Below are 144179 nucleotides of genomic sequence, written 5' to 3' on the forward strand. Positions count from 1 at the left end.
TTCAATTTTTCTTGCAAGAACATATGTACGGTTTTGGGTAACAAATGAAAAGTGTCATGTTTCTAGAAGCAACCAGGAACCGTTACATGAGTTTCTGCTAACATTCTTTAGAGATTGAAACCATGAGGGATCGGAGCCCTGGCAGTCCAGCTAATGAACAATGTACAGTCTGCCAGAATTCTTGGTTTAGGCTTGCAGGGAAGTCATAATGTAGATGTGTCTCTTCTAGCAAATATTCTGACACATGAAATATTTTTTTGCACTGGGATAAATTGTACTTGTTTCCAAAATATAATTGAAAGCATGAGGCAAGCATATTTACATAACTTAGTATATGGTGTATCATGAACATCCAGGGCATTTGAGGTTTCAGATTTTCTTAATGGCCATATGATAGACATGAGTCATGTTTGCAGCTATATGACTCTTTGCCATAATGAAAACCCCAAAACAGTTATAGTCACATACGTATGAATTCAATATGTTGGTCAGTTGCTAGCAAACTATTTGATCATTTACAGTATAATAACACATTTGAAGTTTATAAGGCTCCTCCTCTCACAGTTTTAGGATAACTAATTAAACCCTAGTTTATGAGCTAAAGTTCATTCCAGTGATGATGATAAAATTAAGACTTGACACGACATACTTTTTCAGTCATAGCTGCTGAGACCTTGTACTTCCGAGCAGGCATGACTTTATTGTAGTAAGCAGTTGGATCATTGTGGTGGGATGTAATGGCCATCAACAGAAATGTGAAAACTGTAAACTATACTACATTCACAGTTATTTGATTGTGAGGCGTGAAGGCGTTTGAGATTGTGTGTATATCAGGAGAGGGAGTGAAAAATCAAATGCCTGAACAGTTACCTGTTCGTTAGGAACCAAATGTCATGTATAATAAAGGTGTTACGTTCGTTATTGACATGACAGCTTTCCAAGCCCTTCAGATCTAGTATGAATTTTAAGGGGAAGCTCAAATCAAGAAAAAAAAAAAAGGGAGGGATCCCATAAAAAACCCATAACAGACCCTTATCCCTGGGGATTAGCATGTGCCTGCCCCCTCCTGAACTATACCAGGCCACATGCCCTCAATATCAAGGGGGAGTAACCTGCCAGATGGGACCCCCCCAGAAAAGCACCTTGTTCCCATGTTGATGAGGACAAAGTCCTCTTCTCCACAACACTGGCCCAGTAGTTGTGGGGGTCTATGGGTGGTGGGTTTATTAGAATCTGGAAGCCCTCTCTAAGATAAGGGGTTCCCAGATACCAGCACCCTATTAGAATGAATATGGGGTACTTAGTGCCCCTACTCATTCACAAAAAAACAGATGTAAACAGTGAAAAAAAACACACCCACACAGTTTTCGATAAATCCTTTAATGAATAAAATGTTGCAAGATGTACAGTACATCCACTGTCACGTCATCTAGTGATGTAGATCCTTCTCAATCATGATGCCCAACACCTGCCAAATCTTGACACCTGCCATCTGATTCTGTAACTTTAATTCCAATGGCTGAATGTCAGGTCCAACGGTATACAGCTATACTGTATATACAAAGGACGGTGTCTCTCAGGGTGATGTCATTGACAAAATATGGAGATCAGGTGCATCCAGTGTTACAGTTTTTCAAACATTGTGTGTGCTTTTTATTTTTTTTAATATTTATATATTTTTTACTATTTATATTTTGTTAACTTCTACCAGACTTGAAGGGCCTTTTATGAATTGGGGGGATGCTTTTTGTGTGTGTTCCCCTTTAACATCTATTCCAGGCCCTCATCTAAGATAAGGGTCTGGTATAGATAACTGGAATCCCTGCCACTTTGTCCATGGCCCAGGGGTTGGGGACCCTTGACTTAAATGATATCAAAGGTAATCAAGTTCGCAGGTCACCCCTTCAGCATCTCAGCCCCTAGATAACATTCATGCCCAAAATCACCAGTGGCCACAATCTCCTGGAGTCACATATTATCACTACACCAATGTACTGCCCCCACGGCTTCACTTTCATCCTGGCCACATTTTTGGGGAGCTCATTGGTGGCTGTCAATGGGTTCCATGGTGTTTCCAGGCTCATCTTATTCTTAGTGATGTATCGTTGGAATACTGGCAGAGCAGTGAATTGTGAGTCAGTATTAAAAAGATAGGTAATCTCTTGGCCCTCAAAGCATTCATGCTCAACAAGACAGTTGACCTCAGTTCTTATATTAAAGGCATTCCAGTTTGTTGCCCAACTGATTAACTCCTGGCAGTGGGGCATTCTAGAGCAGTGGTCCTCAACCCTGGCCTACAGGGCCCACTAACAGGCCAGATTTTCAAGATAACTGAAATACATCCCAGGTGATATAATTTGCTGCTCAGTGATTGCAGTACTCTAGTCTGCATCTCCCCAAGGTAATACCTAAAATCTGGCCTGTTAGTGGGCCCTGTAGGCCAGGGTTGAGGACCACTGTTCTAGAGCACCAGCTTATTCTGTGTATGGTTGAGGCAGTTTCTCTGGAGATGGTGCAACTTGACAGCCTTAGCTTGGAGATGGTGATCTTACCTGCCTTGGTCGGCTGAGGCAGTGTTTGCCTTCTCCACAAGGGGGTCCCTCCTTCTTGTTCCTCAAGGAAGTATTCCTGTCTATACATCAACAAGGATAAGCCTGTCTGGAGCAAAGCCACCCCCTCTGTCAATTTCCAGATGGCCACCAACCATTTATCTGTCTAGGTGCAGGTGGGTCTATTGTTTTTCTGCCTACAACAGCCTTGGGTGCATCCAGCCTATATGCTTCCACTCCTGAAATGCTATGGCTGTTCCCAGCAGTTGATATAACTTTAAATTGTAGTTGCTTCTATTATTCTCTTGCAAGGTTTTTCTGACCTTGTTGAACAGCAGTCTGTCTATAAATTTTTCCTTCAGCCACTTACCTTATGGCAAATCTTTACTGCTATGACATGTAGTTCAAGTGCTTGCTGCTCTGCAATCTCTCGGTCCAAAAATACAAGTCCTGACCTGGCCCTGTGTAACTGGGTAGTTGTTGCAGCAGTAATCCTGCCAGGAATGTGGTTCATTATTGCAGGGGCAGTAGGCAGTAGTCTTCCATCCTGAAGGTCACTATGCTCACTGCCATTGCAGCATTCCAATCACCATTGTCTAACAGGGCTGCTCCTGTCCGTAATATAACAGGTACAAGGAACCGGCCAAATGATCAGAAAGAGGATAGCTTGACTTAACAGCTGCAAAGTAGGATTACCAATGCAAAAAGGGTCACAATGCTGTGCATACAGTACAAAACAATGTTAAAGCAATTGTGTAGCTGTACATAATATAAGTGTCAGTACAGCAGAGGCTCTATGAGACTCTGTAGCCACAGATACTGGAAAAACAGCCACTAATAAATAGTACAGTACATAAACAGCTATTTGTGTATAGCCTCTGCAACAGTATCTTTTATAGTGAAGTTGCAAGCTGATCTGGAAGGAAGGATCTCATCACAGTAAAGTACTCTGGAAGATATTGGAAGTGCTCTCTGCAGTGGCTGGGTTTTCCATAGAATCTACATACTAAAGAAGCTAAAGCGTGAAGATGTGAAAAAATGTGTTACAATAAACGATGTCCTTTAGGAACATCTAAGGCCTCATGTACTTGAGACTTTTTGCTAATTTTCATAGACTCCTTTTCTCCTGGCAGCAACATTTTGACAAAAAGAACGCACATCAAGCACTTGGGTGGTAATTCCTTTCATTGACTAGAATAATAACTTATTTTAGCCATTAAAATGAATTAATGCTGAAGCGCTAAATGCACCCAGCGTTAACTTGTGTTTACACATGCCAAGTGTTTTTCTGCCAAAGCATTTCTGCTCCTGGATGCACTGGCTGTGGGGGCTTATGTTTTTGCATATTTTGTATAGATTTTACTTTTAGCTTTGTAATACACACAATTTCAATACAGGTATTGGTCTAATATATGTATGGTATTAGAAATCTATCTGTATTAGAATTGCAGTCAACTTGTGACAGCTAAGGGCTGTTCTAGTATAGACTAGTAAAAGCATGCCTATTGTTGAATACTAGAAATAAGGAGAATGTGATAAAGGGTTTGAAAAAAGAAAAACAATTCTTTACATGCTAATGAGATAAATATGTTCTTCACAAGGCCTGAAGAGCTTTGAAATTCTTTAGTAATCAAAGCAGATTAATATATTTTTTATCTGATTAACTTTTTATCAAATGTATCACAGTAGGATTGGCCCATCTGTAATCTCTAAGGCTGGGTTCACACATGCTGCCGCATTGCTCACAGTAGGGGTCCGGTGCGTCCCTGTTTTCCCGTTCAGATGCGAATCAGGCCAGAATTTTTTCCTGAATTTGCACCTGATTCCAAACCAAAGATGCATAGGACCCTTTCCTAAAGGGGAATACGGTTGCTAGGGATAGACCGATTATCAGCAAGGCCGATATATCGGTGGCCGAAATGCACTTTCTCCGATATATCGGTATCCGCCCTGGAACTTTTTGTGACATCATTCTGCCTTTTTAGGCCACCTCCCTCGCCTTGGACAGCCTCGTCTGGAGTCGGGACTAATTTCGCGGGAGTGAATCACAGCCATACACCCACCCATAGCAGCCCGGTGCCAGCCACCCACATCCACAGGCCCTGTACCAGCCAGCCACAGGACTGTACCAGCAAGCCAGCCAGCCAGCCACCCACATCCACAGGCCCTGTACCAACCAGCCAGCCACAGGCACTGTACCAGCGAGCCAGCCAGCCACCCACAGGCCCTGTAACAGCCAGCCAGCCACCACAGGCCCTGTACCAGCCAGCCACCCACAGCCACTGTGCCAGCCACCCACCCACCACAAGGTGCCAGCCAGCCACCCACCACAGGGTGCCAGACAACCAGCCACCCACCATAGGGTGCCAGCCAGCCAGCCATCCACTACAGGGTGCCAGCCAGCCAGCCATCCACCACAGGGTGCCAGCAAGCCAGCCACCCACCACAGGGTGCCAGACAGCCAGCCATCCACCACAGGGAGCCAGACAGCTAGCCACCGACCACAGGGTGCCAGACAGCCAGCCACCCACTACAGGGTGCCAGCCAGCCACCCACCACAGGGTGCCAGCAAGCCAGCCATTAAGCATTAAACAAAAATTAACATGTTCAGTACCATATTTGTGTCAAAAATTTTCTTTATTTTTCAAAACTTTAAATATCGGCCAATATCGGCCAATACCAATACGTTGTGACCAAAATATCGGTATTGGTCCTGAAAAAACCATATCGGTCTATCCTTAACGGTTGCCCCCAAGCTGGGTGAACTGGCTCAGTTAAGAGCCGGTCACAACCTCCTGTCACGTGAATTGGATGTGGGGAAACCCTCATCCAGTTCACTAATATGTGAACCAGGCCTAAAGTACACTGCCAGATGTATATAGTACCTAAGGTAAAGTAGTTGTAAACCTCTGAAATATGAAATAAACAAAGTATATCCTCATATAAAAAGTATATTTGCCTCAGTCCATAGCATCTAGTGTGAATCCTGACTGCTCTCTCCTTCCTCTGCTACCTGCATGAATCACTTCTGACAGTTTTTCCTGAAAAGACAAGGTGATGGCCCATCCCCTCCCTAGCACAGAACAGGTAGCTGACAGCCTCAGATGTTTCCCTATAAGACTGTGTAGAGGAAGGTGTGTCCATTTCCTCCACTCAGGTGCTAGATTACACTCAGCTCTCTGCTCTTTGCAGTGCATGATGTTAGATCCCTGACCCCTGCGCCTCTTGAAGTTGAGAAATACCATCTGATCAATGTACTTTGGAAGGCTGTGGAGAGGAAGGGTGCAGATAAATAGGTACAACTTATGTGGGAGGATTTTCTTCATCACTGATTACCACCTAAGGCTAGTCACTTCACTGGGTTTATTATCACTTTAAATATGGTGTATCAGACCTCCAGCTATTTATTCTTCAGAAACCATTCCACATTTTTAAAATGTTCCATAGTTTGCAAGTAATAAACTATGTAATTAATGCATCAGTCTGATTAACTTAAATACACAGAGAAAATGGTTAACGATGCACAACAAATTATTCGCCAACTCATTTTCAGAATAATTAATTTAATAACATATCCCAAAATTTTAAAAACAAATGTCATCATTCATTTTCAAAGCCAAATGACCAACATCTTGTAAAATAATGTCAACTTTTAAAAATATCAAGCTCATACACAGGATAAAGTGGCTGTCCAAGTTACAGTAATGATTGACATCTGTATACAGTAAATGTTTAAAATTACAGAGCAAGTTTTACATAATGGTCACATGTTTGTAGGAGGGAATAGGAAGTGTCACATCCATGTGAAATAAATCATACAGACAACATACTCTTAAATATATGTCCTTACAGTTATTAACTCATAAAAATTGTAAGTGAATTACTCAAAATTAGAGCAAATGACAGGCCTTAGTTGTGTGACAGATAAAATAAGTGGATTTTTTCCTACAATGATGACTAAGAATGTAAATAACTAATTTAAATAACAAGTTAACTGCTCATATTTTTACATCAAAGCTCTGAAAAAGATTTCTGTCTAACATATGTATAAAATCAGTTGAAGTCTTATTGAGTTGAAACTAAAAAGTGCAAAATACTTCTTTCTCTGTGCAGTAACCCATAGCAGCTAGTTAAAAAATAGACCTCTACAAGATCACTTCTGATTTGCTGCTGTGTGTTACTGCCCTTAAAGGAGATCTCCAAGAAATCTCTGGAAGGGACAATGAGAGGGGCATGTAATATGTTTATTACACTTATCTCCATGCTGGTAAAATACGTCTCTCTAAAAACTGTGCCAGGAGCTCAGTGGTACTATTTGCTTCCTGTCCATGCCGCTTCTCATCTCTGGATTATAAATGGAATTAGCCACTACAAATGGCATTCCAATAAACTTTTATTGCTACAACTAATTCCAATCAGAAAATTGCAGGTACAGCTAATGCTACCACTCCACTACCAGTACAGTTTTTTTGGACCCTGTATCTGGGAAAGGAAGGTACAGAGGTAAGTAGTATATTACGGAGACTGCCTGCTGTCCTTTCCATAGAAATTTTAGGAATTTTTCTTTTAGGAATAAGTACTTTGCTTCTTGCACTTCGTATTGAATAAGGCTAATGGTGACCAGAAAAATTAAGCTTTTAAGCTGGTGTCAGACTGGCTATTAAACCAGCAGGCTGATATGCTTTAGTACCCTAAGGCTCCAGTTACACGTAGGCGATCTGAATCAAGAGGCGTAATCGCCGCAATTAATTTCTTATTTTTGATGTGATTATCAAGCAACAAAATGCATATAAATCGCAACACCAAACACTTCTGGCTCTGTGCCAAGATTTGTTACATGAGCTTCCTTAGAAGGAGGAGAGGGAGGCCCATTCAAATGAATGGTTCCGCACCGTAAGCGCTCCACAAAAAAAGACAAAAAATAAATAAAATAAAAAAATTGCTGTGGTGCGCTGTGAATGGAACCTTATAGTCAGATTGTGGTGGTTCCTACATAACACAGTCTAAGTGTTGAAATCTACTTGTAATAGTTATTTGCAGTTGCTGTTATTCATTTTTCCACTTTCTTTTCTTCAGCAAAATACCTTAACATAACTAGTTTGCATAGATATTGTAAATTCAGTATTTTACTTATTAAACTGGTTGTGACATGGCACAATGCGACCGGAGGATTTTCCTGCTTTACGTCCAGGCCACTTTTTGCGATTCGGCACTGTGCGAATTTAACTGACAATTGCGCGGTCATGCAACGCCGTACCCAAACGAAATTTACGTCCTTTTTTTTCCCACAAACAGAGCTTTCTTTTGGTGGTATTTGATCCCCTCTGCGCTTTTTATTTTTTGCGATATTAATAAAAAAATGCGACAATTTTGAAACACTTACTTTGACAGTTAAAAAATATCCAATATATTAAATTTTTGTCATATATTTAGGCCACAATGTATTTAGCTACATGTCTTTGACAAAAAAATTGTCAATGAGTGTATTTTTAAACTGTACCTGTCATCCAAATACAAAGAATGCACACAGTTATCGAGGCTGCTGTTTTAAAGATTGCAGCTTAACAACTCATTGAGAACAAGTGACATTAGACTTTGTTTGCATATAGCTACTTAGGCATAGAACATCCCTGCAAAAAAGACCTGAATGTATTTCAATGATATAGTTTAAACTTAGAGAAGTTTGAGTGGCTTACTCTCAAAAATGTCCCAGCCACATTTTTAATATTCTTTTAATAGAATCTTTGAATATGGTTTGCATTCATGTACACAAAAATCGATTTTCACAGCACCTTTTTATATGTTTAACGTGTGGTCATGTGACCTCAAACGCTCTGCTTCTGTCCCTGCACAGATGACGAGTTCCTATATTGGACAGCAGAGAGACAGTGTCGTCAATTGGACACCAGCACTGACTTGCTTAATGGGGAACTGGCAGGATCAACAGGTAATTTGTCAATATTAGCAAACGACTTGTAACCTAAAGATAAAATCAATGTGTATTTATTTTTAGGGACAGCGCATGTATTGTTATTTATATTTGACTGCAGTTCCAAATTAAATTATGTGGCTCTTTGCAGATCATGCAATTTCTGAAGTGGGTCACTGAAATTATTGGCACAACATATGAGAAGCTCATAAACTAGTTTAATACAATGTTCTTTTTTTAGTTTTTTTTTTTTTTTTTTATACAAATATGTAACAGGGCAGAGATAGGAAATACATGCCATACAACTGCAATGTCAACAGTTTCTTGAGTGGTGGATAGTCCAGCCCACAAAATGGAAACCTACACTACTCTTTAGGAGTGAATCTGTTTAAAGGATTTCACTGCGCACCTCACATTGTAAATATTCTATTTATCTGCATGTCCAATGGCTTCAAATATTTAAGGCACCAATCTTGAACAGCTATGTAGATCAGGTGTTCCCATCTCATTCCCCCCCATGCTTCTTTCAGGTCAGTGATTCAAAGTCAGAGACCTCTAGGTCATGCATCACTAAATGGCGGATCGCGGTCCAGATCTGGACCAAGTGATTGTCCCACCCGGACTGCTTCAGTCACGCCACTTAGGAGCTGGTTCTTCCCCCTCAGCCATTAACACTGTTATCCTCACAGCAGAGCAGACAGCAGGAGGCAGGACAGTTCCAGAAACGAAGAACAGGAGCAGCCCAAGTTGACTTTTCAAGTTAAGAAGCAGGAGCTTAGTTGCTAGGATGCAGGGCAGTATCCAATCACCAGCTTGTTAACATGAAAAGCCTCCATCCAGATCTGCTGTGGCTCCTGCGCTCCACCCTGTGTATCTGTGTAAGGTAAGACAGTGAAGGGTCTTAGAAAATTGCTTTGAAGTGTGGGGCAAAGTCCAGGGGGGCTGAGGAGTGATGTGAAGGATGGGGGGGGGGGGATTGATGTGAAGGGGAGCTGAGAACACTACTGTAAAAGAAAGTGGTGATGTAAATGAAGTGCTAAGGAAAGTAATGTAAAGGGGGAAGAGTGAACACTACTAGGGTGGGGGGTGATGTTAAGAAGCGGCAGGGGAAACTGCAGTGATGGGGGTTTGTGAAGTGAAAAGGGGCACAGAACACTACCGTTGTGGGGGGGGGGGGGTGGTATTGATGTGAAGAGGGGTTCAAACACTGCTGTGAAGGAAATTGGTGGAGTGTGATGATGGACTATGGTGAAGGGGGTTGTGATGTGAAGGGGGTCTGATGGCACTATTGTGATAGGGGACTGTAATGTAAAGAGGGGATCTTGATGTGAAGGGGAGAGAACTGTGATGTGAAAGGGGGGCTGTGATGTAAAGGGAAGGACTGTGATGTGCAGGGGGGACTGAGGACACTGATGAAGGAATGTGACTGTAAAATAAGTGGGAAGGGGGGCTATAATATGAAGGATCTAAGTCATCGCACAAATACTAGAATCAGACCTCCACTGGATAAAATTTTCACTGACCTCTCTGAGTTTCGATTCCGTACCCATGCTCTTGGTAATTAACAATTTCAGCAACAAAAGCTTACACATTTTTCTCAGTAAAAATTTTCTTTAAAGCTGAACTCCAAGTATATTTTAAGAAACAACACTTCAACACTTTTTGCACTACACTGGATAAACCATTATATTTATTTTTGAAAGTAACTAGTGTAAGTATTTAAAGTAAACTCATGTAATCTCCTGTGCAGTAGAACTTTAACTGGGAATTGGAGAGGCAGCGCTAGCAGAAAATTAGGAGTCATGCAGTGAACATGTACTGACAGGAACACTCTGACAGGAGGAAAGCGCAGGGGGGGGGGGGGGGGTGAGCTAATCAGTTTGCTACTGCTGCTTCCATGGCCAATCACAGGCTGGGGGCAGGGAGGTGACCAAGCTGTACTGCTCTAACTTTAACAAACAAAAGTCAGGTCACCAACCTAACTGAGTTGTCTGGCACACTGTGTAAATCACAGAACTGGATAGACAAATTCTGTGGCAAATAAAACAGCAGCCATATATATTCCATCTGAGTATTTAGCCATTTGCCTGGAGTTCAGCTTTAATGTACAGATTCAACTGAACAGCACTTCAAGAGGCAATTTGTTTAAATATACTAAGCAGCTTAGCTTACTTCCACATTTAGAAAACGGAATAAAAACCTGGAAAAGTGACATGTACCTCAGAAAAAAATCCTTAATCATGGGCATTCTCTGGATTTCACCATGCATGAATTTTATAGAAGCCCCCAATTTTTTTAATAAAACATCCCTTTTGAAAGCACATGATGTTTGGTCATACCAAAATATCTGTTGCTACGATAAAAAAAACATTTCAACACTCTTTAACAAGAGCACCATTTCATGGAACTTCAGCTTCATGTGCAAACCATTATGATAAAGAAAATAAACTTGGCATTTTTTGACATACACACAGGTAATTTACCTTTTAGTACTCAGTAGGTTCTACAGCTTCTCATGACACCCTGCAGTGACATAAGGCACTTAACAGAGGTATGCATAGTTTTGTATGTAGCCTTTGTGAAGATTTATTTTTGTAAAAAATAACTCTTTTCCAGAGTAGCACATTTAAATAGACAAACTAAAACATGCAAAGCCATATTAAATATTATATTTCTGGACCCTGGCATACCAAAGTAGGACAGTAAAAAAATCTAAAACATGCAAAAGAACATTTTCAGTGGTAAAAACGAAACATGGAAAAGTTAGGAACAGTAGACAAAGCTGATTTATGAACAACCTTTTAGAAAATATTTTGCTGTATAAAAAGGCATTGAAACTTGAAAGCAATGTAAAAGCATTTTTAGAACTATGTGAATACCAGAAGGTAGAGCATATATTATACATTCACTCACAAAATAAGTACTTATTTGCAAATAATATATATTAACACTTCAAATTCATTTGCATTGAATGTCTTTTCTGAATGTCTCTTCATTGGAGAGGAGAAAGCTATCTTTGAAAGGAAAATGGGTATAAAAAGATACCACTAAATGTAGAATACATATCATCAGAGTCTGAACTGGCAAGCTTGCCTCCTGTTAAGACAATGGCGACTTCATCTCCAGCCTTCAAATGCAGAACAAGGTTAAATGTCCCTACACCACCACAAATTTGTCTTCCCGGTCTGAAGTCGCTGTATTCCAGAAGCTCTCTTCTGTATCCAGATGTATGCAACTGTGCCACGCTGACATTAGACACTGACAGCACAGCCTCTATGTAACTTTCCTGCTCTGGAGTGAGGACCGCAGTGACCAAATATCGACCTTCAATGGGAGCTGTGAAGATTCCTGCAGTAAAAACACAGCAATTAATTCCAAATTACAGTCATCTTTCCTTTACATAGCACTAGAACATTCCACTGCACTTTCCTAAAAGCATTGAACCACTGAACTCATTTTGTAACTCATACGAGAATTAAAGTCTAATCATCTTAAAGTACGGAGATTGGGGTATGTGACCTAAGGACTACAAGACAACTTAGACTTATTTTTGAATTGCCACAATAAACATAAGGAAATAGACTAAGGAAGAACATAAAAACTTCATGCAGACAGTGGTCAGAATGAAAGAAAGTCAATGAGGAAAGGAAAAAATTCCAGAGGACATCACACAAAACCCTCATGTTAGGAGTAGAGGCAGCGTTAGCCTAGACTCCGTCCAGGCCATGCCCCCAATGCGTTTCACCCCACCCACGGGGCTTAGTCATGGGGAAAATAATGAAAGTCATGAGGACTGTACACAACATTAGTAAAAGTTACCATGTTTGGATCTAAAGACAATAACATTAAGATAAAATAACCCCATAAAATTAGCTACATTGTAAACTACACTTTATGTAGCACCTGGGGCTGTAGTTTCAGTGTATATTGCCCTAGAATACACAAAGCAGGGAAAGCTTATGGTCCATGATGAAGTATAAAAAAAGAGGAATGGGCAGTTGCTCAGGGCCTCAGACTCCTACAAGGACCATTGGGATGATAATAAAAAAAAAAATTCTGCACTTCCGTAGTCTTTATAGTGAGTCCATTTGAGTTTGGCAAGCCCTTTGATTTTTTCCAGGTGTTCAGTTATGGCAGTCTTTGTATTGGTCTCAATTTAGATTTCTTTCATGACGATCAAACAGTCATACGCAATACATTTGCACACTCTATACCTGAAAAGCACTTTGTAAATACTATCTAGAAAAACATTAATAATTTGAAACGAGAATACTACATATATAAGCTAATTCAAATTTAAACACTGCCTTTGACATCCTGCAGAAATGCTTTAAAAACTCAAGGCATAAGCAAAACACAAATGTCTGGGTATACTGACCATCAGATCCAAATGAACTGGTGAGTGGGCTCATGAACTGAAAACAGTCTGGGGGCCATGGTACAATTAATCCACCACTGCTTAAAGTGGTATTAAACATAAAACTTTAATATATTGCAGCTTACCAATCAGATGTTGGGGCTGCATTTGTTTTCTTTTTTTCCCTCTGTTTTTACCTGACAATCTGGCCAGTAACACACCTCCTGTATTAGAGTGCACCCCCCCCCCCCCCAATCTAGACAAATAAACACAGGAAGTATTTAAATATTTTAAAGAATTTAATTACACTACAAAATGAAGCCAAACTTCAGCTAACACTTTATAATCAGTTAAAGCAAAGATTTTTTTCTTCTTTTGAGATGAAGGTTTTACATAAATAAATAAAAGCTCATTATTGTAAGAACCCCTGCCAGTGGTAAATGGTTTGTATCATACTGTAAACAGATACATCTGGGAGAGAGCTTGTTCTTTTGAAAGACAACATTGGCTGGATCGCCAGATGAAAATAGAAGGAAGAAAGCCTTAAAGTGATTGTGAAGTCTCGTTTTTTTTTTTTTTTCTCTAAAAATAACAAACATGTTATATTTACTTGCTCTGTTTCAGTGCATTTACACAGAGAAGCCCAGATCCTCCTCTTTTCAGGTTCCTCTTCTGCTCTCCTTACCCCTCCCTCCTGTTGAGTGCTCCCACAGCAAGCAGCGTGCTATGGGGGCACCCAAGCCGAATCACAGCTCCCTGTGTCCATTCAGACACGAGCCCCGGCCCACCCTCTCCTGATTGGCTAGCTGAGTTTGATTGACAGCAGCAACAACCAATGGCCCAACTGCTTTGCATCAGCCAATCAGGATAGAGAATCTCGGACAGCTGAGACACTCGTAGACATTGCTGGGGAGAGGGACCACAGGTAAGTATTAGAGGGGCTGGGGGGAGCTGCTGCACACAGAAGGCTTTTTATATGTTAATGCATAGAATGCATTAATATAAAAAAGCCTTCTGCCTTTACAATCCCTTTAAAAATCGAATGCAGCTATTACATCTGAGATGTGGTAAGCTGCAATAAAATAAATATTTTCTTTGGATTTAATTACGCTTTAAAGTAGTAATGGTCATATAACAGACAATACTACAAGTTCTTCAGTTGACCGAACACACACCTAACACTATAATATTTAAATAAATTGGAAAATAACTTGGTATAAATAAAAAAATAAAAAAAAAAGAAGAGCAATACTTCCATGCAGCCGGTTCTACGGGTTGCTGGGAATTTGGCAATTGAAGCTTTTTGAATAATGTTAAAAGCTTCTTCCTATTTTTAGGCTAAGTTCAACTGGGCTTTAAAAAGCTGAGGAAAGTAAAATACATAATAGCCAATTCATTAGTGAGAGAACAATATTTAACTCTTTCCTAGAGAACTGTTTGAGATCTAGATGGAAGAAAGCTGTTCCACTTTCTCTTGGTATTAATTTCATGTCTTATGGTATATACAGTATAAAAGAAGACTAAATGCCAAGAATCATTTTTCCTGAATAAAAGCCATTCCGCGGTAAAGTAATAAAACACTACATTTTACAAGGCTAAATTATAGAATTTAACTACACATAATTTTATCAGGTCATTTTAGAAGGACTGAAATTTTGGCTAGTTTTCCATGGAAAACTGAGTACTTTAACTGTACATTGTGTGCAACAGGGAAAGTCAGAATAGTAAAGTAATCTGAAAGAGAAAATGGTATGGATACCAAGAAGGCCATAGATTTTCGAACAAACTGCAACAAAAACATTTTCACAGTTGTTAGGTCAGCTATCTTGCGGTAAGAACCTGATTTAAGATATATTACCTCATACAATATATTTACCTATATATTTTCAGCACTCAAAATGATTTTAAAAAAACCTGCTAAATCAAAATACTTTAATTTTTGTACATTTACATCTTATATAAAATAAATCTGCTATAGCAGGGATGTCAAACTCAAATTCATCACGGGCCGCATCAGCATTATGGTTGCCCTCAAAGGGCCGGTTGTATCTGTAAGACTTTATAAATGTATCTACTGCAAGTCTGAAAAGGAGGGTCGCACACCGCTGGTATCAACCACAAGTAACTTTACTGGAGACTGCTCAGAGAACATGGTTCTGCCATGATGTTCTGTCTGAAGTCTCCAATAAAGTTTCTTGTGGATGATACCAGTAGTGTGCGACCCTCCTTTTCAACTGGCATAGAATCGTAGTATTCTCATAATACTTATAAGCAGATGTCTAGAGCACCCCTCCCCCCCTTACATCAAATGTCTAGAGCCCCCCCACCATCAGAAGTCAAGAGTGCTCCACCCTCCCTTACATCACAGTGCACCCCCTTACTTTGTGCTACTGTCAGGAAGAAGCTAGGGGTGAAGCCGCAGGAGAAGTGCGAGGGCCACAAGAAATGGCCTGGAGGGCCTCATTCGGCCCCCGGGCCTTGTGTTTGACACGTGTGTGCTATAGCATTCAAAAATAAATACAAATGTTTCAGAAGGATTCCCAAAAGTGGAAATATGTGAGATAAAGATGGTATTCTAGAAAGGTATGGTGCTGCATTCTGTTATATCCCATAAACTTTCTATTCACTAACTTCATAAAAGAACTACTGCCTGATATTATGATACTTATGTGAACCTAAATGGGTAATAAACACAGGACCAGCAAAAACAGCAAAGTTACAGGTTTTATAAATATACAGTATACTATTGGTACCTTTTTTTTTACATAAAGCTAGTTCAACAAAACGGTTAATAAAAATCAGGAAAGGCTTCAAAAGTGGAGCTATTCCCAAGAGCTAGAAGGGGTTACTATTTTGTAAAATCCAGGTCAGGTAAGGCCTACATATTTATATTAAATCATGGTTTTAATTGAAGTTTCCAAATACATTAAATGATGAATCATCAAATCACTGTGTTTTAGGAGGACTTCCAAATAGTTTACAGATGTTATCTTTGCCAAATCGACTTTATAAAGTCCATATGTGATCATGGAAGACAGCAGGAATGTTTCCAAACGGTATTGTGTGGGGTGCTCTTTAGGTGACCCATATAACTGATTATGGCCAACATTGTGGCATACAGTTTTTAGGTGGAGTGGTTTACAGTATTACAGTCTCAAGAATGCTGATAGAACAAAACACAAGTATGATTTAAAGTGGTTCTAAAGGCAGAAGGTTTTTTACCTTTACTGCATTATATGCATTGAGGTAAACAAAGCTTCTGGTGTAAGCCCCCCCCCCCCCCCCCAGCTACTTCTTACACTCACCTAGGCCTCCTCTTAATCCAGCAATCTGCATGAGAGCAGCAGCTATCCTATGTCTCTCTTTCCTCATTGGCTCACACAGCAGTGGGAGCCATTGGCTACTGTTGCTGTCAATCACAGGCAGTGAGATAATGAGGAGAGTGTGGGGGCGGGGCCGAGCCATGCTCTGTGTTTAAATGAACAATGTCCATTCACAGGAGTGTGGCTTGGGAGCGAGCCTGCTCGAGTGACCCCAGAGTAGGAGGCTTGCTATTGGATGCACTCAGCGGGGAAAGGGGGGGGGGCAGAGCCAGGTTTCCCCGCAGAGGATCCACAAAGAAGGGGATCAGGGCTGCTCTGTGTGCAAACCCATTGCATAGAGCAGATAAGTGTACCATTATTTATTTATTTATTTTTATTTTCAACCTTTAGAATTACTTTAAATACAGAACTTGAAACCTGTCACTTTAACAACCCAAAATAATCTGCTCACAAGTATGAAGAGCAGGCATCTACAGGTTAATACCTACAGGTGTCAAAGATATTGTCGGGATCCTTTCTCATCTTGATCAAGCTCTGCCCTGTCAGATGTCAATAGCCTGTTGTGAACTGACTCTGGGTCACAACTTTCTAAAACAAGTAGTTGTGTGGCTGCCAAGATGAGCCCCTTATGTCAAAACTTTGAATCATTGGCCAGGAGCACGGATTTGTCAATAAGGATAAGGAGTCTGACAGCAGTCGCTTTAAAGGACATCTCCACATTAGAGACACAGATGGTCATGAAAACGAGTTCTTTTCCTTGCTACCATCTGTTTTTTGCTGTCTTTTCCCCCTCTAAAATACACTTTTCCTCTCACTTCTGTCTCCATGTTCAGATTGAACGGGAAGAGGGGAAAATCTTACCAGTGGAGATACAGACAGCTTTAAAACTTGACAGAATTACTAACCCCACCCTATCCAAAGCCTAAAGAATATTTTGGTTATGCATGGGCTTTAACCACTTGCCGACCATCCCCCGCACAGTTAGAAAGCACCCCCTAGGGACATACTTAACCCTTTGATCGCCCCTGGTGTTAACCCCTTCTCTGCCAGTGTCATTAGTACAGTAACAGTGCATATTTTTAGCACTGATTACTTTAGTAATGTCACTGGTCCCCTCAAAAGTGTCAAAAGTGTCAATTAGGTGTCGCAGTCTTGATAAAAATTCGCTATTTGCCGCCATTACTGGTAAAAAATAAAATAAATAAAAATGCCATAAATCTATCCCCTAATTTGTAGACGCGATAACTTTTGCGCAAACCAATCAATATACACTTTTTGGGATTTTTTTACCAACAATATGTGGCAAAATACATATTGGCCTAAAATAAATAAATTTTATTTATTTATTTTTTTCAGAATTGTCGTTTTTTTTTTGTTTATAGCGGTGATCAAAATACCACCAAAAAAAGGACATAAATTTTTCTTGGGTACAGCGTCGCACGACCCCGCAATTGTCATTTAAAGTAATGCAGTGCCGTATAGCAAAAAATGGCTTGGTCATTGAGGGGGTAAAACCTTTTAGTCCACAAGTGATTAAATTGATCTCTTTCAAATGTATTTATAAAAAGCATTATAAAGACTATTATGCCCCTTTTAAAACAAGAGCAGGACTCTCAGGTTAAACAATCTATGAAAGAAAAATTCCAAACCAGACGCACAAAAATTCACTAAGACTTTTGTGTTCTGCATTTTCTATTGGATAATGCCAGAACCTATAATACTTTATTAACTATTTTAACTATACATTTGGAATACATTTAAGCATTGCAATATCTGTTTTCTTCATTATGGATGTTTTATTCATGTGTGGAAAATCCCTGCATAATATTTTATGGATGCAAGAGAAAATGTACTGTATATAAGATGATAGTACTAGATATTGGAATTATTTGTAAAACTTGGCTGGATAAGCCTGAAATCATAGATAAGTGTAGTGAAATACGCTAACAGGTAGATAGGTCATTGATAAAGTGTTGGGAGAAATGTTATATGCATACATTTGAATACTGTACTAGCAGCAGGTATGCAGGTCTTCTAATGCAGGCATAGATTAAAACAAAAAGCCATTGGTTTTAAAGAAGGAGATATAACTGGCCATACAACATAAGGTAGACCTAAATGGTGATCTGTAGTTTCTTTACTTATATGTGGACACCAGATATACCTGTATTTAGGCCATGGATGGTTCAAATCTCGGCTGGTTCAGCAGGGAACGCCCGAGATTCAAACCATCTATGGGCAGGCTGAATGTACCCAATTGACTTGGGTACATCCAACATGTCGGATTTTTGCAATGCGATTATTGCCAGCGGCTAGCAATAATCATGGTGTTCTCCCAGAAGGGACGGCTCCCTGTAACCCCCCGCTACCCGCCGGGAGAATACAATAGCTCTGTGGGAGGGTTTCCCCCATCAATACTGTCTGGTCGTGTTGCATGAAAGAAAATCTCACCATCCATGGCCTGCCATAGAGGCAACACCAGAGCTGCAACCGCTACGCAATCATAGCTCCCAACTGTCCCTGATTTTGAGGAACTGCCCCTGATTTGGGACAAAGTCCCCCTGTTCCCCTTGTTTGTCCCTCATTTTGGTCTGATCTATATAATTGTATATAAAATGCACTTTTATTTTTCAAAAAGTGTTTCCTGGTGCTAAACCTTTCATCCAATTTCTAAATTGCTGCATTTGTAAATTTCAAAAGCCAGTATAAAGGAATAGTAGTGGTAAAATAAAGCACTTGTGGGTTTAACTCAGGGATCCTCAAACTATGACCCTCTAGCTGTTTGCGGAACTACACATCCCATGAGGCATTGTAAAACTTTGACATTCACAGCCATGACTAGGCATGATGGGAATTGTAGTTCCTGAACAACTGGAAGGCCATAGTTTTAAGACCCTTGGCTTAACTAATCATGTTTTTGTATCATTCTCCTCAAGGGGATGTGGCAGGGGTGTGTGTCCTAGGTCTACATACTTTTGGTAATAGGTGTCCCTCATTCCCATCTCAAAACATTCGAAGCTATGCACAATGGATAAATGATAGTCTACCTAAATCCATCCTTTATAAAAGCATCCCATTTCTTTGACAGCAGAACCCACTGTTATCACTCTAAGTGGGAAAAATAAGGAATTAGTCAAAAATAGTAAAAAAATTGCCACAAGTCTTATTGTTGCAGGCCTGTGGTTACTCAAAAGCTTCCCTAGACTTGCTCATTCCCAAGCAACATTATACTTACCTTTTCTTCAAGACTGCTACATTAAGTGACAACTGACAAGAGGCAATTGAAATAGCCAGTACTTTTAGGTATGGAGGAGCATGTGACTCACTTTGTGCGCTGGGACAAACAGGGCTGTCACACAGAGTCCATAGCATTGTGTAAGCTACAACTCTGGCAACTCACACCTTACATAGTTTTTTCCTACTTCCAGCAACTGAATTGAACAACTGTATGTATCTATAAAGCAGCCTTTTTCAACCAGGGTGCCTTGAGGTTCCTTCAGGGGTGTCTTGGGAAAATGCCTAAAAATTGCCCAAAAATGTATACAAGCCAGCAGGTGGATCAAGCCTGCCTTTTAGTTACAAAAAGCCACAAGTTTTTATAGTGCACCATTTCAACCTTCCAGCCACCGGCGTCCTAACAACCAGTGACGTTGTCAGTGTTTATAAGAAGGGTGTTTATCATCTGCACAGCATCCTTGTTTGACCCTCCCCTGCCCCTCTCCTTCAACACCGGGGTCACATTAGCTGAGTGATGGAAAGAAACTGAGGGAGAGGAGAAATACTGGAATAGTAGTCAGTAGAAGTGGGCTTGGGATCCTAGTCCCAACCCACCTGCCCGATCCCGCCAGGAAGCCGACACTGCACACTGCTAATGACAGGCAGTCACACATTTCCTGGTCCGCAGCAGCACAGATTGGGAAATGTCTCACTGCCTGTTATTAGTGGTGTGCAGTGTCGGCTTCCTGGCGGGATTGGGCACGTGAGTTGGGACCAGGATCCCGAACATGCCTGAGCCCAATCTCTGCTAGTCGGTATCAGTGTGCAAAAGTGTATTTGCTTTGGAGAATAAATCACCTCTAATGTTGGGTGTCCTACTAGTGTCGATGCTGCCAGAATATGTACAACTATTAGAATCAATTTTTACATTTTAGAATGGGTTGCCTTGAGAGCTTTACATCATTTTAAAGGGTGCCTTGAGATTGTCCATAATTTTAAAGGGTACCTTGATTAAAAAAAAGTTGAGAAACACTGCTATAAAGGGCATGGAAAAGCACAGATTCACCAAAAAATGTAGACAACCAGAAATGTACTGGTTGCTGTTTTGAGAGTATCTCTCTAGATCAGTAACACACATATCTTTGCAATCCATGTAACTGTTAGAGGTTTCATCACTTCTACAATACAAAGATTTAATTCATTGAAAGTCTAGAGTCTTATCTTGTGACCGCTCTTTCAATACTGTGTTGCATATTTTAAAGATGGCAGGCTCTCACATGGTTTGCTTGCGTGTTTGAACTTATGAATAGTATATTAGTATAAATGTGTCTAGAATGTTCTCTTGACAGCTGTGACCACAGTTATACTAAAATGAACAGAGGAATGACTGAGAAAAAGACATAGCTTTTATCTCATGCTTTACTTGTTTTAGTTGGGCCTTTCTATGCAGTCTTGTTCTATATTATGCATGTTGACTCACTTTACAATCTTGGTTTGCAAAACGACAGAGAAAGATGAATCTAAAAGACATCTGCGTGCTCATATATTTAAGGTGCCCAAAGATATTATATGACAGTCTCACAATCTTGATTTGTTTGGCCAATCAGGCAATGATCCAATGTCTATGGGGTGGCACACAATAAGCATGAACAGGAATTCTTGTTAAACACAATGATCAAGCAGATTAGAAAATTATTGATTTTCCTGGCACCTGGGCTTTCTCTCACTGCTCCACCATCCTAATCAATTACCATGGTAAGACAAATTGTTCATGCATATCTGACACATTCTCTGTACTGTATATAGCCATATTCAAGGGACCCAATTCAGAAAGTATGGAGGCTGCCATCAACTGTTTTTGAAGGTGCATGTTCCAGGGTTGTCATTCTCTTTTTTTTTTTAAAACACCAAAAATACATACACAGGTCAGTTACCTGGAACAGAAGGATGAAAATGACAGCCCTCAAACAAGCAGCTTATAAACAAGCAAGCCCTAGAAGCCCTTTAGTATCTGGAAAGGCTTCTTTGAGGCTCATGCAGACAGTTCTGCATACCACTGGTATAGATACAGGGAATACCAAAGTGCCTCTGATCTTCCATCCATTGCCATTCTTTAGAAGCTGTTCCCCTTATCTCAATAAAGTTACCAATAGGGATAGGCTCAGGCGTGTTCGGATCATAGTCCCAACCCACCTGAGCAATCCCGCCAGGAAGCCCTCACTGCACATCGTCAATCATAGACAGGCATTTCCCAGCCTACAGTAACACATAGATATGCCCTGACTTGGCTGCCTATGATTGGTGGTGTGCAGTGACGGTTTCCTACCAGGATTGCTCAGGTGGGTTGGGACTAGGATCCGAACACGCCTGAACCCATCCCTAGTTTCCAATCTACAGCTACAATGCATCCGGAAAATATTCACAGCACTTCACTTTATTCCACATTTTGTTATGTTACAGCCTTATTCCAAAATGGATTAAATTCATTATTTTCCTCAAAATTCTACAAATAATACCCCATATTAACAATGTGAAAGAAGTTTATTTGAAATCTTTGCAAATTTAAAAAAAAAATAAATAAAAAAACCCCAAAAAAATCCCTTGTACATAAGTATTCACAGATGCTGCTTAATACTTTGTTGAAGCACCTTTGGCACCAATTACAGCCTCAAGTCTTTATGAGAAAGATGCTACAAGCTTGGCACACCTATTTTTAGTCAGTTTCTCCCATTCTTCTTTGCATGACTTCTCAAGCTGGGGAACGATGGTGCACAGCCATTTTCAGATGTCTCCAGAGATGTTCAATCGGGTTCAAGTCTGGGCTCTGGCTGGGCCACTCAAGGACATTCACAGAGTTGTCCCGTAGGCACTTCATTGTTATCTTGGCTGTGTGCTTAGGGTCATTGTCCTGTTGCAAGATGAACCTTTGCCCAAGTCTGAGATCCAGAGCACTCTGGAGCAGGTTTTCATCAAGGATGTCTCTGTACATTGCTGCATTCATCTTTCCCTCAATCCTGCCTAGTCTCCCAGTTCCTGCCACTGAAAAACATCCCTCACAGCATGATGCTGCCACCACCATGCTTCACTGTAGGGATGGTATTGGCCAGGTTATGAGCGTTGCCTGGTTTCCTCCAGACATGATGCTTGCCATTCAGGCCAAAGAGTTCCATTATTGTTTCATCAGACCAGAGAATTTTGTTTCTCATGGTCTGATAGTCCTTCAGGTGCCTTTTGGCAAACTTCAGGTGGCCTGTCATGTGCATTTTACTGAGGAGTGGCTTCCGTCTGGCCACTCTAACATTCAGACCTGATTGGTGGAGAGCTGCAGAGATGTTGTTCTTCTGGAAGGTTCTCCTCTCTCCATAGAGAAACGCTAAAGCTTTGTCAGATAGACGATTGGGTTCTTAATCACCTCCCTAACTAGTGCTCTTTCTCCCCCGATCACTAAGTTTGGCCGGATGGCCCGCTCTAGGAAGAGTCCTGGTGGTTCCAACCTTCTTCCATTTAGGGATGATGGAGGCCACTGTGTTCATTGGGACCTTCAATGCTGCAGACATTTTTCTGTACCCTTCCCCAGATTTGGGCCTTGATACAATCCTGTCTTGGAGGTCTACAGATGATTCCTTGGACTTCATGGCTTGGTTTGTGCTCTGACATGCACTGTTAACTGTTGGATCTTTTATAGACAGGTGTGTGCCTTTCCAATCATGTCCAATCAACTGAATTTACCACAGGTGGACTCCAATAAGTTGTAGAAACGTGTCAAGGAGGATCAGTGGAAACAGGATGCACCTGAGCTAAATTCTGAGTGTCACAGTAAAGGCTGTGAATACTATTGTACATGAGAATTTTTTTATTTATTCATTTATTTTTAAATAAATTTACAAAGATTTCAAACACACTTCTTTCGCATTGTCATTATGGGGTATTGTTTGTAGAATTATGAGGAAAATAATGAATTTAATCAATTTTGGAAAAAGGCTGTAACATAACAAAATGTGGAAAAAATGAAGCGCTGTGAATACTTTCTGGATGCACTGTATGGCTCCTTCTGGTTTTTTGAGCTGTAGCAATCTTAATTTACAGAAGTGTCCTGCCAATAGAAACTGTATGCTTAAAGTGATAGTAAACTCCACTTTGCAACTTTTACCTACAGGAACGTTTAAAATAAAGCTTACCTGTAGGTAAAATTATATCTTCTAAATTTTCAAGGTTAAGAAGATATTCACATGTTTTGCAGCCAATGCATGAGCACTGTGCTCTTAAAGTGACAGCATACCAAGTATGTTGTCCCTTCAGATCGCTGTGCAATGATTGTGGCTCCTGTGCACATGCACGGGAGTAACATCATTGCAGCTCGGTCATTTAAACAACCAAGGCCTGTGAACTTAGAAGGAAGGCTGAGTAAAGATGGAAGCCCTGTCAACAGTGACAGAGTACGGCTGGAGGGCTTCATTTTACAGGTAAGTCTTTCATAGCATGCTAGTATGCGATGCATATTAGCACATCATGCCTTTACCTTGCAGGGGCCAGATTTTAATTTTTTTTTCAGGATTTACTTCTGCTTTAAAAGAGAAGTATGGCCCAAACTTTTTTGATCATACTTCTCTTGTGGGTCACAGGAGTGCACTTACATTTGCTCTCTTGTGACCCAGAGTCAGCTAATAGTTGGCTATTTCTGCTATTAGTTGAAAGGGCAGAGCAGCTCCAGGCTCTGGAAAGATTCTGTCAATATTGTCGGGATCCACCAGGCTGCCTGATTAACAGCTGTCCCTGGCTCTCAGTGCATGGCTGAGAGCCAGAGCCAGCTGCGCCCGCCCCTCTCCTGTCCGATGTTCCCATAAATCCTGGAGTGGAAGACGGAAAGCGGAGCAATCTGCAGTTGCGTGATAGCTCGGTTCTCAGTCTCACAGCCAATGTGGGACAGCTGCAGCACCACACCAATGCTGCAGAATGGAGGGAAGTATGTGTGTTTGTTTTTTGAACTGCCATACTTCTCCTTTAAATGTCTAGTAAAGTAAGGCACTGTTATTGGCAAAAACATGTTATATCTTACTATGTGCTCCCAAAAAAATTTCCCATAGATTCTAATTGAAATACCAGAAAGATTATATATACCTTATGCCAGCATACCTATTATTATTATAATCAATGCAAAAATGTGAAATATAAAAAATTAAAAAATCATTTGTGTTAAAATTCCTTAACACAAATGATTTTAAACATTTATACATCCCATAGTCGTGACCTCAATTGTGAAATCGCTGGCATATGCCCGACCTGCAATGGTGTTACACACTTTCACAATTGAGGTCACAACTATTGGATGTATAAATATTTAAAATCATTTGTGTTAAGGAATACGTTTTTTATATTTCACATTTTTTGCATTGATTATAATAATAATAGTAATAGGTATGCTGGCATGAAGTATATATGATCTTTTTGGTATTTCAATTAGTATCTATAGGAAATTGTTTTGGGGAGCACATAGTAGGATATAACATGTGTTGCCAATAACAGCGCCTTACTTTACTAGGCATTTATTTTTTGTGTGAACTGCACTTAAAGGGGCAGCAGTGATTGATTGGTTTACAGTATTAATAGAGGTTGGCACCTTCTTGATGTATAAATATTCATACTTCTCCTTTAATAACTAGGACAGCAGCAAGGGAGAGGAGGTATCACAGTATAGGGAGTTGTCATTTTGGATGTCCCCTGTGGAAGCTTTCCCTTTTCTGTGTGACTACAAAACATCTCTCCCCATTCCGTATCTCCATAACAAAAGGGGGAGGTGTTTTGTAGAACACTAGGAGAGAACAATGCAGAGTTGATAACATTGCTTGTGATTTCCGTGTAGCAAATCCATATCACACAAGAAGTTAGGAAGAAGCCCACTGGAAGTCAATCATCTGAATATGTGTTTTTTTATTGTGCCCAGTCATACACTTTACCAGATATTTTTTAATTGGTTGCAATATGATCCAATATCTTACATGTGAAGCTTGCCATTTGTCCTGCCTAATGCTGTTAAAAAAAGCGTACAGGTTTCTGACTTCTTTTCCTAAATAAAAGACTGAGCAGTTCCTCTAACCACTTTAGTTTCCCCTAGCTTACAGTTCACATACAGCAGGAGCAGTGTCTCCTACACAAGGAATCCGGTGATATGACCCAACTCTTAACAATTCTATTTTTTTGCTGCTTTAACCTTTATCTACTAAACAAACAAAAACAATCGCATTAATAATGTGCTACTACTGCTGGGTGGCAGTGGTGGTGAAAGAGGTGCAATAGCCAGCCAACATCTCTGACCACCAAATAACAAAATTACAAGTACCTGGCTGCAAAACAAATCCAAACACATAACCAAAAACTACCAGCCAAAGGCATAATGCACATGGATCAGTGATGTGTTTTTTCACACTAATATATTTTTACAATTGTAGTGTTCCCTTCAAATGGGGAACTAATGACTATTGCTGCTCGTTCTTTCTGACCTAGCCACAGACAATTCAATCCATAATATATTTTAATGAACATAAAAAAGATCTAAATGATTCACTTAAAAGAGTATCCAGGCTGTCTGAGAATTCAATAAATGAGTTTTAGAACTTGCCTTCCCTGACCACTGTAACTGCAGATACTGTAAAAGAGTTCAAAGTTCACAGCAGCATCAATGAAAACTCTCTTTCGGCAGCTAAACTTCCCTTGACCCCCCCCCCCCTTCCCTTTAGAGCTTCTGTTGTGTGTTTACATTAGAGATGGCAGCAGTGTCACTGCTGGGAGGGGGGAACAATAGAAGCTGTCCGGTGGTGTGAGAATAACTTGAATGTTTCTGGTGAGAAATTTTGAGGATACATTTCTCCATAGAGCCTGCAGCTACATATGTCAATGAGAACATGTTTTAAAGTTGATTCCTGTTTACTGTTAAAAATACGGAAATATCTGAATGTCCATAGCCTGGCCATAGATTCAATTTAAAAGAGAGGTGTGGGATTAAAAGAATAAAAATAAACAATTATACTCACCCATGTAGATACAGCATCGAACCGATGCTGCATCTGTCCCCGCCGCCTCTACACCAAGAACTGAGTAATCAGTTAATTGCTTTGTTCCTGGGTCCACTCTGAGCACAGTTAGGGTGACTGTCAGTCACTGCTCTCTGCTCTGCCTCTCCAACACTTACTGGCACACCGGACTGTGGGGATGGCGGCTGGCATAGGCTGTTTTTATTTTTCTAATAAAATAAACATGTTATGCTTACCTACTCTGTGCAGTGGTTTTGCACAGGGCAGCCCAGATCCTCTTCTTCTCGGGTCTCTCTTTCATGCTCCTGGCCCCTTCCTCCTGTTGAGTGCCCCCACAGCAAGCAGCTTCCTTGTATCCATGAGCTAGCTGCTGGTCAGGCACCTGGGCAGATCCCAACATTATTGTCGGTATCTCGGCAGAACCTTGACCAGCTCTGTGATATCAGCCAACAGCGGGCTTCAGCCAGGAGTCAGAACTAAGTGAACTCCTTTGACCTACAGGAGAAGTATGGCTAAAAGAGCTTTGGTCATACTTCTCCTTTAAAGTAAACCTGTAGAGAGAGAAATACAAAGACTACCATTTCAGACCTCCTTCCAAGATTTCTAGTTGTTTGGCTGTCCATGACTTTTCATATACTGTCATAGTGTAAGAACATACAAGTTTAGAAATCCAAAACCGGAACTCCCAATCTGCATGCATTTTCTGGATCAGTGCCTCACAAAATGGTTTCGGAATCCTGCAATATTAGTAACTTGACCACTAATGTTAAGTTTATTAAATAAATGTAAGATTCTGGTACCTCTGGTACCCTTATTTTCCATTTTCTTTCAATATGCGTCCCACCTTTCTAATTAGGTGGTACGCATACACCTTTAAGACGGATGACGTCATCCCCGAGCGCCGCAGAGCGGCTATTTCAACCGCCGGCGTTCTCTCTCACGTTGTTCGTTCTAACCGCATGGTTAGTTCGTTCAAGCCGTCTGCAGATCAGCCATACTTGATGTCACTCGCTCCTGTATCTCGCTACCTGAACTAGTTTCATTACTGATCCCGTATCTCGCTACCGGATCACTCTTGGCTTACTGCTTTCACTCTCTATCCCTGTGCCCGTCCCTGCCTGTGTGTCCACATGCTTACAAGCTTGTCTTTCTACCGGAACCTCCAGCTATTCTCTTTTACTTGGAACAGACCGGAACCTCGCTACTGATCCCTGTATCTCGCTACTGGATCACTCCCTCACTACTGGACCCTTCTACTACTAACCTTACTAGTGATAAGTACCCCACAGGGGAATCCTCCATAACCTTACTTACACTATCTACCTCTGCACATTAAGGACTGTTACTATCTATGCATACTAATTCTATCATCTGCACTATTACATAGATTGCTAGCTCTTGAGTCTACTACCATCTATCCTTGCACTGGGTTAGTCTATCCTGTATTTGTCATCTGCTGTCCTTACCACCTGTTACCATACTCGATTACTAACCTATCTGCATTCTACCTAATACCATCTAATACTCTCCTGAACATTTCTATCAAGTGCTTACCATCTCTGTCACTGTTCACACCTGTCCCTTCAGCACATCATCTTCATACTATCATATACATCCTATCACTCCAGGAAAATCTTATTGAGTGTGTATATCTGTATGCTAAGCTGACAGGCCCACAGTGATGAGTCTGGAGAGTTGGATCTGGTTATTCAACACAACTCTACATGACTACTGAGTGGAGATTCTGCAGCTGCAAATCCAGCCTACTACAAAAACGCAGGAGCGTTACAATAAAGTGGTGCAAAAAACACTGATCAAACCGACCCAGTGCTTCAGATGTGGATATGGCTGAATATGGCCTCAGCCAGCGTTGCTCCAGCTACGTCCCTGACATTTTATCCCACGTATGCCCACACTTTTGAATCAGTGCCTTACAGCCACTTCCACTTTCTGAATATGGGTAGGGACATCCGTTATCCTCCAGCTTTGAACAGCGCTCCAAGTTTACATGTGCAATAAACACTGATGCAATGTACAGTGACCAGATTTCAGTTTACTGTAGTCTAATCAACTACAGTAAACCTGTACTCCATTTATTAACGTACAGTACCCCGAAACTTGGTAGCAAGCCCCCAAATGTGCCTACATCTACCTATACAATGCTTATCTGCTGCCCCAATCCAATACTTCTGCCTGAGAAAAAAATAAGTACTTTGGGGTATAGGGTGCAAAAGAAACCCTCACCTGTCCCCCATAGATTGGCAATATGTACATGAGTCTATTGCCAAGTCAAAGCATTATCACATGGGATTTAAGATTATGTTAATAAAGTTAAGAGAGTACAAATCTAGTTTAAGAGATAGTTTCTAATGTGTTGCTATGGAATAAAGGCCATTGTACATCATATCTGCACATTGCACTTTATTTAATAAATAAGAACATGTGTTATTTTTTAACCTCCAACTGTCAGTGCTGTTTTTTCTTCCACAGAAGAGTCATTTACATTTATTCACTAATCTAAATTAATAAAAAGGACAAGTAATACATACTGTATATCGGCAGAGTCAGATGGAATGCAGTGGTATAATCAATGACTCATGCTCAAATATCTTAAGTGTTCCAGCATGGTAAACTCCCACCATCACCAGATGAGGTAAGAATGACTTATACTTTTTTTTTTTTTTTAAACTTCTTAGTCTCTCATGGACTGCATAGGAAAATACTCCCACTGATTGGCCCCTATGGTAACACACAGGCAAGGGTTGGCTATTTGTTCTGCTAGTGAAGTTACAACTTCCATTATCCATTAGAGATTTTACATTCCCTTCACACTGCAGGATGTGCATGCAAGACTCTTCCCCGTTAAAATGCTTTTTCCATTAGATACTTATATATGTACACAGACCATATAATACATATCACCTCTAAACACACATGAATGCATGCCGACCCATGGTTAGGATTATCTGCAGCCCGTAACCACTCACATGCTGCATGTTGTTGTCATTAAAGACATGTGGCAGATACCTTAGACTTAATGTGTTCCATAAATGTGACAATAAAGGCTACATGTGTTCTCTGGCTACTAGAACTCCAAGGCTAGTTAGGATTGATGTTGAACTACACAAGGAGGGAAACTTGTAATGGATAACAAGCCTTAGAGTCAATAAAATATACCACAATAAGAAATAGCTTTACCATTTCATAGGTTTCACCTGGAAACTATATGGCTTTCTAGGAAATAAAATGCATCTAAGTAAAATAACAGCTAAACCACACTTGTACAACCTCAGATATAGCAAACAAATGTAAAAAGTAAAGGATTTTTTTTGTAATTAAATGGGAATGCTAGAAATTAGGGATGCACCGAATATTCGGCGGCCGAACATTATTCGGCCGAAAATAGAGAAAATAGCACTTTCGGTGTTCGGCCGAATAAGTCAAAAGGCTGAATAATTTTGTGCCGAACAATGTCAGCTTCTGCCCGGACCGCTCCCCTTCCTCATTGCGGCTCCCGGCTCCCTTCTCACACGCCGCCGGTGTCCTGTCCGGCCGCGAGTAGGGGGTGTGACGTCACGCGCGCGTCCCGCCCCCTGCTCCTGACTGCGGCTCCTTCACACTAGGTCCAGCGAGCGTGACACTATGTGCACGCCCCGCCCCCCTGTTCGCGGCTTTTGGCTCCGACCTGGCTGCAGTTCAGGTATGTGGAGCTGAGCACATTTGGGGGAGAATACGGTAGCTGCACAAGCATTAGTGTGCAGACTGCCATATGTTGTTGCCACTTGCCATGCTCATTACATTAGAGTGCCCTATAAAGTGCCCCTTAAAAAAAAAAAGAAAAAAAATGTGCCCAACAGAGTGCTCCCTTGACATAAAATGTGGCCATCAGCGTGCCCCTTATTTTATGCTAAGGGACATGCTGATGAGCATATTTTATGTTAAGGGGCACTCTGATGAGCATATTTTATGTTAAGGGGCACTCTGATGAGCATATTTTATGTTAAGGGGCACGCTAATGGGCATATTTTATGTTAAGAGCAACGCTGATTTAAATGTTTTGTTTTGCCCATCAGAGTGCCCCCTAACATAAAATGTGCCCATCAGCGTGCCCCCTAACCTAAAATGTGCCCATCAGAGTGCCCCCTAACATAAAATGTGCCCATCAGCGTGCCCCTTATTTTATGCTAAGGGACATGCTGATGAGCATATTTTATGTTAAGGGGCACTCTGATGAGCATATTTTATGTTAAGGGGCACTCTGATGGGCATATTTTATGTTAAGGGGCACGATAATGGGCATATTTTATGCTAAAAAATGTGAAACACCGCGTTCGGTATTCGGCCTTCGGCCAAGCATTTCATTATTATTCGGCTTAGGCCAAGAATTTCATTTCGGTGCATCCCTACTAGAAATCCTGTCAACTTTTTATTGTTGTTTATTTCCCTGTTGCAGATTTTCCCTCACTTCCTGTCTGGTAAAAGGGTGGGCCCAGAAAATAGATGAAGCCTTGGATAGCAGTCCATCTGACACACCTTCTAACCCTACCCTATTCCATCCAAACCCATAAAAACAATTATAAATGGGGCAGCACCATGGCTAAGTGATTAGCACTTCTGCAAGCAGCACTAGGGTCGTTGGTTCAAATCCCAACCATGGCACTGCCTGACTTGCATGTTCTTCCTGTGCCTGCATGGGTTTTCCAAAGACATGCTAGTAGGTTAATAGGCTTCTGTCGAAATTGGCCCTAGTATGTGTATGTATGTGAGTTAGGGACCTTAAATTGTAAGCTTCTTGAGGGCAGGGGCTGATGCGAATTTACAATATATATATAGTAAATATATATAAGTAAAGCACTGTGTATATTGACAGATAAACCAGAAAATGTCATACATGACAATAAATGACAACCTATTCATTTTTTAAACTACCAGATAATATGAATGTAATAAAGTTCACCAGCTTTTTAAATTAACATAATTTATGGCAATCTACCTATTTCGTGCCAAGGCTTCATGTTCAAGAGCCCAGATCATAAAAATGGAAGCAAATTAGTTGTATGATGACTGGGCACAAAATATGAACAGGTCATTAAAAGCACTTCCAAACTTTAACTTCCAAATGGACAGTAACTAATCATTTTACTTTAGATAATATTTAGAACAGCTCACTGCCGGCTGATGTCACTCAGCATGTCAAGGCTCTGGAGAGCTTCTGACTTTAATGTTGGGGTCCGCCCAGATTCCTGGACCAGCAGTGAGAGCCTGAGCCAGCCACTTCGGCCCCCACCACAGCCTGGTGCTCCAGTGAGCGCAGAAGACTCAGAACTGAGCGCAGAAGACTCCGTCTCACTGAAGACTAAGAACTGAGCGATCAGCTGTCTTTGATTGCTCGTTTCTCATTGTAAAGGTGGCAGGGGACCAAGGTGAGTACAAACGTTTGTTTTATTTTAATCGAAACTTCTATTTTAACATACAATAAAAATGTACTTCTTGCGGATCTCTTTCACAAGCACATCTTTTAATTGGACTATATATTCTCTTTAATTGTATATACAATATAAATGTGTTAGAAATAGGAACACAAGTTAAGGCATGTTACCTGTAGTAGGGTCATAATGCTCGACATCATTAACCAACACATGGTTAAAGGGAATGATTCCAACATCAAGAGAGTGTTTAGTTAGTCCAGCAGAAAATGATATTAGAGCTGCCATAGCAGTAACTCCTAGCAGAAAAAAAAAAACGAGTAAAATCAGAATAAAGATCGCAAACTAATCCACATTACTGTACATTTTACTTAGAAATAGATTATCTACATTATTTATTTAATGTCAAAATGTGATGCTTGAAGTTTGAATGCCATTAATTGAAATTCCATAGGTCAGTACTGTTCACGGACTAGATTACCTAACACAACTGGCTGTATAGAATAATGCTATCTTTGTGCTAAAAAAAAAATGAATATAATTTTTTCATACTGGCATCACTTTGGACACCTGAAAATCTTGCAGGGAAAGTAAAGCTAAGGGAAAACCCAGGCATGGATTTTACAGGACTTCACAGCAACCTGAAAATGGCATTATTAACATCAAGCGGAAAGGGCAAAGGTTAAAGGTTAAATTTGCAAACTTTATTGCATTGCTTCAGTATAATAAAGTAGATGTTTTATTGTTCCCCTAATATATCCAATTATGAAAAAAGGATATTTGCCAAGGTCACCAAGAGGTGAGCTTTGACTTGCATACCACCAGGTCTTCTTCACGTGCAAAAGAAGGAAGGTGTCTCTGCCAAATTCTGGCAAGAATATATGGCTAAACCTGATTTTTTAAAATATTGACAGCTCGTATGTCCTTTATTATATCTATTTACAACAGGACGGGCTTATCCATTATATCAGTGGTCCTCAACCCTGGTCCTCAGGGCCCACCAACAGGCCAGGTTTGCAAGATAACTGAAATACATCCCAGGTGATATAATTTGCTGCTCAGTGATTGCAGTACTCTAGTCTGCTTCTCCCCAAGGTAATACTTAAAATCTGGCCTGTTAGTGGGCCCTGAGGACCGGAGTTGAGGACCACTGCATTATATGATACCAAGGTTTCTAATGCCCCGTACACACGCGTCGATAGTTGGCCGTGAAGTTTCGGCCAGCGTCCGATCGGCCGATTTTCGGCTTGTTAGTATGATGCTTTCGACAACCGACTCCGACTTTTCGGCCGAATAAAATCTGGTGTGCAGGCTATAAAATTTTTGTTGGCCGTCAACACAACGGCCGATTTTCGGTCAGTCAGTACAGATTTCGGCAGACAAAAATCTGATGAGCAAGACTGGGCATGCTCAGAGAAAAAAACACACACGGAAAGTAAACCATCACATTACATCACTTCTGAAGTAGATTTTTGTTGGCCGAGAAAATTAGTGTGCAGTCTAGGCACATTCCAACCAACAAAACACAACTTGGACAAAAGACGGCCGATCGGTCGGCCGATAATCGTTGCGTGTGTACGAGGCATAAAACAATCACCATGTAGAATACTCTTGCTATCATTTTATTTTCAATTTAAAAAAAATATATAAATATTAATTACCTATAGATTCTGGAAATACTTCTACTGTTGTAGGAGCTGAAAAATAAATAGAAAAGTCATTATATTTTATTTGGTATTATGAAAAGTTACCCAATATCTGCATTAATTTTAGTAATTGACTGTTTTTAATATTTATTTTTAGTTTAATTATAATAAGATACAGCATTTTGGCCCCATTAAGTAAACTTCATGCTATAGAAGTTACTTTCCGAGTAATGGATTTCCAATTCATTAACATCTTAATAATATACAGAGCAGTAATACTTTGTTACATATTCAAAATACAATACATCATATAAGTGATATAAAGCGATATAGGCCAATAATATGAATTTCTGCTGAAATCCCAAATAAAAATGTAAGTGTAGTAAAAAAACATTTTCCCCATCCTTCCTTCCCATCCCTTTCTAACTCATCCCTTTCAGTTGTATTTTTCATTACCTGGTCATGTCAGGTAAACTAACCTAAGCCCCCTCCCCCCCCCCCTCCTTCCCCCACCTATTTCCACCCATGTGAACCGCTAGTCCAGCACCACGTTAACCCTTGCTGACTGGATTGTTTCTGGATCATTTGAGGACCCCTCTGTTTGGTCAGTCAATGAGAATTACTCATGTCATGCAGGCAGTGACATGGACACCCAGAAGAAGCACCCACCAAGGAAATAAACAGTAAGGAGGAGGACTTGGCAAAGGATGCTCACTTGACCAAGTAAAAAATAGGGATTTAGGTTTTTTTTTCTACTTTTTTTTAACCCAGCGATTTGTTAGAGGGGGTGAGGGGATTACTTTGACCGTGAAGTTGGACTTTAATTCTGATTGGTTGCTCTGGGGTACTGCACTTTTAAAAAGGACTTTAAGAATAAGAACTCTTTATTGAATAAGATTAGTCAAATTAATCTTTATCTATCTTCTAAAACTAAGAGACTTTCTTTAGAAGTTTTTAATGTTTTTTTATTGATATGCACTCAAACTAAACAAGCGCATCAAATAGATATTATATCACCTTTAAGATAAAGTATTTAGGATACCAAGGATATTTTATTATCTGTAAGAATATGGTCTCATTGCTGTAACCTAATAGTGAGTGTAGCTTACATAGACACATGAAAAAACTGGATTTTTTATCTTACTGTAAAATCCCTTTCTCTGAAGTTCATTGACAGACGCAGCTCCATAAAATTCTTGATCATTGGGTTATGCTGCCCCCTACAGGAGTAGAACACTAGGCAGGAAAAAGCTTTACCACACCTATGGGGCTGTCCCTGCAGGCATACACCCACACACTCTGCTATAGGTTTCAGTTTCGTTGAAAGCAGTGTTTAGAGGAAAAACCCCAACCCACTCAAAATAGAAGGGCGGGTGCTGCATCTTTCAATGAACTTCAAAGAAAAGGATTTTGCAGTAAGACAAAAATCCAGTTTTCTCTATTGTTCATTGACAGACACAGCTCCATATAATTCTTGACCATTGGGATGTCCCAAAGCAGTATTTGCATGAGGGATGGGAAAAAGCAGAAAAAAGAACGTAATTCCCAACAAGGCTAAAACTTTAGCCAACCAGAGAATATAGAGCTCAACCAGTAACAACTAAATGTATATGAACTGCTTACACAGACACGGAACCCAAAAACACAGTAAGTAACCAAGCGCTTAGTAAGGACACATACCTAGAACTGCATGGTATAAAATGCTGCTACTTAATGACAGTAATGTATAAAACCAGAACACATATAAATCAAAAATGATGATAAAATATTCTAGTAGTGCAAAAGGAAATGATAACCTCTCTCCACCTACCGAACAGTAAGTGTGACTATATATATATATATATATATATATATATATATATATATATATAAAAGACAGTCCCAGTGCAAGGGGTCCTGCACACATAAATCCACCAAAGCAGCACAAAAAAAAATGAATAAATAACAATAGTCCACAATGCAGTCTCTTTTGGGAAAATTGTAGGTGCAGATGTAACGGATCACCTCGACCACCACCACTGTGCTCTGAAGGGGGGAGAAGCAATGCGCACTCACCAGCTCCACTGGCCCAGTCACTCTCGTAACTGAGCAAACAAGCCAAACACCAACCACATCCACTAAGGACTCCGGGACAGGAACAGTGGCATAGGATCGGTCAGGTTCAATAACATGTAGAGGGAAAGATAGAGCTCCACTAGTGTGATACCTTTTTAAACTCACTTTATTCCAGTAAATAACAGATATTGCACTCACATGTAATCAGTTGAACATCCAAAATAAAATGGAGGTGTGCACCCTTCGGGACCCGTGTCCAGACTCCACGCCGTGGACCGCGCGCCTTCCGGGTGTTCACTGGAGCGTTGGCCTGTGGAGGGGGCGGGAGAGGCTGGCTCAGGGTCTCAGCTGCTCCCTGAGAGGCTGAGCCAGGTGCCGGTCCAGGCATCTGGATGGATCCCGACCATATGGTCGCGATCTTTCCCAAGCCTGGACCGGCTGTGTGATGTCAACCGACAGCAGGCTTCAGCCCACTGTCTGCTGAAAACGGGTCACAGGAATGCAGAATGGACTGCACTCCTGTGACACATCACACAGCCTGTCCAGGCTTGGGAAAGATCACGACCATATGGTCAGGATCCATCCAGATGCCTGAACCAGCACCTGGCCAAGCCTCTCAGGGAGCCGCTAAGACCCTGAGCCAGCCTCTCCCACCCCCTCCACAGCCCAACGCTCCAGTGGGTGCGGAGGGTCAAAGCAGAGAGCCAGTGATTGACAGTCAACAGCCCTCTGCTCACGGAGTAATGAAAACTGAGGGATCGGTCCTAGAGCCGGTGGGGAACAGATGCAGCATTGGATAGATGCTGTATCCACCTACGTAAATAGTATTTCTAAAAAACCACAAGCTTCTTTTTTAATACTGGTGACTGAAAATTTCAATATAAAACTATTGTAGTATAACCATTTCTAGCGTCTTCACCCAAAGAGTGAAATTACCTTTAGGTTCTTTGGCTGGCTTGGGGTATCCTGCAAAACAAAGACGTTTGTTAAAACTAAATGAAACTACTAGCAACTGTACCATATCATGTATTAAAAAAAAAAAAAAGGAAAATTATTATGTACCATGGACAAAAGCCTTAGTATGCAGCACGCACAGAACAGAATCTGAACTATGAATCTAAATCTGTCTCTAACAATAGGGTTATAGTATATTTTATTATAACTTTAGTTTAAGTTAAACATGCATATCATTTTCTCAAGCTCAAGTTTGTTGTGCAACTTGGATGAATACAGCCATTTATAGGCTGCTTAATAAACAATGTCAGGACTTAAAAACATGTGCCTGTCACAATGTTCTTTAACTTCATGTGTAGATAAACAGGTTCACTACACTTGGTTCTGATTACTTACACATAGCACTATTCCATGACAAGAAAGGGATTTTATGATTTGCTATGAAGCTTCTTACAGTATATTAATCAATGATAACTTTTATGTTGGGGTTGTTCTGCTTGAGAAGAACTGCTTAATGCATGACAACGCTGATGTTTTCTCTCTTTTCTTTACAGGAATAAGCAGAAGGAGAAAGTATTTTTTTTAATATATAAATGAAAACAACTAAAGTCTGGTATTGATTACGTTTGCTTTTCATTTCTTTATCTTTAAAGGGTTAGTTCAACTTTCCAAAAAGTGATAAGTGGTATCTGTAGATAAAAACAAACTGTGCCCTTGCTATAGTTATAAGCCATTGATGCACCTCCTGCAGCCTGAGTGGTATACTCCAAAGATTTTGCTAGACCTTGTCATTATTTCTCACCTACTTCATCATAGGATTGAGCTCTGAAACCCTGAGCTCATGGCTACTTTATCATGGGAGAGGGGGAGAGCAGGTAAGGGGGTTTAAATCAGAGAAAACGCTCACTCCTGTGCAGAGTTGTATAAAGTACTCAAAACCCATACTTGAGTAAAAGTACAAGTGCTCGATCAAAAAGTGACTTGAGTAGAAGTGGAAGTGCTCAATCAAAAAGTGACTTGAGTAGAAGTACTAAAGTATTCAACATTTTTTGTACTTAAGTATTGCAAGTATTTTTTTTTTTAATTTTGCTACTCAAGTACTGAAAGTAAAAGTACCAGTAGTTTTGAAAAAAAAAATTGCTACTCAAGTACTGAAAGTAAAAGTACAAGTACTGTGTTATGTAGTTATTAAAGAAAGAAGTCAAAAGTTTGAACATCATATTGTTTTTTATTATTTCAAATGCAGCTTTTATTTATACATACAGTAGCATTTATTTTCGTATGCACTGATAATACACATGTTTTGAGCTTCATGAAACCTGCCATCTACTGTTCTGGCAGTGGTAATTTTTATAATTGTAACGAGTAACTATGCAGCACAAAAAAAAACTATCGGAGTAGAAGTATTGAAATCATTGAAAAAATGTAGTGAAGTAAAAGTGGAAGTAGGAGAAAAAAATTCTACTCTAGGAAAGTACAGATACCGCCTTTCGGTACTTAAGTACAGTAGTGAAGTAGTTCTACTTAGTTACTATACATCTCTGCTCCTGTGATGGTGGAGGTGAGCAGCAACAACTAGGCCTCACTAGGCCCCAACCTCCTGAGAGTATTCTAGTCAGGCTTCGGGAGGTATGTAAATGGCCTACCCTACACCTATAGCAAGGGCATTATTCAAATTTAGACAAAGCTTTTTATTTATTAACACCCCCTTAGCTGCATAGGCGTTTTTTTTTTTTTTTTTTTTTTTGTAAAGGTGAACCAACCCTGTATAAGACTCTGTTTATTTACTTTTATCATAATACCGCTTTGAACAATGGATGAAAGATAGCTTAGATTTATATTCTGTGGCTAACACCTCTAAACTGAGACAGTAGAGCTTCATAAATACAAAAAAGAAACTCTGGGCGTATAGTCCTGACACACTCCTCATCACCCAATATTTGTAATTAGTAAAATGGCTTATTCAACTACAGTGGGGAAAATAATTATTTTATTCCCTGCATATTTTGTAAGTTTGCCCACTTACAAAGAAATGAAGGGTCTAGAATTGTTATCATAGGCATATTTTAAATGATAGAGACAGAATATCAACCATAAATCCAGAAAAAAACACATGACACAAATGTTATAAAGTGAGATGCAGTTCAGTGAGTAAAATAAGTATTTTATCCCCAAGCAAAACATGACTTAGTACTTGGTGGAGAAACCCTTGTTGGCAAGCACAGAGGTAAGACATTTCTTGAAGTGGATTACCAGATTTGTACACATCTCAGGCGGGATTTTGGTCCACTCTTCTTTACAAATCTTCTCTAAATCCTTAAGGTTTCTTGACTCCATACATTTTCTATAGGATTAGGGTCTGAACAGGCCACTCCATGACCTTAATGTGCTTCTTCCTGAGCCACTCCTTTGTTGACTTGGCGGTATGTTTTGGGTCATTGTCATGCTGGAAGACCCACCCACGACCCATCTTCAGTGTTCTGGCTAAGGGAAGGTGGTTCTCATCCAAGATTTTAGAATACATGGACCCGTTCATTGGCCCCTCAATGCGGCAAAGTCAATCTGTACCTTTAGCAGAGAAACAGCCCCTAAGCATAATGTTTCCACCTCTGTGCTTGACTGTAAGGATGGAGTTCTTTGGGTAACTGTCAGCATTTTTCTTCCTCCAAACCCAAAGAATTGAGTAAATGCCAGAGAGCTCAATTTTGGTCTCATCTGAACACAGTACTTTCTCCTAATCCTTCTTGGAAACATTTAGATGTTCATTGGCAAACTTCAGACGGGCCTGTACATGTGCCTTCTTAAAGAGGAGGACCTTGCAGGTGCTGCAGGATTTTAATCCATGGCCGCGTATTGTGTTACTAATAGTTTGTTTGGTGACTGTGAACCCAACTGCTTTGAGATCATTCACAAGCTCCTCTTGAGTAGTTCTGGGCTAATCCCTCAATTTTCTCATGATCATCCTTACTCCATGAGGTGAATTTTTGCATGGTGCTTCTGACTGAGGGCGATTGATGGTTATTTTGAATTTCTTCCATTTGCAAATAATCGCTCCAACTGTTGTCTCCTTCTCACCAAGCTTCTTGCTATTGGTCTTGTAGCCTATTCCAGGCTTGTGCAGTCATCTTCTCACTGATATCCTTTGACAGCTCTTTGGTCTTCCCAATGATGATTAAGTTTGAATGGAAGAAAGATTTTGTGCACAGGTGTCTTTTATACACATAATGAGTTGTCGTTAGGAGCACTTTCTTAAATTGACAGGACTAAACTGTGTAACACATTAGCACATACTGTAGCCAATCTGTGGGAGCCAGAATTATTGTTGGTTTGTAGCGGATCAAATACTTATTTTACTCACAGACCTGCAACTCAATTTATAACATTTGTATTATGTTTTTTTTCTGGTTGATATTCAGTTGCTATCATTTAAAATACACCTATGATAAAAAATTTTAGACCCTTTATTTCTTTTCAAGTGGGCAAACTAAAATCTGCAGGGGGTCAAATAATTATTTTCCCCACTGTAATTGTTTGATAGGCTTTGCTCTGCATCACACAGTGTAGACTTCAGCAGAGGTGGCCACTAACACTGCAATCCCCTTCGACCAGAATTTGTTACTACAGCAGGACCCTTGTTGGAAGAGGAGACTGCCAGGTAAAGCAGCTGATATAAAAACACATATGTAAGGTGGTGAGCACTTCTGTACCTTAAAACTTTTTAAAGACTGTCAAATATTTAAAAAGCTTCAAGCAGTTGCTATAAATCTCAGCTTATTTTTTCTCTAGAGAAACATTCTACAAACAGCTATCAACAACGAATATCTTTATCCCCTGTCAAAGAAGGTTTAAAAAATGTAATGAATATTAAAAACCTATCTAAACCCAAAAATTACATTTAATATATTGCAGCTTACAGTCCTTAGATGTGGTGGCTGCATTGGTTTTTTTTTGTTTTTTTTTTCAGGCTTATGTCTTTTATCTTATCTTTTCTTGTGATACTGTCAGTAAAACACTTCCTGCCCTGGGGTAGCAACACTAACTAACTACCTTTGCTATACTGAACAGAAATCTGAACAGAAATCTCAAACAATGCTATCACGATTTCCAGCTAGCCTCTGTGAACTGCAACCCCCTCCTCCTCATTACATGAAAATGTGGAGAGTTGAAGGTGTTCACCCTAGGACAGAACTAAAGAACACCTTCAACTCTCCTCATTTCCATGTAATGAGGAAGAGGGCTTGCAGTTCACAAAGGATAGCTGGAAAAGCTGATAGCATTGTTTGAGATTTCTGTTTAGTGTACAAATATTTACAAGGGCACTGGAACACTAGAAGGACCAGCAAACAGTTTTCTGTACTTGCAAGAAATATACTTAGTCATAAAAAAGACAACTATTGTAGCCACCGTATCTAAGGACTGGTAAGCTGTTATGCATTCAGTTTTTGTTCTTGGATTTTGATATCCTATCCTAATCAGCTGACACATTATCATGTGCTGGCAAAGCTAGTTTTAAAACAGCTGATGTAGTACTACCTGTATCAAGGTGGTGTACGAACTCTAAACTCTCCCCCTAATGCCCTGTTGGATTTTTTTTTTTTTTGCCCAGAACCAAGTTCCACAGGCAGGTTTTCATACTCAAAATATAAAAACTCTTTTTACCTGTATGGTCTGATAATAAAATACAGCTGTTACAATTTCATGCACTACTTAATTTGTTTACCAGTCCCAAGTGTTTTCACTAACATACTGACTGTAGTTTAAGCTGAACTTACCAGGTGCTCCAGCAAAGCCTTTAGACATCTCCATTTCTTTCTGTCCATCGGCACCTTGTGGTCTTCCAGATCCAGACTGGATGACTCTTCCTGGAGGGCCAGCTTGGCCATGTTCCATAATTATACCATTTCGTCCAGGAACCAAAGGTATCACAATAGAGCCAGTTGGGCTTGGTGGCTCTGGTTTGGATGATGGTGGCTCTGTTTTTGTGTCAGTTGGTTTTTGAGGTAGTTGTGGTTCTATAGTTTCTTTAGGTTGCTCAGGGAGCGAAGGTATGACAGGTACCTGGGGAATCACTGGACGCTGTGTAACTCTGGGTTTCTCTGTTACTCTTGGTGGGGGTGGTGTAACTTTATCTTGTGTAGTTTGTTTTGGCTCTTTACCTAAGGTGAAAGGACAGAAATATTGTTATTTTACCATACATTAAAACAGTGTTTCCCAACCAGGGGTTCCGCCACGATCTACAGTTCATCACGAGTAGGTGAACGGTAGATCACATCCCCAATGGGCTGATAGGCTGCAGAGCACAGAGGAAAACACATGACATCACTGTCCTGCGCTTATCCAAAGAGCTTGTGTGTGACATCACACAGGAGGGACAGGAGAGGAGAGCCCGCAAGATATGATCACGATCCAGCTGCTACTCTGCATGAAGTAAGCCACTACAGATCCCAATATTGTGCCCTCCAGTTTCCTCCTAGCCCCCCCTGTACTATACAGTTCCCTCTCCTGGCCCCCCTGCACTATACTGTTCCTTCATGCCCCCCCCCTGGCACTTTATTGTTCCCTCATGGGTCCCCTGCATTTTACTGTTCCCTCGTGGCCCCCCTGTTCAGTTCCCTCATGGTTCCCCTATGGTTTTCTCTCTTGGTCCCCCTATACTGTTACCCCCCAGCCCCCCTATACATTTCCCTCCCGGCTCCTATACTGTTTTCTCCTGGCCCCCTGTACTGTTCTCTCCTGGCCCCCCTGTACCGTTCCCTCCTGGCCCCACCCCCATACAGTTCCCTCCTGGCCCACTTGTACTGTGCTGTGCTCTACTGGACCCCTTGTACTGTGTTGTACTCTACTGCCCCCCTGTACTGTGCTGTGCTGTGCCCTGCTGACCCCCTGTACACCGCTTACCTCAAGTTTGACCCAGCATCTGTGCAAAAAAAGCACAAGTTTCACATTAGGGAGGTAAGTTTTAATATTTATGCTATTGTTTAATGCTATTTCTAAAACGAATTGTTGTTATACATACAGCTCACTGATCATACCAATGTTCCATGAGCTGTAGATATGAAAATTCTTTCAGGGGTTCCCCGAGATCTTAGACTTTTTGCCAGGGGTTCCTCAAAGGTATAAAGTTTGAGAAACACTTTTTTAAAGCATATCTAAATAATTTGTTTTTCCATTTTGGAAAGAGTGACCACTGTCAGTTTTTTGTTTAATACCATCTGTGTCTCATTAGGAAGATCTCCCTTCACTTACTAACCTTAAAATCAACAATGGAGAGAATATCTATCCAACATGAGGAAAATCCCCTGCTAAACAGCTGTCAGGGGAACAAAGGTCCCCATTGGGAATCTCCCTTCTATTCTTGCTTTGGTGCAAACTCAGAATGTTAGATTTAACCTTAATTTCATTCCTGGTGACATTAATGACAGGAAAGTTAGAAAGTGCAAATCTCCCTAATAGAGGCACAGACAGCAATAAAAAACAGACATTGGTTCAAACCTATCAGCCATCAAAAAAAGAAAAAAGAAAGAAAGTTATTAATAATATTAAAACACATATCCTCATCCATTTCATATATATATATATATATATATATATATATATATATATATATATATGCGCACACACACACATACATATACTGTATATCTCCCACACACGCACACATATATATATATATATATATATATATACACAGTATAATGCATGGAGATAGATTTGTACCTGTATAAAATCATTTAATTTGCACACCATCATTTTGTTTATATATGTAAACCACTTGAGAACTTTTTAAAATATATATATTTTTTACTGTATAATTCTAAGCCTGTATTAATAGGCACAAAAAATATTGGGTGGAAACGAAAAAATACTTCTATCTTCCTGCCAGCTGCTGTGTTCTGAAAAAAATTCCAGTAGAGTTGCATCATTGAAAAGATTTTGAGAAAGAGTGAACAATAAAATATTAAAGAAAAAAACTACCCATCAGTGAAATGATATTCTAAGTAAGCCTAGTTGTCTGTCCTTTTGTTTTATTGTGACTTTACCCTTCAAAATGCAGTTCATGAACTGTTAGATAATAAATGTACAGCTGTATTGCTCACCTCAGTGGGTATAATATTAAAATTTTAGTCCTATACTGCCCTCCCTGCTTTAAAAATTCTTAACATTCTATTTGAACTAAAAAATGTCAGTAGCTGAGGATGGGATTAATAATCATTCAACTTCAAAAATGGTCTGAAGGAACATCTCAATCCTTCTTTACACAGTAAATAAAAAAGGATTAGCAAGTTTAAGGTTTGTTCGTACAAACATCAGCAAATTTCAGTAGAAGACAGGTTTAACAAAACATGCAAACCTGACATTTCTTTCTGAAAGAGTATGTTTTAAACTAGACCCAATTTTGGCAAAATGATAGTTACTATAAGACAAAGCCAATATTTATAAAAGGATTGGTTCATTCATGGATTAGGGATGCTATTCATTACCTTCCCCAGGCTGATGCCTAATAAGATCTTGCAGGTCAGTAGCAATATTGGTGATCTGAGTTTGGAACACCTGGACTGAATTCTTAAGGCCATAAATGTCCTTGGAATGTGACTTTATTGTCCCATTGATGTTGTTTATACAGTTCCATAAACTGGTAACATGTTTGTTAAGCCCATCTTTAATTCGTTGCAGGCTACCAGAAATTGTATCCAGCTTTCCACACACACTTTCCAGCTTAGAAACTCTGGCATCAACATTGGCAATCTCTGTTCGGAATCCCTGAGTGTTATCTGTACATTTGCCTTTGTCAGTAGTTAGGTTATGCTTTAATACTTCAAACTTGTCTTGTAGGTCACTACAACATTTGCCATTCACAAAGGTCCCTGAAGTATTAAGAAGTTTTGTAACATTATCTACTTTTGCAGAAAGACCAAGCTGAGTGTTCTTAACAGTAGAGTCCAAATCCTTTAACTGGTCTTTCATTGAGTCAAGTCTTTCCTTTAATATATCAACAATGTCCTCAATTTTGTAAATGTCAAATTTAACCAGGCCCAGTTCACTTTGTATGACTTCCAGATCTGATGTCTTGTTCTGGAGATGTTCAAATTTTTCATTCATTGTATCAATCAGTGACTTTAAGAAAACAGAATTGCTCAACTGGGTCTGAACCAAGACTTGATAACTATCACCATCACCCTCCTTGTTATTTAGGTAACCATTCTTGCCAAATAGCGCTGTTTTGAGCTCAGTGTCGAGCCTTTTTACAGTATCTTTTAAGTCATCAATGTCTTCTAGGACAGCACCAGAAAATGAATGACTGGAATCAGAAGCATGATTATTTCCAAGTTCATCCAGCCTATTCTCTAGCAGTTGGAATTTTTGGTCAATTAGACTGTTCATATCTTCTATGCTAGTGTTGATTAAACCTCTCAGTGTGTCCTCAATGTAAAAGCAGTGTTCCTCTGCATTTTTTTCTGTGACATTTACTTTAAACTCTAAGTCATTTAATCTTTCAATCCATGACTGGTCTGGGTGTGGGACATTGAGACGTTGCACTTCATTGTCTATTCGGAAATTAAGGGTTCGATGAGCATCAGCATTTCTTTCCACTTTTTCATTCAAATCTTTAAGAGTGGCATCAAAATCAGCATTCTTACAACAACCTAAACTGCCATTTGGCGCAGTCTCCATTTGAGATTTCAACTTGTTTATTTCATTCCGCAGTTCTGTGTCTTTTTCCAAAACGAACTCTTTGACTCCTGAACAGCTATTCTCATTCTCTTCACATTGCTGTTGAATGTTAATTAGTCTATATTCACAGGAATTCTTCAGATCAGCCATTTTTCGGTCCATACCCTCCATCATCTCATTTCTCAGGGCTTCTAGTTTGTCATCCAGGTCTGCCTGATGCAAATTAACACTGGATGCTGTTCCTATTGGTCCATGGGATACTTTCTCTAGTTCAATTAATCGTTCCTCATACAAATTGATTTTTCTGGTAAGGTCTTCAATTTGCTCAGACTTTGTCTGTAATTCTTTTCGAGCAGTTGTTAGTTCAGAAACTATATCTTTTGTTCCGTCCTCTCTCTCAGCACTCCCAGAAAATCCAGGCAAAAAGTATTCTGTCTTGCCACCGGTGGCACTAGCAGTTGGTGCCAAGTTGTTTAGCCATGCATTTAAAAACTTACTGACATCTTCCTGAACAGTTATCTTTAAGTTTTCATTCACTCCTGACACAGACGTTTGTAGATCGATCATAGTCTGTGTGAGTCGAAGTACCTCTTCCTCAAGACCCTGAATTTTTTTCTCTTGTGCTTCATTCAATTCTTGAAACTCTCGCTTAGAGTCTTGAGCTTTTTGTTGTTGCCCATATGGGTCTATAAAATGAAAAAAAGAAAGCAATTAATATAAGCTTAGGTAAAACTGCAAGCAAACAAACCACACATTTGTAAATTATGTAGGAAAATCAATTCTATTGGTACTACATTTTTACCATAGTCATAATATTTTTCCACAATGAGACAAACATATCCATAATATCATAGTATATAGACCACACTCTATATTCTTGCATGGCAATGAGTCTAGTGGCACAGAAATAGCTGCACTGTATGTGACCCAAACTTTTCTATAAGATAAAATGTTTTTATGACAATTTACTGCTGATAGAAGAAGGTGAAAAAGGGGTTGTATTTGGGGGACTAGGATAGACACAATGATGAACTGAACTGTGCAATCAAGGGGAGTTCTAAAAATGTTATGTAATGTTTTTGATACACCATTTACATATATGTGACATTCTGTAGCTTCTCTGCCAGCTGTTTTCCAACACAGTTATAAAGGATGAAATGGCAAACAAAAATGCCAAATTTTCATCAAAAAGTGTCGTACAGGAAGAAACCTGCAGAATATTGATAGAGGAAAAGGGAGAAGATATACCACAAGTAACACTGTTCACCACTAGCACGGTGGTGCACATAAATTAATTTTGTTTTCAAAGTCCATGTAAGCCTTGTTCTAAATGTGTCATATTTCGATGTCACACAGTGAAAAAATAAACAGTAAAAAAACAAAAGCTAACCCAAAAATGGCATACCAGAGTTTGGGTCCTATATACTGTACATAAACACTTATACACTACCGGTCAAAAGTTTTAGTACCCCCCCCCCCATTTTTTCAGTTTATTGAAAATTAAACAGTTTAAATCCAGTAAATAACCTGAAAGCCCCAACAGATCCAGAAGACAAGTTTCCGAGAGTCAGCGGCTTGCGTGACAGGTTTACAGGATAACAGCTTCAAGCAGAGCTTAACACTGATTGAAGTAAGCAAGTCTCAGTTTCAACTGTGAAGAGAAGACTTGCAGGTTTGACAGGTCAGGTGGCTGTAAAAAAGCCATTGCTAAAATGGCAAAATAGGAAAAAAGGCTTGCCTGGGCCACAAAACACTGCCAGTGGACTACTAAAGTCTGGAAGGTCTAATGGACTGATAAATCAAAATTTGAGAACCTCAGTTCATCACACAGGAATTTTGTACGGTGCCAAGTAGGTGAATGGATGGTTCCTCGGTGTGATGACAACTGTCAAACATGGATGAGGAAGCGTGATGGTCTGGGGCTCTTTTGCTGGATCCAGGGTTGGCCACTTGCACAAAGTGAGTGGCACCTGAACCAAAACTACAACTACAGCATTTTGCAGCGCCATGCACCCTCGGCAATATGCCTGGTTGGTCAGAGGTTCATCCTTCAGCAAGATAAGGATCCAAAACATACCTTCAGGATGTGTCAGAACTACTTTAGAAAAAAACAGTAGGCTTCAAATCATGGTAGAGCCAGCACAGACTTCAACCCCATGGAGCTGATTTGGAATGATCTGGACAGAAGGGTGAAAGCAAAGCTACCTGCAAGTGCAACACATTTGTGGAAACTTCTGCAACCATGCTGGGAACAACTTTCCAAACGATATTTAATTTCTGTTTTAAAAAGATTGCCAGTGAGTTCAGCTGTTATATCTGCTAAAGGTGGCTACTCTGATTAATCAAAATGTTGGGGTATGTTTTGTTAAAGAAAATTATTCCATCATTTCTTTTTTAAGTCTAATTGTTTATTCTGTGCTTTATTTTCAGAGTACATTGAAACATTAACCTGCCTAAATTTCAATAGAAACTGAAAAAATGGGGGTGTTTTAAAGCTTTTGACCGGTAGTATATATACCCCACAAGACTTACATTTTTGTGTGTTAAAGTGTGCATGAGCAAAATCCTACAAATAATAATCAGTTCAATCCCAATACAGATTATATCTATCTGGCTGTCTAACTCCACAAAGTAAAAAAAAAAAAGTACTTCGGGCGAATTTCCTAAACATTTTAAGTAAAAAAAAGGGTTCAGGTATGCAAGTATAATTAAAGGAGTTGTAAAGTCAGAAGGTTTTTTTATCCTAATGCATTCTATGCATTAAGATAAAAAGCCTTCTCTGTGCAGCAGCCCTCCTTTGCCCCCCTAACATTTACATGAGGTCCCTCTCTGTCCAGCGATGTCCACGAGTGTCTCAGCTGGCTGAGATTCTCCCTCCTGATAGAGGGGCAGGGCTCTGTGTCTGAATAGACAAAGGGAGCTGAGATTCAGCTTGGGTGCTCCCATAGCAAGCTGCTTGCTGTGGGGGCACTCAACAGGAGGGAGGGGCCAGGATCACAGAAGAGGGACCTAAGAGGAGGATGTTGCAACTGTTCCAATGCAACAGAGCAGGTAAGTATAACATGTTTGGTATTTTCATAGAAAAAAAGGAGACTTTACAATCGCTCTAATACTAGTCTCTTCTTGCGTAGCCCCTTTAAAACGTTTGGAAGGAACTATTTCCTGAGTAAGCTCACAGTTGTAAGATAAAGAGTGCAGCAAGACAGAGCACCAGGGAAACACTAGCTATGCAATAACTAAACACAAAAGCAGTTACACAGGAAACACAACAAATGACATACATGACAACACCACATTGTTAAGTGAAATAGTTTTTGTGTTGTGCAAAAATATATGTACCCTTTTTATATTAAAAATCCTTTCTACTCATATTTTTCCACCAATAAATGGACTGTCATGATTCATTTTTTTCTGACAAAGGAAAAATCATTTGTAATGGGGATTATCTGCCCATTTATTATGATTATAGTGTGCTATCAGTAAGCTTGGCAGGTCCCTCTAACAAATCTCACAGGAATATGTGATCCATCTCATGTGCCTATTAGCTGTCGTGGAACTTTCCACAGTGAGCCAGATGTATTAAATAGGTGGGGCCCTAGAAAAGTTTTGATAAAATGCAGGGCGAGTAACTGGAGCACAATTTACCACATATTAGTTTTGCAGAATAACATTTAAGATTTTATTTGGGCTCATGTACACTGCAGCTCACAGAAGTTTAAAGAAGCTGCTCTTACAGGCTTTTGAGCTCCCTCTTTTTTTTCTGCCTGGAAACTCCCCTTCATGTTAGCCAATGTGTCCATGCACACTATGGCTTTTTCACGATTTTACAGGCATATGCTCTTACAGGCAGAAATAAACCCCCACCAAACTCATTTTTGAGAGGAACTTTAAAGTAGAAAAGATGCCTAAGTGCCTAAAATGCGTGAAAAAGCGTGAAAAAGCTCAAAGAAACTCAAAAATGCACAAAAAATATATAAAATAAGCTTAGGGGAGGGTTTATGAAAAAAACGCTTAAGCTCATAAAAGCTCTAAGAAACTCAATAAAAAAGTGCAAAAGAGCACAAAAAAACACAAGCTTATTCAAGCTTTTAGACAGAGAAATAAAAGCTCAAATACCTGTAAAAGCAGCTTTTTTGTTGAGCTGCAGTGTGCATGAGCCCTTTCACTGGTTCTCAATACATTTAAAATTTTGGGCTATTAAAAATATTTTTTATTATACAGCAACCAAGCAATGATTCTGCTTTACAAGAGATACAACAAATACAGTCAGGTCCATAAATATTGGGGCATCGACACAGTTCTAATATTTTTGGCTCTATACACCACCACAATGGATTTGAAATGAAACACACAAGATGTGCTTAAACTGCAGACTTTCAGCTTTAATTTGAGGGTATTTACATCCAAATCAGGTGAAAGGTGTAGGAATTACAACAGTTTGTATATGTGCCTCCCACTTTTTAAGGGACCAAAAGTAATGACACAATTGGCTGCTCAGCTGTTCCATGGCCAGGTGTGTGTTATTCCTTCATTATCCCATTTACAAGGAGCAGATAAAAGGTCCAGAGTTAATTTCAAGTGTGCTATTTGCATTTGGAATCTGTTGCTGTCAACTCTCAATATGAGATCAAAGAGCTGTCACTATTAGTGAAGCAAGCCATCATAAGGCTGAAAAAAACAAAACAAACCTATCAGAGAGATAGCAAAAACATTAGGTGTGGCAAAATCAACTGTTTGGAACATCCTTAAAAAAAAAAGGACGCACCGGTGAGCTCAGCAACACCAAAAGACCTGGAAGACCACGGAAAACAACTGTGGTGGATGACCAAAGAATTCCCTAGTGAATAAAACACCATTCACAACAGTTGGCCAGATCAAGAACACTCTCTAGGAGGTAGGTGTATGTGTGTCAAAGTCAACAATCAAGAGAAGACTTCACCAGAGTGAATACAGAGGGTTCACCACAAGATGTAAACCATTGGTGAGCCTCAAAAACAGGGAGACCAGATTAAAATTTGCCAAACAACATCTAAAAAAGCCTTCACGGTTCTGGAACAACATTCTATGGACAGATGAGACTAAGATCAACTTGTACCAGAGTGATGGGAAGAGAAGGATATGAATATGAGCAGATATATTATCTGCTCATATTCAGCCAAATGCTTCAGAACTCATTGGATGGCGCTTCACAGTGCAGATGGACAATGACCCGAAGCATACTGCGAAAACAACCAAAGAGTTTTTTAAGGGAAAGAAGTGGAATGTTATGCAATGGCCAAGTCAGCCGCCTGACCTGAATCTGATTGAGCATGCATTTCACTTGCTGAAGACAAAACTGAAGGGAAAATGCCCCAAGAACAAGCAGGAACTGAAGACAGTTGCAGTAGAGGCCTGGAAGAGCATCACCAGGAATGAAACCCCGTGTCTGGTGATGTCTATGCATTCCAGACTTCAGGCTGTAATTGACTGCAAAGGATTTGCAACCAAGTATTAAAAAGTGAAAGTTTGATTTATGATTGTTAAACTGTTCCATTACTTTTGGTCCCTTAAAAAGTGGGAGGCACATATACAAACTGTTGTAATTCCTACACCTTTCACCTGATTTGGATGTAAATACCATCAAATTAAAGCTAAAAGTCTGCAGTTAAAGAACATCTTGTTTGTTTCATTTCAAATTCATTGTGGTGGTGTATAGAGCCTAAAAGATTAGAATTGTGTCGATGTCCCAATATATATGGACCTGACTGTATGTGCTTCCACAGCTTATACCAGTGTTACTGGCACAGGACTTCTTTTAAACCAAAACTTTTTTTATTCAGTGCCTTGCATTTAAGTATATAGATAAAATTGTTCTAATTTTCGCTAGGATAATCACATTGCTGTCCCCTATAGAGACTTATTGTTTTGAGGTCCATTGCTGCTTAAAGAGGAAGTAAACCCTCCTCAGGAAGTTGTACCTATAGGTAAGCCTATGATAAGGCTTACCTATAGGTACTGTAAATATCTCCTAAACATGTACGGTTTAGGAGATATTTACCTTTAATGCAGCCAGTGACGTCACTGGCGCATGCGCTCTGAAGGAACGGCTGATCGTGCCGTTCCTTCAGAGCCCCGTGCCGTGACCGTCGGCTCCCGCGCGCGTGCGCAGGAGTGACGTCACCGCGGCTCCGGCCAATCAGATGGCCGGATGCCGCGATCCCGGAAGACGGGCGACTGAACATGTCGCTCGTCATACAGGTAAGAGAGCGGCACGGCGGGGCTCGTTCTAAGGTAAGTATTTCATAATGAGCTAGTATGCGATGCATACTAGCTCATTATGTCTTTCTCTTGCAGGTTGCAAAAGAAAAAAAAAAACTTTTAACGAGTTTACAACCTCTTTAACTTCTGGATTAAATGATATCTGGCATAATTCGACCCATTTCCTTTGGGTCCAGGATGAGGTAAGGGAGAATAGGGAATCACCATACATGCAGGGCTTACAGTATTCCTGAATTGAGTGGTGCTCCAAAGTTATAACGTGAATGCCACTCAGTCCAAGAGGAAGGACAGCCCACCTCTGCCACCAAGGAAGATGTACAAAGACTTATGACATCACCAGACCAGCCTAAAGACTGATGGGATAGTGGAAGGAAGCTGTAGTCCCGCTTGAAATATGAATATTTACATGCACCTCCTACTGAAGTGATCCTGTGGTGAAAGATAGAAATATAGAAGCTGCCATTGCTGGCTAAGCATTTTGAAAGTGAAGGCTATGGGTTCCTAACTTGTTTAAGGAAAAAAATATCCTGGGGCACTGCAAGAATTTAACAGAATTTTTTGTAGAATTCTCGGTTGTTAAGAAACTGATACAAGGGAGGATCAGCCTTTATTATATCACTTAGGCTACTGCATCAGCTTTCATTTAGAAATGAATGATGTTTATTTTGTTGTAGGAAATGGCTAATATGTGTAGTCATCCAATTACTGGAGCAGGGAATAACATTTCTGGGGATATCCTGTACATCAATGGTGCTATCCTGACTGTTTTCCTTTAAATCTGGTTAGACTGTAGCAAAAATACGATCTCACCTGTTTCCTTCTTTCCCCCACTCGGTCGAGCTGTCTGTATAGGAGTCAGTTTTGTCTTGTCTGCAGGTCCATCATTACAGTCGTGACCCTTAAAACCTGGACAACACCTCCACTCTAGCTCTGTAACAACTTTATAGGATGTTACGTACCTCGGCCTGAAGCTTACCTTATACCTAAAAATGGAAATAACATGGTTAGCTACAAAGATTTACAATTTACTTATTTCATTTAGCAGATTAAAATTATATCAATTTTATATATATATATATATATATATATATATATATATATATATATATATATATACACACACACAGTGGGGGAAATAATAGTTTGATCCCCTGCAGATTTTGTAAGTTTGTCCACCTACAAAGCAATGAAGGGTCTATAATTTTTATCATAGGTGTATTTTAAATGATAGAGACAGATTATCATCCAAAAATCCAGGAAAAAAAACACATGAAACAAATGTTATAAATTGAGTTTCAGTTGAGTGAGTAAAATAAGTATTGGATCCCCAAGCAAAACATGACCTAGTACTTGGTGGACTTGTTGGCAAGCACAGAGATAAGATGTTTCTTGTAGTTGGTTACCAGGTTGGCACACATTTCAGGAGAGATTTTGGTCCCTCCAAACACGGCAAGTTCCCCTCCTCAAGAAGGTACATGTACAGTCATGTGGTAAATGTGAGGCAGCGCTCAATATTGTGAATCAAATTTGAATATGCAAATAAATTAGTGAATAAATTAAATACACAAATCACAAAAAATCACAAAAAACACAATCAGTGAAAAGAAAAGAAGGGCAGTAGTCAATTTTAAAGTTTTATTCTGTATCACTGTGAATTTCTAAGTAGGAATTGCAATGAACAAAGGCTTCTGATTTTGATGCTGGACCACTAAAGAGAATTAGGGGAATTTGTCAAAACTGGAGCAGACGGAATCTCAAAAAGCAATGCATGGCAACCATCAGTTTCTATCTTCCCTTTTTAAAGCTTAACTGAACAAGGTAAGGATGGAAATTGGTTTAATGTGATTTGCTTTAGTGCCAGTTCACACCATAGAAACGCAGTCCGGATGCGTTCCAGATGCTTTTCTGTGTTTTTGATGCATTTCAGTGCATTTTTTCCTACCTCTTTTTTGTTAACCTTAAGGGCCAGTTCACACCACAAAAAAGCACTCCGAATGCGTGCCGGTTAAGTTATTGCTTACAGTTCACACCACTCTCTGTTCTGGGGCATTTTTGATGTGCTATGTTCCAGTTCAGTACTGTGCAGACAAAATGCAGCATGTTCTACTTTTTTTTTCTGTACCGGAAACTGACTGGAACTGACTGCACTGGTGTTAACTTTTGTGTACGAATACACAAAAAACACAGTGTATGCATTTTTTATGTGGAAAAAAATTGCACTGAACTGCATCTGGTGTGAAATAGCCCTTAATAGGGGCATGTGCCTTCCAGTGCGTTTTTGATGAATTTTACTGCGTTCCAGTACAGTCCAGTGTAGGAAAAATGCAGCATGTCCTACTTTTTTTTTTTCTGGAACTGGAACTCACAGCACTGATGTTAACTATGGTGATATATATATATATAACATAAGTCCCAAGTGTCTATAAAGTGAAGGGAAAAAAGTGTCCAAAATTGTAATAGGTAATTATGGTGCACGACCGACAAGAGATGTTTAAAGCGCTCACCAGAAATAGAGGACCCAGAGTACCATATAGTACCTGGATCTACACAGCTTGGATGGTGTATGATGGTTAACCGAGTCCGTACGATGTCATCAGATGCCTCAGTGTAACTTAATAGCCGGTATATGCACAACAATGGCTCCCATTTGGAAATGATGAAAATAAACCAAAAAGGAGCATAAAATAGTGTAATACCACTACAAATTTATTGATAAAATAAAGCAATAACACTTACAGACATCCCAAGAATATTGAATCAAAAGTACATGGGTAGGCTGTCCGTGGCTTGACCTTGACGCGTTTCAGCAAAACTGCCTTTTTCAAAAGGTGTAGCCAGGCTAAATTTGTAGCGGTATTACACTATTTTCTGCACCTTTTTGGTTTATTTTTTATCATTTCCGAATGGGAGCCATCCTTGTGCATATACCGGCTATTAAGTTACACTGAGGCATCTGATGACATCGTACGGACTCGGTTAACCATCATACACCATCCAAGCTGTGTAGATCCAGGTACTATATGGTTCTTTATTTCTTATTTCTGGTGAGTGCTTATAACATCTCCTGTCGGTGTTGGGATTCCACGTGCACCATAATCACCTATTACAATTTTGGACACATCTTTCCCTTCACTTTATAGACACTTGGGAATTATGTTATATATATATCACCATGGACTTTAATTGGACACATATTATTGCATATGTTTGTTTATATCTAATAGTTTATTAGCGCTGCACGTTTTATTATTATTTTTGCTTTACTGGATCAACTTTTTGTCAGTTGTTTTTTGCTAGCAGCTCACTTCACGGTTAGCGCAATTTATTTGCTTTACTTTGTTTCTGATGTTAACTATGCCATTGAAAAACCTACTATCTATGTGTTTTTGTTGCAGAAAAAAAACAAACTGGAAGGCGTGTGTTTGATGTAATTGGCTCTAAAAGTTACTCTGTCCTGCCATTGTTGGGGCTCTTCTGAAAATGTTAGTCGCCTGGTTATGTTTGGCTTTAAAGTATAACTAAAGGCAACATTTTTTTTAAATTTTGGATAGAGTGGAGATGGATTAAAACACTTGTCAGTTTTTATAGCTGTCTGTGCTCCCATTAGGGAGATTCACCCTCTCTATTTGTCCTGTTTAATATGATCATGAAAAGTGAAAGTAACAGAAAACCCCAAATTTTGGGTTTTCCCCAGAAAAGTAATAGAGGGGGAAATATTCCAATGGGGACACTAGTTCTGGTGAGCTGGGAATCCCCAAGGAATTCCCCTAACTTTCAGGGAATTTCTATTTGGCTATGGGACAGGAAGTGAAGGGGAAATCTCCACAATGGGACACAGATAGCGGGAAAAAAAGAACTGACAGGGGCTATAACCCTTCCAAAATGAAAAAAAAATAAAGTTTTGCCTATAGTTCTACTTTAATACTTTGAGTTACAGACCCGGAAGGATATGTTGAAAATAAGTGTCAGAAAAGTCAGAGCATCAGCATGGCAACCAAGTAACTAACATTCCTAAAAATGGCAGATCCCCAATAGCTCCCCTTTACTTCTCTCATGACAGATTTTCTTTATTGAATACATTACTGTGGATGTCTAGTAAAGTTACTTTACAAAGCACAGCCTTTTAGGGCCAGTTTTCATTGTTGCAGTTTGTCTGTGGTTTGGTAAAAAAAAAAAAAAAAAACTGCACAGAATCAGAAAAAGAAAATCATTACTATTGTATTCAATGGTACAGCTTAATCTATTGAGCTCTGTGGGCTATGGGTTTAGCAAAATGTAGCCTGCAGCCCCAACCCTTCGTTTTTTAAAAGATGAATATTCATTATTTTCGATGAACCAGCAATAGGAAAAAAAACAGGCAAATTAATATAAACTGGGAGGAAAAGAAAAAAAAATATGGGTTTTTAAAAAGTGAAAAAATGCCCCTAGTGAGTTAAAATCAATTGTACAAAACCAAAACCTATTTGTTAGATCATCATGTTTTTCCACGCGATCTTATAAAAAAAAAAAAAAAAAAAAAGTTAGTCATTTTGGTGACTGATGGGTCTCTGTTGACATGTACATGCTTCCTTTGAGGATTCCAGTGCTTTGCCATTTTCCAATGTTTTTGATTTGTGGGTTGGAATAGATTGTAATGTGAATTATGCCATTGTAATAGAACATAAACAACATGCATCACTGTGTCCATTGAAAACCGAGCAAGCAGGAAATGAAAACATGGAAATCTTATCACGGGAACCTAAACTATGAAAAGTCTCATGAGTCCAAACCCAAGAGACTAAGCAAACAAGTATGTAAAAAGTCAACTGGTTCTCCACACAGATAACAGGAAAATAGCTAACTCAGATATAGTATACTACAACGTACAATTGTACATTTATGACATATCAGAAGTAGTGGTAAGTAGTGAAGTAGTAAAAAAGGAAAAGAAAAATGGGCATGTGATGTCGTTAGCAACTAAGCAGCTGCCTGACGGACACTAGAAAATGGATATCTGAAACACATTTGATTGGTATAGGCAACACATCCACCATACGCGTGCGCACAGGGTGTGCCTGTGCACACCCTAATCATGCTGTGCTGCACAGATTCCCCCTGCTGCTTGGCTTCAGAGAAAGGGGCTGGGGAATCTCTGTCCAGAGTCCCTTTCCCTGTCTCAAATGTGAGACATTAGGGGTCTATTTAGACCCCTGATATTTCACCAAAGCCCTAAATAAAAATGTAAAAAAATAATAATAATAATAAAGAATTATTGTTAAAAAAAATGGTAAGAAATAAAAAAAAATAATTGTAAAAAAGCAATAATGAAAAAAATAATAAAAATAAACTACTGACACCAATCTCTGCCCTACTGACATTGTCCACTGCTCTACTGACAATGTCCATTGCCCTGCTGCCCTAAATACACATACACACACACACACACACGCATGCATGTTTGAGCTTTGAGGTGCACACCCTAATGCTGCATTTTTAACAGAAGAGGTCAGCCACTGGCATGGTTTTCTTTCAGAGATTGTTTTGCATATTCTCAATAAATGCAAACTGTTCTCTGATTGGATGGGATGAAGAGGCATGGTAGGCTTGTCTCCACCCTGTCCAATCAAAGAATGCTTTACATTTATTAAAAAAAAGCAAAGTATTTTTTGAATGGCAACCACGCTCAGTGTGGCCAACCTCCTCAGTTGCTCGGCATGGGAACCACTAAAGATCACTGTAGTAGGGATGTCTACTACAGTGACTTCCAGCTTCTAGAGGGATCCCACAGGTATGGTTTATGCATTTAAAATATCCATATCTGTAATTCTTCTTAAAAGACACGGTGCACTGCATGGCCTTTGATCTAGGACCAACAGGCTTGGAAGGGCCAATAAGGGGACTTTTAAGTAAACCAGCCCCCTCAACATAAAAAGTGTGGCAAATAACAGCCAGAGTATCAATTACTTTAAATCTGTTGTAGGGAAAGCTGATAAACTGCATAGGGAGATATTAGCGTCAGTTAGGAAACTGTATTTTAATTCTGATTGCTAGCCAATGTTAATTTTGCCATCAAATTTTGATTTAGTTTTAGTTATAGTCTTCTGACTAAAATGTGATTTTAGTTTTAGTCCTATTTTAGTCATCTGCAATTGTTTTAGTTTTAGTCGTATTTTAGTCAACTAAAATCTCCAGTACATTTCAGTCGAATAAAATCATTTTAGTCAACTAAAATCTAGTGTGTTTAGTTAAATTGTAATGCAATTTTATAGAATTTCCAAACTCATTATATACTTCTCGAGTAAAAAAATCTAATATCATGTTATTATTTAAGGTACTAAGGCTTGAACAAACTCAAAGATACAGATTTAACTACTCTGGATGGTCTGAGGAGACCTGTAATGCTGTACAGTGCTCTAGACGGTGGTCTGAGGAGGCCTGTAATGCACACAGTGCTCTGTACATGAATAGTTTGAAGAGGAGGCATTGCGCACCGTTCTCTGGGCAGTGGTCTGAGGAAGCCTGTAATGCACAGTGCTCTGGATGATGGTTTGATGAGGCCTGTAATGCACACAGTGCTCTGCACAATGGTTTGAGGAGGCCTGTAATGCTGCATTGTGCTCTGGACGGTGGCTGTAATGCTACACAGTGCTCTAGACTGTGGTCTGAGGGGGCCTGTAATACTGCACAGTGCTCTAGATGGTGGTATGAAAATGGCCTGCAATGCTGCACAGTGCTCTGGATGGAGGTCTGAGGAGAGGCCTGTAATGCACAGTGCTCTTTGATGGTGCTCTGACTCTGAGAGGCCTGTAATGCTGCACAGTGCTGGATGGTGGTCTCAGGTCTGAGGGGAGGCCTGTAATTGTAATGTACACAGAGCTCTCTCTCTGGACGGTCATCGTCGCGAGGCCTGTTATGCACAGAGATGCTCTGGATGGTCGTCCGAGGACTCAGAGGCCTGTAATGCTGGCTGCAAAGCCTGCTAACTGCTGTTAAGCGAAGTACTCTACAGACTTGAGTCGCTTGCTTGCTGGGAGTGGAAGCAGACGGAGCTCAGGGGAAACCAGAAGTTCATGAGGGTAAATGTCCCTGCCTCACAATTTTGTTTTTTTTTTCGTTGGTTAACGAAAACTTCATTGATTTTCGTCATAGTTTTGTGGTGTACTTTTCGTTTAGTTTTTGTCACTGTAAAAAGTCCGATGACCAAAATTTTGACAAAAATATTTTCATTGACGAAATGAACACTGTTGCTAGCTTTTGCCCAATCAACCCCTTTTTCTGCCATTTTTTCTCATTGGGGCTTTTATCTTTCATTTTATTTTGTCGATGAATCGACATTAGCAGTCACTTAGCTGATGTCCTGTCCATAGCAACCTTTTTTTTTTTTGCTACAAAGGATTTCCTTAGAAAAAAATGGGATAGCGATCACTTTCTATCACTCTGTCCCATTCGGCAAAGTTGCTAGGACAAACAGTGAGGGTGACTCTCCCCAGCAGACACAAACAGCCACATAAACTCTATCCAAAAATAAAAACTCTTGGCTTTGGCCTTAACTCATGAACTGAAAAAAACTCTAACACAAATCATCACAGTGAACATGCCTACAATAAAAACAATAAATTTGAAGAACTCATGAGGAATTCCATAATGAGGTCATTTTCTTGTACCTGTACGTCCTGAACTCCAGTTGTTTTAGTGTATTCTAATTACTCACTAATTACAGCTTGTTGTATTTTGAGGCCTAAACTAGGGGGACAGCTTGACCTGATGCCAAAATGCTTTACACATTGAGAATATAATTGACAGGTATTCACAGTTTCACATTCACATTTAGCCTACCAGTATATTTAGCAGTATAAAACCTGTATGTCATCTTTCTCCAGTCCCCCAGTTTCCTAATATTACATAAAAGTTTATCTGGTCTATAGATATATTATTATATACAATATATCACCCACAATAGACACATGAGCTCAGTACTACAGGAACATATTCCCAAGGGCATGCTGATGTAGTCTTCATTGCCATGAAACATTGTACACAGACATGTAACATTCCCATTTCCTCTTTCCATCTCAGGAAAACCCAGGATTCAGTCTGTTTTCCCTGACTGATTTAGTTCCCAGTAGTAATAGCATAGGGAGATCATGTTGTCCTCTTTTACATGGTGGTCCCAGACCACCTGTTTAAACCAGTGCTATCTATATTGCTCAGTAATGTTTACGCAACTCTTCACTAGGCTATTATCGAGCAGGGCAAGCTTAGTAAGGTGCATGTTATTCCCTTTTCCTTAAGTGTGTTAGAAGTTTGATTTTCTTACACAGAGCTTAAATGAATGACCCTATATCTTTGCCATAGCCACAGTCCACTGAGGCTAGGTTCACACCTATTTGTTTTTTAATGCGTTTTGCAATCTGCAGAAACAAACTACAGTCCATTTTACATGGTTTCCTACGGAACCACATTCACATCTGAAAAAATGTGTTTTTTTTCATCGGAACATCGGAAAGAAAATGGTTTGGGTTCCCACGCCAATCTATACCAGGCCCTTTCGGTCAGATATGGATTGGGAGGGGAACCCCACGCCAAAATTAAAAATCTAAAATAAAAAAAGGCATGGGGTCCCCCCTCAAAATCCATACCAGACCCTTATCCGAGCATGCAGCCAAGCAGGCCAGGAGAGGGGGGAGGTCGAGGGAGCACCCCTCTCCCTCCTGAACCATACAAGGCCCCATGCCCTCAACATGGGGGGGGTGCTTTGGGGCAGGGGGGCTCTGTTCCCCCCAAAGCACCTTGTTCCCATGTTGATGGGGACAAGGGCCTCTTCCCCACAACCCTGACCGGTGGTTGTGGGGGTCTGTTAGTGGGGGCCTATTATTTTTATTATTTAACAAAGGGGCCCCCAGATCCAGTCCCCCCATGTGAATAAGTATGAGGTCCAGGAAACCAAAAAGAAACAAATCACCGCTCTGAAAACAATCAGCTGAGCCAGATGGATCCCGAGCAGCTGTGGCAGTCCTGTAGGAATGGGTGCTCACCAAGGTGAGCAATGAATAAGCACAAGGTGTGAAACGCATCTGCTGTCCAGTCTGTCTTGTGGTCTTGTCTGATGTTGTACCTATGATTTGAGGAATAAACTCAAGTTTCCAAGTTCCTGGGTCTGGAAGTGCCACTTTTTTCTTCATTCACATGAATAAGTATGAGGTACCATGGTATCATGGTACCCCATACTTATTCACCAAAAATAAAAAAAAAAGTGTAGTGTAAAAAATGACATCTACAACATTAAAGTGGATGTAAACCCCATTCATTAAATTTGACCTGAGAACATATATCTGTAGCATTTACTTAACTCTCTCCAAAGCCTTAAGTCCCATGTCTTTCTGCTACTCCATTCCTCTGTTATTAGCATGATAACTTCTGACAACTTCTCCGAATTAGAGCACAGCTCTGCATGTTTCTTCCTTCCTCTGCCTATGTGGAGGAGGGGTGTGTGCCTTTCCTCCAATCAGCTGTCACACAGTGTATGCCAAGACTCCACACCCAGTGCTGGAACAGGAAGAAAAAATTCTAACACAATCTTCACTTTCTAAACAGTATAGAAAGCTGAAGACAGCAGATATACAAATAAAACTTATGTAGGGAGATTTGTTTTATCTCTGTGTATCATCTGGGGCTGTTCACTTCACTGTGTATATGTGAGGGTTTACATCCACTTTAAGTCACCCACCTAGAGCCTGGCCCCATTCTGCATGGAGCAGAGTGTCACTCTCCAATTGTGCAAATGCCTAGTTAAGTAGGAAGGTATCTGCTGGTTTCTCTGTGCATCTTTTGCATTGCAAGAGCACAAGCCCCTTGCAATACCCTCATATTTTTATACATATCGAAGGTATTCACAATAAAATTGTGTGAGACACTTGGGATTACCAATCCGAATTCAGTACGTTCTGTGTTATGTCTTCTCATTTGGAAGGTCTACATATCATCTAGAGCAGATAACTACTGAAGACCTCAGTCATCTCAAGTTCCTAATATGCCAAGTTTTAGGTTTCAAATGTGACTTTCCTAAAATTTAAATATCAATTTTGTAAAAAGTTATTTCATCTATGACAACTTATTTTTAAAAAATATAATATAAAAAAAACACACTTAGTAATACCTTTTTTATTATTTTGCAAAATAATTTGATACAAGGTTGAAAAAAAAAAAAAAATCACGCAGTTTCATGGACAGGAGGAGAATGTAAATTGTGTTGTCAAGGAAATGTAGCTGTGTCATACCATGATTCCTAGGTAATGTTTAACATCTGGAATATATTTTCCTTCTTATAGGTTAAGTCTGTAGTGTTTGGAAAAAAGTATATCCAATTAATCAGAGATCACGTTCATTTGCGCACAGGGTTCCTTGTTCTACTTGGCTGATTCAGTGATGATGGCCATCTAAGATCATTTGGAAACACAGTGTAAGATGACCCCAATGTCTAGAAAAGGAAATGAGACTTGGAAAGAGAATTCTGTAAATTATTCCAGGTCATGTCACTGCATGACCAAAGCAGTAAAATAATTCATTTAGTTTTAGGTAGTATACATTACGGACAGGCTAGAAACTTAATGCTAGAAGTGTGGGCTAACAGTTAATCCTCCACCTTTATTGTTTTTACACATAAGTCTGAAGTGAATTAACCTAGTCTTTATATAGCCAATTATCTAACTTTGTGTGTGCTGGAAATAAACTTGTGTGATCATGAAGCACATTTTTGTTCTCATAAGAAAGCCTTTGTAAGTGACCTCTGACCTGCATCATGGTGGTAGTTAGTTCATATTACATTGACTTGCAGTGCACTGGGAATTTGTGGACAGGACTGTTACTCTGGCCACATTTTAAACAAATTATTACTGATTTAAATTTACATGAATAGATATCATATCTGAGGCTTTTCAAATATTTTCTGCTGCACCAAACTGCACCGTTCTAATAATCACAAAGGTGAATAGTTATTTATTACAGGCCTAGGTGAGGATTCTGTTTGTCAGTATATAAACCACTACCTCTGAGACAATAGTGATAATTCCAAAGACAAGCACCAGCTAGAACTAACTGGAGATGGCTTTGGAAAATCACTGAGAAGGGAACAAAATGACAAACACCCTATGACTAGCCCAGGACTAGGATGGGAGCCTGTTAGTTTAGCATTTAAGAGACACTGTCACCTTGTCCATTCAGAGCAAATTGACAGTGTGCCTATATAAAGGCTTTCCCAACTCCAGTTATTCCAGAAACTACTCCTCCCTAAATTGTAGCCACAAAATTATCCAGTGTTCAGGGGGACACATAGACTTACACCATTCCACCATTAACCAATTTGAATATGCATAAGATACTGTATATGGGAAATGTAGTGACAGTGCCTGGGCCTAGTGATTTGCCATCATGTCCGAGCACATTATCATGGGAGGAGGTTCCATGAGCCTCTATACTTGAAAGCACAGGGTGGAATGGATAGAAGGGACAGTGGAGGAACATTGCAGATGAGAGTATAAAGTGGTCAGGTGGCCTTTACGCAGACACTGTTACTTTGCTCTGAATGGTCAAGGTGACAGTGTAACTCCATCAAAAAATGATAACTGTCTGATTCTAGTGTTGGGACTTTCTAAATCATTAAATGCCACAATCATGCAGCAAGTGAAGTCAGTGAAGTCAGGTCTCTGTGTTCATCCAGTGAGCCCACCCCCCACACAGTTAGAAAGCATCGCCTAGGTACACATTTAACCCTTTGATCGCCCCTGGTGTTAACCTCTTCCCTACCAGTGTCGTTAGTACAGTAACAGTGTATATGTCACTGGTCCCCCAAAAGTGTCAGGTGTCTGATCTCTCTGCCGCAATGTTACAGTCCCCCTAAAAATCGCTGATCGCCGTCATTACTAGTAAAAAAAAAAAATAAAAAAAATAAAAATGACATAAATCTTTCCCCTAGTTTGTAGACGCGATAACTTTTGTGCAAACCAATATATATACACTTATTGGGATTTTGGTTTACAAGAAATATGTAGCAGAGTACATATTGGCCTAAAATTATGAAAAAAAAAAAAAAAATTTTTTTTTTTTATTGGGGATAAATACAGTTTTTTTTTTTTTTTTCAGAATTGTCGCTCTTTTTTTGTTTATAGTGCAAAAAAATTAAAATCGCACCGGTGATCAAATACCACCAAAAGAACGCTCAATTTGTAACGCTCAAATTTTATTTCGGTACAGCGTTGCACGACTGTGCAATTCTCAGTTAAAGTAATGCAGTGCAGTATCTCAAAAAATGGCCTGGTCATTAAGGGGGTAAAACCTTTCGGTCTTTGAATGGTTCAATGCAAAAGAACTGTAAGAACAATGTGGGCAGAACATTAATGGATATACCTATTTAAGTGAACTAGTTAGTCAGCTGCAAATTCCCATGACTACTATCTAAATACGAGTAGTCATGACAGGCATTCCTGAAGCCTGAGCTATCCTCAGGGCTGGATTTCTCCAAAACAGACATAGGTCACAGTCTAGGTTGGCAGGGCTAGCAGTGGTGGCACCCAGCACAATCCGCTGCTGACAGCCATCAATACATCCTTATGTATTCTAAAAGTTTTAAGGTTGCTTCCCTGCCAACCAAAGCAATCCAATCCCCTTCACTGCTACAGTCCCTGCATTCCCTGTGCAGTTGCTTTGGTGGCATACTTGTGGATTTTCGGTTTAATGTCCATGGAGGTTTCAGTGCCAATTTTGCCTTGTGCAATTGTTTTCTGTCTCTGTGCTAGTGTAGTTCTAAACCTACCTCGATTAATATGTTTATGTTTTGGTTGCATCAGTACAGAAAAGGCAATATAACAGAGTATGGTCCTACCAGCTTGGTTGCAATCTGACCTCTGCATATTATGTATGTATGACTATGATTGTGTAACTCTGAGTCATAGATATGAAAACGCATTCAGAATGCCAATACAAACAAAAGATTTTCTGACAGATAAGCATGCATGAAGGTTTTAGTGTCGCTAGCCTGTTTATGGGAAGGGCCTATGTGCTGAAGTCACGCCGCCGCACCAACGAGTTTGGAGCGACAGCCGCTATTGTAAGTGCACTTACCTATGTTTTACTATGTTATAATACTTTTATGGCTTTTTAAAGTCATTCAAAAAATACTACACTATACAAGCTTTTCTGGGCTCCTGGCTGGTGAGCCTTTTTATATCTAGTGTGGTGTTCTGGATATTATTCCCTATTCAACCTATGGCATTAACTGAAGAGGACTGAGTATTAACTACTGATTGATGCTTACAAAAATCCCCCATCTGGTGAGTGCATTGTTTGGGTGAAGGCTCACGTGTGGAGATTTCTTTTTGCACCTGGTAATACTTCTTAATTATAGTTATTTGCATTTTAAGTGTATTGGGTTCATTATATATAATGCTTTGCTATAAAAGTGTATTACCTCTATTAAGTGCTGCACACATATTGTATTATATTGATTACAAGGGTTGGTACAGTCACCTTGTGTGCTAGCTGCTTGAAGGATTGCTGTGCTCACTATATACATTGCTGTTTGAGCTTGCAGGTTTATGCTTTAGGCCAGGGATCCTAAAACTACGGCCCTCCAGCTGTTGTGGAACTACACTTCCCATGTGGCATTGTAAAACTCTGACATTCACAGACATGACTAGGCATGATGGGAATTGTAGTTCCCGAACAACTGGAGGGCCATAGTTTGAAGACCCCTTTAGGCAGACCCTTGAGGGCCACCCTTTGAAAATCAGATGGGGGGAGACGGGATGCACACAAAACAGTCAACTACAATTGGAAAGGGCAAAAGAAAGTATAAATCTGACCAGGACTACTCCAAACCAGAAGATGAGGTTTACTGAACCCTTCATGAAACAGCAGTGATTACTACGAGCCATAATTATATTGTTTTAAAAATATTTTGGATAGTATGTCATGCCAGTAAAGGCATGTTATTTTAACTCTGATACCCCAATTTGTACAATTTATTAAAGGCTTAAGGGGTGTCTTCATATATAAAGGCCAGCTATAGGTTAAATGTAATGTTTTTCATGGGGGTAGATTTGTGTTATCTAACCTGCAGTGTTCATGAGTTATTGTGAGATAGGGATCCTAACAGTACCGGAGATTATGTTTTTTTATTTTTATTGTGTTTATGTATGCTTTACACACCACTGATTATCAGACGAAAGATTCAGTGCTTATATAGCTTTGATCATTTGCCTGTGAAAAGTGTCTTATATTTATACAGCTGTACGTGATATAAAGGCTAAACATTTCACCAATACATTCTCCATTTCTCTTACAAATATATTTGAGATTCTTGGCCTTTGGAAAATTTCAAGACCTAAAGGTTGAAGGTTATCTTAAATTCGCATTACTCAGTATATAGTTTCTCTCCTCAAAATTCGTTTATATATATTTCAATATATTTATTTTTTATATGCTGTTTGATGAATGGGGAGGAAAGAGAATTGTAAGTAAATATTTTATATTTAGGCCCCTCTGTTGCACTTATCAGTCTTCTTGGTCTCACTATCCTGACTCTTGCTTAGTGTCAGAGATATCCCATACGTACATTGCTATGTGTCAAACTAAGACTGTTCTTTTTTTGTGCTGCCTGAAGCAGCCTTGACACAAAGTGCGATGCCAGTGCTAAACTCCAACATTCCTTCTACTATGGACAGTGAGGAAACAGTGCATAGAATCAGATGATCATGTTACAGGTCTCCAGTAGCTGGCTAACCTCCACTAGTATCATCTTTCAGAAGGCTGGGTTCATAGCAAAAATGTATGCATTCACAAGTGTTGTTTTGGCAAATGGAAACATTACTAAAACGGAAGGAAATTGCAAAATGCAGGTCAATGCACCCACATGACAAATTTGGGACTTTTTGATGTTGATCAACCAAAGTAAGGAACAAAATGTTCAATGTTTACTGATAAGAAGCTATGTTCATGTCAATTAGCTAATCCTGTGCTACCAAAAATAATTTTAATTTCTCTCATGCATGCTTAAGTATTCAAAGTAAACACAAGTTAACCTTATTTAGAATCACTTTTCAAAGTTAAGAATTCATGTTCTTAGATGAGCAGTCTTCACTCTATTAGCAAAATAACCCCAATGCATTGTGTATATACACATTGATGTACAGTAAATAGGTCCTATTGAAAACAAAGTATGTTCTCTTGTCATTCTTTGGTGCTTGTATTGTTCACTCTCACAAGCAGAGCCCTAGGTACACACAGGTTGACTATCAGCAGGTATCTGCTGGTTCAATAGAATCTGGCCAACATTTGGTCAATGTGTGCAGCTGTCCTTCCGGCAGAAGTTGGTCTAACGACTGGTTTTTGTCAAAGGGATATGCTGGAAAACCAGCATTCAATCAGCACTGACAGCCAATGGCTGCAAGCTCTGATGAGTGTGTTCTGGCAGGCGGTGGGGCAGTCCCCTTGTCAGAACACAAAGGCCCAAATGGAGGAGATTGCCGCACTGACATCGCTTAAGTTAGTATGGCCACCACACTGTTTTTAACTATTCAGTCCGCTGAAACAGAAAACAAAAAAAAAAGCTTTACGTGTGTACCCATCCTAACCCTTGGGTCCTGAATGTTTTTTAACTGTACTGTCACTCTTTAAAACTGTTGGCACTATATAAATACTGTATAATCTAATCATTTTAAAATGCAGCAAATACATGTCAACATACCAGTTGTGATCAAGCTCTAACTAAAAAAGATATTAAATCCAGGACAGAAGGTTGAAGTGGTTGTAAAGGCAGAAGGTATTTTATTCTAATGCATTTTATGCATAAAGATAAAAAACCCTCTGTGTGCAGCAGCCCCCCAGCCCCCCTATTACCTACCTGAGCCCATCTCGATCAGGCGAGGTTGCACGAGAACCTCTGCTGCACGGGACTCTCCCTCCTCACTGGCTCGGCAGCAGCCGGAATCATTGGCTCCCACTGCTGTCATTCAAAGTCAGTGAGCCAACGACGAGAGGGGGGGGGGGGGGGCTGGGGCGGTGCCACGGCTCAGTGTCTGAAAGGACACATAGAGCTGCCACTCGGCTTAGGTGCCCCCATAGCAAGCTGTTTCCTGTGGCAGGAGGAAGGGGCAGGAGCGCCAGCGGGGGGCCTGAGAAGAGGAGGATCAGGGCTGCTCTGTGCAAAACCATTACACAGAGCAGGTAAGTATAACATTTGTTATCTTTAATTAAACAAAACTGAGACTTTAGTGTCACTTTAATTAGAAAGAAAAAAATAAATAAATACTGTATATTCAATAACTGAAGGCTTTACTATTCCCTCACTTAAAAAAAAAAAATAATAATTCTCTTGTCGTATTTTATTCTATAAATATTCTTCCCAAAAGTTGTCTATGCTAAGCAAGTACACTGGTTATCCTGGCCAATTCAAAGGTAGCATATGATGGAAAAAATGTATAGATAGAGGGTATCTTCAATGAATGCTTAGAGTCTTAAAAAGCCGTTTTTTTATGAATGCTTTTTGAATGCTTGCGTTTCCCCTCTCACCCTGTCTATTAAACCTACTTATTGGTTTTTTAAAATAATGGAAGGCAGTACTGACCAATAAGAACCCTTGGAAGGTAGCAGAGGGCAGAATCAAACTTTTTTTCTGAATTTAAATAAAATTCAGTGGCCTTTAGCTCTGGATCATTTCTCCACTGGATTTTACTAAAGATAATCTCTGATCATACATTTTTTGTTAAATATATTCAGTTTTATTTACACAGTGTAACAGGTTTACCTTAAAGTTTTGAACTATATGTATGAAGGCTGCCATTGCAGCCTCCTTCTGAAAATGCTAGATTCCTTGCTAAGTCCGAATTATTAAGCATATTAATAAAAAAGTACAAGTCAATAAAGAAATAGGTAAAAATGAATAGAAACCCTAAAAACAGTTCCCTCTTTTTACACATTTCTTACATGCATCACTCATCCAAAAAAATCAGCTCAACACTACTGTTACAGCGTTGAGAAGGAATGTACATATAAAAGCTTACATATTTCTAGCAATAATACCCACACACAGGGGAACTGCTGCAGATTGCATCACATCACATTTATTTGCTGTGTTCCAAAAATACAGTAGGAATTTGTCCAGTTCACTGTTTTACCCAAAAGAGGGATAACATACTTTGCTTTCATAACCATATCTAATAGTGGAGTTCATAGTAAGCAATAATACCTTTAGGTATGATTCAAACTAGATACAATCCCATGTAGTTAGTTCCATTTTGTGATGCAGGGAAACTGCGCTGTACTTTCAAAATCCATTCATGTCAGCAGGGTTTCTTCTCCCCAAAACCAAGCTTTGCAAAGAAATCTGAATATACAGTATCTCACAAAAGTGAGTACACCCCTCACATTTTTGTAAATATTTTATTATACCTTTTTATGTGACAACACTGAAGAAATTACACTTGCTACAATGTAAATTAGTGAGTGTACAGCTTGTATAACAGTGTCAATTTGCTGTCCCCTCAAAATAACTCAACGCACATCCATTAATGTCTAAACCGCTGGCAACAAAAGTCAGTACACCCCTAAGTGGAAATGTCCAAATTGGGCCCAAATAGTCAATATTTTGTGTGGTCACCATTATTTTCCAACACTGTCTTAACCCTCTTGGGCATGGAGTTCACCAGAGCTTCACAGGTTGCCACTGGAGTCCTCTTCCACTCCTCCATGATGACATCACGGAGCTAGTGGATGTTAGAGACCTTGCGCTCCTCCACCTTCCATTTGAGGATGCCCCACAGATGTTTAATAGGGTTTAGTTCTGGAGATATGCTTGGGCTGTCCATCACCTTTACCCTCAGCTTCTTTAGCAAGGCAGTGGATGTCTTGGAGGTGTGTTTGGGGTAGTTATCATGTGGGGAATACTGCCCAGTCCCTGAAGGGAGGGGATCATGCTCTGCTTCAGTATGTCACAGTACATGTTGGCATTAATGGTTCCCTCAATGAACTGTAGCTCCGCAGTGCCGGCAGCACTCATGCAGCCCCCGACCATGATAATCCCACCACAATGCTTTACTGTAGGCAAAACACACTTGTCTTTGTACTCCTCACCTGGTTGCCACCACACATGCTTGACACCATCTGAAGCAAATAAGTTTATCTTGGTCTCATTAGACTACAGGAAATGGTTCCAATAATGCATGTCCTTAGTCTGCTTGTCTTCAGTAAACTGTTTGCAGGCTTTCTTGTGCCTCATCTTTAGAAGAGGCTTCCTTCTGGGACGACAGCATTGCTGACAAATTTGATGCAGTGTGCGGCGCATGGTCTCAGGACTGACAGGCTGACACCCCACTCCTTCAACCTCTAAAGCAATGCTGGCAGCACTCATACGTTTATTTCCCAAAGACAACCTCTGGATATGACGCTGAGCAGGTGCACTCAACTGCTTTGGTCAACCATGGTGAAGCCTGTTCTGAGTGAAACCTGTCCTGTTAAACTGCTGTATGGTCTTGGCCACCATGCTGCAGCTCAGTTTCAGGGTCTTGGCAATCTTCTTATAGCCTAGGCCATCTTTATGCAGAGCAACAATTCTTTTTTTTAGATCCTCAGAGAGTTCTTTGCCATGAGGTGCCATGTTGAACTTCCAGTGACCAGTATGAGAGAGTGAGGGAGATAACACCACATTTAACACACCTGCTCCACATTCACACCTGAGACTTTGTAACACTAACGAGTCAAATGATACCGGGGAGGGAAAATGGCTAATTGGGCCAAATTTGGACATTTTCCCTTTTCATTGTACTCACTTTTGTTGCCAGCAGTTTAGACATTAATGGCTGTGTGCTGAGTTATTTTGAGGGGAAAGCAAATTTACACTGTTATACAAGCTGTACACTCACTACTTCACATTGTAGCAAAATACAATTTCCTCAGTGTTGTCACGTGAAAAGATATATTAAAATATTTACAAAACTGTGAGGGGTGTACTCACTTTTGTGAGATACTGTACCCTCTGTCATGAAGTAATTGCCAAATAAATAAGCCCATAGTGGAAATATAAAAATTGCTCTGGCCCATAAGGGGTATAAAGGAAAAAGAGAAGAAGTGGTAAATGCTGTTCACAAAGCACACTTTACCATCTGGTGCGGTATGGGAATGGATTGTAAAATTATAAATTTAAAACAAAGAGCAAGTCCCTTCCACCAAGAAAGCATTTCAGCTAACATTTACAAAAGAGGTAAAAAGTCACAGACGAGTATAGCTGTCAGTATATCATAGCAACTATACTGTCAGTCTTAGTGAATATTTTCCAATAGTACTACTCGTACCAAACTTTGTTTACTCCATCAGATTCATTTTTATTCTTATTCCAATTGTCTCTGTTCTTTTGTGATTTTTACAACTGTTAAATTGCAGCTTATTATGGGTAAAACTCATGGAACTCAGTAACAAGTGAGTTATCCAGTTTTCTTGCCAGAATAACCTTAACAGACCAAAACCGCAGACTCAATCTTTTCTTAAAGTGGATCTTCACCCCTGGATGCACTCGGCATCATTAATCTCCTCCATTTGCAATCTAAAAATCAAACTTCTCCCATTTGTGGTTCACTTTTTAATTTTGTCTTTTGCTTGCCCTGTCCCACAGACATCATTTTCACTTAGACAAGAATGCTCTGAAGCCTCCTGGGATATGTATGCCATATATCTCAGAAGTGTTAGTTTGCACTTAGTGTGGCAAGAAGAGCGTAGGCTTGGTGCACCATCAGGGGGCTGGGCAACCTGAACAAGAAAGAGGCAGGCACCTGATAATGTGAGTAACAAAGATGGTAATGAGGGAGAAGGCATGTGGAAGCAGCACAGTAGGACAATGATGAATCCGCTGGGCATGTGAGTATGTGATTTAAGGACAACACTGGATAACAGGTAAGTGGAAGGCAGGGGAGGTGGGGAGGTGGGGAGGTGAGGGGGGGGGGTTGTGGGTAAAGATCATTTACATGCTGTTTGTACTCACTATGGGATTTGTTTTCTGGATTTTGCTAATAAAATTGGTTGATCCTGCTGTTCTCTGTCTCCCCCTTGGGTCCATGTCCCCACTGCATTTGGGGAATTTGCAGAGCAGTGTTAACAGCTAGTGCACATGTTCAGTTTTCAGTGTATTTTTTACCCTGAGCATTTCCTCCCTATCACATCTGAGCAGCCCATGTAACTACAGATAAATGACAGCCCACTCCCTCCAAGCCCAGTAACCAGATAACCACTTGCCGACGGCTCACTGTGCTGCTACTGCGGCACAGTGGCTCCCCTGGGTCCAGCGACATAGATCTATGTCGCTGGACTCCTAGTGGTCTCGGCGGCACGCGCACGCCGCCGAAGGCTCACGTGTGCCACCGGAGTTTGGCCGGAGGAGGAGAGGCGGGAATCACCGCCTCTCTTCTCCGATCGTCGGGGAAAGTGTGAGAAGAGCCACCCGCTTGTGTAAACAAAGCAGGCGGATCTTCTCTGTGACAGGCAGGGAGAGATCACAGGATTCAGCATAGCTGAACCTGCGATCTCTGTCTCTGTCACAGAACTCCCTCCCCCCACACGCATCAGTAAGCATGAGGCATACATTTTACCCCTTGATCACCAACAGTGTTAACCCCTTCCCTGCCAGTGTCATTATTACAGTAACAGTGCATATTTTTAGCACTGATTACTGTAGTAATGTCACTGGTCCCCCCAAAAGTGTAAAAAATGTCAGTTAGAGGTTCGATCTGTCCGCCGCAATTTCACAGTCCCGCAAAAAATCGCAGATCGCCGCCATTACTAGTAAAAAAAAACAATAAAAATGACAAATCTTTGCCGTAGTTAATAAAAGCAATAACTTTTGTGCAAACCAATCAAAATACGCTTATTGCGATTTACTTTTACCAAAAATATGTAGCAGAAAACAAATTGGCCTAAAATATTTAAAAAATGTTGATTTTGGGAATGTTATATATCAGAATGTGAAAAATATTGTTTTTTTTTTTTTTTTCCAAAAATGTCGCTCTTTTTTTCAAAAATTTTAAATCGCACAGGTGATCAAATACCACCAAAAGAAGGCTTTATTTGTGGGGAAAAAGAAAGAAGAGAGAATTTTTTGTCAAAGACATGTAGCTAAATACATTTTGGCCTAAATATATGACAAAAATGTAATATATTAGATATTTTTTAACAGTCAAAGTAGAAAAATTATTTAATTAATATCGCAAAAAATAAAAAGCAGGTGATCAAATACCACCAAAAGAAAGCTCTGTTTGTTGGAAAAAAAGGACGTACATTTTGTTTGGGTACAGTATTGCATGATCGCGCAATTGTCAGTTAAAGTTGTGCAGTGCCAAGTTGAAAAAAGTGGCCTGGTCATTGAGCAGCAAAATCTTCCGGGGCTAAAGTGGTTAAACACAATAGGGGCAGGATATTACATGTACATTGATGCAGGCTTCACCTCCTTGTTATTCTAAGACACAGGCTGGAGGGGCATGAAACAGCCTGTGACTGGCCGAAATCCAGGCACACCAAGCTATTGCCGAAAAATAAAAAATAAAGATTTGATTTAAAATATATATTTGTATGACAATTTAAAACAGTTTATTGATATTAATTATGTAGTTTTACTCTGTATCCTAAAGGCTGTTTGTTTTTTATTTTGAACATGTAACTAGTAGTGGAGGATTAGAGTCACCTCCTGCCACTCTTTCCCTACAGACAGGCTGGGAAAGATCTGGGTCATGTGACTGTATATTGATTAGGCAAAAAGGTACTAAGATATTTTATAAATAATTACATCCTCCACATACAGAACAAACAAACAGTCAAATACTTGGCTTGCAGTGGCGGTGCTGTCCTGGAATGTAAAAATGCTATTCAGCAAAAAAAAAAAAAAAACTAAAATAAAAACAGACCTTAGGTGGCGGCAGATAGTGCCTCCTGAACGCATGCCAGCCGCTTCTATACTGGCCTCTGACTGCCTGTCTTAACCACTTTACCACTAGAGCATTTTGCTGTCTTACGTCTGGGCCACTTTTTGCGATTCGGCGCTGTGCGACTTTAACTGACAATTGCGCGGTCGTGCGACGCCGTACCCAAACGAAATTGACGTCCTTTTTTTCCCACAAACAGAGCTTTCTTTTGGTGGTATTTGATCACCTGTGCAATTTTTACTTTTTGCGCTTTAAACAAAGAGTGTTTATTTTGAGAAAATAACAATATTTTTCACATTTTTTTATATGAAATTCCCCCCAAAAAAGATGTAAAAACCAATTTTTTTTTTACATTTTTGGCCAATTTGTTTTCTGCTACCTATGTTTGGTAAAAAAAATCGCAATAAGCGTATTTTGATTGGTTTGCGCAAAAGTTATTGCGTTTACTAACAAAGGGAAAGATTTGTCATTTTTGGTGTTTTTTTTTTAACGCGTAATGGCGGCGATCTGCGTTTTTTTTTGCGGGACTGCGACATTGCGGCGGACAGATCGGACCCTTGACTGACATTTTTGACACTTTTGGGGGTACCAGTGACATTACTACAGTAATCAGTGCTATAAATATGCACTGTTACTGTAAAAATGACACTGGCAGGGAAGGGGTTAACTTTATTGGAGAGGGAGGGGTTAATGTATGCCTGGTGCTTACTGACGTGTGGGGGGGGAGGTGACTTTGTGAGACAGGGACAGATCGGATGTCCAGCTATGCTGAACAGTCCGATCTGTCACTCCCTGTCACTGAGGAGATCCGCCCGCTTGTGTTTACACAGGCGGGCGGATCTCCACACTAGATCCCCGACGATCGGGGCAGAGCAGAGGCGATCGCCGCTGCTCCTCCCCTGGCCCGACTCCCGCTGTGAATGAAAACAGCGGGAGCGCGCCTCCGGCGGCGCGCGAGCGCCACCTACAGGGGAGGAGTCTGACGACGTAGGTCTACGTCGTCAGACGGGAACGAGCCACTTTGCCGCAGTACTATTACAGTACTTAGCGGTAAAGTGGTTAAACAGCCCTATCTGATTGACAGCCATTTTCAAATCGGTTAATGAAATACATTAATAAAAAAAAGAAAAGAAATACATTAATCAAAATTCTGAACAGTAATTAAAGTCAATAACAATTTGAAAGAGTCACATTCGAAACCAATTAACAGTTATTAATAATAATAAATATTCTAACTATAAATTCTTAGTTTCCCTTTAAAAAGATTCCAGTGTAGTGCTGCAGATTGAACAGCAAAGTAACTGTTGTAATGGTGAATAGCTAATGCTGTAACAGTGGACAGTTGATGACCAGGAAAGAAGCTTCAGAAATGGAAACTCAACTGGAATCAGGCCATCAGTGCCTCTTCACAAATTATGCCCTGGTTGGTGGCACTGATCCACACAGACCAGCCATATGTAGAAACTAACAGTATAACTGACCCCATGTATTTTCCTGCACACTTATATCTTCAAGTAACTAAAAAAAGCCAGTTTTTAAAGCCAGCATGAGTATGTATCACACAGCTAGTTTTAGAACTGATGAGCTGTTACTAAATGGTTGCTAAGCTGCGATACTATATCACTGTATCAGGTTCACAAACCACTACTATGTCTTTGTGAGAATGTCTATGGGGGAACTTTCACCACAGGAATTCACAGTCATCACCGACAAGGTAAAGAAGTACAGAAAAATAAAGTGAGAGATGACTAAGTTTATAGTTTATGCATCACAATTTCCATTTCAGACAAAATACGCTGTAGATCAATTTAGTTACTAATTTTTAAATAAATATTTTTTTCCTGAGTTTGGAATTTCAAGAAAATTTACAAATTATAATACTTGTGGACCTTAAAACTTTTAAATATTAAATATTAAATTACAGCCCACAATTTTAATCTTTATAGTCCTGGCCACCCCCAAATCCCTTCTCCATGCATGTTATGTTTTGTGACACATTTGTCCTAGGAAACACCCTAAAATGTATTTTCTCTTATTAAAAATAATGCTTCCTGTGCTTCTCTGCAGTGCTAATGGCAGAGCTGAGTAACTGCCACATCCCTCATCACACATGTGCTCTCATGACTTTGTATTGTAGAGAAAGTAAAGGTGTTTTAGACCAATTCTGTTACCTAGTGCTGATTACTGATAGCGCTGGGTCTGACTCTGGTGTCTGTTGGACTGCAGGGTCTTTTTTAGACATCTTGCATAATGACTGTAACAGGAACGTGAAGGTAAGACAATAAATGGAGCTTGTTAGTAAAATATCTGTCTGACTGCACATCTATTTAGGTGGCCTCAAATGGTCTTTAAATGCACAGCCTGGCACAGGGGGCAGATGTCCACATGAAATCTTTTCGATAGGAATCTGCTAGTTTCCATGTCACTCTATTCTCTATCGTGATGTCTAACCATTAAAGTGATACTAAAGTCTCATTTTTTTTGCTTAAAAAAAACAAACATGTTATACTTACCTGCTCTGTGCAGTGGTTTTGAACACAACAGCATGGATCCTCCCCTTCTCCAGTCCCTCTTCTGTCCCCACTCTCCTGACAAGTGCCCGCCAAAGCAAGCAGCTTGCTACGGGGGCACCCGAGCCAAGCCGCAGCTCCGTGTGTCCGTTTAGACACAGAGCTTTGGCTAGGCCCCCCTCTCTCCTCATTGGCTAACTGACTTTGATTGACAACAGCGGGAGCCAATGGCGTTCAGGTGCTGTCTCAGCCAAAGAGGAGGGAGAGTCCTGGGCAGCCGAGTCTCTCCTGCAATATTGCTGGATAGAGATGAGCTCAGGGAAGTATTAGAGTGGTTGAGGGAGGCTGATGCACACAGAAGGTTTTTTTAACATTAAGATAAAAACCTTCTGCCTTTACAACCACTTTATATACCATAATTTAATTTATTACTACTAGTACTATTACTAGAACTACTAAGCACATAAGTATTGACCTTGCAGTAAAAATTGATATTAAAGATGTTTTTTTAATTGTTCCAATATTTTTATTAGAGTTTTCACATATAACAAAAATGGGTGAACATATTCTGTTGAAATATTAACCACTTGCCGACTGCGCACAGTATATTTACTGCGGCAGTCAGCCCCTCACAGGCAGATCTACGTCACTAGCCTGTGAGGGTCTAGGGAGCGAGCGCGCGCCCCCGGAGGTCACGGACCCCCCCGCGCGTGTGACCGGCGGACCCGATGTCCTCCGGTCACTCAGCGATCGTCGGGGGAGAGGGAGAAAGTCAGGCGGCTAGTGTAAACAAGCCGCCTGTCATTCTCCCCTGTGTAGAAACTGTGATCACACGGTTCTACTATGTAGGACCGTTGATCACTGTTTCTACAGCTCAAGCCACAGCCAATCACAGTTAGAATCACGCCCCTAGGGACACACACAGCCCCTCCCTCTCAAATAAAGTTAACCCCTTCACTACCAGTGTCATTTTGCAGTAACAGTGCATATGTATAGCACTGATTACTGCAGTAATGTCACTGGTAGCCCCAAAAGTGTCAAAAATGTCAGTGAAGGGTCCGATCTGTCCGCTGCAATGTCGCAGTACCGCAAAAAAAATCGCAGATTGCCGCCATTACGTGTTAAAAAAAAACAACAAAAATGACAAAAATCTTTCCCTTTGTTAGTAAACGTGATAACTTTTGCGCAAACCAATCAAAATACGCTTTTTGCGATTTTTTTTACCAAACATATGTAGCATAAAACAAATTGACCGAAAATGTTAAAAAAATTTTATTTTTACATTTTTTTGGGGGGAATTTCATACTAAAAAATGTGAAAAATATTGCAATTTTTGCTAAATTGACGCTCTTTTTTTGTTTATAGCGCATGATCAAAAAATCGCACAGGTGATCAAATACCACCAAAAGAAAGCTCCGTTTGTGGGAAAAAAAGGACGTCAAATTCGTTTAGGTACAGCGTCACACGACCGCGCAATTGTCCGTTAAAGTCACGCAGTGCCGAATCGCAAAATACCCCCTGGTCAGGAAGGGGGTACAATCTTCTGGGGCTTAAGTGGTTAAAGATGTTTATACTTACATGCTCTGTGCAATGATATTGTGTGATATTGCACAGTGCAGTCCCTTACCTCCTCTTCTGGGGACCCACACCAGTGCTCAATGCTCCTTCTAGCAGGTGCCCAAATAACAAGCCATGTGATATGGGGGCACCTATGCAGGAGTGCTCCCAAGCTGGGCTGTGTACATCCATAGACACATAGACTCGGTCACAACCTCCGCTCTCTCCTCACAGTATTTGGCTGACAGCAGCAGAAACCTATGGCTCCTGCTGCTCTCAGAGTCTCCTGTGAGAGAAGGAAGAGAGCAGCAGTGCTGCAGATAAAACAGCGCTGGATTGTGAGAGGACTCAGGTAAGTATTTAGGCGGGGCATCCAGAACAAGTAGTGGGACATTAAGGTAAAAAATGTTCCAACTTTAGAACCACTTTAGTAATTTTGTTATATGACCAACAGTTCCAATTCTTCCACCTAAAGAACCCTGCCACACATAATTTTCTTTTTTTTTTTTAACTTACCTTTTTCGGATGTCTTCAGAAATTTCAAGCGACGCACAGGGTTCTCTTTGCCTCTTCTCTATCGTAGAGTAGCCCTTAATGATGAATGGAGCATTGGCTGTGATAACATCAGAGGTGTTCCCTGCATCCATATACTGTCAATGCAGGGCGCTGTAGAGATACCCTTTAGGGAGTGGGTCCACAATGCTCTGTACTCATAGGAAGTAGGTTGGATAATGCTTGGCATCGTTTAACCAACAGAGGACCGTCGCTGGACCATAAAGTGGGTGAGTCTACAGGAAGCAGTGCCAGAGAAGTAGTAAGCACTGCTGCCAAAACTGCTTTTTCATTTTTGACAACTGGTGGACTACCAAATTTTTAATAATAATTCATTTAGGCTTAAAGATTATTTACATCAAAATGATCAATTCTATATATTTATCTAAAAATTGTGATCCGTTCCTTTTAATAAAGAAAAGATTGTGGGCAAAGTCATAATGTAGGAATAATTCATCCATAGTTTACTTGCTGGCACAAAGGTCAGTTGTAGTTGTACATAACTCACCTCTTCCCACTAACAGAAATGTCTTAAGTGGCCTTTTTCACATCCCTGACAGTGTTTTATTAATATTCATTCAAGAATTACAGTATGACATCATCTTCTAAGGTTGCCAGATGCCCTTCAACACCTTAGAAACATATTTTTTAAGTAATAAGATCATAGCATTATACATTCTTTGTAACAGCCTTATTTAAAACGTAAAGAAACCCCTGCAGAAAATATATTCCACAACAAGCCATACATCCACTCAACATGAAAGGAATTTTAGTAACAATAAATGTGACAGCTTAGCCATTAGATTGTGAAAACACGTTATAAACACAGCAGGGCATTAGGTAGACAAGAAATCTGAGAACACAAGCAGTAATTTGTAATTGCTAGTAAGGAAAACAGATACTCAATAGGCTTTGAAGTTACTGAAGTACTAAGTCATGTTTCCACTTTAAACAGTAATAATTTCTGAAACACATATATCTATAATATTAAAGAGAGGTATACTATTTGAGAGGAGCACAGTTAAAGCAAGCACATGCTTAGTACAAAACATAAACTGCTATTATATTCCTAGTAATTTGGTGGGAAAAAAGAACAAGTAACACATAAAATACCACATATACCAAAAGTCTCACATGGCACTTAAAAGGAGTTAATTTACTTTATTTGCCTGAACACAAAATGGAAAGGTATTGCTGGAAATAGCTTTAGTATTTTTTGCGAAAATATAAAATGGGTGGGAAAAAAACTTTCCAAGATGGTGCAAAGAGGATAGTACCTTCATGAAAGTTGCATGCCCATAAAGATAAATTCAAAAATAAACTATACATCATGATTATAAATGTACAAATTAGTAATGAGATTACATACAACACATTTGAGTGGATTAAAGATTCCTTTAGGAAATCCAATTCTAGTAGCAGTTTGAGATGACAGCTTCCAAAAACTTGCTAAAGCAATGTGAAATTCTGAACCTTCCAACTAGGTGTCAGTGGCCAAATCTTACCCAATACACTGCAATTCTAAGTGCATCAAATGCCAACACATACAACATTCTGGGCTAGGATCTAAAGAAGAGTTATATAACACTACGAACATGCTGGTCAAAAAGACCCAGTGAATATGTAAAAAGGACAAGTAATGGAAAATCGACGTGATACAGACAATAGATCTTTGTATATTGAAGACTTAGATTTCTGCTCTTGTATATTAAAGAAAATGGAGCCAGTAAACAACACACACTGCCTTCAAAGTAGTTTCTTAAACAGATGCAATGCCCAGAGCACACAGTTTCCAGTTGGGAAAGTACATGGAAAATGGAAATAATAATTTGCAGGAAAACAAAAACATACTGTTATAGTAGTGGTGTATAAAAAGGAGGATGTTTAGGTCTATTTGTTTCCTCCTACTCAATCAACTGAAGGAGATGGGTCTTGTACATGTAGACCTATTACAAAATACATATAATATATAGCCTTTGGGGCAGGGAGAGATAGTAAATATCTCTAGTAAAGACACAGACTGCAACAAAAAAATTTTACTGCACATTTTGCAGTAAAGAATGGAAGAGTTAGAACCTCAGTAAAGAGAACGCTCACCCCCAAATACTTATTTTTTTCATCCCCACTTACCTTTTTAGTCCTTAAATGCCCAAGGACTTCAGTGTTTTCCTGCAGCAGCCTGATACTCACAGGTCACAGGCCAGGTCCAGCGCCTCCATTTCCCTTCCCTATATCATCAGGAGCCACCAGTCTCTTCCTGGTTGTTATAGCTGGCACCCTGATGAATGATGTGCTGCCAGGTCCACCCTCCAGTCACTGTATGTCCCTCCCCCTGGAGACTCCTGAGACATGTGACCGGGATATCCCCGGAGGCTGCAGGAACAGGACATATCATATCATTCTCACATAGGCGAGAATAAGGGTTTTATGTATGGGGAGAGGGTTCCAGGGAGGAAAACTATTTTTGGAGTGAAGGTGTGCTATTTAAACTGTATGGGTTTTCTTGTTCTGGTGACAATCTCACCATTCATTTTTGTCCTGCTGTTCTAGGCTTACAGAGGGACAGGAAGTGAGGAGAAATATCCCCAGTGCAGTGCAGACTACAATAATGGTTTGACAGAAGTATTTTCTTGTTCCAGTTTATCTACGTATATAAAAGTTAAGGCTGGAGTTAGAGCTTAGCATCACAGAAGTCAGGTACAAAGTTACAGAGTTCGTCCGTCTAAAAAAAAAAAAAAAGACGCAAGCCCATCTAAGTTCAACCAATAGGAACACTAAATATGTAACAAAGGAAAAATTAGATCCAGGGGCAAACAGAAGAGAATATTTATGTTAACTAAGGTAATAACAGACCTTAATCTGCGGTGAATGCTCTTCGGCCTTTTGAAGGCTGAAAAGGATGACAGTTTTACTTAAAGTGTAGAACAGGGTTAGGTTGGGCCACATAGCGCATGATCCTTTCCTAGCTGCTGAGAAGAGATGAATTTGCTTCTAATTTCCATTCTTGGGTCCCAAGACCAGCTTTATTCACCCACTGAGCTAAACCTCCTTTAAACTAAACGTGTTAGCTGCACACTCTTCTCTTAAGCACACATGGATAGCAGGCAAGTATGTCAACAATCTCGTAGGTGCAACCTATGAAACAGCTTACAACATAATGGCACTACAGCTATGCCTAGATGATAAACAGAAGCCCTGGACCTGCCCCTTGTATTTATTTAGAGACTAGCATAACAAGGAGTTTCTCTTCTAGGCTCCTGGTTATCATATTTGCCCCTATAGTGGAAGCAGTGCCTCTGATGCACAATATAATATTCACATCGGCTAATAACTTTTTTTACAATGCTAAGAAAACAGATGCATATGGAAGATTAGGGTGTTATTTTTAGTTTTTAAAACAATGCTACATCTGTCTAAGTAACAGGGAAAAAAGTGCAAGATTAGGATAAGCAACTTTATCTCAGCCTCCTCATTTTAGCCTGGACAGATGTTAAGTTACCAGGACAACTGCCGGATCATCAACAACACCCTGTGTTCTTATTTTTATTGCAGAAGAAAGGAAATTGGCTGAAGACACAATCTCCTTAAATAGAAATTTTTTTAAACAAAACATTTGTGTAATCTAAAACCAGTTTACAATACAAGTGTCGAGTTTATAAACCCACATTTTAATCTGAAACCAAGCTCTGTTTTTTTTTTTATGGATTAAAATATTCATATATTATTTTAGTAAGTTTATACAAAGCAAATCCATGCAACAAGTAACTGGTTAACCTTTATGCCAATTCAATGTCGGAGAAACTGGGCAAAGGTTCAGCAAAGTTTTGGAACTGCGCACACTACTTCCAAGTAAAATCAACTTTATTGCTCAGCACAGACACTCCATCTAGCTCTATGAGTAAAGCCTGCTACACACGGGCCGAATATCAGCCGGCATCTGCCAGTTTAATAGAAACCAGCCAACATTTGACCGGTTTCTGTTGAAGGCCCATGACCGAAAAAGGTCTGCCGATCGGTTCCCGATCAGCGCTTTTAGCCAAAAGATCGGAGTGTTCTGGCGGTGGGGCAATCCCCCTGTCAAAAAACAATAGCTCATCAGGGAAGAGCTCTGTACTAACATTGCATTTTTAGTACAGCGGCTCCGACCTGAGCTGTCAGTCTTTTTTTTTTTTGTTTAAAACTAGTAGTGTGTACTAGGCTTAAGCCCATTAGGGTGTGAAGCATGTTAGAGGGAGGATCCTAGGTTGAGTGTATTTCTGTGCTGAACAATTTTGCCTTTAGAAGTGGTGTGCACCTCCAGAACTTGGCTGAATTGTTTGTAGGGGGAAACAGTATCCAGTGGGAAGACCACCTACAAGAAAAGGTGCTGAAGTTAAAAAGTCCATTTAGTTTATCTTAATGTACAACTGTCAGGTAATAAAACATATAAAGTAAATACATGCATTCAGTTTAGGTACATAAATAGTGCTTCTGTGCACCTTCAAGGAGTTTCAAGGTAAGAGAAATACAGAGGTTACCGTTACTGACTTGCAAACACTAACTTCTTGGCTGTTGAACTAATTTAATAGTTGTGTTGACTCAATGGCCTAAACGAAGCATGTATCAAGCCAAGCCAGGATTTCAGAGCTGCATATTGGTTGTGGGTCAGTAACTCTAGAAGCTGAAGCCATGGGATCAAAAAGGTAGTCAGGAGATTGGCATTTTTAGAAAGAGGTCAGCAATGGCAGCACCTTGAATCTGCATGGATTTCCTTTCTAACCTCATGAAATAGGCAGTTATCTGATCTGCAAGATTGAAAGCTTCATTGTGGAAACTTTGCACTTGATGCCTTTTCTTTCCATGTCTGACTCGTTTGCATAGGGCAGTCTATCATTTAAAACCTGCACAGAGTCTGACCTTTGCAAACTGCACTGTACCTGCTTACTGTAAAAAATGATTCAACATGGCCGCCTCCAGAGTGGTTGTATGAATGCAATTTAAAGCGGTAATAAACCCAAAACCAAAATTAATATTATAAAATATTCAATAATATAGTGGAGTTTACCAATCATTAGATGTGGTAGCTGCATTAGTTTTTCTATCTGTTTTAAACTGTTGATCTGGCTAGTAACACCCCTCCTGTATTAGGGTGCTTATACTCTGGATGAGGGAGCAGCATTTTCAGTCTGGGGGGAAGGGGTGTTAGATGCACTAGCACAATTATATACACTACCAAATTAAAGCCAAACTCTAACGCTTTATGCGAAGTTACAGCAAACATTTTTCTCCTTTTGGGATAAAGGTTTAGGCTGGATTCACATATATGCAAATTGGATGCGGGTTTCCCTGCATCAAATTTGCATGACAGGCGGGTGTGACCAGCTCTAAATAGAGCCGGTTCACACAGGTCCAGGGCAGCTGCGGTCCAGGTTGCAGAAGGGTCCTGTGGGTCTTTGGGTCCGGTTCAGGCTTTAATTAAAGAAAAAATTCAGGCCTGAATCGCACCTGATCCAGTGAGCATACATGTACTGGACCCCAGGCACGAACGCACAGCCGCACATATGTGAACCTGGCCTTAACATAATAAAAGCTGATCACTGTAAGCAACCCTGTCGGAGGTAAATGGTTTGTTTCAACACACTGACTGCTACACCTGCTTCTGTTTAAAAAACAACAGACTTACAGGCTAGATCACCAGGTGAAAATAAAGGAAAGGAAGCATGAAAAAGAAAAATAATACAGTCATTACATCTAAGAATTGGTACACTATAATATTATAAATGTTTGATTTATTACCGCTTTAACATTTGTCCCCGGCACTAACAAAATTGTGTTTTTTCAACTAAATAAAATCCACCTAAAAATAAAATCGACTTGAAGAGTTTAATTGAAGAGTGTGTGTTCAACTGTTCATATGTTTATATACACAAACATTTTAAACATGCCAAATTTAAAATCAACGCTAATTAATATTATACAAGATTTATATGGTGCCAACAGTTTGCACAGCGCTTTATAATATAGGGCATTGCAATACATTTAACCATTCCTCCTTTGTTCTATAGTTCAGCAAACATCCAACCCCCCCATACTTTTCATCTATACGTATAATATATGTAGACACATCAATAAGTGGGAGATTAAGCATTGCGCCCATATTATTTCCAGCAACAGTGCCCTAGTAGGCATTGTCCATCTGCTATCTGGGACAATAGATGCTGATTTACATTTTAAATAGGCAATGGAGTATACATGTAAGGGCGTGGGATAAGACTGTGCTTTCCTTTATATAATAAAGAATTCTTTTTTTCAGCATTCAGCCATGTGTTCTACACTAATCTACACAATGTGACTTAGAAAACATTTTTGGAAGTAGTTTAGTTACATAAAAGAATACATATCATAAAAAAACAAAAGTTCAAGATCTTAAGATGCAAAAACAATTACAGCAATTTGTAAATTGCAGCCAGAGCAACCAATGTTGATATTTTGTTATCAAACTTTAGTAAAATGTTATCAGATTTCTTTAGATTACAGTGCACGGGCAGCAATGTTTCTCATTCCGCAGATCTCGGTATACCTAAGGCTCCGTTCACATGTAGGCGTTTTGGGCCGTTTTTGGGGAGTTTTTCTGCTCTAGGATCAGCTCTCAAAACGCCCAACAAGACAAATCCTATTCATTTCAACGGCCCCTGTTCACATCTGAGCATTTTGACGCTGTGAGCAAAATGCCCAACGCTCAAAAAAGTACATGAGCTTCTTTTTGGGCAGATTACAGGCGTTTTCTATTGGTCTCTCTTCAATATAAAAACGCCTGCACAAAAAATGCCTGTAAAAACGCCTGTAAATCGCGGTAAAAATCGCGGTAAAATCATGCTCAGGTGTGAATGTAGCCTAAAGCTAAAACATTTTACCATTTTGGATAGAGGAGTTAAATGTAGTTATATACACACACAGCACCAACAGTTCTCTCAGTGCTTTACATGTTGTACATTTACAACAAGCCCCCAAGGAACTTACAATTTAAGGACCCTACCTTACATGCATACCTATACGTACTAGGGCCAATTTAGACAGGAGCTAATTAATCTGCCAACATGTCTTTGCATCGTGGGAGGAAACTGGAGTACCTACAGAAACCCCATCAAAACACAGGCAGAATATGCAACCCCTGGAAATAATGCTCCAAAGGCATAAGTGTTAACCACTAGATCATTACAAGCATTGTCAAAATAAATGTATGGGAAAATCCAAAAATGTGTTGTCACCAAAACAGAAGTCTTCTCATAGGAGCACTTGTTACTGTGACAACTAAGAGAGGATTTCCTTCACTTTAGAGAGATTTTCTCCAACTTCCTGCTGTGCCTACCAGGCAAGAAGTGGAGTGATATATTTACAATAGAAGACAGAAGGCAAATTAAAGGATCTTAAAAAAATATATATATATATATATATAATTATATTAATCATAATTTTATATATATATATATATATACAGTGCCTTGCAAAAGTATTCAGCCCCCTTGAACTTTGCGACCTTTTGCCACATTTCAGGCTTCAAACATAAAGATATAAAACTGTAATTTTTTGTGAAGAATCAACAACAAGTGGGACACAATCATGAAGTGGAACGAAATTTATTGGATATTTCAAACTTTGTTAACAAATAAAAAACTGAAAAATTGGGCGTGCAAAATTGTTCAGCCCCTTTACTTTCAGTGCAGCAAACTCTCTCCAGAAGTTCAGTGAGGATCTCTGAATGATCCAATGTTGACCTAAATGACTAATGATGATAAATAGAATCCACCTGTGTGTAATCAAGTCTCCGTATAAATGCACCTGCACTGTGATAGTCTCAGAGGTTCGTTTAAAGCGCAGAGAGCATCATGAAGAACAAGGAACACACCAGGCAGGTCCAAGATACTGTTGTGGAGAAGTTTAAAGCCGGATTTGGATACAAAAAGATTTCCCGAGCTGTAAACATCCCAAGGAGCACTGTACAAGCGATAATATTGAAATGGAAGGAGTATCAGACCACTGCAAATCTACGAAGACCTGGCCGTCCCTCTAAACTTTCAGCTCATACAAGGAGAAGACTGCTCAGAGATTCAGAGATGCAGCCAAGAGGCCCATGATCATGGATGAACTGCAGAGATCTAAAGCTGAGGTGGGAGACTCTGTCCATAGGACAACAATCAGTAGTATACTGCACAAATCTGGCCTTTATGGAAGAGAAGAAAGCCATTTCTTAAAGATATCCATAAAAAGTGTTGTTTAAAGTTTGCCACAAGCCACCTGTGAGACACACCAAACATGTGGAAGAAGGTGCTCTGGTCAGATGAAACCAAAATCAAACTTTTTGGCAAGAATGCAAAACGTTATGTTTGGCGTAAAAGCAACACAGCTCATCACCCTGAACACACCATCCCCACTGTCAAACAGTGGCAGCATCATGGTTTGGGCCTGCTTTTCTTCAGCAGGGACAGGGAAGATGGTTAAAATTGATGGGAAAATGGATGGAGCCAAATAGCTGAATCCAATCGAGAATCTGTGGAAAGAACTGAAAACTGCTGTTCACAAACGCTCTCCATCCAACCTCACTGAGCTCGAGCTGTTTTGCAAGGAGGAATGGGCAAAAATTTCAGTCTCTCGATGTGCAAAACTGATAGAGACATACCCCAAGCGACTTACAGCTGTAATCGCAGCAAAAGGTGGCGCTACAATGTATTAACTTAAGGGGGCTGAATAATTTTGCACGCCCAATTTTTCAGTTTTTTATTTGTTAAAAAAGTTTGAAATATCCAATAAATTTCGTTCCACTTCATGATTGTGTCTTATTTGTTGTTGATTCTTCACAAAAAATTCCAGTTTTATATCTTTATGTTTGAAGCCTGAAATGTGGCAAAAGGTCGCAAAGTTCAAGGGGGCTGAATACTTTCGCAAGGCACTGTATATATATATATATATATATATATATATATATATATATATATATATATATATAAAAAATTAGACTCTAGCTTTACATCTAGCAAGTTATTCTGGGACCATCAGCAATGAGAGAGATTACTTTCTTAATAGAGTTTATTAGGTCTATCGTAAAATTCTTATACCCTATACTGTACATAATAGCAGTAATCAAAAACAGCCCTTATTAGTCAATGTTACTCCCATCAGAACTCTCTGCAATACCCCACATCAGCCAATCAGATTCCAATCTAGTATTTTGAAAGCTATTATATGTTTAAAGTTTAAAAGTTGGCACTGTGTAGTGCCAAGCAGCTTGTTAGACGAATTAATACATTCCAAAAATCTGTTCATAGAAATAAACACTGTCAATACAAAATCCATTATGTCATTTCCTGGTGATCATCATAAAATTCATGGAAATCTTACAATGTATAACATCATATCTAGCAATGTTGCATGGGTTTAATTTTCAGCAGATGGAAATGATTATGTAAACCATTGTAACAAAAAGCATTAGAATGGACAAAAATAGTCAGTGGCTGTAATTCTGCCATGCATCGAACACATGGCTTAGCTGCTATTCATTACATGTAGTCATCCCATTAAGTTCATTTCTAATAAGAAATTTCGATTTTGGTAGTTGAATTGCTCGCTAATCCTACTGAATAATAACAATTTCCCCTAATTAACACAAAGTTGAATTTTAATGTGCATGAATGTAGGTTAATGCATAGTTGGCTGGCTACCCTCACATTGCTCTGGTTTAAACAGAAGTTGCAATTAGCCTTTGCCAAACTGCCCCACCTCTCCCACATTTTTTATGCTTTTTGGGAACAAAGGCATTAAAAGAGGGAAAGTGTTTAATTTTATATCCTGAGCATGACATTCTTGTTCAAAGTTGATAAAAATAAAAGTTAGGGTATTAACATACTTTATACAGTCACAGAGCCTCTGTCTGCAAGGAATGTCCAACATTCAAGTAATCCAACATGCTACTGACCATCTGCCGACTCACTCCCAACTACAGGTGCTGGCTCATCCTTCGGTCCATCATTCGCTTGAAACATAAACCATGGAGAGGAGAAAGGAAGCCGCTCTCTAATGTATTTCACTGAAATGAACTTATTTGTAGAGTCAACACTACAAATGAGGTCATTGTTTGAGAAAAGAACGTTAGAGAGCAGACATTCAGGCAACTTGCATGTACACTGTATGCAAAACTAAACTTGTTCATTTAAAAAAAGTAAACCTCGTGCTTGGTGTCCTGCAGATAAGGATTGCTGCAACCAGATCCTGAAAACTAGATTTGATAAACCATGTGGAAAAAAATTGGAGTGCTATCCCTTTAAATAAAGTGCTTTTAACATGTGCAAAGTGTTAAATGAAAATTGTGAAATGATTGCATACAAATACATCTCAAAGACCCATATACACGACAAATTTCATATATATATAAATATATATATATATATATATATAAATATATATATATACACAATATCTCACTTTTGTGAGATATTGTGTATATATATATATATATATATATATATATATATATATATATATATATATACTGTATATATATATATATATATATATATATATATATATATATATATACTGTATATATATATATATCTATACACAATATCTCACAAAAGTGAGTACACCCCTCACATTTTTGTACATATTTTATTATATCTTTTCATGTGACGACACTGAAGAATTGACACTTTGCTACAATGTAAAGTAGTGAGTGTACAGCTTGTAAAACAGTGTAAATTTGCGTTCCCCTCAAAATAACTCAACACACAGCCATTAAGTATCGCAATGATCAAACTGTTAAAAATGGGGTGGCTGCAGTATCCTCACTGCTGTAATTGGATCTAACAAGTACTCCACGTCCTAGGCATGTTATGCATAAAAAGCGAAAAGTCACATAGTGTAAAAGTTTAAAAAGTATCTCTTTAATAAAAAATTGTGCTTACATGTATCCTAAAGTCGATAAGCAGTGGTAAAAAGCACTGCCTCGTGGCCATCCGACCGGCTTGTGCGGAATGACATCGCACACTAGATCCGTCCGACACATTTCCCCAAAACTGCCATCCCCTGGGATTGGATACTAGAGCGAAATGCCAGAGAATCCATAAGGCCTAATTCACATAGGGCATTAGGAAAAATGACCTGCTAAGCCACTACTAACGCCAGGAAAAAGCAGCTGTAAAAACATGCTTTTAGTAGCTTTTTAATTTTGACGTTAATGCGCATTTAGCCGTGTTAGCTTATAGTAGCATTTCTCTGCCTCTATTCAGAATCAATGGTTGCTTATGAGAGCCATCTTTGATCCGACTTTCAGCTCATTGATTTAAATAGAAGTCGCATCCAAGTTGGATCATGATGATACGACTCTTGAAGGGAAACTCCAGGTCAAAATGGAAAAAAAAAAACGACATGAGGTCCCTCCCTAAGTTCCATACCAGGCCCTTTGAGTCTAGTATGGATCTTAAAAGGGAACCCCCCGCCAAAATGAAAAAAATAAAGGACCCCCCCAGGACCATACCAGACCCTTTGGTTTGGTATGAATTTTGAGAGGAACTCCCACGCCAAGAAAAAACCCAGCGTGTTGTCCCCCAAAATCCATCCCAGACCTTTATTCAAGCATGCAGCCGGGCAGGTCAAGAAAGGGGAGAAGACGAGCGAGCGCTCCCCCATCCTTGACCATACCAGGCCACACGCCCTCAACATGGGGGGATAGGTGCTTTGGGAGCAGGGGGGGCTCTGCATCCCTACTACCCCAAAGCACCTTGTCCCCATGTTGATGGGGACAAGGGCCTCTTCCCGACAACCCTGGGTGGTGGTTGTGGGGGTCAGCAGGCAGGGAGTTTATGGGAATCTTGAAGCCCCCTTTAACAAGGGGGCCCACGTATCTCAACCCTCCCCCCCCCCCCCGTGAATGAGTATAGGGTACATTGTACCCCTACCCATTTACCCCTAAAAAAGGCAGTGTAGTGTAATTAATAACATGAGATGGTTTTAAGAAATCCTTTATTAAAAATCTTCCTCCGATCTTCTCCCTCAGGTCTTCTTCCTCTGTCTTTTCTCTCGGGTCTTCTCCTTCCGGTCCCCTGTGCCTCTGGTCTTCTCCACCGCCAACCCAGTCCTCCTCCGATTCTGTCTCCCGTGATCATGCCAGCTCTGTTCTTAGGGCTTCTTATATAGCCATGGGGCGTTAAGCCGCATTTGGCAGCGTTAGACATTACAGCTGTAACGCTGGTCCTCAGAATGCACTGGCTCTGGGTTTTTTTTGCAGCTTGAAAACGCCTATGCCACTTACAGTTTCAAATGCCTGTGTGTGCATGAGGCCATAGAATAACATGGAGGGGCATTTTTAGGCTGCAAAAAAAAAAAAAACACCTGACGCTCCTAAAAGCCGCTGCAAAAACGCCCTGTGTGCATGAGGACATAAAAGCAGCTTTACACTAGAATAGCTGAATATAACATGTGAACCCAATGTGCAGGAACCCCCTGTTGAATACTCAGAGGACTAATTCCATATGAACAAGTACACGGAAGTCCACATATAAAAATATCACCAATAATAAATTGTGCAAAACACCCAAGCGCAAAGTTTGGCCAAAAAAAGTCGAAAAATAAAAAAATAAATAAAATGAAAATAAAAAATAAATAAAATAAAAAGAAATAAAATTAAAATAAAATAGTAATTAAAAAATGTAATGAATATAAAATTTATGTAAACCCCCACTAAAGAGTAGCCCCCCATAATGGTTCCATGCTAACACAGCAATCCCTCTGCATGGTCTGGATATATATGTACAGAAAAAAATGATGTAGAATTAACAAATTGATTGAAATAAATTGATTGACGTAAAAGCAGCTTTACACTAGAATAGCTGAATATAACATGTGAACCCAATGTGCAGGAACCCCCTGTTGAATACTCAGAGGACTAATTCCATATGAACAAGTACACGGAAGTCCACATATAAAAATATCACCAATAATAAATTGTGCAAAACACCCAAGCGCAAAGTTTGGCCAAAAAAAGTCGAAAAATAAAAAAATAAATAAAATGAAAATAAAAAATAAATAAAAAAAAAAAAATAAAATTAAAATAAAATAGTAATTAAAAAATGTAATGAATATAAAATTTATGTAAACCCCCACTAAAGAGTAGCCCCCCATAATGGTTCCATGCTAACACAGCAATCCCTCTGCATGGTCTGGATATATATGTACAGAAAAAAATGATGTAGAATTAACAAATTGATTGAAATAAATTGATTGACGTAAAAGCAGCTTTACACTAGAATAGCTGAATATAACATGTGAACCCAATGTGCAGGAACCCCCTGTTGAATACTCAGAGGACTAATTCCATATGAACAAGTACACGGAAGTGCACATATAAAAATATCACCAATAATAAATTGTGCAAAACACCCAAGCGCAAAGTTTGGCCAAAAAAAGTCGAAAAATAAAAAAATAAATAAAATGAAAATAAAAAATAAATAAAATAAAAAGAAATAAAATTAAAATAAAATAGTAATTAAAAAATGTAATGAATATAAAATTTATGTAAACCCCCACTAAAGAGTAGCCCCCCATAATGGTTCCATGCTAACACAGCAATCCCTCTGCATGGTCTGGATATATATGTACAGAAAAAAATGATGTAGAATTAACAAATTGATTGAAATATAGACTAAATTCAAATGGAAAAATTACTCCCTATCAGAAAAAATAAAATAAAAATCAGTATAAAAAAGATATGCATATAAAAATACAGGTGAATGTGAATATATTTAGTTTAGATATCCAAAACCTATATATCTAAAACATACAAACTAAATAACAAAAAAATGCAAAAATCACTATAAAAGGGACCGACTACTACATGTACCTAATATGTCAGAGAACCATTAACCATTTTTAATGAAGGAGTTCACATCCCAATCAATATTGAGACCCCAAGGTTGATAGGACTTGAGATCATATATCCACTGTGTTTCACAGCGTGAAAAATGTATTTTCAAATCACTCCTCTTCCAATGTGGAGAATACTTTTCAATCCCTATGATTGAACTGAACCATTTTACATGCACACTAAAGCCAACTTTCAAACATTTTTTTTTTTGGCCCACACCACCCCCAGAGTCCCATGTTGGCTCTTAATGTCAATGTTCACAGCAGATTTCAATTCACTTTTTATCCCCTCTTTTTAGTCAGCTATTAGTTTGCATTGGAACCAACTATTATGTGAAAATGACAAAAGTCTCCAGAGAACTATTAATTTATTCGAAGTCCATCTCTTCAGTGATCTCCATATGCGGAGATGTGTCATCACTAGTGTTCAGTCACACACAGCCCCAGGCTATACTCCAAACTGAAACATCACTTGCTATAAATGATCACGTATGAGTTGACAACAGCCAATAACGAGTCTTTGAAATGTCAGCAGCAGTCATTATCACACATAGTGATTTACCAACATTGTAAAAAATGTCTGCAATACCCATCAAAAACATCTCCCTTTTTTTTTTTTTTTTTTTGAAGAGGCGGTAACAAATTGTTTATTGCGAGTGCTCTGCATCTGCACAAGGATCAGTCACACCCAGGGAGGAGAACATGATTGTTCCCACAGATGAGAGATCTCAAACAGTCTACTGCCAAAATAAGGATGATTATAATTAGGCTGATAAGCAGGAGATACAATCAGTTCTGAGAATTGTGATGAATATATTTTTGATTCTTCTCAAAGCCATACACTGATCTGATTGTACAAATGAAATTATGCCGGCCATAGTGGATTTATTTCCTGCAACCACAGACAGTGTTGACAGGGGAATCCCTCCCGCCAAACCATTGTATTCTCCCAGTGGAGGGGTTGGAGCTGTCCCCACCAGGAGACTATAATCCATACAGGCTCCTTCAGATCAGCCAAAACCATACAGTATCTCCCAAAAGTGAGTACACCCTCACATTTTTGTAAATATTTTAGTATATCTTTTCATGTGACAACACTGAAGAAATTACACTTTGCTACAATGTAAAGTAGAGAGTGTACAGCTTGTATAACAGTGTAAATTTGCTGTCCCCTCAAAATAACTCAACACACCGCCATTAATGTCTAAACCGCTGGCAACAAAATTGAGTACACTCCTAAGTGCAAATGTCCAAATTGGGCCCAAAGTGTCAATATTTTGTGTGGCCACTATTTTTTTCCAGCACTGTCTTAACCCTCTTGGGCATGTAGTTCACCAGAGCTTCATAGGTTGCCACTGGAGTCCTCTTCCATTCCTCTATGACGACATCGGGGAGCTGGTGGATGTTAGAGACCTTGCGCTCCTCCACCTTCTGTTCGAGGATGCCCCACAGATGCTCAATAGAGTATAGGTCTGGAGATGTGCTTGCCCAGTCCATCACCTTTACCCTCAGCTTCTTTAGCAAGGCAGTGGTCGTCTTGGAGGTGTGTTTGGGGTCATTATCTTGTTGGAATACTGCCCTGCGGCCCAGTCTCCGAACGGCAGCACTCATGAACCCCTAGACCATGACACTCCCACCACCATGCTTGACTGTAGGCAAGACACACTTGTTTTTGTACTCCTCACCTGGATGCCGATACACATGCTTGACACCATCTGAACCAAATAAGTTTATCTTGGTCTCATCAGACCACAGGACATGGTTCCAGTAATCCATCTCCTTAGTCTGCTTGTCTTCAAACTGTTTGCGGGCTTTCTTGTGCATCATCTTTAGAAGAGGCTTCCTTCTGGGATGACAGCCATGCAGAATAATTTTTTGCAGTGTGCGGCGTATGGTCTGAGCACTGACAGGCTGACCCCTCACCCCTTCAACCTCTGCAGCAATGCTGGCAGCACTCATACATCTATTTCCCAAAGAAAACCTCTGGATATGACGCTGAGCATGTGCACTCAACTGCTTTGGTCGACCATGGCGAGGCCTGTTCTGAGTGGAACCTGTCCTGTTAAACTGCTGTATGGTCTTGGCTGCAGCTCAGTTTCATGGTCTTGGCAATCTTCTAATAGCCTAGGCCATCTTTACATGTATATAGCTTTATATAAAGCAAAAATTATTTTTTTCAGATCCTCAGGGAGTTTTTTGCCATGAGGTGCCATGTTGAACTTCTAGTGACTAGTACGAGAGAGTGAGAGCGATAACACCAAATTTAACACACCTGCTCCCCTATCACACTTGAGCCCTTGTAACACTAACAAGTCATATGAAACCGGAGAGGGAAAATGGCTAATTGGGCCCAATTTGGACATTTTCACTTAGCAGAGTACTCACTTTTGTTGCCAGCGGTTTAGACATTAATGGCTGTGTGTTGAGTTATTTTGAGGCGACAACAAATTTACACTGTTATACAAGCTGTACACTCACTATTTTACATTGTAGCAAAGTGTAATTTCTTCAGTGTTGTCGCATGAAAAGATATAATAAAATATTTTAAAAAATGTGAGGGGTGTACTCACTTTAGTGAGATACTGTATTAAGGATACTGTAAATCAGATTGCAAAAGGCATGGGCAGCTTGGAGTAATAATGAGTGCATGAGCAAGTCACCTGGCCAAACACTGATCGAATTTTGACTAAATCATGCTGAAATTTACTCTGTGGATGGTCCTGTCAGTAGCATCCAGATTGACAAAAGTTGATTTTTTTAAAAATCGATTTTTGTCCAAGATGTTGGGTGGAGAATTGTTGGCTGAACAGTGCTTCCATCTAATCAGATACAGACACTATTTGGGTATCCTGACAGCTGGCACCACTGTCAGAATACCATCTGTGTAGCAAAGAAGTTTAGATGCTGAACCCAAACCCTACTGAAATCCATGGGAGTCGCATCTGTCAAATTAAAAATGCCCATTTTCTTGACTATTAGGCAAGGAGGTGTATAAAAATAGCATGGGGGGGGGGGGGGGGAGGGCTAACGACACTTCCATGGGGAACATGTACGAATGGCATCAAATAGTTTTACAAACATCCAAGCAGGCAGTGATTTAGCACTGACATTTACAAATGAAAAAAAAAAAAGGTTTTTAAATGCAAACAAATGACGCCTTCGAATTACCCTAAAGGTCCCCCAAATACATAGCAGACCCCTAAGGGAGTGGTCTGTGTGCTTCTTTCTGAAGAACAAAATTTTTTTCTAAAGAATGTCCATATTTAGGCAATGATCGAACATCCCATTCTCCGCCCATTTGCTTATGGGTCTGGGGATTCCTGGCTATGTAAGTGAATGGACCGAACAGTTGGTAAGGACACAACAGGTGCAAGCAGCCTCTGCTTCCTTACCAGCTATTGACTGCTGCAATAGTGGTGATCTCAATGCCCAAATATAGGGATGTGGTCATATTTAGGCAATGACATACCGCGCTCCACTTGGACCAATTTCTGAACAGCCTGTGTTCGGTCGGAACTTACATTTGGACCGAACACTGATTTCACCCCTAATACACAAGACGACACAGACCTATACCACACCTGCACTGCTGTCACTGTCAACAAGAATTATGTTAAGTACCGAAAATACATATTTTCTAAATGGAGAATATATTTTAACACCAGTTGCTCTTAAAGTTATTTAAAAATAGAAAATAACAAACATATTATACTTACCTCCTCTGTGCAGTTGGTTTTGCAAAGGGCACCCCGGATCCTCTTCTTCTCGGGTCCCTCCTAACTGCTCCTAGCCCCTCCCTTCTATTTAGTTCCCCCACAGCAAGCAGCTTGCTCTGGGGGCACCCGAGCCAAGCTGCAGCTCCTTGTATCCATTCAGACACAGAGCTGCCGTTCGGCCCCGCCCCCTCTCTCTCCTAATTGGCTCACTGACTTTGATTGACAGCCGTGGAAGCCAATGGTGCCGCAGCTGTATCTCAGCCAAACAGAAAGGAGAGTCCCGGACAGCCGAGGACATCGCTGGAGAGAGATGGGTTCAGATAAGTATTAGGGGGTGCTAGGGAGGATGCTACACACAAAAGGCTTTTTATCTTAATGCATAGAATGAATTAAGATAAAAAAAACTTCCTGCCTTTACAACCCCTTTAAATAGATAACTGATCAAATGATGCCCCCAATATCTGATCTTCTATGAGATGTGAACACACACTATCTGCCTTCCAAGCATATGTCTTTTCACAAGCTTTATGCAGCCCCTGGCACCTAACCGGGTACAGTCGCACCTTTTAACTCATCTCAAAGGTTGGCTCTATTCATGAGTAGCTGGTCTGTGGAAAGTGATTGCACGCTGTACCATTCTGTGCATGAAGAACTCTAATAAAGTTGAATTAAAGTTAAATAACTTTCTCTGATACAGTACATTTATTACATAATTATGGCAAGTTTTAAACCACACATTTCAGCTCCACTATGTGGCATCTCCCACAATAAATTAGTTATGCAACAGCAATTTTTTCCAAACTATCAGTGCTCAAAATGCCTTATATTCTCTATACAGTGATATCCAGATCACTTACGCTAATGTTGGCTGACAGTGAACCTGATTCCAGGCACATTTGTATTGAGGCTGGATAAAACTCTCAGTTCCTTCCATGATGGTGCAGCTGACATTCTTGTTGACGATGTATGCACACCAGTTCCTAAAGGAGGAGAATCACAATAAGTGACAGATCAATCACCATACAGGACAATACACAGGACTATTCAATAGCACTCAGTCTGATATGCAAGATGAGCTGACATTGTCCATTATTTTGCTTTACTCTCTAACACAATGGTTAGAATTTACAGTAAAATGACAGCACATCTTTTGTTTCCCTTTACTTGATGTACTAAAAGAACTTCTAACCCTTCACTGTAAAACAAAAGAACACTCTAGGAAAACAGTTGGGGAATCCTGGAGATTTTGCTATCAAAGGTCTACTCAGCTGAGATGGTAAGTAGTAAACCTATAAATACATCATTAGGAGGAATAAACTGACATTTCATAAATGAAATCAGAAAGATTATATCTATTACAAAACAGACACCTTAAGATTTGTATTTTATGGTGCTGTATCTTTCTTATAAAGTGGAATTGCAGGCTATTGCTAACTATGTTTAAACCAGATCCAAATTCCCTTCTAAATCCTATTCTAACTACCCTGTGAAAGGAAGATGCCTATACTTACCTATACTGAGGATGCTCCAGTCCAGTCACATATTCTCCCCAGCAGCCGGCCTCAGTGTAGAGGAGGGATCTCCGACAATGGTTGAAATGCCTGGGCAGTGACGTCACCCATAGGCTTGCTATCCGGCATCTGTTGTCGGCTGTCCCTCCTCTCCCCAAAGCTGCCGCTGGGAGCTAGACACATGACCACACTGTAGCGCAGAGGCGTAACTAGAACCTTCAGAGCCCCGGTGCAAGAAACCATGAAGGGCCCCCTGGACCTTCCCTTCAAGCCTGGCGCTCTCCCCACTGATCCTGGGGCCCTTTACTCTCATTGCGGGGCCCTTTATTACGGTCCTGCAGCGGGAGCCTTTCACAAGTTCTGCAGTGAGCCCCCTTTCTGCCATCTTGGGGCTCCCCACGGTGGTGGAATGCCAGGGCCCGGTTGCAAGTGTGACCTTTGCGATACTGGAGGTTCACCTACTGGTGTCAGTAGTTTTTTTTTTCTTTTTTTTTTTTTTTTGGTATTTTAATTGTATTTTTTATCATTTTATTTTATTTTTTTACAATGTCACTGACTATGACTCTGTCCATTCAGAAAAGGAAGGAGCTGGTAAATTACATATTTACTGACCCCTTCCTGGCTCTCTATTGTGACACATCCCCTACAGCAGCCCAGGAGAGAGGGAAGGGAGCACAACTGGGGGGGGGGGGGGTACAGGGGAGCACACAGGGGCCCAGAGACAGCAGAACACAAGTGAACTGGATAGGAGGAGTGGTTGGGGCAGCATACAGAGGAACCAATCTCCTCCATTTTCCTCCAGTAGCTACAGGAGGAAAAAGGAGGAAAGTGATTTCTCTACATGCTGCCCCAACCACCCCTCCTATCCAGGTGTACAGGGGAGCCACACAGGCCCCCTGGAGCATGGGGCCCGGTTGCAATTGCAACCCCTATAGTTACGCCCCTGCTGTAGCGTCCTCGCAATAGGTACAAGGTAGTTAGAAAAAGATTTAGAGGGGGGAGGGAGTAGGTTTAAACATAGTTAGATTGATATTAAAGACAATTATATATTTTTTTTGGCCTTGAAACCCTGCACACTCTATGGCGGGCAGAGGATCAGGAACTAGACACTGAAGATTGGGGGGATGTGTGGGAGTACCCAGTTCAGTAAAGCCCCGTACACACGTACCGATTGTCGGCCGCAAATATTCGGCCACCGACCGATCGGCCGATTTTCGGCTTGTTAGTATGATGCTTCCGACAGCTGACAGCGCATTTTCGGCCGAAACAGAATCTGTCGTGCAGGCATTAAAATTTTTGTTGGCCGTCACCAGAACGGCCGATTGTTCGCCAGTCTGTACAGATTTCGGCCGACAGACAGCCGATTAGCAAGACTGGGCATGCTCAGAAAAGAAAAAAGACAAGGAAAGTTAACCATCACATGACATCACTTCTGCAGTCGGCTGTTGTTGGCCGACAAAATTCGTGTGCAGTCTTTTGCAGTTTTCAACAGACACGACAGCCCTGGACAAAAGACGGCCGATCGTTCGGCCGACGATTGGTACGTGTGTACGGGGCTTAACTCATAGCATCCAGAGACCAACTAATTCAATTCAAAATACTACATAGAAGTTATTTTACAACACAAAGGTTACATCACATGTATCCTACTACACCCTCTCTTGCTGTTGTAGATGACCCAGTGATCCTGCAGGCTTTCTCCATGTGTTCAGGGAATGTCCGCAGATTCAATCCTACTGGCAAGAGGAGACCCAATTTGTAACCACTTTGACAATACCTGTCCCATTAAAAGTTGGGATATGTCTATTAACGTTAGTTAACTTTTTAGTTTTTGCCAGGGCCACCTGCATCCTATTGGGTATCCTGCTATAGTATGCCAGAAAGGCTAGTGTGCTTAAATGGAAGTCCAACAGGCCCCCTACCTTGTCCTTTTGGAAACATCTAGTTAACTCAGTTGTTACTCTCTATAAGGCAACCAACTTTTCCCGGGGCTGCCCCAAAAAGTTTGAGAAGGTTTGGGGCTTATGGATAAATTTGACTTCCACTGTTGATGATCAAACTACTGATGGCTGACAGCCCCTAATTTATAGTGCTCATAAATTGACCCCTGGTTTATATTCGTTGAACACAATACCCTGCATTAGTAAATATAAGAGGGGCTGGGGAACTAATAATGTTACTGTCAATTGTCCTGGCACATGAGGAGGAGCACAAAGCTGCCAAGCCTTACTAGTCCCATGGTTTGTTCCTTTTCTACTGGACCCTAAGCAACAATTGTTAGTTATGCTAGTCAGGTTGTACACAGTTTTTTTTAAGTGTTTGTGTACCTGTTCGCTGGGGTATGTCACAAGGCCATGTTTTATACTACATTCTCGAAAACTCCTCAATAAAGAGAAGTTTAAAAATATATATCTATCTATATATCTATCTATATATCTATATATATATATATATATATATATATTTTTTTTTTTTAAAATAACTAACATGTTATACTTACCTGCTCTGTGCAGCGATTTTGCACAGAGCAGCCCCTTTCCTCCTCTTCCTGGGTCCCTCACTGGCGCTCCTGCCCCTCCCTCCTGCTGACTGCCCCCAGAGCACAGCAGGTTGCAATAGGGGCACCCAAGCAGGCTTGCTCCCGAGCCACTGCTCTGTTTGTCCATTTAAACACAGAGCCATGGCTCAGGCCCAACCCTGCTCTCTCCTCACTGGATGTGATTGACAGCAGCCAATGGTCTCCACTGCTGTCTCAGCCAATGAGTAGGGAGAGGCCCCGGAGAGCCACTGCTCTCGTGCACATCGCTGGATTGCGATGGGGCTCAGATAAGTATTGGGGGGGGGGGGCGGGGCGGTGAGAGCTGCTGCACAGAGATGGTTTTATACCTCTGTGCATAGAATGCATGAAGGTAAAGAGCCTTTACAAACTCTTTAGCAAAAGTCAGGATTTCCACTTTACCTTCCTAAAAATAATCTAACTTAACACATGAATTCACATTTATCAATCTACCCTTGCTATGCAAAATGTCTTCAAGCCATCATAAACCCAAAAACAAAATTGTAACACATTGTAGTTTACTAATCCTTAAAGTGATATTAAAGGCTCAATTTTTAACATTGCTTTAAATTCTGGGAAAATATCTAGACTGCCAATCATTATCTCCTTTTAAAAACCCTGGTCACCTGGCTGTCTAATGGGCCATACACACTATACAATTGTCTTTAGATTTTTTCCTTTAGATTTACCAAAACCATATAATATGAGGTCAAATCTAAACACTTTCAATTTGTATGCAATCAGGCAGGCCCTTGCACTACACAGTTGAAGGTAAATCTAAAGGAAATCTACCAACAAAAGTTGTATAGTGTATATCCAGCTTAAGTCACTGATCCAAAATTTACAGAACATCCTTAATGAATGTACTGAAGCCTTTGGATCAGCATGACAGCCCAGCAGCTAAGTATTTTCTCAGTATTGGTTTTCTTTCACACACCAACATTGATTTACATCTGTTCCAATAAGATGCCATGTTAGCAGTCAGTGTATCAGACTGTAGCCTATAAAGGGCAATGCATGCCAAATTCTTAGTTATCTGGATGACAGCAGTGACATAGCTGTAGCCCTTGCCAAAGGCACTAAAGGCAGCACAAGAATGTATAAGTGGGAACTAGAATAAACAGCTGTACCCAAAGGGCAAACAGAAACCAACAAATCCCAATTTAATAATAAAAATCATTAATACCATCAGATACATGTCCATAAAATGATCCATACATGTCAGAAATCAAAGCACAATATTCCCAACACACATGTTCCTGAAAGTAGCTGTGAATGTATGTGGGTGCTGCAGCGACCATCGGCTACAAACTGAAGACAATGAAAGCTAGAAGTATGTCTCCAGCACACCAACTATCTCCAGAAATGGTCCAAAGCTTTTTTTGGTGATCACGTCATAGTTAGAAAAGTGACATTTCGGAGCCTCGCAGGACCTCTTTATCAGGCATGTGACCAAATGTTTTCTGGCGACCCTTGGTGGGCTGGTGACATAGGTCTCACTATACATATGAGAAGGGAACATATTCATGTGTTGCATTAGCTGTGTTGATGAGTGCAGTCCATTTGCTATCAGCCAGGTCAGGCTGGGGAGAGGCCCCCTACAGCCTTCATTGATATTACTGGATAGGAATTTCAGGGCAGTGCAGGAATCTAACTTGCAACCAACATTTAGTGTCGATCACACCACAAACATGTTCTCCAAATCGGTTCCGGATGTGTTTCTGCATGCATTAAAGACACGTTCTGGTGCATTTTTGTCCGTTTTTTTACACATTTCTGAATGCATTCCAGATGCAGTTTTTTTTCCCCTGTACTGGGGTCTGGTGCATTGTTGATGCTTTTTACCGCATTCCAGTACAGTTCTGTACAGGAAAAAAGCAGCAGGTTTTACTTTTTTTCTAGAACTGAAACGCACTGCACTAGTGTGAACTATGCCATTGCATCTCAATGCTGCCAATCGATGCAAAACGATTGAGAATTTTCCTTTCCTAAGTTTGATCGAATCTGCTCTAAATCAAGTCTGTTCACACTTGTAGGACTCCAAAGTTGTTCTGACTTTGGAGTGCAACTTTAATGCAACTTTGGATGGGTACAACTTGAATGTGACTTTAGCTTTGACCAGCAATAATGGACAACTGTTACATAGTATAACATTCAGATACAACTTTCATGCAACTTTTGAGGGTCAACATTGAAGTCTATGGCCCTCAAGTTGCATGAAAGTTGGACCAAACTAGTGCAGGAACTACTTTGAAGTCGCTGCAAATTTAAGTCGCACATATATGAATGGTCATCATTGGAAAACATGGGGAATGACTTGCCATGCGACTTTGATTTCCAAAGTTACATGACAAGTCACTCAAGTGTGAATGGAGCCTAAATCAATCGGAAGGGAAGTTATGTCTTTGATTGATTTGATCATTTTTATCGCATCACGCATCAACTGGATAATAAAATCAAGGTGTGGTTGACCATCATGAGGTTTTACCAATCCTTGAACTTTATAAACTAATCTTCAATATTTTGGGAAGTAATCACAATGGAGATGATGATTACAATAAGAAATAAATGATAAGAAGAGGAAATAAGATGATAACAATAGTAAATAAGATGATAAGAAGAGGAAATAAGATGATAAGAATAGGAAAAAAGATGATAACAATAGTAAATAAGATAAGAGTAAATAAGATGATAACAATAGTAAATAGGATGATAAGAGCTGGTTCACACTGGGGCGACTTCAAAGCCACCCGACTCTGAAGCCGCCCCCTGCAGCGCGACTTCAGCAAAGCTTGCAAACGACTTCTTTAATAGAAGCCAATGCAAGCCGCTCCGAAGTCGCCCCCAAGTAGTGCAGGAATCTTTTTCTAAGTCGGAGCGACTTGAGTTGCTCTGATTAGAACGGTTCCATTGCACTGAATGGAGCGCTACTTGTCAGGCAACTAAGTCGCCTGACAAGTTGCCCCAGTGTGAACCGGCTCTTAGAGTAAATAAGATGATAACAATAGTAAATAAGATGATAAGAAGAAGAAATAGGATAACAATGGTAAATAAGATGACAAGTGACGGTTCACACTATGGCGCTCCGACTTAGGGGTCGACCTGTGAAGTCCCGTGCACCGCGACTTCGGAGTGACTTGCACGGACTTCATAAAATGAATGTCTATGAAAGTCGCTCCAAGCCGCCCCGAAGTAGTACAGGACCCTTTTTCTAAGTCGGAGCGACTTGTGTCGCTCCTATTAGAACCGTTCCTGTACCACACAATGGACAGCGATGGTGCACGACTTGTCAGGCTGACCAAGTCGCCTGACAAGTCATACTAGTGTGAACTGGCACTCAGAAGAAGAAATAGGATAACAATGGTAAATAAAGTGGGGTACACACTAGTAGAAAATCTGCCGAAAATTCCCGTCCGAGGTATAATTGTACGATTTTCGGCTAGTGTGTACACAAGTTTCAGCAGCCGATGCCGACATTTTCAATGAAAAAAAAACGGAAGGAAAAACACCAAAATTGTTATCGTCCGTCCCCAGACGACCGATTTTCGTTTAATGTGTGTATGCAGTACGTCCGTGAAAAACGGATACGAAAGACCACGCATGATCTGAAGTTGCTGACGACCCGGAAGTCTAGGAACAAATGTCCCAAAAAAAAAAAAAAAATTGGATGAGAAATTTCGCGAACATTTATGCTCTGTCAACTAAAAACAGTTATGAATGCTGAGCAAGAGAGAGAAAAATCGGAGGATATTTCGTCCGATTTCCGTCAAGTGTGTACGCCTCTTAAGATGGTAAGAGGAAATAAGATGATAACAATAGTAAATAAGATAAGAAGAGGAAATAAGATGATAACAATAGTAAGTAAGATAAGAAGAGGAAAAAAAGATGATAACATAAGTAAATAAGATGAGAAGAGCAAATAAGATGGTAATAATAGTAAATAGGATGATAACAGTAAATAAGATGATAAGAAGAGGAAATAAAATTATAAGAGTAAAAAAGATGATAGCAATAGTAAATAGGATGATAACAATATTAAATAAGATAATAAGAGGAAATAAGATGATAACAATAGTAAATAAGATGATCACAGTAGTAAATAAGATACTAACAATAGTAAATAAGATAATAACAATAGTAAATAAGATAATAACAATAGTAAATAAGATAATAAGAGGAAATAAGATGATAACAATAGTAAATAGGAAGAAAAGAAGAGGAAATAGGCTGATGGTAAGAATCAGAAAACTTTGGGCTGGTACAAGGATCCCCAATACAGAGAAGTTATCACTAATACTAAATGAGAAGCAGCTGAAAGCTTGGATCATAGGACTCTCCATGTGGACGGAGTTGGTAACAATGTGTCCCCGGTGTGGGGTAAAGGTTGGTCACCTAAGTGCACTTACTTGCCCCTCTGTGCCGGGCGGTGGTAGGTGAGCTGTGGTGGGGTTCCTTCTATAAGCAATCCTCCAGTGATGAGAAGAAGGAGCCCCGTCCATAGACCGACTCCAGCAGGCTCCCCTGACCGCCCCATCATTTCACACTCCAACTTGTCCCCAGAAGCTGCGATCAGCGATCCCGATGAGTGCAGAGGAAGAAAGCTCCGATCCCGGCAGAAGAAGAGGAGTGCAGAGAAGGAGAGCTCCGATCCCGGACAGATTCCTCCCTAATGATGGGATCGGGAATGAATGTGATCCTCCCTGTTAGCGGAGATCCTTTCTTTCTCTGTAGACCCGAGCAATGCTTCATCCTTCCCTTCCACACCTCCTCCTCCCACTCCGCTCCTCATGACGTCATATCTCCTAGATGAAAGTCCTAGTCCGGACTGCTGGGACTTAGTGGTGAGCCGTCATGGTGATGATGGGAGGCCAGGTCTGTCCATGTATGGATGTGCAGGAACCTTGTCTGGAGGCTTCTGTTAGTTTACAGACTCTGGCCGATATTCCAGCTCTAATGGTTCGCTTTGCAGCCAAAGTCATTGATGGCCCAGAGCCTGCTGCTAGAAAAGTCCAAGTGAGGAGTGAGTACACATGTCATGGAAATGTTCTCTTATTTATACTACAAAATAATACTGAGCTCCTGGAAAGCTAAAAGTCTTCCCTGGTGTGGGGCTGTGCCTGCACTTTAAGGGTTAACTGCTCATTTAGGTTGGCCATGGATGGATAGAATTTAAAAAAAAAAAAATGTTCTAAAAAACGAGCTCCAGTTTCCACCCAAAAAATTAAAGACAGCAGCTATAATTCTATAGCTGCCGAATTTTAATATAAGGACACTTACCTGTCCAGGGATTCAGCGATGTCCTCACCTGAGCCGATTTTTCAGCTGGCTTCGGGTTCAGGCACTGGGATCTTAAGTAAGGGAAACTGGCTGTGAAGCCTTGTGGCCTCAAGGCCAGATTCCAAATACGTATCCCCAAGATGTGCTGCGATCTGTGAATGGTCCTGCAGTCTCTGGGACCTGTGATGTGTCCTAGGGGGAAAGAGAGGGGGCCACAGCACATCTGACTGGAAGTGGGAGCTGGCACCCGACCCCCCCCCCTATAAAGGTGCCAAATGTGGCGGTGGAGGGGGGGGATGCAAACAAGTAGAACTTCCCCTTTTGGGTGAAGTTCTGCTTTAAGTTTTAGAAAAATTCATACAAAAATCTCTAAATGTTTGTTGTTTGAAAGGTTTTGTTCGCTTTTAATATTTGACTTTGGAATGAATGGACTTTACTAAACCAAAATCCCATACACTGTTAGAAATTCGTTCTTTCAAGAAAAATGTTCTAATCTGCTCTCAACTCTGCTCTCGTGTCCTCATCACTGCTGTCGAAAACAAACTATTTGACCCCCTAATGATTAGAAAAATGATTTAACTTTTTTAGAACCTTCTTTTTCCAATAATTTTTGTTTTAAATTCTACCCATCTACAGTATGGCCAGCTTTAAATGAGAAGTAGGGCTTAAAAAAAAAAAAAAAAAAAAAAAAACCTCCAAAAAATATACTCACCTAGGAGGATGCAGTATCTATCAAATTCATCAATCTAGTGCAGCATCTGTCCCCCACCGGCGCTACAACAAAAACTGAGTGATCAAGCACCACTCATCGCTCAGTTCTCCCCCTTCGCTCTGAGCAGAGTACGGACTGTCAGTCAGAGTCAGTTACTCTCTGCTCTCCCCTCCAGCGCTCACTGGAGCGCTGGGCTGTGGAGGGGCTGGCTCAGGCTCTTGGTGAATCACTGAGAGGCTGAGCCAGGTGCTGGTCCAGGGCTCTGGGTGGATTACGATTCTTATGGTCGGGATCTTTTCAGAGCCTGACCCAGCTCTGTGACTTTAGCCCACTGCCGGCTGAAAATGGTCACAGGAGTGCAGAACGAACTGATCTATAGGAGAAGTATGGCCAAAATTGCTTTGGCTGTAGTTCTCCTTTAACACATGATAAGTCATTCGGATGAAAACTTCCTTACAAGAACTGGTCAATTATGTGATAGTTCCTATAGTGCTTTTCGACAGCCAATTTCAACTGTTTGGATGACAAAAACTGAAGGCGCAAGCGAGAAACATTTTCTTGTATGTGAACACAATGTCTGATTTTTCGCTAAATGTGTACAGTCATCGTACTGAAATAATCAAGTAGACGTTGGTTAGTATGTAGTTACGTTTGCCTTTGTCATTTGAAACTTTTCGTACAAGTTAATATTTTTGGTTAAATCATGATACACACATTCGTGAAAAATCAGATAATCAGTCATTGAATTTTCACATAGTGTGTACTAGGCTTAAGTCTACAGGACGGTAAGAGCATTTTTATTTTCTGGGTCCGCTGCTCTGGTAGTGGACTGTCCCTTGGTGCCCTCACCTACAGTGCAGGCTATGATGCCAATATCAGTCTTGATATCAGAGGACCTTAGAGCAGGGCTCAAAATTTCAAGTCCTGAGCTACTACTCAGGCCTTAAGGATTACTCGCCACCAGTTGCCGCAACCGACCCCAACCCTGCTCTGCCCCTAATTCCACCCCTAAACACGCTCTCATAAATTATCTCAGGCAATTACACTGTTAAATGTTTTATGCAGAATTAAGTTACAAAAATAAATATTAACAACTTTATCAGTGCCCGTCAACGCAGCATCATCAGTGCAGCTTATCAGTGCCCATCTGTGTGGTCCAATCAGTGCTGCCTCATCAGTGTCCATCAGTACGGCCTCCTCAGTGTCCATCAAGGCAGCCTCACCAGTCCCCATCAATGCAGTCTCATCAGTATCCATCAATGCAGCCTCATCAGTGCTCATCAATGCAGCCTCATCAGTGCCCATCAATGCAGCCTCATCAGTGCAGCCTCACCAGTGCCCATCAATGCAGTCTGATCAGTACCCATCAATGCAGCCTCACCAATGCCCATCAGTGCAGTCTCATCAGTACCCATCAATGCAGCCTCACCAGTGCCCATCAATGCAGCCTCACCAGTGCCCATCAATGCAGCCTCACCAGTGCCCATCAATGTCACCTGATCAGTGCCCATAAATGCAGCCTTCCCAGTACCCATCAATGCAGCCTCACCAATGTCCATCAGTGCAGTCTCATCATTGCCTATCAATGCAGCCGCATCAGTGCTGCCTCACCAGTGCCCATCAATGCAGCCTCACCAGTGCCAATCAATGCAGTCTGATCAGTACCCATCAATGCAGCCTCACCAATGCCCATCAGTGCAGTCTCATCAGTACCCATCAATGCAGCCTCACCAGTGCCCATTTTTAGCAGCTTCACCAGTGCCCATCAATGCAGCCTCACCAATGCCCATCAATGTCGCCTGATCAGTGCCCATAAATGCAGCCTCCCCAGTACCCATTAATGCAGCCTCACCAATGTCCATCAGTCTGGTCTCATCAGTGCCTATCAATGCAGTCTCACCAGTGCCCATTTTAGCAGCCTTATCAGTGCCCATCAGTGCAGCCTCATGAGTGGCCATCAATGCAGCCTCACCAATGCCCATCAATGCAGCCCCACCAGTGCCCATCAATGCAGCCTCACCAGTGCTCCTCAATGTAGCCTGAGCAGTGCCCATCAACGCAGCCTCACCAGTGCCCATCAATGCAGCCTAATCAATGCCCATCAAGTCAGCCTCACCAGTGCCCATCAGCGCAGCCTCAACTGTGCCCATAAATGCCCATCAATGCAGCCTCACCAGTGCCCATCAATGTAGCCTGATCAGTGCCCATAAATGCAGCTTCAACCGTGCCCATTAATGCAGCCTAATCAATTCCCATCAATGCAGCCTCACCAGTGTTCTTCAGCACAGCCTCATATGTGCCCATAAATGCCCATCAATGCAGCCTCACCAGTGCCTATCAGTGCAGCTTGACCAGTGCCCATCAGCGCAGCCTCACCAGTGCAGGGGAAGAGAGAAGGCAGGAAGAAGAGAGCCGGCCAGATCAACACACAGAGCGGGGATTGTCTGCTGTGACAGCTTTAATTTGAATCACCTGTTGTCCCTGGCGCTCGCAGTCACACAAAGTTCTGCCTCCGGTACCGGCTCCTGCACTGTCACCACAGGAGAAGAAGTGTTACTGCTAGGTAGGGATAGGCCAACAGTTTGGTCCAAACCTAGGTTGGGACAGACATTTTGCTGTTTGGATTACCGCCTGAATTTAGCCCATTCAGCTCCTTGTTCTGTCGGAGCAGAACATCAAACAGTATTTCTACAGCCTCATATAGAACAGCCTCCAGCTTTTACTGATGAAGGAAGCAATGGGTGCTTGCACTAGCTGCATCCCTAGGAATTGCTGACGTCAGGAATTCCTGGCCACATTTGGTAAAAGATGTCCCCTTATATACAGTAGCTGATGACAGCTCGGGGAGCTGTAATTTGGCTATGAGTACCATCAGGATTAGTGATGTGCCCTGGGTTGTTGGATTTATTTTTTTTAAGCATGTGTATGTAGTGGGGGGAGGGTATCTGGGGCCCCCTTATTATTAAAGGGGGCTTCCAGATTTTGATAAGATTTATTTGACAGATTCAGCTTCCATGGATTTCAGTAGGGTTCAGGTTTGGCACCCCATCTTCTTTGAAGTTCGCCGAACCCAGGGCAGTTCAGCTCATCACTATGGGCAGGATCACCAGGAATATAAAAAAAAAAACTTAAGAAAAAAAATTAATTCAGACACCACATCTAGGGTTGGTAACTTGTTTTATATTACATATTTGTTCTAAGCCTAGGCCTTTTGTAAAAGGAGATTGCAAGGTAGTGCTAAATACCCTCAACAGAAAGTGAAATACACACAATCCTTAAAGTTATTCTTCTGATAGCTACGTTAGGGCCCTTGAAGACGTTGGCACGCCTATTGATGTTGGATAGTCTTGCACGCAGTGAGTTAGTCTTAACGCAAAAATTGGGTTCTTAGTACACTGGAGTGGGAGGGGCCAGGCCATGGGTTATGGTTTTGTGATGTATGCCCTGGCCAAGCAGGGCTAGCGGTGCTTAATAGTGGGTAAATTCAAAGTTAGGGAAGACAGATGATGATCAATCTCCAGAAAGGATCTACACCATGTCAGCAAATGAAACAATAATGGCTCAATGACCTGTGCACCAGTTTCCGCTGATCTTTTGCAGCAGGCTGTGATGTTGGAGGGGCCCCCCTTTAGTGTAATGATGATTGCGGCAGTTTTCTTTATTGAGCTGATAAATGGTGATCCCATAGGCACAGTAACAGACTTTAGACATCCCAGAAGTAGACCTGAACGGCAGAGGACCAGATCACTATGCGGTACTGTATGCCCTGGTTCCCCAGGTCACAGGTAGACAGGGCCTACGGGATCTTTAACTGCATGTTTTATTTTTTTGCCAATTCTCTATAAATCTAGTACTTGAAAATCCTATCAAGTTCAGCGCTTTCTGAGATGCTACACTCCACGTCTGACACCAGTAATCTCTCCACAGGCGAATGTTCTTAACCTGGTCAGCCAGCAAGCTCATTGAAAAAAAAAACAAAATGGTTTCCCCCTTACACAAATATGAGGTGGAGAGAGGACTTGTCCTCACTAAGCTATTGTATTCTGAAAGCGGGACCACTCCGCTGTCAGGATACACTGATCAGTGCTGCAGTCGAACAAAAGTGTACCAGCAGTCTTGCTCGAAAGGAGTTGACCATTAGAGCAACTGATTTTGAACAGGAACAGCTATAAATGGGTTGAAATTCATCTGGGCCCTACAGAACCAGCCAAACCTTAATCCATCTACACTAAACAACAAACTAACACATTACAAGTATTGGGATGCCTGCCTTTACACGCACATAAACTTAATGGCATCCCAGTCTTAGTTCGTAGGCTTCAATATTGAGTTGGCCCAACCTTTTGCAGCTATAACAGCTTCAACTCTTCTGGGAAGGCGGTCCACAAGGTTTAGGAGTGTGTCTATGGGAATGTTTGACCATTCTTCCAAAAGCGCATTTGTGAGGTCAGGCACTGATGTTGGACAAGAAGACCTGGCTTGCTATCTTTGCTCTGCCCTAATTTATGCCAAAGGTGTTCTATCGGGTTGAGGTCAAACCTCTGTGCAGGCCAGTCAAGTTCCTCTACCCCAAACTCGCTCATCCATATATTTATGGACCTTAATTTGGGCACTGGTGCCCAGTCATGTTGGAACAGAAAGGGGCCATCCCCAAACTGTTCCCACAAAGTTGAAATTGTCCAAAATGTCTTGGTATGATGACACTTTAAGAGTTCCCTTCACTGGAGCTAAGGGGCAAAGTCCAACCCCTGAAAAACAACCCCACACCATAATCCTCCCTCCACCAAATGATTTGGACCAGTGCACAAAGTAAGGTCTATAAAGACATGGATGAACAAGTTTGGGCTGGAGGAACTTGACTGGTCTGCACAGAGTCCTGACCTTAATCTGACAGAACAACGGTGGAATGAATGAGAGCTCAGACTGCGAGCCAGGGCTTCTTTTCCAGATCAGTGCTGGACATCACAAATGCACTTCTTGAAGGATAGTCAAACATCCCCATAGACATAATCCTAAACCTTGTGGACAGCCTTCCCAGAAGAGTTGAAGCTGGTATAGCTGCAAAGGGTGGGCCAACTCAATATTGAACCCTACGGACTAAAGCCCCGTACACATGCACAGATTGTTGGCCAACCGATCGGCCGTCTTTTGTCTAGTGTTGTTTGAAATGTGCTCTAGACTTGCACTGGACTTTTGTTGGCCAACAAAAACCAACTTCAGAAGTGATGTCATGTGATGGTTGACTTTCCCTGTGTTTTTTCTTCTCTGAGCATGCCCAGTCTTGCTCATCTGATTTTTGTCTGCCGAAATCTGTACTGACTGAGGAACAATCGACCGTTCTTTGTTGGCCAACAAAAATTTATAGCATGCACACCAGATTTTTTTCGGCCGAAAATTTGCAGTTGGTTGTCGGAAGCATTGAACTAACAAGCCTACAATCGGCAGATCGGACGTTGGCCTACAATTTACGGCCAACAATCTGTGCGTGTGTACGGGGCTTTAGACTGGGATGCAATTAAAGTTCATGTGCGTGTAAAGGCAGGTGTCCCAATACTTTTGGTAATATAGTGCATGTTCAGACTTGAAAGACACATCCTACTTATTCCAATGTTGGTGCAAAAACAAAAGAACACCTTGGACTTGGGCTGCATGCTTCGAGTTTAAGATACATAAATTTACCATTTGACTTTTTGTGTTGACTAAACATGACATAAATAGACTCTGAGGTAAAAGACAAAGATCACACCCAACTTCAGCTCTTGTGACATCTGCCATACAGTGGATCATGTTTGGATGTTTTCGAGGGACTCCAACCCTGAGTAACTCTCAAAACTGCCAATGCTCTGCATACACATATTCTGTAAATAGAACATGAGGCACACATTCATGTATTTACAATTGAAAAACTACAAATTACATTATTCTGGTAAACAGCATCACAAGCACTGAATATGATGTGCAATAGTTTTGTGTTTTTGTTTTATTTTTGTAATGTTGGATATATTTAAAGCAGTATTGAACCCAAAAACAAAAATGTATATTGCAGTTTACCAATTCTTAGATATGGTAGCTGCATTAGCTTCCTTATTTTAGGCATTTTTTATTTTCATTTTATTTATGTATGTAGCGCCCTCTTGATAGGCTGCTAGTTTTTAAGTAAATATAGAGTTTGACCTGCCTGTAACTTGGGAGAGCAGTGAATCTTTCTTTCTGTTCTGGGCTCTGCTTGTGCAGGCTCACCTACTTTCTCCTGTATCTCATTGAATGTTGGAATATAGTGGGCGGGAAAGTATGACCCTGGCCTGCATTATTATGCCCTTCCAGCCATTCCCTGGTCAGGAGATTGACTGCCCAGTAGGGGGCTGGGAGGCGCCTAGAACAGCTTCCTCTTGTTTCTGGGGATTTAGGACCCAGCCTCAGGGCTGAGGCACTATTTACAGCACTGAAGAAATTCTTTTTTGGGGTCCCAGCTCCAATTAGGACTCAGGGACCTCCGGCCATATCTTCCCAAGGCAGCGCAGAAAGCTCTACAGGGGATCCAGGCAGCAAGTACCAAGTACAGAGACTGGCTGGTACTAGCAGGAGGTTTTACAATACCCAGTGGCTGTGAACTACCGTGTGACTGGCTGCCATGTGCCTATTAGGGAACAGAACCTGGGACCAAACACCCAACATGTAAATCCTTTATCCCAAAAGGAAAAAAAAAATGTTTGCTGTAGCTGCTTAAAAAGTGTAATCTAGAGTTTAGCTTTAATTTGTTAATCAAGTCCATCTAATTCTGCTAGGGTATCTAACACTACAGTCTAAACAGATTAACAATGCTGCTGTCCAACAGTTTCTCTGTTGCTTCCGCAGTGGAGTGGGGACATCCTAGGAAATGTTACTGGCCGGATCACCAGGGGAAGACAAAGGAAGGGGGGGGGGGGGAGAGAAAACTCAAGCAGCCACACATTTATGGAATAGTAAGCTGCAATGTATTATGTTTTTGGGTTTAATACTGATTTAACAGTAAAGGTGAACTCCACCAAGTAACATGTGGCAGTGCATAACGATATGTATTATTGATATATTGTGACTCATCTCCATGGATGGTCATGGTGATGCTTCAGTTAAAAGTCCCCACAAACACACAGACAGCATATCTGGGGTCTACTAGCCCCCATTGCTGAAATTCCCATGCTTCACCTTCACCTTCGCCAGAAACACTACTGTTTTAGAAACATGCCGCTTACACTGACAATATACTGAGATCAACATTAAAAGTTCCTGTTTAACCGCTTGCCCTAGTACTACGTCGCTAGCCTGTGAGGGTCTAGGGAGCGAGAGCGTGCCGCCGGAGGCGCAGTCCTGCGCGGTCACGGACCCCCCCCCCCACGCGTGTGACCGGCGGACCCGATGTCCGCCGGTCACTCGCGATCGTCCGTTAGAGCGGGAGAAAGTCAGGCGGCTAATGTAAACAAGCCGCCTGTCATTCTCCCCTGTGTAAAAATAGTGATCATACGGTTCTACTATGTAGGACCGTTGATCACTGTTCCTACACCTCAAGCCACAGCCAATCACAGTTAGAATCACGCCCCTAGGGACACACATAGCCCCTCCCTCTCAAAAAAGCTAACCCCTTCACTGCCAGTGTCATTTTACAGTAACAGTGCATATGTATAGCACTGATTACTGTAGTAATGTCACTGGTAACCCCAAAAGTGTCAAAAATGTCAGTCAAGGGTCCGATCTGTCCGCCGTAATGTCGCAGTACCGCAAAAAAAAAATCGCAGATCGCCGCCATTACGCGTTAAAAAAAAAAAACAACAAAAATGACAAAAATCTTTCCCTTTGTTAGTAAACACGATAACTTTTGCGCAAACCAATCAAAATACGCTTTTTGCGATTTTATTTACCAAACATATGTAGCATAAAACAAATTGGCCGAAAATGTTAAAACATTTTGATTTTTACATTTTTTTGGGGGGGAATTTCATATAAAAAAATGTGAAAAATATTGTTGTTTTTGCAAAATTGACGCACTTTTTTTGTTTATATCGCATGATCAAAAAATCGCACAGGTGATCAAATACCACCAAAAGAAAGCTCTGTTTGTGGGAAAAAAAGGACGTCAAATTCGTTTAGGTACAGCGTCGCACGACCGCGCAATTGTCCGTTAAAGTCACGCAGTGCCGAATCGCAAAATAGGCCCTCGTCAGGAAGGGAGTAAAATCTTTCGAGGCTTAAGTGGTTAATTTTTATCTTGCCTAGTTTTCTTTATAGCATCAGGGCCAGCCTTCCATGGGTCCCAGGTGGGTCCATGGGATCCAGGCAGAAATTTAAGAGGGGTGGCAACATTGGCGCACTGCCTGAGGATCCGAGGCTCCCTCCTTCTAGCGTGCAGTGTCATCCTTGCATCATGCTCCGCTCCCCAGCTCCGCTCCCTAGCAGTACAAGTTGTACTGCTAGGGAGCGGAGTGGAGCAGGGGGGGGGGGGCTGGGGAGCGGAGCGGAATGGGGCAGGGTGTGGAGCAGCTCTCCTGGCCCCCGGAACAGCACAGGCTTCAATAGCAGAAGCACCCGCCGCCACTGCAGCACTTTTGCATCACTAGGCCTGGATCGGAGCGTAGTTGGTCAGTGGCAGTGAAGAGGAAGGGGGGAGCTTTCGTTGTGCTGCACAATTCATATACCTGTGAGCTGATGGTTTTTGGGCACGTCTCTTTGCTGAATATATGGGGATGCCTCTTTGCTGGATTGGGCGATCTCTATACTATATGGGGATGTCTCTTTGCTTTATGGACATGTCTCTTTGCTGAATTTATGGAAATGTCTCTTGCTGAATACATGGGGATGTCTCTGCTGGATTGGACTTTTTCTCTTTACTATTCTGGGATGTCACTTTGCTGAATAGCCATGATTTCTTTTTTTTTGGGGGGGGGGGCAGCGTTTTATTCTTGTACCCAGGCAGCACAATGTCTTGGGCCAGCCCTGTATAGGCCTAGAACGGTCAGCTATTCATCTCTGCAATATTTTGTAAGGGTTCAGTTTAGAGAACATCCCCCCGTGCGGGAAAAGTGCACTTTTGCAGTCCATCCATGTCTCCACAAGAGCAGTGTCCTTGTATACTGATAAGTTCTTCCACTAACTCACCTGTGGGAGATACTGTCTTTAAAGAGGAAGTCAAGTCTGCCCATTTTTTTTTTTTTTTTTACCTGCAAAGTAAATGCATAGAGTTCTAGTATGCATCGCATACTAGCACATTATGTGACACTTACCTTCAAACGAAGCCTGGATGACGTCATCGGCTGCATGCAATGTAATGCATGCAATGTAAATATCTCCTAAATGGTGCATGTTTAGGAGATATTTACAGTACCTTATAATAGGCTTACCTATAGGTACAAATGATAAAGGTAAGTTTACAACCACTTTAAGCTCTTTTCGTCTAATGTTGTATCATATCCAACCTTTTATGTACCGCGTTTATGGGTTATTGCATATGTACCTTCTCCTGGTGATGTATGTATTCTGAACAATGCTGACTGTATATTTTTGTGAAAACTTTCAATAACGTATATTAAAATAAAAATAAGCTCCTGTTTAACATAAACTTTATATCTGAAAGACAAAAACTATGTCACAGGAAGAATACGTATCATCAACTGTAAAAGGAAACATAACTCGAAGATAACCTTGATTTCTAAAAATATTCACAAACAGGCTTCAACAAAGCAGACACCTACATGAATCACCTCCCATTCTAGGAAAACCTCAAATACTCTAGAAGCCATTCCTACACATGGGACACTTATCATACTGGTTCTCTTCTTAATATAGTGACACTTAGCCAATACCATTACTACGACTTAAATTTAACTAAGCATACACTACGGTGTGCATGTCCTGATAGATGCCAATAGAATGTTAGTTGGATACGTTGGGATACACTGCAAAAGCTCATTCGTTGCAGCTAGATTTTATCTTTTATTACGTGTACAAATAATTGTGTTAAAGTGGGAGGCAATGTGGAAGTGGGTATAAAGTAAGTATTTCTAAACACTTTTTTCCACCTCAAGTGTTTTTTGACAGTTTAGTGCAGCAAACTAAAATGAGGGAGGGTCCCTCACCTAGTATGCTGACCTTGCCATTTATATTCATTAGCAGTCAGAACAATGAAAGGTTACTTCTGGTGGTTTGTCATGGTTTACTGCAATAAGCACATTGACTTTGTCTCATTAAATTAGCCCACATCTGTCTAATATGTGTCCACTATGCTCTGCAGTCATGGGTAATTTTATAACAGCAGGATTCTATTCCATATGCTAACTCATGCACTCAGCTATCATACTGTCTTCCAATATGATATGACGGCAGACAGCCTCTAATTTTAACAACACCCAGACTATATCACATGTAATGGCAGGTGGCCCAGTTCTGTAAGGGCTCACACCCAGCCATGTAACTAGCTTGGGGTCCCAGTGCAATTCAGTTACAAGGTCATGTAGATTTCAAAACTTCTGTTCTCTTTCACTCTGTTTTTGCATTAAGGAAAGAAGGGCCCAGATGTGTGCTGTTGCCTGAAACATGTGTTAGAGACTGGTTTATTTCAAAAGTGGGAGTTTCATGTTTGCTTGCTTGGATTGGCAATCCTTATGTCATGTATTTCCATTGTAGTGTGTTTTACAATAAATAAAAAAAAAAAAAAGTAAATTGTAACTGCAGCTTTGTTACTTTATACCATTATACATATATACAGTATATTAGGCGCAAACATTCGTCTATATACAGCTGACCATACTGTACTCAACATATTTCATAGTGTAGAGATATTTATTAATACACTGTGTAGTATAATAAAAACAATAGTTAATTTGGGAAGAGAAGGAATAACGTGGAGGATTGTTGATATTGGGGGCAGAGCATGAGTTGGCCAGGGTTGGGGCAGGTGATAGATAGGCAGCAGGGAGACAAAGGTGATAGATCGGGGAAAGAGGAGACAATGTGTTCTCCTCTGTGGATAGGGGACAGAAGGCTGAGTGGCATATATCATAGGCCATTTAGAGAAAAGGTATAGTGGGACCTAGCATGGTTGAGGGACATAAAGGTAGATTGTGACGTGAAGGGTGAGGTAGAACAGGAGCTGGACATGTTCAGAGTAGAGAGAGGAGGTAGATATACACTGTGTGCACAATTATTAGGCAAGTTTTATTTTTGAGGACAAATTTAATTATTGAACAACTACAGTGCTCTTCATAAATCCAAAATGTTAATAAACTTCAAACCTAAATATGTAAGAAAGTAAAAGTGAGGTTTTGACTTCCTTAGGAGAATATCTATGTGTGTACAATTATTGGGCAGCTATTAGTGTGCAGAATTTTTATGCAACTAAATGAAATAGGAACATTTTTCAATCTCACTTGTCTATTTTCATCTGTTAAATAATAAACAAATAACTCGCAATTTACAAAAAAATATTTCTAACATGCCAAAAATAAAATCAATGACCAATATAGCCACCCTTCTTTTCAATAACAGTCATAAGCCTTCCATTCATAGAGTCTGTCAGTTTCTTGATCTGTCGACAATCAACTTTTTGTGCAGCAGCAACCACAGCCTCACAGACACTGTTCAGAGAGGTGAGCTGTTTTCCTTCACCATAAATCTCCCATTGAATAAGGGCCCACAAATTCTCAATAGGGTTTAGGTCAGGTGAGGAAGGAGGCTGTGTCATTACTCTTTCATCGTTAAGGCATTTACTGGCTAGCCACGCAGTGGAGTACTTGGATGCATGCGAAGGAGCATTGTCCTGCATAAATATCATGATCTTCTTGCAAGATGAAGACGTTTTCCTGTACCACTGCTTGAAGAAAGTGTCTTCTAAAAACTGCCAGTAAGTTTGGGAAATGATTTTGAGTCCATCTTCAACCTGAAAAGGTCCAACTAGCTCATCTTTAATATTACCAGCCCATACCAGTAGTCCACCTTCACCTCAATGGCATCTGAGTGGAAGTGAAGCTCTGTGCTCCTTACTGATCCAGGCTCAGGCCCATTCATCTGGTCCATCAAGAGTCTCTCTAATCTCATCAGTCCATAAAACCTTTGAAAAATCTGTCTTCAGATATTTCTTTGCCCAGTCTTGATATTTCAACTTATGTGTTTTGTTCAGTGATGATTGTGTTTCAGCCTTCCATACCTTGACCATGTCTCTGAATACTGAACACGTTGTACTTCTGGGCACTCCAGGTAGTTGCAGTTCTGGAATATGACAGCACTGGAGGATAATGGGTTCCTGGTAGCTCCACGATTGATCCTTCTCAAATCTTTAGCAGTTTCTAAGCATCTTTTTTGTTTGTTGGTTCTGGGATCACGCCCCAATATCTTAGCTATTGCAAGAGTGCTACATTCCTCTGAAATACTTTTTACAATTATTGACTTTTCGGTGTCAGTTAAATCTCTTTTTTTGGCCCATTTTGCCAGAGGAAAAGAAGCTGCCTAATAAGTATGCACACCTTGATAAACGATGTTGATCTCTATAGTCCACACGCTCCCTCATTACACAAATACACATCACTTGATATGCCTTAATCCAATAAGCATTCAAGTTTATACAGCTTGGAGTTTTACAACATGTATAAAAATGATGATTTTGTCAAAATACTCACTTGCCTAATAATTGTACACACATAGTAGATCTAATTTTTGCAGAGGGATGGCGGTTGGAGTCGAGCTGTAGCTGATCATGTCCTATGAAATAGGAACAGTTCCTAGACTTGAGGAAAAGTGAGAGGAGGCAGGAGGGTTATGGGTACAAAATGTGATTTTGTAAGACTGATTTTTTTCATTTTGTTCTTTTTTTCTTCTATGTATTGGTTTGCCATGGCAAGATCCAATATCAATATAAAATGTACAAATGGTAAAATACAGCCAGATTACTAAAATAAATAAATAAAAGGAAAAAGGATGGCTAAAGTCAAGTTGGGAACGAGGAGCACAAGGGGCATACTTTTTAGGCAAGGTGTTTGATTCTACTTCCCTACTAATGAAATACTTGCTTTTCTATTAAAATTCTACTTAGTGCACAACTTTGATCAACTAGACTATCCTCTGGTTCATTCCAGGATGATTGTTGTTAGGAATCCTTAGAAACTTATTTATATAGACTGAAAAAAAAATTATAAATGTAAAACAAGAGCCTAGGTAAACAAACTATAACAGTAATAATATTATTTGCAGCTGCTGTCTATTGTATTCAATGAAGAATTAACCAATATTAAATTAAATCTCAGGCAGTGCTTGCTATAACATAAAAAATCTACTGGTAAGTGCCAAAAATGATATATGTCATACTATAGAAGCCATTAGTGAAATTATGAGTGGCAGGTAATATTCAATTGAAAACATAAGTGACAAATGATGATTAAAGTGACATAGTGCAAAAAGTCTTTTGTGCAATCTTTAATGCTTCGTGCCTTATTCCCAGGGTTCACCCTGTGTGTTCCACCACATGCTATATTATATTCACACCGCACTCACCAAATGTCGGTGACGACTCCCTTTCACTAATGGCATCTATAGTATGCCATATATAATGTTTGTACTTACTAGTAGATTTTTTTTATGTTGTAGCAAGCGCTGCCGGGGATTTAATTTATTATTGAAAAAAAATATTTGTTTTTTTAGTTTGCTCAATTTGCTTAATTTCACTACTAAGTTTCTTTTTCATTCTTCTTTTGTTTATTAGTTTGCCATGGCAAGTTACAATATCATTGTGAACTATACAAATGGTGAAAAGCCAAATTGCTGGAAAAAGGAAAAAGGTAAATAGAAATGAAGTAATGGGAAATGTCAAGTTGGAAACGGGGGCGTCCACATCATTTGTAGGCAAAGTGTTCGAATGCTGCCTGCCTAACAAATTACTTGCTTGCCTATTAACATTATTGTTTTTCCCCCCCACTGGAAGACTGAATAAAATAAAAAATTTACGCCTGCAGTAGATGCAACTACAGCCTGAGTTCATAATTCTCCTATGAAAGTGCATATTTAGGCAACACCACATTTTTCATTTTGAATAGCGTGGGGAGTGGTTACGTTTTTTATAGATAGATATTGTTGATCTGCACTGTATTTCGGAGATAAACTGTTTTGTTGATGTTCATGCTATCCCCATTTTGACGAGGGTTGAGACTTTGTATAGACATTTCTGCACACACTTTGCCATATTTTGTATTTGTAATACATTTTGCTTTTTTCAATAAAAACAAAGTGAAAGAAAGAAAGTTAGGGGATAGTCAATTTTTTTAAATGCAATCAGAACAAGAGGTAAGGAGTAATCTTCTAACGGGACACCTATGCTGGGGACAACTGCCTAAAGCTTGCCAGAGACAGCTGGTTGAATGAAAAAAAAACCTGACTAATTTCTCTATCCACCTAAACATGGTAGATGGAGGAACCCCACCTCTTTCGTCCTCTGGGACATTATATTCTTACCTCTGCACCCATCGCTGTCAGAACTTGATGAGTATGAACAGCCATAAACTGATCAAAACTCAGCTGGTTCAGCAGGGATGAGTGTATGACCAGCTTCAAAGGAGTATTCCCCTCATTTTGTGAGGTTTCATCTATCTTCTTGTTGCGTCTCTGGGAAGAATGTGAAGGGAAATATTCCTGATGGTACCAGACCAGGGTTTAAACCTTTCCCTTCTCTAAAACTAAAAAATAAGTTTTAGTTATAGATACAATTTAAACATTCCTGTATGTTGTATTGTTTAGTCCAATGAGTATGAACCAACGTGTAGGTGCTGGAAGGATTGATTGAGTATGGACAGCCATAAACTGATCAAAACTCAGCCGGTTCAGCAGGGATGAGTGTATGACCAGCTTCAAAGGAGTATTCCCCTCATTTTGTGAGGTTTCATCTATCATCTTGTTGCGTCTCTGGGAAGAATGTGAAGGGAAATCCACCAAAACATGGTAGATGGAGGAACCCCACCTCTTTTGTCCTCTGGGACATTATATTCTTACCTCTGCACCCATCGCTGTCAGAACTTGATGAGTATGAACAGCCATAAACTGATCAAAACTCAGCTGGTTCAGCAGGGATGAGTGTATGACCAGCTTCAAAGGAGTATTCCCCTCATTTTGTGAGGTTTCATCTATCTTCTTGTTGCGTCTCTGGGAAGAATGTGAAGGAAAATATTTCAGATGGTACCAGACCAGGGTTTAAACCTTTACCTTCTCTAAAACTAAAAAATAAGTTTTAGTTATAGATACAATTTAAACATTCCTGTATGTTGGATTGTTTAGTCCAATGAGTATGAACTGACGTGTAGGTGCTGGAAGGAATGATTACAACCTACCTGTTGTTGACTATAGACAACAAATATAAATATATTGTGGGGATTAGCTCAGTGGCGGGCGTGGATGACCCCTTGGGGGGATTCGTTTACACAGGGAGATAGCCGAGAAGTGGTTGCAAACAACAGTTTGGTTTATTCTTGCAATTTACTTCACACAAGTGCAAGCCTCAAAAACATCAAAATAAAAATAAAACACAAAATAAATCCTTGCCACTGTGGGCGGCTACCTTCTCAGATACAGGAACCTACCTACGGAGTCTGTCTCCAACCTACTGTTGGGCAAACTTTGCTGATCCTACAGCAGACACTCAATAGTCCATGTTTTTTCTTCACACAACAAAGGTCCATTGAACATGTCCCTTTTCCTCTTCATATTGAACATGTCTTCTTTTCACATAGAAATGATCCAAGACCTCACCTTGAGTAGTCTTCACACTTGTTACCCTCCTCAGCGCACATCGCTTCAGGAGGTCTTCCCCATGCTCACACAGCTTCAGGGGGCATCCCTTCTCCAATGCCCAAACAGCGTCGGGAGGCACACATCTGACTGTCCTCCTCTCCCCACACGGTGTCAGGAGGCAGCAATCAATAGACTTCCTTTGGACAAATTATAGAGGCCTTAACTTCCTCATTCCGAACAGCTGAAGGCCTTTCAACTTCCTTAAGCCGTCCTGGCTACCTTTTCAGCCGACACCCTATAGTAATTGGTGAATTTTATAAACCAGGTGAAAATGTATCTCCTGTCTGTGACTACATCCACAGATTTACCTGACTTCCTGTCACAATATGTAGTTACATACATAGTTGGTAAGGTTAAATAAAGACAATAGTCCATCCAGTTCAACCTATTTTGGTGTGTGTGTGTGTGTTGGTGTACATAATTATTTCCCATATCCCTGTGTATTGTGTTCTATAAGATGCAAGCCCAAGAGTCTTTTGAAACTATCAATACTTCCTGTTGACACCACTGGTTGTGGAAGAAAGTTCCACATCCTTACTGCCCTGACAGTGAAAAAAACCCTACGCAGTTTAAGGTTAAACCACTTCTCTTTCCATCTCCTTGTGTGGCCCAGTGTTCTCTTGCACTCCCTGAGACTGAATAATTCCTACCTACACAGGGATTACCATTGAGATATTTGTATATGGCTATCATATCTCCTCTCAAGCCTTTCTTCTCCAGGGAGAATACATTTAGCGCTTGTAGTCGATCCTCATATTTGAGGTCCTCCAGCCCGCTTATTAATTTTGTTACCCTTCTCTGAACTCTCTCCAGCTCCAATACATTCTTTCTGAGGGTTTGTGACCAGAACTGGACAGAATACTCCAAATGTGGCCAAACCATAGTTTTAAAAAGTGGTAGAATTATAGTTTTATCTCTGGAGTAAATCCCTTTTTTAATGCATGCTAATATTCTGTTGCTTTGCTTGCCACAGCTTGACATTGCATGCTCTTGCTAAGTCTGTCATCTACTAGGACCCCCAGATCCCTCTCTGTCCTTGAATCTCCCAGAGCTTCTCCCCCCAGTAAGTAACCTGCATTTATATTTTTACCCCCCAAGTGCATTTTTCAATGTAAATGTAGTTTCGGCCTTTATTCTGTTTAACAGTGTTACAGGCCACTGTGGTGTCTTTTCATTTTAAAGTGGGAAAGGTTGTCAGATTTTTAATTGTTGTCTGTGACTCCAATAGGTAGATTTCTCTTCACTTCCTATATTCACATCCATAGACACAACAGCTAATGATTTGAAATCCCGCCTTAGTGAGGCAAAATCCCTTGTTGTTACCAGAGCAGGTATCCCCATTCCCCTTCCCAACTGCAACATTTTGGATTCTGTAAAGTGAAGATGGCCATCAGGAAAAAATAGGGAGGGAAGATGAACTTGCACAGAAAGGAAACAACAACTGATACTGATGTATCTGTGCTAAAAACTTTGTAAATGCATTTCACTGTAATATTATTATTATTTTACATACAGTGGGAAAGATAATTATTTGATCCCCTGCAGAGTTTGTAAGTTTTCCCACAGGAAATTAAGGGTCTATAATTTTTTTCATCATAAGTGTATTTTAAATGATAGAGACAAAATATTAATCAACAATCTAGAAAATTCACATGATACAAAACGTTATAAATTGAGTTGCAGTTCCGTGAGTAAAATAAGTATTTGATCCTCAAGTAAAACATGACTTAGGACTTGGTGGAGAAACCCTTGTTAACAAGCACAGTGGTAAGACATTTCTTGTAGTTGGTTACCAAATTTGCACACATCTCAGGAGGGATTTTGGCCCACTCTTCTTTACAGATCTTCTTTAAATTCTTAAGGTTTTTTTGGCTGTCCATTAGGCAACTCGAAGTTTCAGCTCCCTCCATACATTTTCTATGGGATTAAGGTCTGGAGACTGGCTAGGCCCCTCCATGACCTTGACAAGAAACTCCTTTGTTGCCAGCCAGTATGTTTTGGGTCATTGTCATGCTGAAAGACCCATCTAGGACCCATCTTCAGTGTTCTGGCTGAGGCAAGAAGGTTCTCATTCAAGATTTTAGAATACATGGCAATGGCCATTGGCCCCTCAATGCGGCAAAGTCAGCCCGTACCTTTAACAAAGAAACAGCCCCAACCGCTGTGCTGAGCTGTAGGGATGGAATTCTTAGGGTCATACTCAGCATTTTTCTTTTTCCAAAAAAGTTAAGTTAATGCCAAAGAGCTCAATTTAGAGCCCATCTGACCACAGCACTTTCTCCCTATTCTTCTCTGTATCATTTAGATGTTCATTGGCAAACTTCTGACGAGCCTGTATATGTGCCTTCTTGAGGAGTGGGACCTTGCGTGCGCTGCAGGATTTCAATTCATGGTGGCATATTGTGTTACCAATGGTTTGTTTGGTGACTGTGGTCCCAACTGCCTTGAGATCATTCACAGGCTCCTCCTGTGTAGTTCTGGGCTGATCCCTCATTTTCTCATGATCATCCTTACCCCATGAGCCGAAATCTTGCATGGTACTCCAGACCGAGGGTGACTGATGGTTATTTTGTATTTATTGCATTTGCAAATAATTGTTCCAACAGTTGTCTCCTTCTCACCAAGCATCTTGCTGATGGTCTTGTAGCCCATTCCAGCCTTGTGCGGGTCTACAATCCTGTCCCGGACAGCTCTCCTTTGACAGCTCTTTTGTCTTGCATATGATGATGAGGTTTGAATGGAAGAAAGATATTCTGTGGGCAGGTTTCTTTTATACACATAAAAAGTTGGCGTTAGGAGCACCTTCTTAAATTGACAGGACTAATCTGTGTACCACATGAGCACATACTGTCTGTGGGAGCCAAAGTTGTTATTGGTTATTAGTAGGGGACCAAATACCAATTTTACTCACTGAACTGCAACTCAATTTATAACATTTGTATCGTGTGATTTTTTTCTGGATTTTTGGTTGATATTCTGTCTCTATAATTTAAAATACACCTATGATAAAAACTATAGACCCTTAATTTCTTTGTAAGTGGGCAAACTTACAAAATCTGCATGGGATCAAATAATTATTTTCCCCACTAAATGCTTACTGTGTTGCTTATTGCCGAGATGCTGATAGGGGTTAACTAACTTCAGCAGTGTTTGGTAATTTTTTTGTATATATATATATATATATATATATATATATATATATATACACACTGGAGGAAAATTTGCATTCATCAGCCCTGAAGCTGCGCATGGGATGTACTTGGACATTCTAACATGACAATGATCCTAAACGCAAGGTCAAGTTGACCTGACATTGGCTACAGCAGAATAAAGTGAAGGCTCTGGAGTGGCCATCTCAGTCTCCTGTCCTCCATATCATTGAGCCACTCTGGGGAGATCTCAAACGTGCAGTTCATGCAAGACAGCCCAAGAATTTACAGGAAGGAAGAATGGGTAGCTTTACCATCTGAGAAGATAAAGAGCCTCATCCACAAATAACACAAAATACTTCAAGCTGTCACTGATGGTAAAGAGGGCAAAACATGGTATTAGGAAACTGGGGTATGTAAACTTTTGATCAGGGTCATTTGGGTAGTTTCTGTTGTCATTATGATTTAAAAAGAGTAAACAGTTGATTGATAATAAATGGCTTCAGCCAAACACTAACCATGAGTGAAAGAAAAGTTTTTGTGTTATCATTCATGAAAATTGCCAGGAAATCATAAATTCGGCCAGGGTATGTAAACTTATGAGCACAACTGTATATACACACACATACAGTATATGCACACACATTACTGGTTTGACATATTGAAGACAGGCTGCACATTGTCGTATCTCAGGTTTGATGTGGGAACTGTCAGTGTACACTATTCCTTTAACTTTAAGACAGCTGTTGTTGAACATCATGGTATGCATTGAAAGAGGCGTGGGAATGCAAGGATTGAGAGTTATTTCACTCACACAAGGGGTGACATTGACTCGGACATTTCTTATAAGCTGCTTCTCTGGTGTAGGTCTGGGTCCTCTTCTCTGGTGTAGGTCTTTTTTTCTATAATATCTATCTGTTCATACTATGGAATCTACAGAAGTGTTTATCTCTCTGTCAGTAAGCCATACCATGATTTAGAACCCAACCTAAACCTAAAAGGACAATTTAGCAGGATAATGAAGGAGTTATTTAACTTACTTGGTTTGCTTTATTTCTACTTCAACATTTTTCAATAGAGATAAAAAAATGTTGAATACATTAAATACAAACATTTCTCAGTTGCAGATTAATAACTGGATTCTGATTGGCTTATATTGGTTGTAAGAGAAATAGTAAAACATAGCAAATGGCAAAAAAACTAGCATTTTCAGATAGAGAGGTCAGCAATGGCAGCCTTTATATTTATTCAGTACAGATTTCCATTATAAAAGCATGTTTAGGTGTGTGATCAAGGGCCTTAAAGGAAACCTGTCATGTAGGAAATGTGGAGGCTGCCAACGTTGTTTTAAAGCATATCTAAATCTAAATTTTATATTTTAGCTTACTAGTCCTTAGAAGTTGTGGCTGCATTGGTTTCCTTTGCCAAAGCATTTTTTCCTTTATTTTTACTTGGTGATTCTTCCAGTTACAAGTATTTTTTGCACCAATTAAACAGATATTAAAAAACGCTTTGAATTGTACACAGATCAGCCATAACATTATGACCACTGACAGGTAAAGTGAATAATTGATCATTACATTACAATTGCATCTGAAAGTGGATGGGATATATTGGGCAGCAAGTGAACATATTGTCCCTGAAGCTGATGTGTTCAAAGCAGAAAAAATGAACAAGCATAAGGATTTGAGCATGTAGATGGGGTGCAGCAATTATTCTCACAGTCGGGTGCAAAGTAAAACTTGTATTGAAGTAATGGAGCAACAGTTTACAACAAACCTTGTGGGCAGGTTACCCAGCCGGGTGCACTCAAAGTTTCCAACTATACGAAGAGGCAGATTCCAGCTGGACTAACAACATTTGTAAAAAGGAAGCAGAATGTGGCCTGGCCAACTTGCACCCAATTGGAGAGGTGTCCAGAAGAGATGCAAACCTACACTTTCCCTTCCTCATCAGGAACCTTTCCCTAGTGCTAGTACTGTCCCTCACAGGCAGGGTACCTGTCCCTACTCTACCAACTCGCAAAAAGTTTGCCAACGTTGGGAGCCAGGGTCTTAAAAAAGTTGTAAAGGCAGAAGGTTTTTATATGGTAATGCATTCTATGCATGAAGATAAAAAGCCCTTTGTGTGTAGCAGCTGCCCTAGCACCTCCTAATACTTACCTGAGCCCCATCTTGATCCAGCGATGTCCACGAGTCTTTTAGCCATTCTGCTCCCCCTGCTGTCAAAGTCAGTTAGCCAATCAGGAGAGAGAGGGAGTGGGGCCAAATGGCAGCTCCGTGTCTGAATGGACACACGGAACTGCAGTTCAGCTCAGGTGCCCCCATTGCAAGCTGCTTGCTGTGGGGGCACTCGACGGGAGAGAGGGGCCAGGAGCAGCAAAGAGGGACAGAGAAGAGGAGGATCTGGGCTGCTCTGTGCAAAACCAACTACACAGAGGAGGTAAGTATAACATGTTTGTTATTGAAAAGAAAAAACACAAGACTTTACAATCACTTTAAAAAGGCTCTGCCAGAACCAAGATCACATCCAGAACCAGGATCACATAGGGCTGCAGTATCCAGTAAGATTGCTTCCTCAGTGACCAAGGAAACTATAGAGGAACCAATCTTACTGGATGTTGCAGCCCTTTAGCGCCACCTGTAGTGCAGAAAGTAGACTGCACCTGCCTACAAGTGACTTTTTCAAGGGCCAAATTGTAATGGCTAGACGACTAGACAGAGTAACTCCAAAACTGCAGCTCTTGTGGAATTTTCCCAGTCTGCAGGCATCAGGACCTATGAAAAGTAGTCCAAGGAAGGAAAACCAGTGAATGGGTCATGGGCAGCCGAGGTCCATTGATGCACGTGGGAAGTGAAGGATGGCCCGTGTAGTCTGATCCAATAAAAAAGCAACTGTAGCTCAAATTGCTGAAAAACTGAATGCTGGTTTTGATAGAAAGGTGTCAGAACACATGGTGCATCACAGTTTGTTGTATATGGGGCTGCATAGCTGCATACTTATCAGGGTGCCCATGATGATCTGTTTCCACAAGCAACATAAGCCTACAATGGGCATGTTAGCATCAGAAGTGGACCATGGAGCAATGGAAGAAGGTGACCTGGTTTTATAAATACAAAAATAGTTTGAGGAACACAATCCGTTTTGAGGTGTTGACTTGGCCTCCAAATTCTTCAGATCTCAATCCAATTGAACACCTATGAGATGTGCTGGAAAAACAAGTCTGATCCATGGATCTGGATCTGCTACTGATGGCTTGGTGCCAGATACCATAGCTTGACAGGTTATGGTGGGTGGTGATAACTTTATGAATGATCAGTGTATATTTTACAGATTAAATGGGTGCAAATAAGAAATGTTCTTTGTTAGGTTTTAAAGGTAATCTAACAAAAGAAATGATTTTGGCAAGTCCAGTCTTAACAAGTTTTTTATCTAATAACTGTGAGAAAAAATGACAATCTAACTAGTAAAGCAATGACTATGGGAGCCGTGTTACAATGACCATATTTTACCATTTTATGACAATCATGGACTTTGCAGTGGCTTACTTAATTCCTTGTAAATCCCCAGCTGTTAGAATATTAGATTTTTAGTGTATTCCCAGTTGTGTTGGTTGACAATGCAGTCTCTATTTCCCAGAATTCCTCTGGAGACCACCTCCATTACAAAATCACTTCCACTATCAAGGAAATGTCTTCAAGTTTTCGTTTGTTCGGGAAACGTCCTTGTCCAGTTAAGACCGGAACATTCTGTCCCCAGGCAAGAACAACTGATGTAATGATCATAACAATTTAATCACTTAATTACTGTCACTAATTTTATATGACTAACATACCGAACATTATTTTTTTAGAGTAAAAACATAAGTCATTGCAGTACTTGAAACAAATATTTCTCAAAGAGTGTTAATTTCCTCAAAACTGTCTTCAAAAGGATTTAAAATAGATTAATGGATTATGCACAAAAAAAAAAAAAGAAAAAATCTGTACATTCTGGTACAGGATAACTACATTACATGTGTATTTGGTAATTTATCACCAAAAATCTCTTGCCTAATTAGATATTAAGATGGCTTAATTAAGAAGGCTTTTACAGGAAATGTATATTTAGTTGCCCAAACCACCTTGAAAAAAAAAATCTAGCTTAAATAAATAATAGAAATAATTGTTAAAAAGATAACGTAATTGGGCTTTTATTATAAGTCTCTGGGAAAGCTGAGAATCCAAACTGCGAGAATGCGCACCTGTACAGCACTCGAACATCTTCTCGTTAGATTTGTTATCCTCAGCTTTCCCAGAATTCCACAGCGAAGCCCAGTGATATCACCAGCACCTACAAGAAATCACCAGAAGATAGATATAAGGCAAGCATTTTATTTCATTATTGAGCATGCTTCTTCACAGTACATGGACCGATTGGCTCCTTGTGCTTCTTCTTCTCACATTCCAGGCCTGCTTTACATGGACTGCATTAGGCTGATACTAAGTCAATTTCAGGTACTTACACTGATTGCATTCAAAAATGTATTTAAGGTGGAGTTCCACCCAAAAGTGGAACTTCCACTTATTTGCTCGCAAACAATCAATAAATGCAGCATTGGGAGCGCTTCGCTCCGATCTCCAACGTCACTTCCGGTAATTCCGGTAATCTGGAGGAGCCGCCAGATTACCGGAAGTGACGTTGGAGATCGGAGCGAAGCGCTCCCAATGCTGCATTTATTGATTGTTTGCGAGCAAAATACCGACTAATTGTAAGTGCAACTATCTCTTTTAATAATAAACTTGTTTGGCATACTGCACCATGATTGCCCTCTATTTTCACTGAGCCAGAGGTTACAATAAGAAGTCAAAGACGCCACAAAAGTTTAAACACCCCACAAACGGACAGAACAGGGAATACCCGGAGGTTTTTCAACAGGATATCGGAATGAGAAAAAGCCTATAACCATTAATCCGGAGGCTATACCATATATACAGGCGCAATATATACCTTATTGACAGTGGCGTCACTAGGGTTGGTGTCACCTGGTGCGGTAAAACATGGTGTCACCCCCCCCCCCTATATTCGGGCCGGGCAGCAGCTCAGCGTTGGGAGTTTTTTGTAGCAGGTTGCGACGGTCATTAAGGCCTAGAGGATAGCAGGTTAGGCACTTCCTAATGGCTCAGTTCCTAGGAGCAGTAACGGATAATGGCTGACAGGCCATCCTGCCAGACCCAGCAAAAATGCAGCAGTGATCCCTCTGGTTAGACGTTCGCTCCCTCTGGGTTGACCAGGCTGACTTTGGTCAGTAATGTAGCCCGTCTGTACCCTGGCAATGACAAAGTCTTTCTCTCTCTGGTGGTGCTGGGCAGTGTGGCTCTTTCTGACTTCCCCCAGCGCAGTCCTCTCTTTATGGTGTAGCACTCCCTCCCTCAGCTTTTTCCCAGGTTCCCAGTCCTCAATCTCTCCCCGTAGCAGAGTGCATGCTGGGGGCTATGGTCTGCTCCCTGTGGACTACAAATGGGGCCGCCAATCTTCCGGGACTACATGTCCCATGATGCCCCCCCTAGTCTCTTCTGATTGGCCCTGAGCAGTGGCCAATGGGAAGGGAAAAAGACTGGGCAGTAAGCTAGGTGGCAATCAGATGAGAGCCGCTTTCTCTTCTCCTGCACTGCTGACAGGAGAAAAGAGGGGGGGAAGTGGGGAAGATAAACTGACAGCCCGCAGCTCGCTACCTGTTCTCTGGTGGACTGAGCGAGGAAAAGAGCCTGTTGTCACCGCTTAATCATACCTCCCTACTTTGAACTTCAGAATGAGGGACACTGGAGGAGTGAAAAGTTCTGCAGCATGCTAGGTCGCTGTAAATTGTGGGAGGAGCTAAAGGGATATGTTTAAACAAAACCCAGGCTTCCTTGTACCTATAAAATATGCTTTGATTGTTTTGTCTGAGCCTACCTTAAAGAATAAATTCAATAAAATAGTCAGGGACTGCATAGCAACCAGCAACTGTTGAGACAATGAAGACTTTGGTGAGAAGTATATAATGTACAGTATTGTGTATATAGTGCGGGAGTGTGTAAAGCAGAGCACAGGGGTTGGGGAGTGCTGCAGCCAGTGACGGGTTTAGGATACATAGCGCAGGCTGCAGGGGTCCCAGGGTGTGTAATGCAATGGGTTCAAGATTTAGATGAATGTAATGCACAGAAGGCTGTAGCCAGTGCCAGGTTTAGGAGTACATGATACACACAGAGAGCATGGTCCAGGAGTACATAATGCACAGAACGCAGGGCTCAGGAGTGTGTAATGTATAAAAAAAAATAATCAGGAGTACAAAACAAAGAGTGCAGGAGACAGGGGTGTGTAACTCAGTGTAGGGGTAAGGAAAGGGCAAAATTCCTCCCACATACAAGAGATGGTCAGAGACTGTGGAAATAATACAGGAGATGGTCAGAGACTACAGACATGATACAAGAGATGGTCAGAGACTACAGACATGATACAAGATATGGTCAGAGACTGCAGACATGATACAAGATATGGTCAGAGACTGCAGACATGATACAAGATATGGTCAGAGACTGCAGACATGATACAAGATATGGTCAGAGACTGCAGACATGATACAAGAGACTGTCAATGACTGTGGACATTATACAAGAGACTGTCTGAGACTGTGGACATGATACAAGAGACTGTCTGAGACTGTGGACATGATACAGGAGATGGTCAGGCTGCAGACATTATACAGGAGATGGTCAGAGACTGCAGACATTATACAAGAGATGGTCAGACACTGCAGACATAGTACAGGAGATGGTCAGACACTGCAGACATAGTACAGGAGATGTCAGACACTGCAGACATAGTACAGGAGATGTCAGACACTGCAGACATAGTACAGGAGATGTCAGACACTGCAGACATAGTACAGGAGATGGTCAGAGACTGTGGAAATAATACAGGAGATGATCAGAGACTGCAGACATAGTACAGGGGTTGTTGGAAGACTGCGGACATAGTACAGGGGTTGTTGGAAGACTGCGGACATAGTACAGGGGTTGTCGGAAGACTGCAGACATAGTACAGGGGTTGTCGGAAGACTGCAGACATAGTACAGGGGTTGAAAAAAGTCTGGTGCGCTAAATTGTTACCATCATGAACAAGTGTTAGGTGATACCAAAACTTGACCTTATTAAACAATTGTGATGATTACAAAAAATTAAATACAGAGTGAATAAATATTCCTTGAAAGAATATTACTTAAAACAAAATTATGCAATTGTCACACACAATAAAAAAGTCCAAATGTGAAAAATGATGACAATCGTGATACAAATGGGATGTGAAGGTTTCCCAAATCGGTCCAAATGCAAGGGGTGGGAATGCCACTTACCTCTCTGCACATGGACAACTACCTACACTTCTCATTGTCTCCTATGTATCAGATCTCCGTCTACCGCGGGTAATTCAAATACCAACTTCCCCACCAGGCGAAGTGGCTCCTCCCACTGATCCTACATCAAGAAGTAAAAGGACCTCGGATTGAGCTATATGCCAGGAGCGCCAGGAGTCCCTCTTTACATATGACCTCCAGAGAGTCTGCATAATAACCAATAGCCTGAAATAATTGGGATCTGGTAAGCAGCCCTTTTATATATAGGTGTGGGTCTCAGCACAGCACTCCCTCTTGGTTTCATCACAGAGGTTCCCCTTTGAACCGATTTTTCTGCTATCTGCCCTTTACCAACCCAATTCTGGTAAGAAGCAAATCTGTGAGGTGGTGGGAAACCTTCACTTTGTATCACGATTGTCGTCACTTCTGAATACCAGTTCACCACTATTTCACCTCCCAACATTCAGCACCTGTGGATTTTAATTGGACTTTATTTTGGGATTTATTGCACTTTTCACATTTGGACTTTTTATTGTGTGTGACAATTGCATAATTTTGTTTTATCCTTGGTTCACACTTATGCGATGCGGGAAGGCTGCGAATTCGCAGCCTGTTCCCGCATCGCAAACGCACCCTTGGCAGTTCAAACTGCCATATGCGATACGCTGGGGGTGTCAATGTAATCTTAATGACACCTCCAGTTTGATTGCATATCGCAGTACGATCTTACAGTTTGCACAGGATCGGATCGTACAAGTGTGAACCGCTGTGCGATCCGATCCTGATGCGGCTCAAAAAAAGGGTCCCTGTGCGATTTTACTGCGGGTGCAGTGCGAATTTAGCCATACAAAGTGTATGGCTGAATTCGCACCGCACAGCCGATTGCATATAATGAAGGAGCAGTGCGCTCCGATATTACATGCGATAGCCGCACTTGCACAAATGTGAACCGGCTGTTAAGTAATATTCTTTCAAGGAATATTTATTCACTCTGTATTTTATTTTTTGTAATCATCACAATTGTTTAATAAGGTCCAGTTTTGGTATCACATAACACTTGTTCATGATGGTAATCATTTAGTGCACCAGACTTTTTTCATCACTATTTATTCCTATTGGATCTTTGGTTGCAGCTCACATACATTTATCAGTGCACTTTTCCACATACATTATAGTACAGGGGATAATGGAGACTGGGAGCATGCTTCTGTAGTTTACAAGAGACTGGACACATAGTACATGGTATATTACAGCAGCACTCTCCTAAAACATAAAATACTGTTGAAGTTCAATTTTCTTGAAGTTAAAAAGAACATGAACAATCCTTCCAGTTATAATGTGCCAGCAGTGCAAGGGTTACCTGCAATTTACCTTGTCCTACTAACGGTAGCTTCTTCTATCCTGACAGAGAATGCCATAATCAGCAGCGTGGTGTGCCTCCTCCCCCTCCTCCTCCCCCCTCCTCCTCTGTGTACACAGGAAGTAAACATCACAGCTTAAGGAGGAGGGGCGGCTTTAGTTCAGTGTACTCCGTACATACACTACAGTGAGAAGTGTAGACTGGAGGCAGCTGGGGAGACATCCCGGGCTGGTGTCACCCCTCTGGCGGGTGTCACCCGGTGCGGACCGCCCCCCCGCACCCCCCATAGTGACGCTACTGCTTATTGAGGTGAGAGTTTAGAACACTTAGATGTGACACCTGGTGGAGGCAGCAAGTCACAACACCCTGATTTTTGCATGAGAGCACTTTTTTCCTTTATGAAGATATCGAATGGAATTGCACCTTAATTTTGATTTTATATGGACACTATGAACACTGCACTTTATTGATTCAGATTGTAGAGTGGAAGCACACGACACTTTTTGTTTTTTTGAAGTAATATTTATACTTTGACAGCAGAGAATTTATATCAACAGGAACTTTTTATATTATATTTTAATTTCATCTTTATATTTTATTGACATCTTTAAGAAACACCAGCACTTAGCACTTTTTGGAAGGATTTTTATATATTTGTTTATTTTGTATGATATATTGAACAACAATATCACGGTTATTATTAAGTGACAACATACGACTATCGAAACAGAACACGTTTTTATTTATTTCACCATTCACATCGTTTTATATATTTTTCTTCTGAAGCGTGCCACAGACCCACATTGTCTTATCCTGTATTAACTGGTTCCTGGTACCAGTATCGTGGTGCAGCAGCAGGAAGAAAAATACATATCACCTCAGATAGCGCAGGAACCACCCATACATATAAGATAGTTACATAGTTAGTCAGGTTGAAAAAAGACACAAGTCCATCTGGCTGCACCTTAATGGGGATGGTACAGCTCTTTCGGGGAGAAAGATGTCCACCAAGTTGGAGGGGCTTTTAAACTAGGAGAAAGGGGGAGGGCTCAGAAGTAGAGTCAGTCAGGAGGGAGCAAAGGACAGAAAGCAGTATTAGAGTCAGCAGCGACAGTAGTTCCATAACGTCAATTGGGGGGTCTGTGCGGGAAAACCTCAGACCAAACAGGAAAAAAAATAATCACCATTCACTATCAACTTCCACAAAACTAAGAGGGGTATATGCAAATGCCAGGAGCCTAGCTAATAAAATGGATGAGTTGGAAATGTTAGCACATGAGAAGGACATAGACCTTGTGGGAATAACGGAAACTTGGTTCGACCCCTCTCATGACTGGCTGGCCAATATCCAAGGGTATTCGGTGTACCGGAAGGACAGGGTAGGAAAAAGAGGGGGAGGGGTATGTCTCTATGTCAAGAATAATGTAAGGGTGATAGAGAGGAGTGATATTATGGAAGGGATGAGTATGGAGTTAGAATCCGTGTGGGTAGAACTCCATAGGGAAGAAGTAAAGGGAAAAGAAATTGTCAGGGTTTGCTATAGGCCACCCAACCAAAGGGAGGAGGTAGAGCTGGAATTTATATCACTGTTGGGTAAAGTGGCAAAACTGGGATCAGTCATCATATTGGGGGACTTCAATTATCCCGACATTGACTGGGAAGAGGGGACTACACACTTACAGAAGGCCCGTCTCTTCATGGAAACCTTACAGGACAACTACGTCTCAGTTGGTGGATTCTCCTACTAGAGAAAATGCAGTGCTGGATCTATTGATCACTAATGACCTAGACCTAATCTCGGAGGTAGGAGTCCAGGACAACCTGGGCTCTTGCGATCACAGGATGATCACATTTAGCGTAAATAACAATATAACAAGGCAAGAGGGGAACATCAGAAGCCTAAACTTCAGAAGGGCAAACTTTCCCAAATTGTGCTCAATGATGGAAAGGGTAAACTGGGACCAAACCTTAGGAACACTGATCACACAGGAAAAATGGGAATGCTTTAGGAACATATTAAACAAATGCATCTCGCAGTGCATTCCTATGGGAAATAAATTTAGAAGAGACAAAGCCAAACCTGGCTGGCTAAACCATAATGTTAAAAAACTTATTAGGGGTAAAAAAATGGCCTTCAAGAAATCTAAATCAGAGGGCACATTATAGGCTTTCGAGCAATACAAGGAGGCAAATAAGAAAAGTAAATACGAAAAATCAAAATGGCTAAAATCAACTTTGAAAGACAAATAGCGGAGGGTAGTAAAAATAACCCAAAGAAATTCGTTAAATATATCAACAACAAAATAACTAGGGCAGAGCATATTGCACACATAATTAACAATGATGGGAGGATGGTTACAGAGGACACTGAAAAAGCAACCGTGCTGAACGCTTTTTTCTCCTCAGTCTTTACACAGGAAAAGGAGGGGTACACTGACCATGACTGTATGGTTAGTAGTAATACACAGGACTTGCCACTGTGGCTAACAGAGGGTGAAATCAGGGAAAGGCTGGATAAAATTAACACAAATAAATCACCAGGACCGGATGGCATACATCCGAGAGTACTCAAGGAACTCAGTAAAGTTATATCGAGACCACTGTTCCTGATCTTTGCTGACAGTATTATGACAGGAAATGTACCAGGGGATTGGAGGAAAGCTAACGTGATACCGATATTCAAAAAAGGGCAGAGGCATGTCCCGGGAAATTATAGGCCTTTCAGTCTGACATCGATAGTATGTAAACTTCTGGAGGGGATGATAAGAGACTATATCGTAGAGTTTGCTAAAGACAACAACATCATCAGCAGTAATCAGCACAGGTATACAAATGGGCGTTCTTGTCAAACCAATCTCTTAACATTCTACGAGAAGGTGAACTAGATAGGGGGAGACCAGTGGATGTGGCGTACCTGAATTTCGCTAAGGTGTTTGATACAGTTCCCCACAAGCACTTAATTTATAAAATAAGGTCTGCAGGCATCGACCGCAAGGTTTGCGCTTGGATACAGAACTAGCTAAAAGGGCCTGTCCAAAGGGTGGTAATAAATAGTGCATACTCAGACTGGTCTGAGGTGGTAAGTGGGGTCCCCCAAGGCTCAGTCCTGGGACCAACCTTGTTCAATTTATTCATAAACAGCAATGAGGACAGGATCAGTAGTTCTATATCAGTTTTTGCAGATGACACAAAATTGGGCAGGACAATAACTGCACAGCATGAAGCAGATATCCTACAGAATGACCTGGACAAAATAACAGAGTGGGCAACGACATGGCAAATGAGGTTTAATGTGGAGAAGTGTAAGGTTTTGCACTTGGGGACTAAAAACATAAAAGCACAATACACTTTAGGGGGGGGGGGACCAAAAATGGAGAAAGATCTGGGAGTCTTGGTAGAGGATAGACTAAGCAATAGCATGCAATGTCAAGCGGCAGCTGAAAAAGCGGGAAGAATATTAGCATGCATAAAGAAAGGGATGTATTCCAGAGATAAAACTATAATCCTATCACTTTATAAAACTCTGGTCCGACCGCATTTGGAGTATTCTGTCCAGTTCTGGTCGCCAGTCCTCAGGAGGGATGTGTTGGAGCTGGAGAGAGTACAGACAAGGGCAACTAAACGGAATAGAGGATTGGAGAACCTTAATTATGAAGAGCGTCTGCAATCGCTTGATTTATTCTCCCTGGAGAAGAGACGCCTGAGAGGGGACATGATAGCAATTTATAAATATCTCAATGGTGATCTCAAAATAGAAAAAAAGCTATTCAGTGGAAAGGATTGCATGAGGACTCGAGGGCATACAATGCGATTAGAGGAGAAGCGTTTTAACCTCAGGCAACGTGGGGGGTTCTTTACTGTTAGGGCTACAGGATTGTGGAATTCTCTACCACAAGAGGTGGTTTCTGCGGCAAGTATGGTTGTTTTCAAAAAGACTCTTGGACGTACATCTCAATGATCAGAACATTCAGGGGCATGAGAGATGATTACGACCACACACACCTACACAGGTTGAACTGGATGAACTATTGTCTTTATTCAACATCAAGTACTATGTAACCAAAAAAAAAAAAGAAAAAAAAAACAGTATTGAAAACCCAACCATACAATCCCATATACACAATCCTATACCTGCAGTTGATCCAGAGGAAGGCGAAAAAAAAACCCAGCAAAGCATGATCCAATTTGCTACAGCAGGGGAAAAAAAATCCTTCCTCATCCCCCGAGAGGCAATTGGATATTCCCTGGATCAACTTTACCTAAAAAAAAATTTAGTACCCATTTATATTATGTACACCTAGGAAAGAATCCAGGCCTTTTTTAAAGCAATCTAGTGAGCTGGCCAAAACCACCCTTGGAGGGAGTCTATTCCACATTTTCACAGCTCTTACGGTGAAGAAACCTTTCCGTATTTGGAGACAAAATCTGTTTTCCTCTAGATGTAAAGAGTGTCCTCTTGTCCTCTGTGTTGACCTTAAAGTGAACAACTCAACACCAAGTTCACTATATGGACCCCTTATGTATTTATACATGTTGATCATATCCCCCCTTAATTTCCTCTTCTCAAGAGGGAATAAATTCAGTTCCTCTAATCTTTTCTCATAGCTGAGGTCCTCCATGCCTCTTATCAGTTTGGTTGCCCTTCTCTGCACTTTCTCCAGTTCCCCGATATCCTTTTTAAGAACTGGTGCCCAAAACTGAACTGTATATTCCCGATGAGGTCTTACTAATGATTTGTACAGGGGCAAAATGATATCTCTCTCTGGAGTCCATGCCATGCCGTTGTTATCAACGGTTAGGTTTTTACTGTTATTTGCATGCAAATTAACCACTTGGCGACCGCCCGCCGCAGATATACTGCGGCAGTCTGTAAAAAAGGAGTTCTGCGATACGGAAAAAGGGAAGAAAAGGGCTGCAGCCTCCCTCAGATGTAACCAAAGGTTATATCAATGAAACAGAAATTGGGGTAAGGGGTGAGGGAAGATGATGCTGCCTGGGGGAAAGGAGTGTAAAGGGAGGTATACAACTGAGTAGGAGTGGAGTAGTATATGTAATGCCTTATGGATGTAATGAACAGAAATCCATATATAGATAAACCATAAAAATACAAATACAACGAATAATAATAATAATAATAGTAATAAATAAAAATATAACAATAATGTATAAAGTGACTGGTGCAAATAGGTGCAGCGGTCTGGGCAACCTGGGTAAAGTGACTATGTGACACAAATTGCACAAAAGAAAGAATTGAATAAATACGTTAATACCAGTGATATAGAGTGCATGTGCAAATGAAGTGCAACACTCTAGGTACAAATGAAAGCTCAATGGTAGTGACTGAGTGCCTAAATATAGTAGAAAATAATCAAAATGGCTTCAATAAAAAATTACTCTTAGAGAATATGCAATCATAAGTGACTCAATGGTGCATGAAAGAAATATATATATATAAAGTGATCAGTGCAATAAATCAAATACCAAGGAACAAAACAAGGGACTGCCACTGGGCACCCGCGATCGCTCCCCGCTGAGAGAGAACGATGGTCTGCTGAACCTCCTATTTAGGATCACAGGTCTCTGTGTTCATTTCACAAGTACCTCCCCCATACAGTTAGAAAACACTCCTCTAGGCTCACACTTAACCCTCTGATCAACCCTGGGTTAACCCCTTCCCTGCCAGTGTCAATATTACAGTAACAGTGCATATTTTTAGCACTGATTACTGTAGTAATGTCACTGGTCCAACCAAAAGTGTCAAAAATGTCAGGGGTCGCAATCCTGTTAAAAATCGCAGATCGCCACCATTACTAGTAAAAAAAATAATAAAATAAAAAAATTACATAAATCTTTCCCCTAGTTTGTAGACATGATAACTTTTGCGCAAACCAATCAAAATACGCTAATTGGGATTTTTTTTTACTAAAAATATGTAGCAGAATACAAATTGGCCTAAAAGGATGAAATAATTTGATTTTTAATTTTTTTTTTTGGAAATGTTATATAGCAGAAAGTGAAAAATTGTCGCTCTTTTTTTGTTTATAGTGCAAAAAATAAAAATCGCAAAGGTGATCAAATACCACTATAAGAAAGATCTATTTGTGGGGAAAAAAGGACAACAATTTTATTTGGGTACAGCATCACACGACCACGCAATTGTCCATTAAAGTAACACAGTGCCGAATCGCAAAAAATGGCCTGGTCATTAAGGGGGAAAATCCTTCCAGTACAGAAGTGGTTAAGGAAGAAGCAGAAGAGAGAGACAGAAACAGTGGGCTAAGTGAATCCAAGTTTTTCTATTGTTTTCTTCTAGTTCCCTGCACTGCTCTTTCATGTATATACTGTATTTGCTACAGATTCAAAGCAAATTTGCCAGATCTACATCAAAAATTATCTCTGAGGGTGCTTTCATACTGCCCCCAGTGCAGTGTACCCACTGTCTTTGAGCATGCTAGCTGCACTTTTCCAAAGACTTCTATTATGTCCTGTGGTTTTGATACTCTTAATAAAAGTGCTCCAAACCTGCGAAATATAATAGAACTCTATGGGAAAGCACAACTAACCTGCACAAAAACCTCAGGTACACTATGCTGTGGGCAAACTGCAGCAGATCAGTGTTAAGCTGCCCTAAATTTTCACTATATCTAATTATAAATAATTGGAATTTTATTGACTAAAGATGCATAATCTGTCATGGTAAACTCCCTTGTGATTTTCATTTAGGTTCACACATATCCGAATTGGATGCGGATTTCTCCGCATCCAATTCGCATGACATGTGAGTGTGACCAGCTCTCAATCGAGCCAGTTCGCACAGGAATGTGTCGGCCGCGGTCTGGATTGAAAAGGGTCAGATGCTTCTTCTGGTCCGATTCAGGTGCTAACTCAGGTTAAAATTCAGACCTGATTCGCACCTGAACCAGTGACGCATCGGACCCCAGGCACGAACCAGTGGCCGCTTATGTGTGAACCCGACCTTGAGCTGACTATACACAGCTGATCCCTACTAGTCACAGCCAAAAATATGCCTTCATTGTTCACTTTTTTGGTATTTTTATGGTAAAAATGATAACATTGTGACCTCAGTGTGATTTAAATGATTTTCAACAAGAAAAAAAAAAAATGTACCCTAGAGAAATTTGGAGGCTGTCATTGCTGATTTCCCTTTAAAAATGCCCCCTGTCCGATATCATTGCTGTTTTTTCATTTGGAAGACTCACTATTGTCAGCAACACAAAAGCAGTACAATATGTAACAGTTGTCATTGGAACAGGAGGTGAGGGAAAATCTCCCAATGGAGACACCTGTTGTGGTGAAAGCTGTTTAACCACTTCCGAAGGTTTACACCCCTTCATGACCAGGCCATTTATTGTGATACAGCACTGCATTACTTTACCTGACAATTGCGCAGTCGTGCGATGCTGTAGACAAAAAAAAAAAATTATGCCTTTTTTTCCCCCACAAATAGAACTTTCTTTTGGTGGTATTTGATCACCTCTGTGGTTTTTATTTTTTGCGTTATAAACAAAAAAAGATTGACAACTTTGAAAACTATAAGACACATCCAATAAAAAAAATGTAAAAAAAGCTAATTTCTTCATCAATTTAGACCACAATGTTTTCTGCTACATATTTTTGGTAAAAAAAATCTCCCTTTTTGGGGACCAGTAACATTATTACAGTGATCAGTGCTAAAAATATGCGCTGTTACTGTACTAATGACACTGGCAGGGGAGAGGTTAACACCAGGGGAAATAAAAGGGTTAAATGTGTCCCTAGGGAGTGCTTGCTAACTGTGTGTGTGTGTGTGTGGGGGGGGTGATTTTACTGTGGGAAGGCAGAGATCCGTGTTTCTGCTTAGCAGAAACACAAGATCACTGCCCTCTTGTCACGGATCGACGATCTGCCTTCTTTACATAGTGTGGGGATTCACTCGGTGGTAGGCGTGGATGACCCCTTGGGGGGGTTCGTTCAGACAGGGAGACAGCCGAGAAGTGGTTGCAAACAACACTTTGGTTTATTCATGCAATTTTCTTCAAACAAGTGCATGCAGCAAAAACATCCAAAATAAAATAAAACACAAAATAAATCCTTGCCACTGTGGGTGGCTACCTTCTCACACACCGGAACCTATCTAATGAAGTCTGTCCCCAACCTACTGTTGGGCAGACTTGGCTGATCATACAGCAGACACTATATAGTCCATTTATTTTCTCTTCTCACAGCACATGTTCATTGGACTTTCCTTTCACATAGAAAACATGTCCCTTTGTTTGTCTCTTTACACTCTTCACATAGCAACCATTCCTTTGCTTGTCTCTCCACATAGCAAAGTGCATTTATTTCTTTCCACATAGAAATAGTCCAAGACCTCACCTTGAGTAGTCTTCAGTCTTACTTAATTTCCCCTTCACACAGGAAATGTCCATTGGTTTCTTTTCACCTAGAAACGATCCAAGACCTCTCTTCGAGTAGTCTTCACACTTGTTACCCTCCTCAGCTTCACATCGCTTCCGGAGGTCTTCGCCATGCTCACACAGCTTTCAGGGGGCACACATCTGACTGTCCTCCTCTCCCAGCCCACACGGCGACAGGAGGCAGCAATCCTTAGACTTTCTTTGGACAAATTATAGAGACCTTAACTTCCTCATCCCGAACAGCTGAAGGCCTTTCAACTTCCTTAAGCCGTCCTGGCTACCTTTTCAGCCGACACCCTATAGTAATTGGTGAACTTTCTACACCAGGTGGAAATGTATCTCCTGTCTGTGACTACATCCACAGATTTACCTGACTTCCTGTCACAATAGGCAGACCACTGTTCAGTCTCTCTCAGGAACGGACCCGCTGATTGGCTCCCCCTGTGTCAAATTACAGCGGGAGCGGACCACCGGCAGCGCACGTACCCACCCCAGACCTGAAAAGCAGAATGATGTACCTATATGTGATTCTACGCACAGGAGCCACTGCCCCGCAGTATATGTACGTTGGGCAGTCGGCAAGAGGTTAAGAGTGAATTTCCAATCGCTAAGGCTCCATTCACACCTGGGTGTTTTTGAGCGTTTTTCAGCTCCAAAAACGCTAAAAAAAAACATTCCAAAACGCCCAACAAGTAAAACCCCATTCATTTAAATGGCCCCTGTTCACATCTGAGCATTTTGCAAAACGCCTGTAGCTGAAAAAAGTACATGAGCTTCTTTTTGGGCTGATTACCAGCGTTTTTGATAGATGTCAATGCCTGCCTCCAAAAACGCCTGAAAAAAAGCCTGAAAATCGCAGTAAAAAAACGTGCGAAAACACTACGCTCAAGTGTGAATGCAGCCTTATTGTTGAGGCTACATTCACACCTGAGCGTAGCGTTTTCGCGTGTTTTTTTACAGCGATTTTTACCGCGATTTACAGGCGTTTTTACAGGCGTTTTTTGTGCAGGCGTTTTTAGATTGAATAGAGACCAATGGAAAACGCCTGTAATATGCCCAAAAAGAAGCTCATGTACTTTTTTGAGCGTTGGGCGTTTTGTTCACAGCGTCAAAACGCTCAGATGTGAACAGGGGCCATTGAAATGAATAGGATTTGTCTTGTTGGGCGTTTTGAGAGCTGATCCTAGAGCAGAAAAACTCCCCAAAAACGCTCCAAAACGCCTACATGTGAACGGAGCCTGAGTCTCTAGGACAGGAAGTGAAGAAAAATCTCATCAATGGGACATGGATTAAAAAAAAAAAAAAAGTAAGCTGCCCTTAGTAGTGTTGTGACCCTTCCCTCCCCTATCCAAAACTAAAAAGAAAAATTTTAGCTTTATATATACTTTAAGACAAAGAAAGAACAGAACTTCTGACCTGTAAACGTTATTCAAGGTCAGTGATACAGAAAGTATACAAAGCTCTGGATTAGCCTGATCGCCAGACAACTAGCATTTTCAGTGGCAGCCTAGATAGTTCCCCTATGACGGGTTAATTTTTAGAATGTGTTAGTACTTTTTAGCTATTCCCGTGGCACAATATTTAGTGCTGGAAGTATAAATCTGCATCTGCTGTTATGTTTAAACATAAGGTTTAGTAAACAGTTGCAATCAAAGGCAATGGTTCTTTGAACATGAATTTCAAAGGTAACTCTATAATTCCTTTGGCAGAGGATGATGGCCCGCCACTTAACTAGCAGTTTCATTACTCTTATTAACATGATCTGATCTCCCCTATTTCTGGTCTCACAACAACCCCTATCACTCTTCTCCTCTTTTTGTCCAATTCTGGAATGTTTGTGTAACTGAAGGAAGCAGAATTTACTTTTAGTACTTCAGAGAAATATAAAGGAAACTCAGTATGACTTATCACAATGTCATGCTTCTCAGGTAATGCATACTGGTTCACGTAGGGGACAAAACTATTTCTCCTACTAGCTAAAAAAAAAAGCCACTGCAGATTAAAAACGTATTATTAATCATAACATCTTTAAAACTGATCTCCAGGGTAAATCTAAGGTTACTTTTGCAGTGGAATACCAAAAAAATCACAAAGATGACCAGGAAATTGCTATAATTAATATGTATGCCAATACCCGCTAATTCTGGGAAGTTGTCTTCAAAATACTAGAGCACTACAGAACCTGCATTGGCTAATACAAAAAATGTATTTGTTTACTGTAACCATGTAAAAATGAGAGAATCATAGTTCCAGTGTATAGTAACCCGGTGTTCCCCTTCCCCTCCTTCCCATCAATACTCAACCCCCCCCCCCCCCCGACTTGCCTACTCAAACCGGTTCAAATACCCTCAGAAAAAACTCGGGGATTGATGGAACACTTGAATACCCTGCAAGGAAACCACTAATATACAGGCGCATCTCAAAAAATTAGAATATCAGCAAAGATTAATTTATT

General features: G+C 40.6%; 1 protein-coding gene across 1 annotated transcript; it reads right to left on the bottom strand.

The window, feature by feature from the left end:
• Positions 1-10767: 10767 nt before the first annotated feature.
• On the bottom strand, positions 10768-104429 carry EMILIN2 (elastin microfibril interfacer 2). The gene is made up of 9 exons (XM_082259553.1): positions 104049-104429; positions 96432-96554; positions 52225-52397; positions 43965-45842; positions 41256-41639; positions 36466-36495; positions 33490-33525; positions 32002-32127; positions 10768-11826 (listed from the first exon to the last, which is right to left on the bottom strand). Exons 1-9 carry the CDS (start codon positions 104177-104179, stop codon positions 11489-11491), a joined length of 3219 nt encoding a protein of 1072 aa, XP_082115679.1. The 5' UTR covers positions 104180-104429; the 3' UTR covers positions 10768-11488.
• Positions 104430-144179: the final 39750 nt, after the last annotated feature.

Source organism: Pelophylax lessonae (assembly GCF_965119305.1).
Source record: "Pelophylax lessonae genome assembly, chromosome: 5".
Classification (NCBI taxonomy): domain Eukaryota; kingdom Metazoa; phylum Chordata; class Amphibia; order Anura; family Ranidae; genus Pelophylax; species Pelophylax lessonae.

Bases quoted from the DNA above. Each gene is read 5' to 3' on its own strand.
- EMILIN2 (XM_082259553.1), bottom strand. From the start codon at position 104,179: ATGATGGGGCGGTCAGGGGAGCCTGCTGGAGTCGGTCTATGGACGGGG. The intron at 45,843-52,224 runs GTGAGATCGTAT...TTCATTTTATAG, and splicing joins TGGGGGAAAGAAGGAAACAG to ACCCATATGGGCAACAACAA. The intron at 36,496-41,255 runs GTAAGTTCAGCT...TTTGTTTTGCAG, and splicing joins AGGCTTTGCTGGAGCACCTG to GATACCCCAAGCCAGCCAAA.